Source organism: Patagioenas fasciata, chromosome 1 (genome assembly GCF_037038585.1).
Source record: "Patagioenas fasciata isolate bPatFas1 chromosome 1, bPatFas1.hap1, whole genome shotgun sequence".
NCBI classification, from domain to species: domain Eukaryota; kingdom Metazoa; phylum Chordata; class Aves; order Columbiformes; family Columbidae; genus Patagioenas; species Patagioenas fasciata.
In genome coordinates this window covers 182,563,007-182,707,185 of record NC_092520.1, presented here as the reverse complement: position 1 = coordinate 182,707,185, position 144,179 = coordinate 182,563,007, and the positions used below count along the sequence as shown (strand labels likewise).

The window sequence follows — 144,179 nt, the reverse complement described above, 5'->3', positions numbered from 1 at the left end:
CAGTTATTTTTTAAACATTGTTCCTTAAACATTAGAAATAATTGTTTCCCAACAATAGCAGAGAATCAAGTGGGGGTGTGGCTATGAAAAATAAAATATTTTTCCACTTACTGACATTATTAATTTAGTTTAAACTTTGTAACATGGTGAAGGGAAGCACATTAGGTGGGTTACTGCATTCAGGAGCATTTTACCCTCAAGAGGTGAAGGTTCACGATTTGGTTAGGTGCCAGATGGCTGACTTGGATGATTCTGACACTTCCTAACTGAAGTGTTAGGTAGTATAATGAAATTTCAAGGCAAAGAAATAGCTTCTGCAGTTGTGAAAGAAGTCAAATCCTGACAGCTAGGTCTCAACCCAACATTTACAATACAATTATGTTGTCCATTAGTCAAGCAAGAGTCCCGCTCAGGTAACACTACATAGAAGGTACTGGACTGGTTTCCTGTGGCAGTTTCTTTTCACACCAGTGTAACATCATTGAGTTTGTTTGTTTGTTTGTTTGTTTGTTTGTTTGTTTGTTTGTTACCAAGGGAAGCAAGGCTGTTACCAGAATAACACAAAAGAAATCTCAATTCAGAGCAAAGAGGACAATGTGGTCTGCACTGGACATGCTTTGCAAATGGTGCGCAAGAAACAGAGGTTTGACCACTTTTTGCTTAGTAACAAACAATTAAATAAAACAGCATTGTTGTTGAATATAGCCATTCATTTATCCAATACAACATCTTTTCTTGTCCTGCAGGTGGAATGACTGTAATCTATTTTCAAGGAAGAATGGTGCAATCTCCAGTTTGATATTAGTAATTGAGCACTTTGCTTGCACAATTCAGGACCATCTTTTGTGTAGGTCTAGCCAAGGTGTTACTGAAGAAAATAGTAGTATTTTGGTGTGGTATTCTTGAAAGGCTCAAGCCTACCTGATCCAGCTAGCTGAAGGGTTACATGCTTTGCTGACCATGGTAGCTGAGCACATGACCATTCAGATTAGTTAGGTTTTTGGAGAACTGGGCCTTATGATTTCCCAAAGGAAATCTCATTATTTAGCTATCGAAGTTCTACTATGTTGTGACAATTTTTCTGCTCACAAAGGAACCTTTCATTATCATGGTAAACAATGACAGATTGAAGCAAAACTCTCAAATATCCTGCTTCTTAGGAAACAAGCATAAATGCTTTGCAAGCAATTTGGGGGGCAGGGGACGAGACGAAAAGGTTGGTGAAGCTGCAGTAGGGGTTGTGGTCCAGCAGGAGAGTAGGTGGGGAATCTTGCATGGCTGCTGACTGCTAGACAAAACTTTTATTGCAATAAGCAATGTATGGGCCCAGCAGCCTGACCAAGCACACTGACTCAAAGGAAAGCATGATTTCTGCAAGCAAAGAGAATAGAGCTCAAATCTACCTACCCTAACTTCTCCTCGTGGGGCAAACTGACAGACTGAGGCAAGGATGCTGCTAAATAATCTCCAAAATTATATTTTGCATTTCAGTAGTAGATTCTGGGAAAGTCTACCCTATGTGGTACAAGCCTTTTTTGTTGTTGTGTTTGTAACTCTTCATGTGTAGGGCACCGTGCTATGGGTGTCACATCTTTCCTGCACATGATCTATAGGTCTGTAATACTCCCCTGTTTTTCATAAGAAGGGATAATAATCCAGTAAAATCCAGTAAAGGCAGGATTGGAAAAAATCTTTCGGGATTAAATACTCTTTTATTGAAAATTAAATAACTTCATTTCTGGAAATTCTATTTATGAACTAGAGCTATCACAGAAAAGCATTAGCATTTATTAGAATTCCACTGGAAATCTTTCATTCACCAGACTACAGAAGAAAAAGTATTTTTCTGTTTGTTCTTGATATAAATAACCGAAAAGATGTATTTACTTCTGTGTACCAATTTCTTACCAACAGTACTCTCCTCCGTTGTTTCCAGAGCCCAAGATACCTGAATGTTTAAGTGCTTATCTATATGACTTCAGCCTCGTCTCATGTGAACGTCTGCCAGGCAGGAACTGGGCTGTCAGCTTCATCCCATCAAAAAGCCTCCCAGTGCCATGAGCTGGAGGCAGGTTCCAATTGTTAAGTCATTCTGGCCGGGGCTGAATTTAAAGGCAGGCTCCTGTAGCTAGCGGAAGTTGCTGGAGGCAACGGCTCGGCTAAAGGCATTAAAATCATATGTCTCATAATTATTCTTTTGACTCAATTACCCATTTACTCTTTATTTTTATATCCAGTGGAACCTGAGGGCAGCAAATACTGCATGAGGGGAACAAATCCCGTATAATAGTTCTTGTTTTGGTACATTCACTTAGTGGTGATTTATTAAGGGCTGCTGAATAAGCCTGATTAAAATGCATAAACAGTTCTGAACAGTAAACAACCATGTCTAAGGATGAAAAAATGGGACCCACATGCTGTGCATGGAAATTGCCCTTAACAACATGGCCTATTGTTGAACAGATAGAAAGCCAAAGGTTGCTTGTAATCAAATTTGAAGTTTCCCATCACTTATAAAAGCAACACTTCCTTGTGTAAACGTTTCAATTTGTTGTTGTTAAAAACTGCTTCCTGACTTAATCCCTACAGGAACCCACGATTTCTTTGATTGTCAGGTAGAAAGACAATTTCAGATAAAGTAACTTTTAGATTTAGACAAAATAAAATAAATACGCTTAGCCCAGGCGTTCCCGCAGCAATAAAATCTGCATAGTTTCCTAAGATTAATTAGAAAAAATGACCCAATGTATCAATTTAATCTCTTCTGAAAATTTTCTCTGGTCTTGCAATTAAAATAATGCAAAACAGCAGAGACAGATAGAGCACAGTACAGCAGTACTAACCCTCTTAACTTTGTACAGTAGCTAGAAGCTCCCTGCAGATTTTTATTTTTCCCTTGATTAACTAGGTTAATTAATTACAGAAATTTTCATATTAAATATCTGATCTAATGTACACTAAAAAATGTCAGTCTTTCCATTGTTGAGGGGCTTTGAGTCATGCTTGGAGCAAGCATGGGTTCATTTAAAAAAAAAAAAGTTGCTTTTGATTACTTCGAGAAATACAGCTTCAGAGCAAGGAAACCCAAGTCTTAACTGAACTATAAATGCCGTTACATTTCTCTCTGGATCCTACAGAAACTTTGCTAGTAGCTTCTAGAGAGCAAAGATTTTACCCACCATGTTTGAGGTCTCTGACCAAAACGATGTCTCCCTAAAATCGTTTTAACATTTATTACCTGGAGCAAATTGTATTTAGCTATGTCCTCATGTATAAAACATGATTGTCCATTATTTGTTGTCTTTGAAAGGTCCTAGACGCTTAGAGGGCCCTAAAAACTGGAGAAAGGCAAATGTTGCACCTACCCCCGAAAAGGACAAGCTGGAGAACTACAAGAACTAAGGGGACCTTGTGAGATTCAGGAAGGACAAATGCAAAGTGCTGTCCCTGGGAGGGAAGCACTGCCACAGCAGACCAGGCTGGGGAGCAGCTCTGCAGGAATGGCCCACCCTGGGGACCCAGCAGGCAGCTGTGTGCCCTGGCAGCAAGGACAGCTGCTTCATGTCTGGACAGGGATGCCACCTTTGGACTGTGGGAAGGGATCGTACCCCATTTCTCAACACTTGTGAGACCGTATCTAGATATTGCATCCAGTTTGAGGCCACCAATGCAAGAAAGAGATTGACAAACTGGAGTGAGTTCAGCAGAGATCTCCAAGCTGTTCGGGAACTAGAGCACTTGCCCAGTGATGAGAAACTGAAGGAACTGGGCTTGTTCAGCCTGAAACAGACACAGCTTCAGGGGGCAACCAACAGCCCCCAGTACCTATGGGAAGGTTGGCAAGAAGATAGAGTCAGGCCCTTCACAAAAGAGTATGGAGAGAGGCAATGGATGTAAATTGAAATGAGGGTTTCAGATTGGACAGAAGGAAAAACTCTTTTCCTGTGAGAACGGTCATGCAGTGGAAGAGGGTGGACAGGGAGGCTGTGCCTTCTCTGTCCCTGGGGGTTTTCAAGACCCAACTGGATAAAGCCCTGAGCAACTTGGTCTGAGCTCAGAAGTGACTCTACTTTGGGCAGGAGATTGGACTAAAGACTTCCTGAGGTCTTTCCAGCCTGAATTATCCTATGAGCCAATTCAGGTATTCAGGAATGAAGCACCTGATGACAGGTCTGTGTAAACTACGCTGCAACATCAAACCAATTTTTAGTAATGTTGTAGTTGGGAATTTTTCATGTAATAGGTTTTACAATGCATATTGGACCTCAAGAGAGAACTGCCTGAGCTGAGATAAGGTGATGAAGAAAGAATATGCCTAGGTCTTTCTGGAGAACCTCCACAGCCCTTACTTACAGGTCCTTATACTGGGATAAGTCTAGGACCCACAAAACCTCAGGTCCTGCTGTATGTAGGCATCTGCTGGGTAGAGGTTATATGCTGCTGTTTTTGCAGATACCCTTTTTTAAACTAAAATACTGGTTTTTTTAATGTCATGTATCACAGGCCATGGCACGTAAGCTGACCACAGTGAGGACTAGCAAGTCTCTGGGGAAGGAGATAAGTTATTAAGAAAAGCCCCACTCCGTGACCTGGGAACAAGTCCCCATGTTCTGCTACAGGATTGCTTCTAGCTTTTACATCAGCTGGGCCGAGGCTGCTTAGCTGTACACCTGGCTAAAGCATAAAATATGGGCATAGTCTTTGTCACTGAATGTATTTTGGCTGAAAGAGGTCCCAACTACTGTATGTAATCTTAAGGTTTTCCATCCGTTATACACACCCAGATTTTGCTGAACAAAACGGGCCTTTCCAGAGATGTCAGCAAAACCCAGCCTGTGTGTGGGCTCCAGTGAAGGTTTAAGCATGGGACAGACACTGGGTGCCAACCTGTGCCTCGAGGGGTGATTGACTCCCCCAGGCTGCAGGAGACCTTGGAGCCTGTGGGGCATTGAACTGTTGAAAATACAGGTTTTGTAGTTGCCCAAAAGCTGGCAAGAGGTCTGATTGGGCCAGTGCTGTAGACACAGGGACCTGTAATCAAACTTCAAAGGTTATGTCTCGTAAGGATCTGGTTGAAAGCCAATGATTATAATTTCCGAGGGTTTCCGTTGGAGCTAAAATGATAATAGTCAGCAGGATGGTACGTACATCTTTGGAAATGAACTGTTTTATAAGCAGTATGAATCAGCGATAGTATTTTTCACACTAACCAGAGAGTTACTCAAGGTTTATGAAGCCAAAAATAAAAATGAAAGTTCTGTCTTATCTTTGTTTTGAATCTTACCCAATTTGACCATTTAACTTAGAAAATTCCTATGTCAAAATTAGTGAAAAGATCATTATCTATTTTAGGAATATTTGTTTTCAAATTAGAGTGATGTTCATTGTCTTGGCGTACTTGCCCTTTTCCTAACATGAAACACTATTTCAAGCATGTGTTAATCCTTTAAAGCTTTCACTTAAGATTAAGGTTATACCTTAAATATTTTAAGAGTGATGGGATTCAGAGTATCACAGGGTGCGAGGCTACATGCATCTGCTGTGGTGAAAACACAGGATTGCATGTAAAAAATCCTTTTCCTTCTTAGAGATAAAAAGGGTGGTTGTTTCTGTAGATTAGAAGCTCCTCAGATGTGAGATATGCTCTGTTATTACCTGCACTTGGTGTCTTTTGCATTCTTCACTTGTCTGCTTTTAATGTGCTGCCAAATTAGCATACCAAGCTGTAGATATTCATTTGCATTTTGCTTTCCAAGCAAACAAATAGCAAAGAAGCTATTACGTTTCCCAGATTTTTACAAGTATCAAGCAATATATTTGAAATTCTGTTATTACTCTGAAAACCTTTTTCTGATTATTTTCACAGAAGTGCAAGAATAAATATTGACAATAAACACGATCTAAGATTCATTACTTTAAAATATCTGTATTTTCCAATGCTTTCAACCATTCGTTTTCTTTCTCTTCACTCAAATTCAGCCTTATGATTTTTTTCTGCTTTGCACAAATGCACAACTGTTAAAGAACGTTTTTATATTACTGGAAGAAATGCTATACCTAATTCCAATTCTTATGACATCCCTTAATTTATATCCATTTAATACAGCTCTCTTATTTCATTTAAGGAACCATTTTTCCCCGGTGTAAAATGTCACCATCAATACTGCATTTGATGATGTTACATATCAATCTTTTATGTGATGCTAAATAAAAAAGCCTCTTTGTAGTCAACATTGGATGTCTCCTACTTCACACATGTCAGTTTTTATTGTCTTTACCATGAAGAAGTTAATCACGTTAGTTAAACACAATTTTGCCTTTCTATATCCACGCTGACTAGTGTGTATCTGTTTATATGTTTCCCAGTTATCTTTCCAAATAATTACTGAAGCAATTTTTGTTGTTTTTTTTTTTTTCATTGTTTTGGTTTTTTTTTTTTTTTTATATATAACAAATCAAACCTAGGTACCATGTATTTGGGAGGAGATCAGTTAACTGAGACACTGAGCCAACAGGGAGAAATTATTTAGGAGATACTCTAATGTTACAAAGAGATGTAATTGCCAGGGAACGGCCCTCTGACATGTTTACCATGTGTTATTTAACCTATCGCTGTTTGTCAGTCTGTCTGTCTTATGTACATAAACTCTAACTCTGCATCAGCCATCTATAAGCACATTACTGCACTCAGTAACCCCCATTTAACCCTTCTTCTCAGGTCATTGAAACAGAAGTCAAAAGGATGTGATCAATTACTCAATTAAGGTAGATTGTAATCTAGCCAGATATTTGCATAGCACCTGCTCCCTTGTATACAATTACTTCTTTCTTCCCCACGCACCCACGTAATTTAGATGTCATTTTTTTTTACTCTGCAGAAGAATGAATACCATCTCAATAGTACTGTGTAAGCAGCATTCACTTTTCATTATTAAAGTCGTTACAACTAGTCAAACACTTGCTGACAAAAAGGTTTTGGTTGGAAAACAGTCATTTGAAAATAACACAATAATTTTTGTGTAGAAGTTCATTAACAAAATAGAAAACTTATACTTTTTTTACTGTGAGCATTTTGGTTTGATGCTAAAATGGTGGGTAATCACTCCCATAAAAATGAAACAGTAAAAGCATCTACATGTTTTAGGGGCAACACTTATGTGAAATTTCTGTTTGTGGGAATGTCCCAAGTTACTGTTCCAGTGGGGAACACAACTTCAAAAGATCAGAAGCGATCATGAAATAGATTACTCACAGGGTTTATGGCTATGTGATTTTCTCATTGTCCTCATGTCAGCCTCAATGGGAGCGACGTTTTTTACTCTCAAAATACTTGAAATATAACATTGCTGGTCACCTCTACAGGGTCTTGTCCTACAGGCAATACCTCATCAGCTGCTGACAAAACTTTACAAGAATGTTACTCTATTTTGATTCAAAGTCCAGTTACCTCTATTTTTTAACTAGATATCAAACCCATAGCTGTACTTTAGTATGTTTTCATAACTCCACTTGAAACATATTTGTAATATCCCAGCATCATCTGCCCTTATTAGACCCCTGCCCAGTCTTTGCACCTCATACAATAAGTCTCTCCTCCTCGTATCTCATGCAATCACCCTTTTCTTTGGTCTTAGTTAAACCCACCTTTGTGATTTTTTTGCCATTTGATGCCACTTTAGAAGGCATACTACCCTAATATCATTTTATGGGATCATACCATTGTACAGAGTTCAGATGAATTTCATGTATGATCCTTTGTAGGTGCTGAACATCTGGTTTACTTTTTATAAAGGTAACACTGGAAGGCGCCAATTTATTTTACACCTGTTGTAGTTGTCCTATAGTTATCTTAATTACCATCATTATATGATACTCACTATATTATACTATTTTTACATAATTAGTGATAATATAGTTGGGAAGTCTAGAGATCAGCTATTCGTGGTCCATTGTGCAAAGAGCTGTATATAGAGCTATAAAAATCATTATGAGTTTTGTTTAGCCATAAGTATGTTATGTCTGTTCACTGATAGCACTTAGAAACTTCAATTTCTATTTCAAGCACATCTGAAGAAAACCGAAATTGAGCAGTACTGTCAGGCAGAGCATGGACCCTTGAAATGCGGCAGTGAGGCTCCTCTGCTACTTGTAAGATTTTAATACACTATTACTTTATTTCTTGCACCTGTGGTGGTGTGCAGCAGACATTCATTTTTAGCCTCTCCCATCTCACCAAGGACTTGTCCCTGGGCAGCTAGGAGTGAAACTCTGGTGAACACAGTAGAACCCAGATTAAGGATGCAGTTATTCCAAGTAACAATTTAATCTAATATAAAAAATATTATCCTGAAAAATGTTGAAAGAATAATGTCACACACAGCTTCTGCCTGTTTAAGAATGCCCATAAATCCATACAGGAAACATTAAAATAATCAGTGACCTACTGTGATTTTTATGCTACAATTTATCTAACAAGACTTAAAGTCTTATAATGTTACTGTTAAAGAGAAATGACTTTTAGTGTACTCAGTTCAATTAACTGCTGACCGCTTTTCCTCTGCATTGTAATAAAAACAACAGAGGCTGGAAGAAGAGTTTCTGCATTTGTTTGCACTGCTTCTGAGAGAACAAAGTGAAAATCCCAGATTATTGATGTGATTGCTTCAGGAACCTTCCTGTTTACGGTATCTCGACCATGTCTCAGATTAAATATTTTTGGAGACCAGAGGCCAAAATCCTGGACCACAATCAGACATTAACTGTGGAAATGTGCTTGTTTAAATGCCACTGCCCCCCACATCCCCTTTCTCTGCATCCCCAAAGCAGATACTCCAAAATAGATTGTGTAAGTGGCTCTGCATCTTCCTGAATCCTAATATCAGTAATCTCAGACAAATGTAATCCTCTGTGAAAAGTTGTTTAGGATAAACTCAGTGACTTGGCAATGAAGGCAGCGTGAGTCCTCACGTGAGCCATTTTGGACACGCGGCTGTTTGAGGCTACATTGAAATTGCTGCTGACTGTTTTCATATTTTGTCCTTTGGCCCTCCCACTTGTTGAAGATACTGTGAAGTTGTAGGTGGCTGCTGTCTTCAGAATTTCCCAGTTCATACTGCGTGTGACCCAGATGACCAGTGGTTCCTTCCATTTTCCACCACCTCACCTTATCACACCTTTCTCAGTATCTCCCTTCACTCTTTCAGTTGCCTTTGAATGAGGCACAGGATTTTCCGTTGTCCACTTCCTCCCCACTGTAACTCCTTTCAGAATTATATCAACTATTTTGGCTTAGCTAAAGGGATGCTGAGGTGAAACAGTTGGGGGCTGGAGCGAAGGAACTCTGAGAGTTGTAATCTTATGATTCGAGGCAATTATATGGAGATGGTATAGTTACTGGAAAATAACCAAACTGTGGCTGTGGAAATCCCAGGATTTTACTTTGTAATGGCTCTCCAGCAAGCGGTGCATAGTCTTTTCTATGTTAGGCAGTGATCATGAGTAAATCACACACAATTTGCCAGACAGGGCTCATTGACTAAGAATTGACTATGAATTTATGTGTCAGCAAATGTGCAGCATTCCTGCACTGTGCCAGTGACCTAAATCTGTTCTGGTGAGTCTGAAGGGAGATGACATTTCCTTAGCAGACTGTTTTGTTTGTATTTATTTTACACTGCATCCACCGATAGCACCATATTGACTTATACAGTAGCTCTTTTTAAAGTAGAAAAATTCCACAGTGACTAATAAAACTAGTTTTACTCACAGAAAAGATATACAGGTGTCATGCAGTGCTACTTTTGTGTTGCTGTTATATTAAAATAGAAAAACAAATACTTGCCATATGTTTCTCCACCGATTTCATAGCATAATGTGTATCAGCATAAGGGAATAAGAGGAATACCCCACCTAGATGCCATTTTGTTGTAAATGATTTTCTTACTTCAGCTTCCCACAATCGGGCAAACCCAAAGCTGTAGTTATTTTAATGTCAGTTGCCCTTTCCTAGAGCAAAACCTTGCACTATGAATGTGGGAAATGACCAGGAATGTAAACAGGTTCTCCTGATGGAAAGATACCTGATTGTGAAATATTAAAAGGAATCTTTACCAGACAAAATTACCTACACAATTTTCTCATTTCCCTGAGAAACAGAAAAATCCCTTAGAGTCTGATGTGAAGTGGGTCCCTTTGGTTTGCAAATCTGTTGTTACTGTCTTTACAGAAAGTGTGGAAATTCTGAAAATGATACTGAAGGCTGCCGCCCAGAGAGCTGCCTGCTGCTGCCCAAGGCGATGAGCATCAGCTTTCACGGTGAGCAAAATGATTTAAAAAGCAGTACTTCGGGTTTTCATGTGAAAGTCTTAAATACAAAAAAAAAAAAAAAAGTTTAAAATATGGTCGAGACACTACCTACATCATTGTGTTCAGAGGCTGAATGCAGCAAAAGCCTTAACGATCCAGTGTCTTATATAGGGAGATGTTTTATACTGAACCCAAAACCATAATGAACGGTGTTATTGTCCACTAGTGGCACATGGGATATTTGCCAAAGATGCTGACACTTTGTAGAGACAGGTAGATGGATGGACTATGGCCCAGGAAGAGCAAGCTTGTTTTATTAATGGCAGAAGTGCAGTTTTTCACTCTTATCTTGGTTAGAGTCAGACTCTGACAGGTTTCTGCAGCTTCTGTAGCGCCTTACTCCCTCAGTAACTCAACTGCAATCCAGGAGAAAAGGAGCATTATTCAAGGCAGGTAAACAGAGCAGAACCTGGCCCTCGGTCAATAAGTGATTTGCAGAAAGGTCTTTTAAAAACGTACTGTGAATGACTGTTTACTTGCCTTGAGGCAGCAAACAAAGACAACCTCCAAATCCCACTATAGCAATTGGCAAGTGTAATCCTAGCCAGTGTATTGCAGTTCATTTCAAATACCCTGTCCTAAGTGAAACAGGAATTTCAAGGAAGCGAAGTTAAAAGATGCTGGCAAATGAGTCTCTGCGACAAAGGCTGAAATGGGGGATTACAAATGAACGATCCCTTTAGTTAGCCTGCTAAATTGGTGTGCAGGCCTGGAAAAAGAGAACAATGAACACCTCCTGACACCAGGCTGTTTGTCTGGTGAGTATCCCTCAGTGCAAATGTTGGTACTGTGTGAGTATTTTTTGTGTTTCTATAAAGTCCTAATGAGCTCCTTGGGTGAGAGTGAAACCCTTTGCTTTTTCACACTGTGCTCAAGACCCTTAAACTTCATGGGGTCAGGCCTAAAGAAAGGGTAATGGACCATGAGGTCCAGCTTAATAGACCCGATATTAACACAGCAGCAAGAATGTCACCAAATGCAAAGTTTAGGGCAGGCAATGAATGAAGTATTTGTTACACTTAAATAATATACAAAGATTATAACAGAGTAGTAGCACTATATCAATGTCATCATGCGGGACTTTGAAAATCCCCCATGTATGAAATAACTTATCAGTGCATCCTGGTATTATAAACACCACAATTTACCTACATGCCCTAAATGATTAATTGCATCGATGTGTGTTAAACGTCATATCTAGCCAATATTTATCAGAACTTCTCATTAATCTTGGACCTTGAAAAACTTACGTGTAAGAAAACCTCTCTAATCTACCAGATCGCAGTAAGGGAATATTTGCATATGAGAAGCGAGGAGTTTATTCATTCAGTGGCTGAAATTCAAGTACTGGCAGATCAACGATTTTATTGGAAAGTGAATGAGTTTTCTCGCTTTTAGTTTAGCCCTGAAACACTAATTTGTGCAAATAATGTTTCATCTGACTAATGAAGTTAATTGGTAACTTATGCTAAATTATGAGCCACTGTGGGGCCTGAGCCTTCTTGACTCTAATGTTGATTTTCATATGAAACAATAAAATAGTGTGTGCTGATGAAAGCCCTCATTAAAGCAAAGGAACAAATACAGTTATTTAGGAACATCAGTGATCTTCATTGCAACATCTTATTTAATAATTATTTAACTTCTTTTCATAGTCATATGTTTGTAACCCCAGAACTGCTTTACTCTATATTTGAAATAGCACAATATTAAACTTTATTTGTAGATACAGAGCTTTAGTATTGTTTCCACTTTATATTGTGAAAATAATTTAAATGTTCATAAAGATAGTGATTTGGTGAGCTTTCTGAAAGTGGCAAAAAGGCATTTATAAAAAAAAAAACATTTTTCTTTGGGCAGAGTTTACTTTCTCTTTTAATGACTGAGTGCAAATAACTTTCCAATAATATACTTCAAGGAGCAGCTACTCTGTGAGGAGTGTGCACTGTCCCTTTGAAATAAGGCCCACATAGATGTATGGTGCTTGACATAAGAAACAGAAAAATTAAGCAAAACAAAATATTGGTGAAGTTAGTAATTATATTTAATTTGACAAAAATAAAAAAAATCTTTTTACTTTGAAATAAACAAAATTTTCCATGTGTAGATGCATGACATCATTCTGGCCTGGCATTCACCCATATGTGCTTGAAGGTGATGGGAACAAGAATGTCCTCGACCTGCCTGGGGACCCCAGAGGGAGAGGAGAGCTGGTCTCTTCTCTTGGTGAGCAAATGGAAACAACAGAGCAGCATTACTTGCTTTCCTCCCACGTGACATAATCTAAATTATGTGACAAACATATAATCTAAAATACAGATTTTTTTCTTCCTTCTGAGGTCAATTTAAGGTTGATAGGTTGACAGAGAACAGGTCTTCTTCCAGGGGTGTCTTTCTTTGCACAAGGACTTTGTGTGGAAACTTGCACGCTGCTGCTGAGCCTTCCCTGAGTTGGCCAGGGAGATGGTGGGGCATGCTGAGCTGGGCTGGCCCGATGTCCAGAGGTGGTAGCAGAAACTGCACAAAACTGTGGTTGTCTCACTGGACTTGGGTGGAGATCTCCCTGTCCAGCATGAAAACTGAGCCCATGACAGTTGTGTTTCTAAAGCCAGCTGATGAGCTTGTACACATTTCCAGACCGCTCAGGCCCAAACAGTAGGCCAGGCTGCACAATGGAGGAGGAGGCCATGAAAAATATGGAGACAAATTGCTTCTCTGACCTCCCTCTTGTGACTGCTAGAGAAAGGTGGGGAACCAAGGTAGTTGCCAAGGCACCCAAAGGGGGTTAATATTACTGAATTTACTATTTGCTGCCTCTGACAGAAGTATTTGATGCTCATCCTCCATTTTTGAAAGTTAGTGATTCAACATTCCATTTAATTATTAAAACATTGTAAAACATAATAATCCTTTAAATATTAAACAGTATTCTTAAATTATTTTGAAAAAACGAAAAAAAGAAAAATATTCTCTGTGTTTTAAAACTTGGAACTCGGTGTTTATGAGTAGGGGAGGAAAGCTCGTTGAACTCATGTGTTCTAATTTAATATCCCAAGCTTTGGTGTAGCTCAAAGCTTTGCATGGAGAAGCCTACATGGCTGAACCTGACACCTGTTGGTAGCAGCACTGCTGGCAACTTACCTCAAGAACAAGGCCACCAGAATTACAGTCAAGAAGGTGAGGCTCTGCTAGACCACCATGCTGGCTGGAAATGCAGCTCTACTGCAGGAGTATGCGTGTCTGCATGAATTATGAGCTTAAACTCTATAAATACTGAGCAAAATAAAAGTAACAACTTCAAAACATCTCCCTGACTTAGAACTCTCTTCCATTTGGAATTTGTCTGGGCCACTTAAAAAACAACTTCCTCCATCTGTCAATGAGGACTTACCCAGAGAACCAGGAGAGCAGGTGCTTTTTTCCCCACTGCAATGTGAACAAAGTGACCAGAGACTATCAGATCAGAAGGAGAACAAGGCAACTTTCAAGTTTATCATCTGAGATTACTTCCTACTATCCATGGTCGATGAACATATGTTGCAGCCTTGAAAGAAAACAACAGCTCTGCAGGATTTTAAACTTTTTTATTGAAATATTATGAACTCAGCAATTCAAAGTTAATTAAAATCTGAACTGAACAGTTCTAACTTCCGGAAAACTAACTACAATGAAACAATCCAGTTATGAATCAAGCTTAATGAGAATCAAAGTAATTATTGTATAAATAAAATGGTATGAAGTCACAAATTATTTTGAGCAGTGGGTGAAATCATCAAGGAAACACTGTGTGCAGTAAATCATGAATTTGTGTAACACAAATTCAGAGGAAGACTTGAAACCTGCTCTCCCAGTTCTTGAACAAATTGTAGGTGAAGTATATGAAATATTAATATGAATGGGTATATGAAAAATGCCTTAGCTAAAGAGATAAGTAGGGGGGCTAGGCTTCTTTGTCTTGTGTTTTCCACTGGTTAAGCTTAGGCAGCTTCTTGCTTATCGCTTAGGTCTTCTAGATCACTTTTCAGGTGTGATTTCTAGTAGTGGGTTTGGGACCTCTCCTCTTATTTTTCACGATCTGTTTCAGACCACATGTCTCATGAATTCTGGTGTAGATGATGCAATAAATAAAGAAAAAGAAAACATCTTCAGATTGTATGGTCTTTGGAGAATGAGGGTGAGAGCTGTGGTCAGCCAATTTCATTTCTGTTTGCTATTTCATATCCCGCAGTTTACTTTAATCGCGAGGCTCCTCAGCCTGGAATAGTATGTGGCTCCTTGCTGTTCTCATTTGGCCTGAAGACATTGGTGTTTTCCAGAGAAAATCATGTCTACCAGGTTTTCTGACTCAATAATAAAATACAATCCGTACTCAGAGGCACATACCTGACATCAGTCTAGCATGCAGCAGACTTCCACCCAAAATGTAAAAATCATGAACTCCAAAAGAGATGACTCCAGAAATTGTTTTGTCTGTCTCCCAGCTTCAATATGAGGAACAAAAATCCCTCCTAAGAAATAAAAACAATGTGTGCATATATAAATATATATTAAAAATATATCACATACTATGAAAAAAGCAATAAACCTTGCAAAATATAGGAATCTGAAGTTTATACATGGTAAGGTTTATTCCAGTCTATATCTCTCCATCTAGATATGAGGGCTTGATCTATGTGTCTGTGAAAGTCTTGCAAAGGAACTAGTTATTTTGAATATCTGTTATATTATGCAGGGCTCTGAAGAGCAAGAGTATAAACACACTTATAGTCTCTTGCGAAACAGAAGAAGAATGTCCCACTTGTAGGCAAGGAATATGTTTTTATAATGTTTGTTTCTCTCTCAGGAGCTTCTGAATTATATTTTAACATTCATGCTAGTACTATTACTAAAAGTTGCTTAGCCAGATGCTGCCCTGTCTTGCTTTACTGTAAATAAATAAATAAACACAAACAAAATTTGTTTACTTGGGTTTGTACAGTTACAGACAAATGGGAGAGATCCAACAAACTCTGAGCATCTGGAGAAAAGTCTCCAGAACATGCATTGCTGTATATCTTGGATCTTGAAGTCTCTTGTATTTAGATTGTAAGTATTCATTCCAACAATGTATTATTTCATGTATCACTTGGCATTTAGCTGAAATTTTTCTCACTCTCAGTAGTCAAAGAAGCACTGTAACAGTTCAGAGAGTCCAGAACAGATCTTATCAGAGGTGGTATGTCTCGCTTCTGGTGATGGAGAGAACAGAAATGAGATGCAAAAGCCAGAAGCACACACAATTCTAGCCTTGTGGGAAGTCTTCCCCAGGAATGATGTAGTGTCTAATATTTGTTCTCATATTAATATACTTAGATTAATAACATATGCCATTTTGCCACAGTCTGACAGCAAACACAACACAAACCTGACAAAGACGACAGAAGAAGTAGCGATAACCTGTAACAACAGAGCTCGGTAAATGCATTTCCAGTAACAGTCTCTGCATGAGCCTGCGCACAGGTACCGACAGTCAAGTCAGATGGCGAACAACCTTGCAGGGTTGTGGCCAGGTTTGTCACTCAACTGTCACCAGAATACTGGACTGCATCTGCCAGGTGGGGAAGAATGCTAACTCGACTTACTTCCAACTCAACTCATCATAGTCAAGAGTACAAGTAGATGTGACCCCAAACTGAAGGGCTTGTGTCTGCTGAAAGCTGTAGTGTAAACAATTAAATTAGCAGTATCCTTTCCTGTGATCTCTTGATTTGTTACAGGAAGAGGATGATTTCTCAAAAATGGTATACTGGGATCTGGTTTTTTCATTGTCAAAATCTGCCGTTTTTCAGCAATGATACCAAGAGCTCTGTCCGCAAGTGTTTCCAAGACTATAGGTGACCTGGGGGAAAAGCCTGCCTGATCAACAGTCAGTGTCCCAGGCTTAGGTCGGCTCTAACAGTTATTTACTTAAACAGAATTAAAACAAAACCCATGACAAAGTGAAGAATAAGTACTCCAGACTGAAACCTAGGCAAGTCCTCGAAACTTTACACTTGAATGATTGGAATACTGAATCTTCTTTTCCTAGTGTGAAGAAGGTGCAAAATGTGTGACAACAAATATTTTTCCCATCCAGTTAAGTACAGAAGGGTTTCTTCTACCGTTGAAGAAGCATCACATCAATATTCCATCTCTGGTTCGTATTGTGCTAGAGGCAAGCCTTGCAAGGACTCAGAGAGACAACACAGGACATGTGAGCACCACTAACTTTCCTCTTCTTATAGCCCATGAGACATCATTTCCCTTGCAGGCAAATTCAAACATCTGAATCACTCTTGCATAATGGCTGCATCCTGTCTGAATTCCTTTTATTTACAAATGGATTTGCAGTCTGGTGAGTCAGATTAAGTACCAGTTCCTCAAAGTGAAAAGAGATAATGCACTTGGTGTGGCTGAAAGTAGAGGAAGAAGCCTGTAAAATACAAACTCTTTGAAGCCAGTTACTTTACTTCCACACACAGAACTTGGGGAGATTTCTTTCATAGTGAAATGGGGTCCCATAGTGGATCCTATAGGGATCTTCTGTTAATAAAGGCAACTGCTTCTGCTTAAATGTTTGGCAAAGTTGAGAATGCTGGGTAAGGATAACCTCTGTTTTGGATTATTATTTTCTGGGGAAAAAGAAATTTCCCTTGCAGACAGAGACACATCAAAATATGATAAACTGAAAACACAGCGAACGCACAGTCACTAAGTGCCACTCTCAACACAAAAACCTGTTATCCAGCACACGGGACTCATGATCAGACCAAAGGTTTTGCATTTGAAAGCGAACAACTGAGTAAAACCTCTTCGTGTTTTTGCATAGTCCTTCCTTATCTGTTGTTGAAGGGAAGTTCCTGTAGGAGTTACCTGCCGTTACTTGGTGGTTCTGCATGCTGGAGGTTCCTTCTCTCTCGGTAAGTCAACCTGCATGTTTGGGACAAGGTAGGAGCTTACCAGGCACTGGTAAACTGGAACTTCACTGCTGGTTTTCTAGTGACGGGATGTCCAGGCAGACCTTGCTTCAACAGGACAGGTCAGGACATGCCTGTCTCTTGAGTTTCTAACATCATTGAGTTAATGGAACTCAAGGAATTATGATAGGCTCGCTGGCAGTTTCTCCTATACCTTCCCTCTCCTACGAATGAAACTTAGAGTGGCCCAGCTCAAGAGTGGCCTTTTTCTCTTTGGTGGGGTGGATTTGCTGAGCTAAAGTTGGAAAAGGAAGATGGTAAATCTGTAAAAAAAGTTTATAGTTGACTGACGTGTTCAGGATTTCATTAGTTATTTTCTCTTTGTTAAATATTGTCTATTTTTTAATTCCTGGTATGAGCATCCATGGGAGGAATGGATGGGAACTCCATGAGAACACTACACCATGGCAGCTTCTCCTTGTTGCAATTTTGCTTCCAGTACACAGATGTCAAGAAAGGACTCCCTGGGACTAACACCACCTATTTTGGGGAACAGTTTTCCAGAAATCAGTGTCTCAGGTGCTTGTGCAGTGAACGTCACCACTGTTCCACATCGTACCCCCCAGGCTGGGTTGACACACCTAAATTGTCAGTACTACAAGTTCATTTTTGCAAGTGAGGGCCTTTCTTTCCTTTGAAAAATCATGTATTCAAGTACAGAGTGTATAAGCCATACAAAATGTTTTCCTCCTTACATTGTGTATGGTCAAATCTACAGCAAAGTGGCAACAAACTTCTAATGTTTCTATTTGTTTAAAGGCCTCCAGAGGTTTAAAACAATAATTAAATGCATGTTTATTTTCCTTGAGAAATGTCACCTAATCTGCTCTGTTTAATAACACTTCCAACCCCCAACCTGTTAGTATAACAATAATCTTTTCTTATTTTTATTTTTCTCTTTTTCTTTTCATCTTTTTTCTCTTTTTTTCTTCTATTTTCCTTTTCCACTTTTTTCTTATCCTCTTTTTCTCTTTTCTCTTATCCTCTTTTTTCTCATTTTTCCTTTTTCTCTTTTTTCTTTTTTCCTCTTTTTCCCTCTTTTTTCTTATCCTCTGTTTCTCTTTTGTCTTCTCTTTTCCTTTTTTCTGTTTTTCTTTTTTTGTCATTTTTTCTGTTTTCCCTTTTTTCTGTTTCTCTTTTTTCCTTTCTCTTATTTTCTTTTTACTTTTTCCCCTCTTTTTCCTTTCCTCTTTTTACTCTTTTTTCTTCACTTTTCCTTTTTTCTGTTTTTCTTTTTCTCTTTATTTCTCTTTTTTCCTTTTCCTTTTCCATTTCTTTTCCTATTCCTCTTCTTTTTCCTCTTCCTTTTTTCTTTTCCTTTTTCTTTTTTCCCTTTTTCTTTTTTCCTTTTTATTTCCTTTTTCATTTCCTTTTTCATTTCCTTTTTTCTTTTTTCTTCTTTCTTTTGTCTTTTTTCTTTTTTCTTTTGTCTTTTGTCTTCTCTTTTCTCTTTTTTCCTTCATTTTTTCCCTTCTTTTTTCTCTCTTCGCTTTTATCTCATCTATTTTTTCTTTCTCTTCCTTTTTTCCTTTTCCTTTTCCTTTTCTTTTGCCTTTTCCATCCCTTTTTTCCCTTTCCCTTTTTTCCTTTCCCTTTCCCTCTTCCCCTCGATTACCTCCGCGGTTTCCCTGCAGGTCGCGTTGTCCGGCGAGCGGGGCGGTGGCGGTAGCTGAGGTGATGCTGCCACCGGGAGGCGGCCCGACCGGCGCTGCGTTTCACTCCAGCACTTCGCCTTCTGCTTCCGAGGTGGCTGTAAACAATCCCCGGCTCTGTGACAAGGCTCGTGGATATATAAATAGCAATGAGAGTGAACTAATGAGCTACCCTAGGGCTGCATATAAATTATGGCTAAAAGTGACTTTAGTTAAGTGGCTATTAGTGCCGACAGTGAGCATGCATGAGTGAATGTGTGTTTAATTGCACTAACATGAATGCCTCATATTGTTAAATACAGCAGTGAAAATCACTCCACGCTAATGGTGACTCGGTCAAACCAGGATCAGGAAAATAAGTGCCTAGATGAAATAACTATGTATTCTTTCTTTTAAGATCACGATGATTTGATATTAGTAATCTTATTAGTAAAACATTATATTGGGATTTTTTGTTTGTTTACTTTCAGTAGCAATTTAAGTATATTTCTAGATTATGTATGCATATACATACATACTGGGCAGGCATAAGTGTCCTAATAGAATTGGAATCACTGGAGCTACTTCAACACATACGAGTTAAAGAGTATTCCCTAATAATTTCTCTGTAGCAAAATTCTGGTCCTATGGCTGCATGCTGCCCACACAGTCTCTGATAATTTATTTAATGTTTTTAGTGGAAAAATTTATACCAAAAGTATTTTATCCAAAGCTAATGAGGGTTTTTTTCTAGAGAATTGAACTATCCAATCCTTCACTATTCAGCTAACCTTTTCCATAAAGATCCATTTTTATGGACAGGCACAAGTACTCTGTGAACAAAACATACTCATCTTTACCGATACGTGAGTCTGGATTCTTTCCATTGCTATTCCTTGCTCTATCAGTGATTTGTCCTGTGATCTTGGAAGAGTTTCTTAGTCTAGCATTGTCTTGTAATCCTTAGATCAAGATCAATGAAATAATTGTCAGGAATTATTAACCGCTGTGGGACTGGAAAGGAGTTCTGAAGCAAAATGGCCTTTCCCTGCAGCTGAAATGCCTAATGGCCTCCCTTACCCCAGAGAGTCCAATAACATCTGCTGAGGCTCTCTGCTAGCAGCTTGCTTCTGTCAGTGGTGAGTGATGTTATAGGGGTGAAGCAGCTTACAAGTGCTTTTCTGACACATACCATCTCAGTACCGTTCTTACACACACAATTTTATAAGTCTTAACAAACACTAGTTAAAAAATTACCTATCTTTCCATGAAAAGCCATCCCAGGTATGTCTGGGGGAGCACTCATATATAGTTCTGCTTGGTAATCTAATTCATCTAGACCCTTTAAAACACCCAGATATCCATAATACCAGATAGGCTGCTGAGTCCTTCACTGAACACTGAGACCATCCGAAAGTTGCCAGTGTGGCAGCAGGACATGGGGACAGCTGCATTCTGTTGGTATGTGCTGGCAGACATGGCTGAAGCTTCCAGGGCTCCTAAAAACAGCCCTGGGCCCATCGCTCTGCCTTCCCACACCCCTCCTGAAAGCCACACAGATCCCAGCAGTTGGGTTACTTCAGAGGCACCTCTGCTGAGTTAAAAAGGGGCAACTTCTCTATGTCCAGATATTCAAAGCCCGTGGCCACATTTATTTCAAAAGGTAAATAGAAACAGCCAAATTTCAAGGGCCATTCCATTTTCTTTAAAACAATCACGTTTTCTAGTTTTATTAGTGTCTAATGGGCAACTTTTTTTTTTCCTTCTATTTATTCTGAGGCTATTTCCTCTACTAAGCTGTTCTCTTATTCACAAGAATTTGCGAGTGCGTTGTACCACTAGCCATAACTAAAGCAACCAGAACCATCTGGTAATTCATTCTTAATGAAAGCATATGTCATATGTTTAGAAAATTATCATGTTGCTTTGTTTTCTCTCTGCACCCTGTTGGTGTCAGCCCCCTCATCCCATATTCTGCACTTCAAAAATGATAAATGCATTTTAAATAGTAAGTCTAGCCTGGATTTTCAGGGATGAGCTCAACTATGGAAAGTTTCAAAGAGCTCTAGGAAATGGAAATTCACTGAAGAACTAACTAGTCCCATAAGGCTCAAACTAACGAATGCACAAACAAACTTCACAGGAGCTGCCAGGCTGTGCTTCCAGGCTTGAGCTTCCTACCTACTTTCACTTTAATATGGTTTCCCTTGGTGACTCATTTTGTCTGCACAAGCCCCTGAAGGCCTTCTGCTTCAACCACCCTTTCCTTTTTTATACATTGTGGGGTATGAAGTCTCTTTAAACTTTGACCTGATGAGTCGAAAGAATGCTGCAGAGGTACTGGCCCTTTGACCTCACAAGAAAGGGAGATTTTTCTCGTCTGAGGAAGCTATGAGGAAGCTTTGCAGATTGTGTAGGAGGAGCTGCACAGGTGAGAAACCCACAAGAGAAGGGGAATCTAGTGCTCAAACTCAGACCTAGTGGCTGGCATTCTATGATGCTTCCATGACCCACTATAGCTCCTTGTAGGACCAGAAAGAACCTCTATCCCTGGTGATCAAGGCTCTCAGTGCTCCTCAAAACCAGTTAGTCTGTAAAGAGTGTTACTGTTGCCAGTGAGGGGCAGAGGGAGGTTCCTCCAGGCTGACTGAGGCAGGAGTGCCTGGGTGAGACACCTCGATCCCACCAGCTGGGTACAGCACGTGTCCCTGGAGAGGTGCTACCACTGCCCACTTGATCCTTCCTAGACCAGCGTGACAGTCGGGGAGGAGAGGTGGAGTTGTTCTAGTTGAGGTACGAAACAAGAACAGGTTATAATGATTTCTTCTGTTACTGTTGTTACTGTCCTATTAGTTATTCATGACCTGGTACATTGAAGGAGATTCACTTTTTAAAAAATAGTTACAAATTTTTTTTTTTAAGTTTTGGGGTTTTTTTACAAAATTTTTACACTCTTTTAAAGTGTTTACACCTTGAATTACCCTCTGCCTGGCAGGACTGTGTCTGCCCCAGCCCACCTCCTGCACAGAGCCTGCTGGAACAATGGCAAGATTCAGAGAGCTCCTTTTCCTTTTTGGATACAAACTGCTATTCAGTGTTTGCGGTCTTACTGGAACTTTCCTTCAGGAAAAAAAAAAAACTTACGTTGAAGGCTGATCCTTTTCTGACTTTTTGTCCTTTTTATGTACAAAGGCTAAAACCGAAGTCATCAAAAATGGGCAAGCACTTTCTTCTCAATTTCAAAATTATTCCAGCAGAGCTCTCAAGGAAAGTTGTCTCTGGTTATAGACTTTTTAAGAGGCTATGTGCCTAATGCTTGCTCTGGTTATCTCCTTGATTTTCTGATCTTCCTGTGTCAGCCTGAGACAGTCCTGCTGCTTCTCTTCATGTCTTCATCAAACAGTGCACACCTCTGCATTTGTATTCAGCCCAAAAAAAACCTCTTTTATGTGGAATCCTTACAGTGGTGTATATTGCTATGTTCTTGGCAATAGCTCTTTTTGTTTCAGCTGTCTAATTCCATGAAGGAGCTTTACTGTTTCTTAAATTTTATTCTGAGTGAAAAGCAGCTGTTAGGACCAACAGGAGATTTGATCCAAGCCCTGGCCTAATGCACCCTAACCCTCACTGAAACCGTCTTTCAGAATGAAATTCTGACTTTGAGATTGACCTTTACAAAGCTCCGAGGTTCCTAGAGGAAACTTCTTGCTCTAATTGGATATATCAAAGTTGAGAGTTCAGACTATAGAGTCAGAAATGTTCTTCCTCAACAAAAAGAAATATAAAACCACACAAAATACTGTATCACATTACTGCAAAGCAGACATTACAGCCAGTCTGGGAATTCCAGGTATACAGCTAAGGGTAGCTGAGCACCTCAGTTTATTCCTCTTATGACCACAAGAGACTCTTGTCTTACATGGGGCTCCTTCTGCCATCAACCAGCCTACCAGCACATCAGTCTCAGCTGACAACTGGCTGTGCCTGGCTGTAATTTTAATGAGCAATGCTGCCTGATGTCCCTTAGTGTTGCAGCACACTCAGATGTCTCTTGCATGGAAAGGCACATCAGGAAGATGATGCCCAGAAGCATCTGGGGAAAAAAATGTTCAGGACTCTTTGCATGACCAGGAGACGTGCATCTCCAAGGACAGAAGCACCATTAATGTGAAGGATCTCCAGGGCCCTTAGCAGAGAGGCATGTGTGGAAAGGATGAAAAGGAACCAGATTTCTCTCACACCAGCATACAGGTGAGCACCAGCAAGGGCTGCCCCCTCCCCTGCCCCTGCTAACAGAGACAGATGGATTCCCACATTCCCAATAACGAGGTGGGAAGGTTTAAAATCCTCATCTCCTCCCTGAAATACTGGAGTGCTGTTCATGACCCTCAGATGAGAGCGATGGGGTGTTTTCCTTCTGGCTTGTACAACCTCTTGTGTCTTAAACCAATCCCAAACAAACTGAATAAAAATCCATTTTATCTGTGCTAAGGTGGACTGAAGACTGGGGGGACAGAGGGATTCACAGGGAGCTTCTTGCTGCCAAGGCAAAGGGTCAGTCACTGCCAAGGCAGCCCACTGGTGCCCCATGTGCCTGGCTAAATGCCACGTCCTCCTTTTCTAACACATGACTTTGTGTGAAAAAGGTCTACCAATCATCAAAATGCAAACGTGAGTTTGCAAACATGATGGAAATTAGCACCATTGCATCTGCAGATAGCTATGGCATGTGGATATTGTTTGATGAGACTTCTCAAGAGATGCCAGTCACATCCTCTTTTCTCTCTCTGGGATCAGCTGTGGGACCAGGTGCCGATTCCTGGGACTGGCTGCTCAGTGTTCATGAAGAATTGCCTCGAGCATCTACTTTACTAGTAATGTATTAGTATTTTGTTACTTTATTAAACTGTGTTTATCTCAATCCAAGAGTCTCCCTTCCCTTTTTATTCTCTCCGCTATTGGGAGGGTGGGAGGTGGGGGAGGGGGTGAGTGAGTGGTTATCCTGGTTGTATTGCTAGCTCAGGTTAAACCATGACAAGTTCATTTGCAGGGCAATTGGAGTATATGGCAAATTAAAAAAATCACTAAAAGTGAACACAACCTCTTGGGGGGTCTTGAGGCACAGAGAAGGGTCCAATTCTCATTGCACTCTACCCATGGTAAGATGAAGCCTATGCCGCATTATTTCCACAGAATTTACTGCATCCTTTTAGAAACTGAACTTCATAATTGATGCAGTACTAAAAGATGGCAGTGAAATTGCAAATAAGCAGGTAGTGGAGGTGTAGATAGATGTTTCTGAAGGAAACTTGCAAGTTAATGTAAGCAGAGTTGATTTTCCTCTTGCCTGCTAGCGGTAAAAGGCTGTAACTCTACCCACGACTCTGTAGGGCATGCACAAAATTGATCAATGCAGAGATGAACACTTCACTTGAGCTGAGGTTACTGAAAACCATCGGCTGCTTTCAGGGGAGCTAAAGATGCTGATGGTGATACAAATACAGTAAAAGCATCCTGGGTGTTCCGAGGGGATATCACATAACAGGGAACCGACTGATCATTCAACGGTAGTTTCCACAACTGTGTTGCTGTGAGAGTTAGTGTGATTTAATGGGCTATCCAGTGTGGATGGAGTGTGCCCCAAACAATCTGAATTTACTGAACTGATGTTCTTTAATCTGGTTTTGAAAGGGCTACAGCAATTGTACAATTTATTTTCTTCATACTTCAGTAAAATGTGGAAAAATAATATGCAGGGCTATTTTGGGTTGCAAGGGCTTAAAGAGGGATAGCAATACATGAGGCATACTACCATGTTTGTGTAGCTTCTGGACTGTCTGGCTGGCATCTAGTCAGCTCATAGCTTGGGCAAAACAAGCTCAAATCTGTTCACACCCTTCTGTGCATTGGCAGTGATGTGTCTCCACTCGCATTTCCATACTGAACCACTGAATTTAACAGGAAATATTCTTGTGGTATTTCACTTTGGATTTACTGTTTCCTTAAAAATTATTAGGGAAAAAGTAAGAATGAAGAGTCAGGAGTAGTAGTGATTTGGTGTCTCAGATCCACCTTTGAGAATGGTCTCATCTGTAAGTGTGGAGGAAGATTTCTTGGTTTGAAGGATTCATTTCTAGTTGCAATGAGCAGAGTTAGTGTTCACAAGCAAACAGAATGGTTTCAAATTGCAGATCTGGAAAACTTCTGCAAAGTGTTAAATAAATCTTTTGGTACTCTGCAGAATCACAGTGTGGCCTCGATAACTTTGTGATCTACCAGTTCATCAGCATCCTGGACTCTCTGGTTAGGCATCCTGTCTCTGTAGGGAACTAGATGGGTCTAACACCTTTCAGAAGGAAACTGGCTTTGAGATGGAAGTAGAATGGTAACAACCTATACCTGGAAAAGTTCTTCCCACAGAGGAGCATTAAGTATTTGCTGTATTTGCCTTGCTCTGAATACAACACCTGATGTGAGGATGTTTCTGCTGCAGCATATGTGGTCACAATAGAGAGGAGCTTCAGGTCTTCACACACCAGCCTGAGGAACTTTTCTGGTTTTTTCTTAAAGGCAATCAACAGGTTCCTCATCTGGATGCTCAGCCTTTGATCCTATAGTGCTTGAACCCAGCTAGCTGATTCCAGGATTCTGGGAGTAAGGAAAAATCATTGCGCTATTTGTTACACTGCTTTCCACATCCACATCCTTTTCCAAGCCATTTCTGAGCATACGATACTGGCATAGTCATACTTTAAGTTCAACCATGAAGTGAGTGCTTTCAAAGGCTTTTATTTCTGGTTCAAGGAATTTTAGGCACCCACATTTGGGGGAGAACAAGTTTCTGGTGTATTCATGTTTATCTCACTCTTGAGTTTCCCTGGGTTGGTAATAAGTCAGAGGCAAGTTGTCTGTAAGACATCATTTCACAGCTCAATGTGAGCACATTCACAGAAAGCCACATTCTGCCCTTGTTTACACTCTGCATCTCTGGTGTTTTTGCTGGGGATTTGATGGAGGAAATAAGGTTGAGATTCAGCTCTTTAAGTCCAGTCCCACCGAATTTACTCCAGCATAAAAAGCTTGTGGGCTTCCTCCTCCTAATACCCCATGCCATGGAAGGAAACATATTCCCCTCCAAGTGACCATGGCAACTGGTGCCTGGGTTTCCAAGGTGATTTTCTGGCAAATGGCCGAAGGAGGAAACAGTAACAAAACAGGATCCTGGGCAGCAGAAAGCATCCACATTCCTGGCGATGCAGCAGCCTGTGCTGAGGAAGCCAAAGCCACAGAGACAAGCAGAGCAAACTCTTCACTTTGAAATCGCCACAGGTGTCAAACACACAGCAAAGGGAGGGCACATCAGCCTGCGATCCCAGCTTCCTCACACGTCTGTTTCCTACTGGCGACTGGTATCGCGCTTATCCAGCTAACATCTTAAGTCTTGTATAAGCTCATTTTTAGCAGAAAATAAAAGAGAAAAATGGCACAGGGAAAGAAAAAATAAGCTGCTTAAAACTGACATATATCTTGAGGTTAGGAAATTCTCACACTCCCTATATATTTTTAATACTCCATGGTACTAAATAAGAGCGTTTGTCTATCTTGCATTTTGCAAAGCACAGAAAATATGTGGAAAAGGATCCATTTCTCTTTCAAGTGCAATAAACAGACTTTGCGGAGCATGTCAGTATTCTTCTTGGGGCTCCAAACCAGAGTACAGCACAACCCCTCCTTCCACGTCTTTCAGGAGGATCAGGACTCTCATTATCAGCACAATTCCTTCCTGGAGTACAGGTGAAAAACAGTGAGGTGCAACATAGCACAATGGAGTGGAGAAGGAGGAAGGACTGGTTACCAAACCCTTTCCTTTTGCAGAAGAGAGGCAGGGGTGTTGATATGGATGTACAGACAGATCTACATGCTTCTCCAACTCCTGTGGGAGCATTAAAGCCTGTCACAGAGCGCTCTCACATCATGAGTTGTGGAGTTCACTGATGTACACCAGTTACACGACCACAAGCAAGTACAGACATAGCATCTAACAGCGGAACAACACAGCAACGGGGATGTTACTGTAGATTAGAGGGGTGACTGTTGCAAATAAGGAGGAGCCTCAGCAGGAGAGCTACCCACCCTGGTATAGAGAGGCTGGTCCAGAAACAGCAGAAAGCTGTTTCCTTTCTGCTGGAAGATAAGGAGCCAAAGGAGTTTGAAATTTCCCTCTACCTGTTGGGAGGAACTACTGGGCTTCAAAACCACAAATATGAATCAAACAGTTGCTAAGTGTTTTCTTATGTGTTTATATTCGTGCTTTCAGCTATAAGTAAAACCTTATGAAGCCTGATTGCCATGTTTTTCATTAAAGCCAGAAGGTCCTGTTCTACCCCTGCAGGATACAGTTATTGACAAGTTATTTTAAGATTGTTTCATGGCCACAGGATGGAATCAAATTATCCTTAAAAGTACTGTGAAGTATTTTGACATTAATTCTTCACTTATCCAGTTGTGGTGTTTATTTCACAATTCCTCTTCTTCCGCCCTCTTCAACTTTTAATTGAAAATGTGTGCTTGCAGTTGGTGAAGGAGAGGTACAACAGCAGACACTGGAAGCACTTTGCTTACCACAAACACAGAGGCTTTCTGAAAGTGCACGGAAGGAGCACTTGCTTATCCTGCTGGAAGAACGGTAAAAAAGGACACTGGTTGCAGGGTGGGATGCATGGGCCACCGCAGTGAAGGGAGGTGGTGATGATGAGGGGAGGGGATGTACACCATATAAGTTAGTCTCTGCCAAGACAACCCTTTCTGACTTTATCATTGGTAAACTTCCACATGCATATTTATCACAAGCTAAGTTCAGTTTTTTGCTCCTCTGACAATATACAGGCTGTTTCAAAATGGTGGACCCAATTTGAATGGTGTACTGCTTTGAAAATGAGTACATCTTTTTGAAACATCCTGTATATCCCTGTTAGCGCTGCCCAGTACAGTCTGAATGCTCAGTTACAGGACGCGGTTGTGTGTTCTCCTCTCCTGTACCCCACCCAGGCTGTACCTGGACTTGGACATGGGAATGCTGCACCACACTGCTCAGATCAGTTTAACAACCTCCATGGGGTTCAGGCCAGTACTACCGGTAGCTCTTTGCATCTTCTCAGAGCACTAAGTCAAAATTTGGTTGCAGTCTTGCAAGTGTGAGACATGCCTTCTCCATCAACATCTGCAATATTGTGTCCAGTTCTGGACCCCTCAGCTCAAGAAGGACAGGGAACTGCTGGAGAGAGTCCAGCGTAGGGCAACAAAGATGATTAAGGGAGTGGAGCATCTCCCTTATGAGGAAAGGCTGAGGGAGCTGGGGCTCTTTAGTTTGGAGGAGACTGAGGGGTGACCTCATTAATGTTTATAAATATGTAAAGAGTGCGTGTCACGAGGATGGAGCCAGGCTCTTCTCAGTGACAACCAATGATAAGACAAGGGGTAATGGGTACAAACTGGAACACAGGAGGTTCCACTTAAATATAAGAATCTTCTTCACAGTGAGGGTGACAGAACACTGGAACAGGCTGCCCAGGGGGGTTGTGGAGTCTCCTACTCTGGAGACATTCAAAACCCGCCTGGACACCTTCCTGTGTAACCTCGTCTAGGTGTTCCTGCTCCGGAAGGGGAATTAGACTAGATGATCTTTCGAGGTCCCTTCCAATCCCTAACATTCTGTGGTGCTTTGATCAGCTGAACATGCTGCCCAGACACCGCAGCTAATTCTGAGGCACCTGGTATATCCCCGTGCAAGGGGCAGCAACACACGGAGGTGCTAGCACCGGCTTTAAAAGGACTAGTCATGTTAGCAGTGTACCATAAGAGAACTAACTAACCCATGTGGATGACTTTGCCTTCCACACCAGCTACCTATAGAAATGTTTGTAGTCTACTGAGTGCTTGCAGGGTAAAGGCAGGATGGCAGAGAACATGCCCCTTCTTGAAAAATGAATAAGATTTGCTAGAGATTTCCTGTGACTTAGGGATATCCAGACAGATATGGGACTAAATTGATTTTTTTTTTTGTAAGTACAGTTAAAATATCATAAAACTAGCATAGTGCACTGCAAATGAAATGATTGTATGTGATTGTTTGTAATTCGGCTGGTGAAATAGCCTCATTAACTCCCTGAAATTTAATTTTTCTGCACTATTTGAGTTCAAACTTTTGTGTTAGAAAAATTAAAGTATTTGAACTCTGTGTCTATTATTCTTAAATATACATTGGCCATGTATAGACCTTTTCTAAGAATTTAAACTCTTTATTAAACACATTAAAATGTCAGACAAGATATTTGCTGTATAATTATCATGTCTACATCCCATACTAAGGACAGCTAGTGAAAAAAGGTAAGCTGAACACATAGGTAAGAGCCATCAGATGACTTGGCAGCACTTATGAGACTTCTACATAAAGTAATTACACACGCCACTGGTCTGAGATCAATTATTTATATCCTCTTTTATATATTGTAGCTCACATTTTATTGGCAATTGTTGTTACCAATTCACTTCAATAGAGGGCAAGAGAGACTGAAGTTGTCATCTCAGACTGGAGGTTGCATGCAAGAGTGAGAATTAAGAAATCTGGGAGGATTACATACAATTGGAAACATGACCAAAGTAAAAGAAAAATTCTAGAGCCATTCAGAGTTTGAGCAATTTTCACTTCCCTTAATGCTTCACTGCTCTCCCTATCTGTGAATCGTACTAAAATAAACACCAGAGCTTGGTAAAAAAAGATTATCTCAAAAGTTTTTGCAGTCATTTTTTTTTGGACTTGGACAGATTGCAAGCACTAACTTAACAGTACCAGGAAAAATATATGCTTTGGTGAACTGGAAGTACATTCTCCTGCATTTTCTTTTACTGACTTTTAATGCAACAAATTTCTGAATAATTTAGTGCACTTAAGGGAATTTCTTGTGATGAATGACCATTTTATTTGTTTTTATTTCTCTCTGATTTTATTTCTCCATTAGAACAGGGGTTTTGCAGGCTATCTAACAGAGCATTTCAAATGGTCTCTTTTCTGTTACTGAGTTTCAAACAGTTTCAGTTATGCTTTAAAATTCACCTGCTTTCAGACATTAAGTTACCATGTCCCAGCAGTGATTAAAAACTCTAATGTTTTATGAAATGACAAATAATATACTTTGTTTGGTCTCTGAGATAATTACTTCTTTCATTCCACCTAAGAATGCTGAATAGAAATATGGCTGTGTTCTCTGCTCTGCAGTGAATCTCACAGTGATGAACCACTTTGACCTCTGTATCCTTAAAGAATTCCTCACACAGTGATACTTGTCTCCTGCTGTTCTTCCCAAATTTTATCTGCACTGGTACAATTTGCTGTAGTGGCCTTAATACGCTGTCTTCCAATAACTGATATAATTCCCAAAATACTCTTTCCTTCCAACTTGTTGGTTTGGTTTGGGTTTTTGTTTATTTTTGTTTGTTGCTGTTGTTGTTCATTTGTTTTATTTTTTTTTTTTTTTAAATACACTTGCCCTACCAGTCCTCCAAATTTGCTGTCTGCTTTCTTGATGCTCGTGGTCTTTATTCTCCTAGGACTATGGTTTAAGCAGTAAGGATTTTGTTTCCCAGCAGTGTGCAAGCACTGTGAAAGACAACCTGTGAATTTCAAAATTATCTTCACAAATGAGAAAGAGTTGATCAAATTATGAAATATAATGAAAACAAGGGCAAAAATGTCCACTTAGGAGCAGAAAATCAACTACAGAAATACAAAATGGGAAATAGCCTGACAAAGGACTCAACTGTAGAAATTAATCTAAGACTTATTACAGAATCCAATAGATATATAAGTTGCCAACATGATAGTGCTGCGAAAAAATTAATTGTTGCTCTGAAGTCTGTTAAAAGGAGCATCACATTCAAAGTGGTACAGCTATTGTATTCACTGTGAGTGTGTTCTTATCTGAGATACAGGTAAGAACTTGCTGTATTGTTGGGCACTATACCTTATAATGAACGGTCAGGCAATGAAAGAAGGTGGACAGAGGTACTGACTTGTAATGGAAATATTAGGATGGTAGAAATGAAGTATGAATGGATATAGTTGCATAAGCATGAGAAGAAACAGCAGAACAATGTAAAAATTGGACTATAATAATAAAAGAGAACATAGTCCACAAGAGTAAAATCAAGGACTCTTGCCTGTGTTAAGCCCAGGAGGCCTGGACTCAGTAAAACCAGACCACAGGCAGCTTGTCAGCAGAAGATCCTACACTCTGATAACAAGAAGATGGGAAGAAGGTTACAGCACATCACATGTGCCATTCCTTTTCCTTTCAGCCCAGCTGGAATACAGATTATAGAACAGAATCATAGAATCGTAGAATCATTTCAGTTGGAAGAGTCCAACCATAACCTACTCTAGCACTAAACCATGTCCCTAAGAACCTCATCTAAACACCTTTTAGACACCTCCAGGGATGGTGACTCCACCACTTCCCTGGGCAGCCTGTTCCAATGCCTGACAACCCTTTCCATGAAGAACTTTTTCCTAATGTCCAATGTAAACCTGACCTGGTGAAACTTGAGGTCATTTCCTCTTGTCCTATCACTTTCCGCTTGGGAGGAGGCACCAACACCCTCCATGCTATAGCCTCCTTTCAGGCAGTTGTAGACAGTGATAAGGTTTCCCCTCAGCCTCCTTTTCTCCAAACTGCCCCAGTTCCCTCAGCTGCTCCTCATCAGATTTGTGCTCTCTCTAGTACCTGGCCTTAAGGAACCTGGAGCAGACTTGCCTAAAATTTATGGAGGTGTAAGTAAGCAACATTTTGATGCAAATAATCATGTCATAGTAAATTTTGCCTCTTGAGTATAAAAGACCTGTCCATAAGTTAGTTTTGCCATTGTTTAACAGATGTGATGGAGACCTGGCACCTGGTATCCCTTCACAGAATCACAGAATGTTTGGGACTGGAGGGGACCTCTGGAGGTCATCTGGTCCAACCTCCTGCTCAATCAGGACCACCTAGAGCCAGTCACCCAGGACCATGTCCAGATGGCTTTTTAATATCTCCAAGGATGGAGGCCCCTTGTCCTTTGTGTTGGACGCAGTGACCCAGGCCAGACCACTCAAACACTTATACCTTGGTTCTTGTGAGTGTGTGGGTGTGAGAGTGTAAGTGAACTAAATGATTGAGAAAATGACTGTGAGTGGGTAAAGCCAATGTACTTAAAGATTTTGTAAACTAACACCTTTCCTTCCACAGGCTCTCATGTGGAGGTTTTTACACTCACTTCTTAGTAGAGAGGAAAGCACATATTGAAAGGCTGAAAGACTTGGGTTTGTGCAGTCTGGATGAGAAAAGCTTCAGAGGCACTAAGGTGACAGTTTTCCATATGTAGTATGTTATTATTAAGAGGACAAAAGCTGACTGTTCTCATGGATGCTGGGAGAGGGACAAGAATAAAACAGCTTAAATTGCTGCAAAACTATTTTGGCTGAGGAATTAAATCCTGGCAAGATCTTACCTGGGGACCTTATGGTCTCCTCACCAGAGACTGTGAAGCACATGACTGGCAAATGTTTGTCCCCAGTGTCTGGATACGTTCATACCTGTCTTACTGCTGGAGACTGGATCAGACCAGTGATTGACCACACAGCGCCAGATTTATTGTCAAGGGCCCTGTGACTCAAAAGACCCCAGTGCCAGCCCAGATCCATGTCAGTTATAGATTTGGTGCCTGTGCCAAAGTTTTTTCACCACTGGGCTGAACAAGCTCTTTTGGTCTCTTCCTGACCTGTGTTGTTAGGGTTGCTATGAAACTCTTATTCATGGCAGCAATTTTTCCGCTGGCTCTGTGAACTTCTGCTCTTGTTTCTCACTACCAGGAATGTTAAAACATTTTTATTTCTCCTTCAATACAATTGAAAACAGCCATGCTTGAATTGGGGGGAAGAAAGAATTTGATTTAGCCTAGCTTTTTCATTTCAACTCACTTTTGAAAAACTCTATTTATCTGCTAGAGGTTACACAACTGCAGTTCTTGGAGTGGATCTTTTGTTATTATCTGTCTGACAAAAGGATGGCAGCAGGGTGGTGCTGTTGCATTTTTCTCTTCATTTGCTATGCTTTTTTTTAATCTCTGTTTTTCAGGTGTGACCAAGCAGAGCTTCTGAAGCTTTGGTGATTTGCCAGAAGTACACATGGAAATATATCGGATATAAAGTTAAAAAACAAATAGCTATGCATTTTCAAAAGGTTTTACAGGCCTTTTAGACACAGTACTCCCATGGCCTTTTCAGATAACTGCAAAACTTGGCTCTGAAGTAATCTACAAAATTGAACACGCAGATACTGAGAGCTGAATGAAGCCTACAAAATCTTTGTGTTCTGTAATTGCTGGGAGAAAGTTTACAGTATGAATGGGACCGAAAAAGTAGATCCTCTAGTTGTATGGAGTTAAAACCCCACATTTTGTGTATAGCCTGATTCTGAAATGTTCCTCTTTTCTACACTTTTTTTTTCTTTAATTTAGCGGCTTTTTTTATTACATTTTCATTCATGAAATGTGAAAATAGGAAGCAGGTAACTAAGGTAACAGTGATGTCTTTGCTGTGTATTCAAGAGTGCACAAATCTCACATCAGAATCCTAAACTGTACCTTGTCTTTAACAATCACTGCTCTCCTCCCATTGTTTAGGAAATAAGATGTCACCAGTGGGACCACATTTTGGGGAGGATCCAGAAGGGAGGACGGCAGCTTAATATTACATAATACAGGTATATAATGATGTTGCTGCAACTCTTTGCTGGACACATTGAAACCATGAGGTGTCTGCAGCTGAGTCAGCCTGGGGTAAATGCTCCTGGCAAGGAGCGGAGTCATTCGCTCTGTCCTTGTAACCTCGCCAAGTGCAAAACCTGACAAGTGGTTGTGGAGCGCATGCTGAGATGGTCAGAGGCAGACTGGCTGTGTTGCAGGGTAGCACACTGTGTATCAAACTTGGGACACACAAAAACATGTCTTAGGATGCAGCATTACTGTTTACCAGGTATCCTGCCTGTGGCATTGCCCTCCTCAGGTTCAGCTCTGTGATGCTTTCTCTGTCTAGCAGAGTGACAGAAATGCTTACTGTCAGATGGTGCAAACAATACTTGTTTGCTAATAATGGTGCTGGCATCAATAAGGTTGAGAGAGATGATAGTTTCTGTCCTGTTGAATTCACTTACATTCTTACAGACCATTTCTCTATTCAAGCAATCAGTGTGAGGGAGGTCTTTGCTTAGCAGAATTGCTCCAAAACTTCCCAGTCAAATTTCTCAACTCATTTTTGTCAGAAAGTGCTTGCACTTAGACTCACTGTGACCTGAACCCACAGCTGCTTGACAATAGATAACAATGTTAGCAAGTGACAGACTTATCTGACAAATGGCTTTTGGTCCAGATGCTTGGTTATATGCTTTAGACATCCTGAGTCCTGTGGGCCATTTGAATATCAACAATAGACTAGAGATGGAAAATAGATTGCTTATAGGATATGTAGTGCTTTATGCAGAAGAAGAAGAAAAAAAAAAAAAAGAAGAAAGGTTATCTTGCTCTTTTTTTCCTTTCCCTAAACTGCCGCCCCTCATTTCTTCAATCCATTTTTCCAGCCTTATTTCCATTTCTTCCCACTATTCAAGCTCAGTCCAGTTTGCCTCTGGATACTCCTCCAGATCTCTTTCCATTCGAGGAACTCTCTCTTTTCCCCCGGAACCAATACTTGTGAGTACAGTGGTATATTGCTGAGCACTCATATCTCTTTTTGTGAGAACTTTTGTATAATGACAACTGTGCATTCCCTGTGTTGCAAAATTCTCCTAGTCTGTATCTGCAGATGAAGATGGAGATGAGGACAACCTGACACCAGTGAAACAGCCAACAGAGTTGAATACATCGGCAGAGCTGCACAGATGGGCAGTTTCTTCAGTCCTTGAGCCTTTCCCCTCCAACTTCTGCTACCTTCTCCAAATAACTCTGCCACTTACTGGTTTGGGTTTTCTTACATATGTGGGCTTCCCATTTTCAGAAGTATTTAGCAATGGCGAGTTCTTAAATGCTTGGGTGCCTAATTTGACGTAGTCTAAGAAGACTCAGGGGTTTTGCTCCCAACTCAGTTTTGGACAAAACCAGAGAAATCTTTGTAAAATCTTCACCCTGCATCCTGTTAAGAAAAAGAAAACAAAAGCTGTTCCCTAGTTTTAAGATGGTGTTTGATCAGCTTGTGATATGATCAGATATATGAACTCTATGATAAGGCCAGATGCAAACAAACAAACAAAAAAACCCCCACAAAAACAAACAACAACAACAGCAACAAAACCAAAACAAACAAACAAGCAACAACGACCAAAAAACCCCCACCATGATAAATGTAGTGTTTTTTTCCAACTTTGATCATTCAGGATGCCGTTAATGAAGTAAGCAAATGTGCCCGCTTACAGAGCATGATTTTGATAACGGTCTGTGCCCGAAGATCAGTAAGTGCCTCCTCCCTGTTCCGACAGCTCCAGCAAATTGCACGCTGGAAGGTGACAGCGACGTAAAGCCTCAGGAAATAACCGCTGCCTGTCCGGAGCCGCACCGAGCGTTCGCCTTTCCCGGAGCCCAGCGGCTCCAGGCAGCAGCCGTGCGACGCTGCGAGCCCCGAGGGGCTGTGAGCGGTGTCCCGGCCGGCAGCCCGGCGGGACAAGGTATCGGCGGCCGCCCCGCCCTCCCCTCGCCGCTCCGCCCCCGGGGCAGGGAGGGCTCGGGGCGGACTCGCCTCCCCGGCGGCGGGAGAGCGGGCGTGGGGGGCTGCGACTCCGGGAAGATGAATGTGGAGAACCAAGATGTGCTGCTGGATCTGGAGGGGGAGGAGGAGGAAGGAGAGGAGGAGGAAGATGATGATGATGGGGAGACCGGTGAGTAGGGGGCTGGCGCGGGGAGGGTCCCCCCGGGACAGCGGGGGAAGTGGGTTCAGCCCCGGGCGGGGGCTGCGGCCCGGGGAAGTTCCTCGGAGAGCCGGTGTCGCGGGTGGGGAGGACAGTGACACGGGGGCCGGGGGGACTGGTAGTCAGGGTGCTTCCAGCACAGCTCACCTCCGGCCGCAACTTCCGATGGTTTTCCCATGGAAAAGACGTGATCTCTTTCTTTGTGCCAGCGATGTTGTCCAGAGAGGTGGCAGATGGCCCATCCCTGAAAGCATTCAAGGCCAGGCAGGACTGGGCTCTGAGCAACCTGATGTAGTTGGAGATGTCCCTGCTCATTGCAGGAGGTTGGACTAGATGACCTTTTTGAAGGTCTCTTCCAACCCGAACTATTCTGTGATTCGATGTGTGCCAGGTGGAGCTTCCTCATCAAGCTCCTGTTTCCGCAGCATCAGCTTGGCTCAGTTGACAGAGGAGCACCTAAAACTTTACCTGTTCCTTTCCCTCTCCTGGGAGGGAACCGCGTGGGGTGGCACAGAAGCAGCACTTAGTGATGCTGGAGACCTGTAGTGTTCCAGCAATCCCCCAGCGCAGGCACAGCCTGTGCCAGGGTGACTTGATCCCTCAGAAAATGTGAAGAATGCCCTCGCCTCTGCACACCCCCAGCATGCAGCATCCCCCAGAACTGACCCGTGTGGCTGGCATCAGCCTCCAGGGACAGCAGCCACCTCTCCTCCTACTGCCAGGCTTTCGTGCTTCAATTTGACAGCCAGGAGGAAAATTACCCAACCCCCTCAAAAAATAAAAAACTCAAGGGAGAAAACTGGCAAAGCTGAGAAATATAGTAATTTTGTTGGGAAAAAAAAGTGCATATTGTGTCTGCCAGAAATACAGACAGTAAAAAGACTAGAGAGTTTTGAATTCAAAGACAGTGAATGTTAGTCTTGTCAGCAGCAGACTAGGACAATGACATTTGTATTTATTGTGGGAATTAATTCCATTAAGGGAGAACCAGGGGCTGATTCTCAGTTGGTTCAGACTGAAGCGGTCAGTTAATTTCACTGAAGACACACAGATTTACTTCAGTTCAGAAGCTCATCTCAACTGCAGTACTCCAAATATTCTGAAGTCTTTTATTTCTGCTTAACTTGTTAAAATGGATCTAACAAACTAGGAATGCAGCCAAATGTCAGTTAGACAAGCAAGTAGAAGATAGATTTGTATATATAAATTTTATCAAATAAACAGGGTTCCTGCTCATTAGTGTTCAAAAAGATGTTAATGTTTTTACTGACAAGTACTAAATTTTGATATTTTTTTAATATTGGGACTGAATTTATGCATTAGCGAAAAAGTTCTAGTGGCATTAACTCTCTTTGATAGTTGTCTTGCCTCTAAATGCTGATACTTACTAATGGCCAATACGGTTTGCCTCATTTATTCAGTTAGCTCACTCCAAAAGTGTATAGAGTTCGAACCTCACCCAGCGTCTGTGGAAATCAGGGAATGTCTTTCCTCCAACATGATTAGCCTTTGTTTCAGATGCTGTGGGAGTATCCTTTGCTTTACGGGAATGGTCCAAAGATCAATTGAGTTTTCTGTATGAAGTGAGGCAGAGGAATTGTTTGACTCCACTCCCCAAATTAAAGGGCGTATCAACTCTGCAATGTATTAATCAACACTTGCCCTTTTCTTTCCACTCTTCACCCCAGAGAACAACTAAATTGTTTCCTACTCATGACTCTCTTTCCAATTTGGGGTTAGTTCAGCTACCAGAGCCAGCAAATCGCCAGCTGCATGTTCTGCTTGCAGGATACAGCAGTTTGAAACAACATATGCTAAGATGTGGCAAAATTGACTACAAATTGAGCAGTGGTGATTTCATGAGTTGTTACGCAAAGCCTCTTACGCAGTGCTCACCTCGTTCACATTTGCTGTTTGGCCTTGCAAAATGCATGGATGACAGTAGTGAGGTTTTTACATTCGTTATCATTACAGAAGGGGTATTTTATTATTCTGCCAAACTTGTAAATCCTCCATCCACCTCCAGCTTTATTGTACCACTTCCATCTGCACTTTTCCTGAGAAAGCCATCCCTGCTTTGGCAAGTAAGCAGGACTTCTAAACTCTCTCCAGGTCTGTTCAAGGTCAGTCCCAAGAGTTTATAGCTTATCAGGAAACCATTATTATGGCATATCAAAGTTTGTAGTCATGGCACAGAAAGGCAGTGCTCTGGCTCATATTGGCATGCAGTTGGTTTTGGTTATCCATGCTGGTGACTTCCAAACCGCTCATGTCAGCAGGAGTCCAGAGATGGAGCCGGGCTCATGAGTCCCAGTCTGCAGGATGGTACCACAACTGTGCTGCCGGACATATGCAGCTTTGAAACGGGTTGTTTCCATCAGACTTGTGCTTAAGGAAGGATGTCTTGTCCCAGGGTTGGGCTTTTTTGACAAGCTGAAAGCCTCTTTTTTTTTTTTTTCTCAGTGCTTAAACAAGATGGGCAACATTTTATTTTGGGACTGTTTTCAAGGGGATTGTTACATTACTGTCATCAATTTGTTTCTGAGACACCTTGTTACTAGGGAGAAATGGTGGGAAGCACATTGACCTGTGGTTGCCAAAGCATTTAAAATTCTCCAAACCCATTATTTTCTGCCTAGAAACTGTCAGACAGTTGCATAAATTGTGAAGTTTTTCTTTCCCTGGTGCCAAACCTCATACCATATCTAAATTAGTTTGCTTGTGTTTTGGGATTTACAGAATATAGGAGTGTGCTCTCCAGAAAAATCGACTTCTGCGGACAATATCCAGAGGCATCCACCCTGACTAACCATTCGGCATGAAATACTTTTCTCTTTATTAGGATATGTTAGCATCTTGCTCACTCTTTTTTTTTGTCTTGGTTTTGCTGAAATGTATCTCCTGGTTGTTCCTTGAGCCTGGAGTGTACAACATCTTCCCATCTTTTGACACTGCTGCAATAATCATCAAGCCATGCTTTATAGATTAACAGGAAATGGATGTTCATACGTTAATCTTTTTCTTGTCACACAATATAGGTATTATGCTGATGAGGATTCCAGCTCTTCTTTCTGAAAAGTATTTCATTCTGTTGTTCAGCACGTTACCAACTAGAATAAAAATGTACAACAGCACTGGCTTATTCATGCAACATTATTTGTGGAGTTGCAACCTAAAATAACGAGTGTTGTGCACCCCACTGTACAACTGTAACTCTCTCCTAAGGGACGGTGTTGTAATCCGAATGTGAGGAGCACGTGTAGCTGTTCTTTACCTCATTGCTCTTTCTCACTATTCTGTTCTCTGCTTGTTTCCTCATGGCACATACTGAATTTTATCGTATTGTCTGCCTACAGCTTCTATTTTTTTCCTATTCAATACCTTCATTAGCTTGACCTGCTTCTCATATGACCCTACAAATACTGTTGATAACCTATACTGTACTCCAGTATGAATGTACAGTATACCAACAATGTTCCACAAATTTCTCCAGTGTTTGCCTTCATGATGCTGTGAATGGTCAATTTTCTATAGAAGTCTTCAAAAGGCAATGGAAAGTCTCAACACTTAGATTCCGTGTTTGAAAAATGTGGCTTTGTCCTGCAATTTAGCAACTGTAATTCCCCTACTGTGGGAAATTTAAAAGTAGTCCACTCTGCAGAAGGTTCAGGGATCAGATCTGGTAATTTTATAACATACAATGTTTTATAAGCAGATTCTTTTAAAAAATGTAATTCTGTTTCTGAAAGGATGATATCTTGTTTTTCAGTCTACCTACACTAATGAGTAGGCCTGCCCCAGTCAACTCTTATCACACCTGTTTTTCTTCTCTTTTTCTCCTTTGTCTTGTAATCAACCTAAAAAATTATTTGGGTACATATCAGTCACCTTCTGTCCTGAAGAAGATTGCAGGACGAGTATGTCTGATGAGCTCAGAATCAAGAATTTCTACTCCCCAATTATGTGCTCTGTTCATGGCAGTGTTCTTGTACATGGGTAACTAGGACACAAGGAACAGGAGCAAGCAGGATTGCAGACATACGTCTCATTTATTCTGATTTGCCCCTGAGGCAGCAAGAGACTCTTCGTGGTGAACAGGAACTTGTACAGGTCCAGGAAACGGTATCCTGTAATACTGTTCAAAATTTAAACTACCTTTCTTGCCTTTGCATCCTTCCTCTTGTATCTGTTACCCTGATGGTTTGCCTATGTTTCTTCTTATCTTCATATCTCAGTAATTTTATTTTTTTACTTTCTGCCCACTTCAATTTTACCAAATCCAAGCCACGCAGGAGTAACCACCAGTATGGTTGTGTTTGGACAGTACATTGCCAGTACCACTCACTTTTTAATTCTGATTTAATCATTTTTCTGCAAAACTACTAAAAAAATACACAGTGAGAATTTAAATATTTAACTACAATGTAATTGCTGTTTTGCAGCTATTTATAATTCATAAACTCTGGAGGAGATCAGAGTATTTCAGGAATCAGGCAGGAATTTAGGAGACTGATAAGCTTCACACATTTATGAAATTTTTCTTTTTTTAAAGTTTTTCAACTGTAAGAGAGTTCCCAGTTGTCCATCAGAAACTTCCTGTAATTTGAAAGTATTCTTTGTACCTGTATTTTGGATTTAGCTGTACTGAACATAGAGTGCAGTTTACAGGTAAGTTTACAATCTGTAGGAGGACCTTTTATCTGTCATTGTATCAATTTTGGCATGTGCAGAACTATAATTGTAGTAGTTTTGTTTCTTTTCCTGGCTATTAAGTCATTAATTTTATGCCAGCTATTTGTGACAGGTGATTCCTTAATGTTTTTCCTCTATTTACACAGCCCACACATTCTTTTAAAAGGAAAAATATCCTACACATGTTTATACTCAACATCTCAGATTTTTAAAATGAAGCATTATCATTTGTAAAAAAAGAAAACTTATTAAAATTGATATGTAGGTAACAGGCAGGCTTTCGTTGCATGGCACAGAACTCCAGCAGTTCCATAGTGCTACAGTTATTGGAAGTAATGCAATCAAAAACTCACAAAAAATGTCCTAGTATCAGCCAATTTGCAATTTATGCAGTATATCACATTGCAGGTAGAGAGCTTGAATTTCAGGAGACCAAAGACATGGAAGGGGTGATGGATGCATACCATAACAGACCCCGTGTTTCCACACAAATGGGCCGTTCAGAGGTAATTAGAGAAGGATTGTCCATAAGATCTGTTACTATATGCATGGAAAATTCAATAAAGTGGTTATTGTTTAAATCATCTCATCCTCGTGTTTCTTGGTACCTGCCATTTCCTAGGAAATGGCGAGTTGCATGCTGTGGAACTAAGGTCTAGTATGCCACTAGATGTGTGGCAAATCCCAGGGGGGAACTAGCTGATACTAAAACAGGTGTTTTATGCTGTGGTTAAAAAACAAAAACAAACAAACAAACAAAACCCACCAAAACAAAACAAACAAAACCACAAAAAAATACAACAAAAAAACCCCACAAAACACAAAAAACCCAGAAACCACCACCATGAGGTTGCTTTTATATAAGAGCAATTACCTGTCATAAATTAAATGGCCTTTGTAATGCCTTCCAGATTATCCCTTATAAAGAACAATACATCTTTCTTTTGTTGTTTTGTTGCTGTTTAATTTTTGGTTGGTTGGCTTCAGTTTTGTTGTTGTTGTTTCATTTGAGATAATACATTCTTGTACCTTCCTAAAAAAAGTCAAATGAAGAACCATTACCTCAAGTTTGGGATTAACTGGGGTAGGTCAGGAAAAAGGATTACTAATTTTCATGCTTTATTAATAATACACAAATAATAAAACTAAATATCCTGTGTTTGACATGAGATCTTTGAAAAGAGGTGCTGCAGGCCTTAAGCCTATGGAGCTGCTGCAGTTGTGTGTTTAACAAGGTAATTTGTTTAACAGGATGTGAATGTCAAGGGGGAAGGCACTGAGGAATGGTGCTGTGGGTTGGATTGTGTGTTGTTCTTATATTCAGGAAGCGAAGGTGGGGACAGAAATATTATACAAGTGCTGAGCTCTGTATCCTAATGAATAGAAAAAATCAGGTTGATTTTACTGGACTGTCGCTATTGCTACAGTGCATGTCTCTGGCGTGGTCCTTTCTAACAGTTTGAAATATTGCTCTATAGAATATATGTTATTAAACTAATATTTTCATATACAATTTAAAAAATATTCACGAAGGCATGGGCCTAGTATCACTTGTAACTTTTTAGGGGTTTTTGATTCAAATCCAGGCTCACTGTGAATGCAGGTGGTGCAGGTTTCCCACTGAAGAGCGTACGTGTTCATCTGCTGCCCTGGCCGTGAGGAGAGCCCCCTCAGACACTGTGTCAGGGTTTAGGTCTGATGAATCTGGAAGCCAAAATGAAAGCTGTAGGCTGTAATGTCACAAACATGTCAAGCCAGCACAACCTGGCTTGGCTAACAAAGAAGCATTCTCCCCACAACTGCCTTACAGCAGCAGCTTAAGTCTTCCTGGGATTTTGGCCTCATTTTTCATATGGGTATATCAGTGACAGTGTGGTAGGAATGCAAAGCTGTGAAGAACACCGTACCCTTTATCTTCTTATTGCCAGTGTCTGCAGGAAATGAAAACTGGCAGTCATGCGAATTGTCATCAAACAACAGATTTTGGTTGGTAATCAGTGTAAGAATGCAAACGTCTGAACACAGAATCCTTTGTCTTCTCCACCCCTCCCACTTTATTCAGATATCCCACATCTCTGAAGGCTTCGTGACAGGAGGGGTGTCTTGATTGCTTCCTGAGGAATTGTACAAGCATCTGAAATGTCATTTTGCTCTATTCAATGGAATTAGCTCTACCTATTGTTCTTGTCTGTCCCAGAGTCAAGCATTTGATGGCAACAGTAGATATGTAGGCATGATTCCCTGCATGGACTTTAGAAATGAGATCCTGAAGCATCACTAGAGATAATTAAAAAAAAAAAAAAAAATCTCAACCTCAAGATGGCAGTGACAGGATCACAGAATCACAGAATGTCAGGGATTGGAAGGGACCTCGAAGATCATCCAGTCCAATCCCCCTGCCAGAGCAGGAACACCTAGACGAGGTTACACAGGAAGGTGTCCAGGTGGGTTTTGAATGTCTCCAGAGAAGGAGACTCCACAACCCCCCTGGGCAGCCTGTTCCAGTGTCTGTCACTCTCACTGTGAAGAAGTTTCTTCTCATATTTAAGTGGAACCTCCCGTGTTCCCGCTTATACCCATTACCCCTTGTCTTATCATTGGTTGTCACCGAGAAGAGCCTGGCTCCATCCTCGTGACACTCATCCTTTATATATTTATAAACATTAATGAGGTCACCCCTCAGTCTCCTCTTCTCCAGGCTAAAGAGACCCAGCTCCCCCAGCCTTTCCTCATAAGGGAGCTGCTCCACTCCTCTGCAGGATTCAGAATCACTCCCCAGCCTCATTACTCCCCAAGGAGTGAAGAGATGTGCTCAGACCCCATGTTTGTGTATACATGGCTTCATACTCTGCCTATGAGAAGGTAACCCATCTACTGCAGTTGGTTTATCAGTGATGGACTGTTGAGTAGCAAAGGGTAGGAAAAGGAGAAGACTGTCATTAATATCACCAGCCTGACACATATTCTTCCATTGCATGATGCCATCAAATGGGACTGTAATCCCTTTTTCCCATTCATATCCTGCATCCAGGTCAGAGCAGCTGCCTCTTCACAAGCCTTTCAGTTTCAAACCTTATCAATATCAATATACATGGTCCATCTCCCATGCACCAATTGACCTGTTGCAGGGCATAATATTACTGAATGCAAAATAGGCAGAGCCTAGATAGTTTTGCTAATGGAAACAGCCATACTTAAAAAAAATATTATGTTTGCAAAAGTGTAAGATTCAGACCAGCATAGACCCTGTTAGCAGGAAGAACCAGGAAGGCCAAAAGGTTTTGGAAAGAAATCACATTTAAACATCTTTAATGAATACCAGATTCAGATTGGAAAACTAACAAAAATATATTCAAACACAAAGTGACTGAACTTTAAGCAGTGTAGTTACAAGTCTACTAGAGCATAAACATTCTTTAATTGATTTTATGCCTCATGTGGTAGAAATTGCAGCTTAGTTACAGGATATTGTATAAAGGCTGAATAAGATTGAACCTTTCAATTTAGTGTTTATATTAAATAATTTTCAACTAAACCGCTAATCATCAATATTCCTTAGACATAACTGAAAATCAAAAATTTGTAGCAACTGCCACCAGCAGCAGATTTCACTTTGCTTTTTTAGTTTCCCTTCCTTTCAGTTTTTTGTTGATGGATTTCCCCTGGCTCCATCAATCTGGTTAGTCAGGTTCTCCAGCATTTTTCAGATGTGATTTATTACAGGACATTAAATATTTGCATAGGAGTCTGCTTACAGTAAAGTCATCAGAATGACTTGCTGTGCCGGTGGTGTTCTATGGGAAACAGCCACAACCTCTGCTCTGTTCAAGTGCTGTTTGAGAGCCGTTGCCTAAATGTGCTGTTTGAAAGCTATTTGAGTGCTATGTGAGAGCATGTCTAAATACCTGATAACCTGAGTGTCCACGGTGTGTTTCTGTCCTGTGGGCTTCTACATTGTGTGGATCTTTTGCTAAGGCATCTGACTTTCATAGCGTCTACGGGAAGATCTTGGTTCCTGCTCTAGTTTTGCAGCAGAGACCCATGACCTGTCCCTCAGCCATTACTGCTTTGGGAAATTACAGTCAGGTGAGGAATCTGCACTGAGTAAGGAAGAGAATTTGGAATGAAGAATGGGAGCAACGAGCACTTGTACTGACAAGTACTGAGTCTTCTGTGCTGTGGTGGTGCTAATGTATTTTGCTCGGGAGAAAGGGAGGAGATTAGTGACTTTTCAGTGGGTGTAAGATGGTGGGTTCCTTCGTGCCTTTGTGGGAGGAATATTTAAGTAGAAAATGTCATCTGGATTGCAGATCGGGATGGAAAATATGAGAGACAATTATAAAATGTTGTTGATGTAGCAACTCTTCTAAAGATGCTGGGAAGTGATATTAGTAATCCAAGGACATGCTGCTGTGATCTGGCACGGCAGAGGAGTTGAAGAAGAGCCATGTCCTGCCTGTGGAGAGGCTGAGATCTGTTGCTGTCCGGGGAGGGAGCTTGAGATAAGCAGCAAAAACTAAAACTTAGATCAGTGGAGAGACTCCTGTAGACCACAGACTGGGGTCTTGACTGAAGGGTCTGGCAGAATAAGAAGTGTTGAAGAGATGGAAAGAGTAAGGAATCGGAAGTAAAGGCAAAACATCCACTGAGACCTGGGTACAGACTGAGAAAGAAAGTAAGTAAAAGGGAAAGAGGAAGAACTTTCGACAGTGTTCATAAGGGTAATGCCAACCAGCGCAGCTGTTCACCTACCTACCTAGTCAGGAACTCATAAGCAGTGGCATAAAGATTATTCCAAGTCAGTTAATCAGGAAAACAAGCTACAGCAAGGGACTAAGGTGATATACTGCAGGTACAGTCAATTGAAGTAATTCATTTGTGGTGTTTTCATACACATTTTTAATATATAGTAAAAAATCTGAATGTTTTCATAGGTAATCTGTCCAGCAGGAGAAAAATTACTATCTTTATACCATTAATTATTTGCAAAAAATTTCCACTGCTCTAGGTTTGGCACTGCGGTTAGAGATAATAACGTTCAATGAAACAAGACTGAGATGATGATCCAGAGGACTCTAGCATTGCCAGAGAGTTTTATTAGTTTGTGTACAACGTTAATAAAATTATTAGTGTTCTCTTTCTATGTGTTTTTTCCTTAAGTAGTCTAATGGAGTTTTTATAGCCATTAATAAACAAGGATGAGGTCAAACAATGCACACGTTACCCTTGTGAGAAGTCCTTTTGACTAGAGTGGGAATAACATTATTTTTGTAAATGCTATTCATAGTAGAGAATGCAGAACTAGTCCCTAATGGAGGAAATATCTTTATTAAATCTTTCATCATCTCTGTATATACTGATTTATTGTAGGGAAAATAATTAAATTCATTTAATTATTCTGCTGTCTATAAAAGACAAGAAGGAATTTGCACAAAAGCACAATTTAATCTATAAGCTGATGGCTGTCCTTAAGACAAACAGCCCAGAAAAAAATTCTACAATGTTTGGTAAGACTTAAACATGTAACATATTGTTTAAAAAAAAAAAAATCAAAAAGACCTGAAGAATAAATGAGTCAATGATGGATTTTTAATACTTTTTTTAAACTTGTTCCTTGGTGTTAACAAAATTAGGAGAAAAAAAAAGCTTCAAGGGCAATGCAGTCTGGGCGAAATAGAGCTCCAGATGTTTTTGTAAGTTTATTGGTGTTTACAAGAAGAGCCAAGCTCTCTTTTAAACCTTTTATGCACAGAAGAAGGTGGTTTTAGGTAGAAACTGGTTATTAAGCTGCAGCTGTTAAGAGAGAAATCTGAAGAGTCCTTCAATTGCTAAAACTACAAAGTATTTGCTGATTAGGAAACGAAAGTATACAGTTTATTTCTAAACTCTGAGTCCAACACTAGGAATTCTTACAGACATGAGCCTTTGCACCTACACACACCAAGTAGCTCAAAAATGCCTGTAGATTTTGACTTTAAACTTAGTATATTCATAGTCAAGTAAATAAAAGTATCTTTTGGGGACCCTCCTATAAACACACTGTGTAACAGTTGAGTGTAGGAAATACTTTAAAGCAAACATGCTGAGAAACTGATTACAGAAATTCAGATATATCTCCTTCGAGACATGTAAATTTAATAGCAATGGGTATAATTTTATAAACATATTTCAAACTTAAGATTTCTAATTAGATAGCTCATTGATCCATAGGCATTGAAATCTAACCAAAGAGTGATCTGCAATTATGATTTAGTTAATCATTTCAGTTCCCAGTGAAAAGGCTCCACAGCTGCCTGGACTTGGCATTGGTGAGGAACACCATGGGACCAGCTTGGATGCTAAAAAAGCTGCTTGTAGCTTGGGGCAAGTGCTGCACATGGGCTGCCCTCCGGAAGGCAGGGTACACTCGTTCCCCAAATAACTGGGCAGTAATTTTGACAGTATGCTTGAGGTTGTTCTTGGCAAGTCCGTCTCATGGTGAAAGCAAAAGTGGCTTGTCTTCTTTTTGTTTCCTGCCCAGGAACAGCTGATTTGGGTTAGTTGCTCTGGGATGAAGAAAAAAACCCCTCACGTTATTTTAAGCAATGAAGAAAACCCCTTCAGATTCAAGAAGGGAGTCAGGGACTGGCAGAAGTCCAGGTACACTTGTGCAATGATGTTCTTAAGCTCTGGAGAAGGTAATAAAACCAGCTTATCATACTCTTCACCAGAGGGTAAAGTCTACAGTCCCCACCAAAGCGTTAGGTCACAGCCCTGCAGCAAACCAGCCTTCAGAGATATGTGTTTGTTAGTCCAGGTTCTGGGCATTCACACGATCTGGGCAGGGAAGGCAGCGAGATTACACAAAAATTATAAACAGCTTGTGCTGCTTCTCGGTTTTATCCTTTGAACCTCTTAAAATATCAGCAATATTGTGGTTTAACAGAGATTATTTAAGTCAGGGCTCACTAACAATTCCTCTGAAATTTATCAGAGAAAGAAAACACATAAAGCCAGTTACATTTTATGATGTTTGGGCCCAAGTAGTGTAATACTTCTAATAGCTGTTACATTGCCACAATTTCATGTACTCCTCTCAGCCCATGGTAGGAATCCTGATTTTTACAGGATTACCTGCAGCTCGTTCCTATAGTCCTCACACAGCAGCATAAACCTCTGAGGTTATCAGGCTGCTGCTTGTCTCTGCACACCAGTCCATGTAGGGACATTACAAGCCAGACATGACACAAGCATGAGAACAGTCCTTTTGAGTTAAGTTGAATCATCAACATCCATAAAGTTATTTAAGTGTGTAGATGTTGCAGCTTCAGCCCCCAGAGACTGTATATTGCTGTTCAGGGTGGGTTTTTTCAGTGGTTTATTTTCCAAAACTACTGAGGATGGAAGCATAAATATCTGTCTAAACAATAGTTCTCCATTTATCCGTTGTGGATGGTGTATCCTTGTCTTTCTTTCTGTTTGTTTCCTCTGAATGGAGGAGAGTTTAATTAAATGTTTTGGGGACAGATGTTTATCCTGCAATCTAAGATAAGACCGAATGTGTCCATCAGAGGAATTTCTGCTTCTCTCATTGCGTACAGCTCACTGAACAAACCCACTGACCATTCACCTCAACAAAATGTTCCTTAGGAACAACTTGCACACAAAAATAAACTCCAGAGAAATCTCAGCTGCTTTCAGGATTAATCTTTCCATTCTTTTTCATAACCTTCAGTATTTTCTTTGCTCTTTTATTGTGCCACCTTTAGGGCATTCAGAGTCCCAAGCTTGTCTCCATATGAGCAGATCTGGCTCATGCAGAAGAGAAATGTCACTCAGAAGTGTCAGAAGGTGCTCTGAGTGTCCAGACTGCACAGCCAAAGTGCCAGCCTGAAGCAAACAGGGACAGAGGAGTCATTCATGGTTTCACGTTTCAGTATTGCTCCACTTTGCAGATGCTAACCTAAACCGAAGTCTGTGGCTACAGGAAAGGTGAATATTGAAATCCTAGCTGTGAAAGTTAAGCGTGAACATATCCCATCAGTGTTATGTGCAACACGGGACTGGTACAGTGAGTACTTACAACCTTTAAGGTTTTGTCTACAATGAATGCAGGTCAAAAATATGCCAATAGGTAAGATTTTTAAAGCTCTTCTTTTACATGATCAGGCAGTTTTCTAACTGTGCTAATGTAGGGAACTGAAGCCTATGGAAGTGAGAAAATGTATATTTGATATTAAAAAAAAAATCCTTGGAGTTTAGTGAGCAAAGTTTACTTTCAGGGAGGTTGAAATGTTGAATTACACGTGTTCCTTGGAATCAGCACTGCCCTTTTTCTCTTTGTCTGTGAAAGTGTATGAGCAGAATTTTCCATTTTTTTTTCAGCTGAACATTTTTGCTTCATTTCATAATACATGAGGAATCAAAGTGCCAGTACTTTTCTAGTTAGGGGTGTTTTTCATATCTATGGACCCTTGTCTAATACACCACCTTGATATGGGACAGTAAGAAGTCAGGCAAGGCAAATTTCAGCTAAAGGTTTCAGTCTCAAAGGTACAACCCTGCTTTTTAGAAAGTACATTGCTATTGAAATAATTGGTCATTCTAGGCACAAAAATATGTCTTGGAGTTCAGCTGTCCCACCTCAAATGTTCCTCAAGTGTGTGATATTTTAGGTTTTCATTAAAGGTTAGGTTATGCTTCTTGCAGAGAGCTCAGAGGTGAGGCCACCAGAAATGCTCTGCCTGGATCTGCCCCGTAGTCCCCGTAGTGTGTTACAGAGTGGCGGGCACAACAAACACTGTCACCTCCTTGCTGTCACTTTTTGGTGTTTGCTTCTCCTAAAGCTCTCTTCTCCTCCTCCTTCACTGTTCCATCTCCACCACGTGAAGGGAGACCAGAATAAAATATTTTCACGGTTCTAGAAGATACTGAGATTGATATGTGTGCTGCAACAACCTCATGAACCTGTTACTCTAAGGACTTTCAAGAAAATGAATAACCAGTTAAAAGGGCTGAGTGCTAAATCCCGCCAAAATTAAACTAAATATAATGTCACTGTGAGTTTTGGTTTATAAATACAGTTAGACCTAAAAAAAACAAAACAAAAGAAAGTACAAAACAACAGTATAGAGAAAGTAGATACAAGATGATCTAAAACATTAATATATTGCTTCTGTCTAATTTTATACTGTGAGACCTTCGCTACCTACATGCCCTTGTCTTACACTTCAGGGTGTTGAATGGTGCTTTTGGCCCAGAGCACCACTGGTCACTTCTGGATCACTGTTCTTATGTGCCCATGTTCCTCTTTTGTTGCACACACACTCTGCTTCTTAAAAATCACTGACCTTGTGCAAAAACAGTGAACATCCTTGCAGTCAAAGGCAAGGAAAGAACATGGACAGAGGGCAAGCTACAGGCCAAACACTCCATTATAATACAAAGTTGAGGACTGGGAGCAGGCAGTATGTCCAAGGACAAAAGCCAGGAGCTAGCGCTAAGCCCTGCAGCTCAATGACCGCAGGCAAGTGGTGTTTCCTGGGAAAGCTGGTAGCATTACAAACCCTGCCTAAGCTCAAGGCTTGGTCTCGTAAATGTGCAATGCCTGATTTGTGCATTCATGTCACCTGAAGCTGGAGGCTCTTTACCAGTGACTGAAATGGCCAGGACCTTCAGAACAGCAATCTCTCTCCAAAGGACTCCACTGCATTTTAGCATCCTTGTCTTGTAAGCAGACTGTAATGACCATTGATATCTTACCTCCTTTTACTTCCAGGTTCTCAGAGTCCAGGGAAAAATGCTTTTGATCACTCAGGAGTTTGATTTTATTGCCTTCATATTTTCAAAATATGTTTGTGTATAAGTTTCTTGAGTTGGTATTTTCACGTGCATCTGTTTTTTCCCTTGTATAGTGTACTTTTCAATGCCAGGCAGAGAGAGTATATTCTTATTTTCCATCAGTCTGCCCACATTACTGTTTCTAGAAAGCTGCATGCACACACACATCCTCTTGTTAATGCCTATTTTTCCAGAAAATAATTTAGAAACCTCTGTGTCTTCAAAGCCACAGCTGTTTGGCATGAAGCTCTCAGACCTTGCTTAACTGTAGTTGCTGGGCATCAGGAATTGAATTGTCAGCAGTAAACAGAACTTTTTATTCATAGTGATTGTAATAAGCTCAAATACACTGGGATTTTTTTTTCCATCATGGTACTGAATTTACACTAATTACATTATTCTGAGCTGACTTCTAAAACTTAATAAATTTAATACTCAAGTTGCTAAGGAAAAGTGTCTGTAGTTATTATGATTACTTTTCTTACAGTGCATTTTGAAATTACTCATCAGCAGTGCAGAGTGCTCCTATACATGGACTACAAATCAAATTGTCTGATTGGGTGAAATTCTAGACTTTCAACAAAGTTTTCTTATGCCAAATTGCAGTAATAATTGTTCCATCACTTCTGCTCTAGGGAATCTCTCAAATGGTTCAGATATAATTTCATTTCTAAACTAACTGGATAATTAAATAATACAGTATAGCCAACAGTAATCTTTTTCCATATTTAAATGTAAATATTACTGGTTACCAACAGGAGTCATAGCATCCCTAATTGGCTATGGCTAATTATATATTATGTCTAAAAAATGTTAACGTTAAGGTTGTGAAGTCAAGCACTTAGAAGTTGGGTAATGTCAGCATTAATGTTGCCTAGGCAACTTCAATTTTTCTGCTATTTGTTTGCATGCATGTTACCGTTTTTAATTACACAATCATACTGTTCTTTTTTTCTCTTAAATCCACTGCCTCATTCAGTAGACTGGTAGTAATCGCAGATTTCTTTTTATCTTCCTCATTAAGAGCACGAGCCTAAGCCTTGTTTAACTCGAATTATCCAAGCCTTGCACTGCATACATCTTCATTCCTTTCCCCCTCTGTGTTTCTATGGTGCTCTGACCATATTTGAGCACTATATCTGGCAGCGATGCCAGGGTCAGGTTGCCTGACTCCCTTCTTAGGGAGAGCTGGAGCTTCAGGAATCCAGACCCCCATGATAAGGATGAAGGCAGCTGAAGTGATAAGATGCGGGGAATGCAAAATACTTCTGAATGTGTTGTGCAAAGACAAGACGTTGAACAGAGAGACATACATCCCACCAGCAGGTCTCTCTAGGACATGCCTACTGCAGGGCCACAAGAAAATACTTCATTTCAAGCACTTTGTACAATCAGGTATTAATACCGTTCTGGGTTTATGCCTGGTAAACTCTCTGTGTTTCACACAAGGTTGTCCAAAAAATATTCACCAACCAAAAAAGCCTTGTCACTGATTTTTCAGAAAGAAGAGTATTTCCCAGTCTTGCTATTCAAAGTACTGCACCATACTCCTCCAGCTAACTTGGTGATGAATGTGAAAGTGCTGAGCTTCCTGACTGCAATACCCTGGGCAGTGAGCTTGAAAACTCTGGCATGGAAAGATGAGCAAGACTTTGTTCAAGTAGCTTGCTCACCATCACATGATCCCAAAGCTGGGACATAGGCTACTTCTCCAGGGCTGCACACAAATTCTTTGACAATCAGATAATCTTCATTCCTTTTGATCTCCCTACAGTCTCTATATCCTATCCATCTTTTGCAAAAACAAGTTAAAGGTGTAGACACACAAGTTCTCTTCCTTGGCCAAACCTGGAGTCATTCTCATTGCAGCCTTATCTTTGTACAAAAGGAAGTGGGGTCCTGAAGAAGAAAAAAGACAATTTGGGCTTTATAATGAAAAATTACTTCCTTTGCTTCAAAATCCACCAGCACCTCCTGTGCTAGATCAAGTGGTACCACCATGTACCTGTTACCTTTTGTGTAGTAAGAACCACTTCTGGAATGGGAAGAGAAGGATCCAATCCCTTACTTTGTCTCCTTTCATATAAGCATCGCTGATGACAAAGACTCTTGAACCAGCACTATTTCAGTGTTTGTGAGTTTGAATTTAGAGTCTTATCGACCTGCTCACTTTCCACATTTGGCTATAAATTTCTATTATTTTGAAGAGCCCTGAAAATCAGATTCTGCCATGTAGAGCAGTATTAACCAAAGTGAAATGATTGAAGTTAGAGATTTAATTTACAGGTCATGATAAGTAATAACCTGTATAGCCTTTGTACTTCTGGACCTGAGTGTTTTGGTGACTCCCAAATCCTGTTTTAGGTGTCTACATCCTCTCTTTAATTCCACAGACATTAATTAATTTCAGGAGGTATATAGCTTGATGCGTACTTTCTCTGATTTTTAACTTCTTGTTGAATGGCTTATCTGCTAGATAATAACTACTTACTCTGAACTTGTATTTAGATGCATCATATTGGTAAGTAATTAGCCATAGAGAAGAACGACATGCAAACATGTTTATTAGTTAGCTTAAATATGTTGTATAATTAAGAAGAAAATGCATCTATAAAACCATTTGTATTTAAAATATTTTATTAAGCAAGAGAAGCATTAACTGTAGTTAATGAAATTGATGGATTCATTCTGATCACTAAGTGCCATACAGTGCGTTTGATATAATTTAGCATTAAAACTGTCAATCTGCTTGGACTCTTTTAAATACTGCAGCAGGAATTTATCTGTAACTTTATATGCCCAACACCTTCTGCAAATCTGTCCTAGTGCCCTTTGGGTTTTTGGAATTAGTGGATTTCATCCTCTGCCACCTGGATTTTATGTACTGCAAGAGGAGAACAGCAGCCTGTTCTTCTTGATCCCCTTTTCAGACTTAAACAGATTATTCCAAGTAAAGAACATTTTCTCTCAGTTCCTACTAACAAAACTAAAAAACAAGTTGTCTATAAGTTTGTGCTGGATTCAGTGACCCATCTGATCCCTTATGTCTTATGTTCTTAATGTAACTGAAACAGTAATTTTTCTTAACCATAGAAAGTAAGAACTTGCATTTTTGGCAGCAGGAATGACAATATTTGCACTATTGTTAAAAATTCAAGAAATAAAGTATATATGACTGTGTGACATAATTTGATCAATCATGAAACACACTGATTTGACAGTCAACATTAGAGCAGTTTTCTACCTGATTCCATATATAATTAAAGCAGCCCTTAATTGAAAAGTTTAAGAAGGCTCATTTGTTGCATCATTTTAATATACTTGAATTACTTAATAGATTATAAGAAAGTGTATGTGGAGAAGAGAGAATGATTGAAGCCCATATTCCAACCTGCGATTAATGCCTGAAAATATTATCAGTCTGAAGCCTTCTGACTCAATCAGCTTCTTCCATTATTTTATACTCTGACAAATCTAACTGGCTGTTTGATATGTATGCATTCAGTGCACAAGCAATAAGCATACCAAATACTGTTTAAAATTTTACCATGTAGGCATGTTAATACATTCTAAAACCAAAAATTGTCTCTATATATGGCCTATTGACAGAAGAGAACCAAAATAATTCTTTCTGACAGCCATTTCAGCTGAAGGTGGGTAGATTGTTTAGCTTCAGGAAAAGCATTTGGTATAGCCTAATTAGCAACTGAATTTCTGCAGTTATTTACGATCAGCTGGTGTCTGATGCAGACAGGTTGGTTCTGGCGTGTGTTGCAGCAGTGAAAACCAGGAGCCAGTGTTTGCATTTCAGCAAATTTCTCTAGATTCACAGAATTGTAACCAAAAAGTCATTAGCCTGGTGTTTGTTTTCACAACTGAAGCTGGGGCTTGTCCAGGTCTCATTGAAATGATTTAGGATTTTTGCCACAGGTTTTGGGCAAGTGTCCCACTTTGAGCTCTGAACACATAAGAACTGTTTGACAATTTAGTTACTGAGCCCCTTAAACCTTCCAACTCAGTGCCTCTTAAATATTTAGGCACTGCTCTCAACAGAGTGGAAGAGTCCTTTCCACAAAGTGTGATTTCTTGTTCTATAACTGCCTGCTAATTACTTTTTTATTTTTGGTGAGCTACCCCAACTCTGAGCTGGCTGTTTCAGGACATGGGGTGTTGGACTAACAATATTCTGTATTGTATTTCCAACTGAATGTTTTCCTGTTTAGGGTTAGTCATGAAAGAGTATTTATTTTTTAAAGTCATACCACATGTTCTGAATCCTTTGTTTGCACAGCTGAAAGAGAAGATAGCTTAACAAAAAAATAGTCTTCCAAACAAGAAAGAATCATCTTCCAAGGAAGCCGTTTCACTTCCTTTGTGATCCAATAGTGTCTATAGCTTCATATTGGGTATGCTTAGGCGTCTGAAAGGAAAATCAATGTTTTTCTTATCATGTGGCATAGTTTAGGCTTTGGGTTGATGATAACTGCAGATCTGCTCTGTGTGAGTGCACAAGGAATGTAATTTATTTATTGACAGCTTGGGAAGCCATTTTGGCATTACTAATTGTTACCAGTTTTCTCATGTGCTCTGAGACTACAGGTGACCATAAGAAGAGAAAAAGACTTTCACATGGTAGGTAGCTGTATAGAGCTTTTATTAACTATAAATAATAGGAATCATATAGTTTGTTATAAAAATAATTCTATTTCACTTCAAATACATGATTTTTCAGAAAGTGAAGAGTATGGGATTTAGTAGTAAGTATTCTTCAAATAAGGTCTACAGGTATGCAATAAAACTGATTTAAACACATTCCAATCAAATAACTAAACTTAAAAGAATGAATGCTACTAAGCACAGGCCAATAGTATTTTGGCAGAATGAGGTGAAACTATTGATAATTTGTGATGGTAACAGCTTCCCTCATACGTGAGTGGAGACAAGATGTATTCCAGGGAAGAGCTGCCTGGAAAAGTTACTTCAACCCAGGCAGACTTTTAAACAGTAATAATATCCTGATAATAATGTCTCCACCTAGCAAGGAGCAGGGTAAAAAGATTAGACCTATATTTTGGAAGGTTAATCTAAGACATTGTTTTCTTAACTCTTTGGGTTTATTCATTTGCTCTGTGAAATGAAAGAAATTAGGTTAACATACCAACCTAGATAAGGAGCCCTTGATGTTTTTTTATTGTTCTTTTAAATTCTTTAGGTGATTAAACAAAACTATTTTGTATGTGGCTTGATATATAAGGATCAAGACCACCAAGGATATTTTACATTTAAACTGATTTTTTTTAACAAAAGAAGTAGTTCAAGGCAGTTAGTGGCATTTAATTAATTTTGGTTTAGTGCTACAGATCTCATTGTCTCTTTTTTCTTCGATTCATAGATTTGAAAGGGAAAATACATCTTCCAGCTTTTTAGCCTCTGAATAGTTTCTTAGCTCTAAGCATACTCCTATACAATGAATTGAACATATGAAATAAACTATGATAAAGAAATATTCTGCACAATCAAAAGAGATTGTGGCAGTCAAAAAATAGTACATCAGCCCAGCAGTTTATGTTTCCAGAAAAATTCAACTTGTGCAATGGTTTTACTTGATTTCAGATTTCAGCAAGTATTTTATATGGCTTCAATAGTTTACTTTTAACTGAAAAAAATATTTGTTCTATGATCAGACCTTTAAATGGGTTGTGATCTGTTCTGATAGGCTTTTTTAGTAGTAAATATAAGACTTTAAAAAAATTGTGTATACTTATATAATTAATGTCTTTATATATATTGATTTTATACATATATATAATTAATATAGTAATATATAAAATCTGATATAAATTAACAGGAATGAAAGTAGTTGTTTTTTCTAGTCTAAATAACGTATGTTCAAAGTTTTCTTTTTTCTTAGTCCCAGAGCTTGTAGTCATGTTTATAACAGTATCTTCTCTTTCTGGGTAAGTGCTGAGACTTGGAAAAGCAAAATCTTTGCTCAGTAGGGAAACTCCTTTGTATTGTCAGTTCTCTGCATTTTTTATGATCTGGGGTTTTTCAAACAACATGACATAAGTTTGTCTCCGTCTTTCCCCTCTTTTCTCCCCAAACACCAAGACAGAGTCATATACTTTAGTACCATAATTTTGTTATTTTTGGACCAAGAGACGAAAAGCTGGACATTCTTAAGGAAGCTGCCATCTACATTAAGTCCCTTTCAGGACAGTGGTTTTACTGCTGTCCCCAGCTGACACTCAGGGATGACGCTGGATCTTTGACTGATTAACCTGCTAATGATGCTCTCCTATCATTATTATTTCCACAGTTTTGATGCAGTGATTGCCATTTCTTCACATGGTACCCTGTCTTGGATGTGTCAATACTCATCCCTTTTGAGAAGATGAATCTCTTTGAAACATTAGTTTTATTGCAGACAGTAGTACTTTCTTATTTTTAATGAAATAAGATGAAAGTAATCTGATTTGATTCAGAGTAGTTTTCATTTGTTCTAGGACTCAGTTGACATCCCGTATTTTACCTCATGCCTTCCCATGGCTTTTGAGGTAGTACCTTTGAGGTGGGAATTTTTGCTTGGTTGCCTCTTGGGTGCTGTGAGTTATGTTATCATGAAACCAGTCTTCTGCTAGCACGAATGCAGCCTGCCAAGGTGGGGAGATACTACCAGAATGTTGCTCTGTTTTCTGGGCAGTTGTATGATGCAGAATAGCCTTTACTTAGGAAGGCAAAAACCACCATCTTTGAGTCTTCTTGTTTTTCCCAGTAGATGGGAACAATCTCACTCCATCCAGTTCTGTGAGCCTCATGATGACAAACTGATATTATCTTTTTATTTTACTTTCATTAGGACAGATTTTACTAATGACTACTTTTTCTGTTCTTATGTGATGACAGGACTGTCAAACAAACATTTCAGGGAATGTGCTGATTCCGATAAAAATTTCGTTCAAATATTTCATGATGTTTTCCAGTAAGAACCTTACTGTAAACTTCTCTGCTCATGGAGGACTCTCCCTGTGCAGCAGGCAAATCCTACCGAGGGGCTGAGCAGATATTCTTGATCACATCGGTTTTGTACTTCAGAGAACACAATGTTCTATTAATTTATTTTTCCCCTGTAAACAGGATTTGGGACTTACAGTCAGTGCTCTTCCATAATACTCCAGAAGAAGCGAGAGGTAATGTGATCTCTATAGCAAAGAAGGAACACCTGGGGACCTGGATGATCCCAGACATCACTTCCCAGCTTTACACTTGTAATTTCTCATGAGGTACCGTGTTCAGTGCCAGGGCTGAGATCTTGTCCTTTGCAATGTCTCACAGGTTTGTTGAGGGAAGTGAAGTACTGGGTTCTATTAGTTTGGTGCTGTAAAACCTTTTTGGCTTCTCAGAATAGTTCTGTGTCTATTAGTTTGACTTATGTAGGTGATTTACAAGCTTAAAGAGTGCTGCTGCCCTTTTTCACCTTTGATTGTTTCCATTAGAGAATAAATCGATGATAGCCAAGAATTTCTTTGGCACAAGAAGTTTGGCAACTTCAGGAATGCTTGGCACTGTCCTTGCATATAGAGCCAAGCCCAGTGATCTTTTCAAACATCATCTTATCCAAGATCTTTGTGGTTTTCTTGTCATTAATTTTTTTTGGACAGCATTGTTGTTTTCACTTCTAGGTACTGCTTTTTTTCCATTCTCAGGCCTTTTAATTTACAGTCTAAACCAGAGTGTTTCATCCCTACTGCCTGTGCTTTGAGCAGCTCCTAATAGACTCCAGTGAAAGGTTTAATTCTTCTTTATATTTATTCCAAAGGAAAAGCATCTTCCATGCCTATCAGTGTGCCGTAACCTCTCACCTCTGCCATAGCAATATGTAGAAATTGCTAGCAGTAATGTTCATGAAAGCCTTTAAAAATTGAATTTTTCAATGAGAAAGTCATTGAACTTCCAAACCCATTCACTGTCAATATCAATTAACTAATGGACAGAACAGACATTTTACATTGGCTCTCAAGGAATTTTAGGACCTTTATTCAATCCAGAAATAAATACTGTCTGACCTGTGAGAAAGCAAAGCCATAGAGAAAGTTCATAAAATAAATCACTTGTAGAATCAACAGCAGGATTCATCTCCCATGGCCTGGCCCAAAGCATGGAATGTGCACAGGCTATAAAGAAGCAGCATAGGATTAACATAGACCTCTTAGTACTTGCATATAGGCATATTTGAGGTAAGGTGTGAAATATTGACAGTGCAATTCAGTGTCCTGGATTGCAGAATGATCTCCAGGCAGCTGGATATACCACTGATATACTAGCAGCTCAGATACCACTGAGATGTTCTTGTAAAGTAACATGCACAGATCCACTACTTAAAATTTTCACAACAGCGTCTTTTGTAAGGGCTAGATCAAAGACCAACCGGTATCACTGAACAGGAACTCAAAATCTATTACTACAATTCAAAGAAATTAGATACGATGTTCTGACAAAAGCGTATGTTACCAGGATTGCTTGAAGATAGAAGCTCATGTATCAGTCAATTCAAATCAGAGGATGCCAGCACAAATGAAGTAGATTTCTTTGTTCCCTTACATCTTCTCTGCTTTACTTAGCTGAATATTAGAACATAAGCATCTACAATTGATGTTTCTGTGTCTGCATCTGCTTGTTTTGTGTAATGACACACAGAGTTCCAGAATAGATGTTTATATTTCAAAGCAAGATGCTTATATTTCTTCTTCATCCTGCCCATTATATGCGGGCAGAAACATTCCCTCTTCTGTGGGTTTTCAGAAGCACTTTGTATCTGGATATCTTTGTGCCCAGATAGAGAATAAAGAATGCCCTAAGGAATGTCGGGTGATGCCCATTACACTGAGATCAAGGATATGTATTTGCCGTTCCCACACTAGTTCGAGCTGAACCCATTAAAATATAATGATGTGCTTTCACAGCGATCTTGCAGTAGCTGCTGAGACAGGCTCATGTTTTCTGAGTTCTCATATTATGGTCTCACCATGTGGCGTTTGTGTGCTGCAATAACCCACATTTTCCTGCTCTGTTTTTAAATGCTGGGAAATGTTTCTAAATATGTTAATGTTTTTGAGAGCTCACGGACTTTGATTATTCAACTGGGCCAACCTTCGGGTTATGACTCAAATGTTTCTGAAGCGATGTTGATGGAAAAATTCATGGACTTGCTTTTGTCTCCTCCCCAGAGTATACAATATCACCACAGCAGAGATCTGAAAACTGACAGCTCAACATCTGGAATCAAGTCCCTACCAAACTCAACGAGGGAGTATTTAAACCAGAGAATTCAGCTACTTAGAGGCCATGAGGGAATTCTGTTGATTTGTAAATGGCAGTCTTGTTATACTCTAAGTGTTTTGATATATCTTCAGCTGGTATAAATGAGCATCATCAGCGAAAAAAAAAAAAACTTCTTAAAAATTCTTGAGAATTTGGCCACATATCAATGAAGCTTTTAAGCCAGAAAAAAAAAAGGCAAAACAAAACAGGCATTTCAGTTATGCTTGTCCTGGCATTGGATCTAATGAGTATTTAGCTATCCTTCTAAGAAAACTATAGATTAGATGATTTTAGAGTTTGGGGATTTTCTTTCAGTATTACAGTATTTTTTGATAAGTTGAGGCTATCCTTTCCAGACAACGTTTAGGTGCCGTTGGTATCCATGCCCCTTTTGTCAGTGCAGGACAGACTAGGTTAAGACACTTCTCTATTTTAAGGATCTAAAAATAACGCACCAGTTCCATCTGCCTGCCATGCACAGGCAGAAAGCAGCCTTCTCCTTTCAGCCACTTGATGTTATCTTCAGCCTCAGGATGTTATCTGACTTCTTCTTAAAACCCAAAAATATTTGTTAAGCAACTAAAACCAATTCCTTGCAATGACTGTAGAGCTTTTGTAACTTATTTCCAGCAGCTTTGTTAGGATGAATTTGTGCATTATCCAGTGCTTGATCGGTGACGAGATTTCCCTGTGTGCTTGATAATGGTATCATAGACATACATACTTCAAGACATAATTTTTTTTTGGCTGCTTTTTAAGGAAACCAATTCAGTTTGCATGTTGTTGGTTTTTAGCAGGTATTGGGGAAATGGATGAGAAGTCACTGAGGCATCAAAACACGTTGAACTTGTAGGTGTGTTTTTACATTATGTGAAAATCATTCCTCTTATAGAGTGAATGTTACAACACCATTGTTGGTATCGCACCCATTCTAGGATCTCTGAAGAATTCCCTGGTACTGTAATTTTTTATTGCCTGACAATACAGTCAGCATGAGCTATGGTTATTTGTGCAAGTGGAGCTTGTTCTGGTACCCGTATTCATTAAAAGATAATCATAACTGCTGCTAGAGTGTGGCTAGGGTTTCTGAAATACTAAATAGCACACACTAGCAAAGTGTTACTTTGCATCACTGCAGCTTGATCAGGTTGCTCTCCTAGCATTAGCTTGTCATCCTGGTGAAATTTATCTTTTGATCTCTTGCTACCTTCTGATTATAACTGAAGTATAAGACACAAACATTCTGTTTCTGAAACACTAAATAAGTGCAATAAAGTGACTTCTCTACAAACCATCAAATAAATAAATAAATAAATAAATAAACACAAAATGCTAAAATATTTTTTTGTTGTTGTTTATTTTTAGTCTTGGAACTGAAACAAGTGATTATTCCCACTTATGGAACTGTGCCAGATCAGCCCAACCTTCATACTCCTGAATGGGTAGGTACTTTTACTATGACTACCTGTAATTTTTTCTCATATGCAACAGTCAGTAGCTGTTCCAGAAGACCAGCATTCCTCTGCATTTGCAGCACACGCAGTTCATCTGTGTGACTGAACCCGAGTTGCTGTATCTGTTTCCCTAAAGGTACCTGAAGTCATTCCCTCAGATGTGAAAGTGCAGGCTGACACAGGCACTGGTCTCAATTAAAAGTGACCAATGTATATTCACTATAAACTGATACACACACATACACCTTCTCTCTATATATATAATTTTGTACACATATGTATAGGATTTCTCTGTGGATATACAAGTATAAATAGTTATGAACACACCCTACATATAAACACACATGCCCTATAGATTTATACACACCCAGGTATTAGTTGGCCAACATGTGAGTTCAGGTTTCGTTTTTACAGAAAGCTTGGAGACAAGAAATTCCTTACTTCAGTCAGAGATTGAACGGGTGAGAAGGAAAAAGACCTGGAGGTATCCATTCCCTTTATCCAAAGTTCAAGTGCCCCAGCTTGCCTAATATTTTCTGCAGCTAACAGGTTTCTGGCTCTAGCTCAAGATCCCCAGCCTCAGATCTCATTTGTCTCTAAGGACTGGCCAGTTGGCCTCAACAAGCCCGGCTATGGCACACGCTTTGCCAACCTGATGCCCAGCTGGCATGCTGCCGAGTTCAATTTTATTTTTCCCCTAGAATGGTACAAGTGTGATCCGCAATTGTGCAAGAGGATAGCTATAAGGCTGGATTCAAAAAGGTGTAAAATTATATACTTATCCTACACTTACAGAGCAACTTCATGTAAATCAAAAAGTCTGTTCTGCATTTCTTTACTCTAATGACAGAGGTTTTTGTCACTGTCTTTGAGTGTGTGTAGGTTCTGTTTTCTATTAAAACTACTTCTACAAGTAGATCAGTGCTACAGGAGAACTAGGCTTAAAGAAACAGGTTCTCCAATGTCAAGAATTGCTCATTGGACCAATTCATTTTGAGCACCTAGGAGCTTCATGACGGTTTTCACATAGAGAAATCATTCAAGAAACTACTGTAATGGTGCCATCAAGTAATGAGAACTGGGTCTGGTTGCAAGCTGGCACAGTCCAAGGCACTAAGATGTAAAATATCAGCTATTTACAAATAACTGAACACACCTGTGTCTCTTTCACTGCCCTCTACTAGAATGACACCCAGGAATGACAGCCTGCTACAGCTGCTACTGGTTGTCCCTTTAGCTTGCACAGAGGAGGTCTGTGTTATCACTGTGGAGTTCTAGGTCCTGCTGATTTCTCTGTCTCTAAGGAAATACACCATTTTCTTTATATAACTAGAAGAACATACAATGCAATGAAAAATTAGCATTCAAATTCAGGAGGGTGGATTAAGCCTGCCCTTTCTTATATGTAGATATTACGATTTGAGCTATTCAGATAATGTATTTTTCAGCCTAGCCACCAAACTGAAAGCTATTTTGATTCATATCAAACTGAATAGGAAACAGAAACAAAAGAAAGAGGCAAAGGATTTCTGTAGTGGCATTTCAAAGGCAGTGTAAATCAAGGGACATATTCAGTGTTCATTGCACCAAGGTGCACCAGAGCTTTGGGGAGCAGCTATAGCAGCTTAGCTGGAAAAGCACAGATCATAATTATGAATCAGGGGGGTTTGGTCTTGCCTTTGCTGTAGGAAACAAATGCCCAAATAACCAGGAAATTAGTTTCCTTCTGGGAGCTGGATACCCTCACCTCCCCTGCCCCTACTGCAGTGATTTGTGGCAGGATGTTTTTCATTGAAAGCTGCTTCAGTCTCTGGAAAAAAATATACACATTTTTGGAGCATGAAGTGGAATCAAGACTTTTCATTTCCCAACTGTCTGCCCTGACTAGGATGTTATAAAAATCCTTCTTAGACTCTCCTTGTGGTTCAATGAAAAAAATTTACTTATTTATGTCAAGTGAAATAGCATCGAATTGGCCAGAATGTCATATACCTTGTGGTTAGAACAGCCTCCTCCAAGCAGTCTTGGTAGAATTTATTTTTATTTCTACTGAAAATCAACTGTCAAAATCAATTTTTATTTTTGGTTACTCATGTTTACCAGCAGTTTTAATTTATGCTCAGTTTTAGCATATCTTTTTATCTTTTCTGCTCTGCTCCTTCCATGTCAGATCTTTTTCGTCAGTCACTGGGCAGTTTCAGTGAGATGGAGGGGTGAAAGATTAAATTGCGATCTGCGGAGCCTATCCATGAAGTGGATGGTTGCTAATAGTAGCTAGAAATTAAAACTGAATAGGAAGCCTAACTTAAATGATTGAATAGAAGGGAGGTACTGTGCCTGTTGTCTAAATTTTGCAGCTGGAAGTATTCGGGAAATTTTGTTTGATTTTGCAAGTCACTCTGGAGTAGCCAAAACTGAGTTAGTTATTGGCTAATAGAAATGGTCTTGTTCTTCTTCTGGTGCTGTTTCTAATTATGGGATCACATGCTAAGCTGGCCACAAGAGCCTTGTCTCATTCGGCACATGAGTAGGACAATAATCTCCAAGAAGACCAAACTTTGTGAGGATGTTGTTTGCATTATTTCAGCAATGTATAAATGTGGCAGGAAATGCAGGGAAAAAAACTAAAGATTCTGACTAAAGAAACTGAGTGTAGTCCTAGATAATTGGATTTTATCCCTGCTTCTGCTATAGGGTTTCTGTGCAAGACTCGAAAAGTCACATCCAGGTTTTGTTTATTTCCTGAGTGTCAAAGGGAAACATCTGTGATCTCGTTTGCATTAGTTTGAAGTAGTCACATACAGACCTGAGAGTGAGCGCATTGCTCTTTGAAGAGAGAGAATTGCTGAGCTCTCTGGAAAGAGGTCACCACCTTGATGTCTCAAGCTAGAAGTCCAAATTTAGGAGAAGTCAACAGGTTGTGACATGCCTTATCTGATCACCATTAAAATGAGGGTTATATTGTTACTTTCACTCCTGATCACCAGTAAATGAGAGTTATATTTTATTTTCACTTCTGGGGGATCTTGTAAAATTTCATTTTTCAACATTGTAAAACACTAAGATTCTATGAGGAGAGTACCACAAGAATAGTCAGAAGGAATTCCCAATTCAAATGTTTGGGCTATTTAGATGAGATGTAACAAAAAAGGCATTGAATATGAAGATAATAAGGAGTATTCCATAACTGCTACAAGGAGCATAGAAATGCAATGTGGTTGCACAATTAAGTTGTGTATCATAAACACCATGTACAAGGAAGACAAGAATACATAGACAGCTTTAATTCAAGACTTTCCCAGCTCTCAGATGTTTCATTTTGCAGTCTTCTCTGCTCTATAGGTAGATAGTTTGAGTTTGGATATAACAGTAGGATTTTTTTTAAAGTCAAAATCTGTAGGAGGGGAGGATAACTTCTTTGAATTCTCTATTACTGGTGCCCCACAAATACAATTTCTGCAGTGAAAAGGCTTCAGGGAAGTCAGAAAGAGTGAATTTTCCCAGCTCCTGCATCCCAAGAAAGAAGTGAAGTGCTGAAAAGCAGGTTTTAAGTGGAGTGCTATATTCACCTTTCTTTAAAAGTAAGACTGTTTGGTTTCTCTCTAATCAGAAGTGACTGGAACTTCTGCAGGCAGCAGCAACGTGAGTCTCAGACAGGAAATCAAGTGGGTGTCTGGTCCAAACTTAGCTCAGGGGACAAGGCATCCCAATGCCTGGCCAGTTACCAACCACTTTCTACTGACAGAAATGAATGACTGTAATGACTCCCCGTATTTTTCTACTGTGTCTCAGTTTATTTCAGTTTGTTACATATAAAAAGTTTCTCTGCATTTTGAGGAAAAGAATAAACAATCTTCTGATTAAGTGCTTGCTAATAATCTCGTTGCTAAAAGCAGAACTAAAGCAGTCCTCTGTTGTTATTAGCAAATATGAGTCACAAGGAGAAATGTTAAAGGCACAACCGGTTTATGGCCCAACCGAGACAGATCAACAATAGTTTGTGGTGTGCACATAAACTTATGTCTTACTGAAGTATCTTATGTATGATATGTATCTTATTCCTTCCAGAAGTAAATGCTTGTGTTGGTCTTAACGTCAGGAAGTTGTCTCTGTTGGTCACTTAGAACATAAAGTAATAAAAGATCTTGTTACAATAGCTGTGCTAGTAATAAGAATGTTATTAATATATTTCTGTAACATTTTCTCCAGACGATCTCAAAGAACTTTACAATTATGTTTCATGATATTCTGGTAATATAATGTTTCCTTTTTATTTACATGATTTGAAGTTTCCAGAGGTCTGTAGAGAGAAATAACTGTGCTCCTAAACAGGCACTCTGCAATTTTCACCTACGTAAAGCCCACATCTGAAGTGTAACCTGTGGGTCCCCCGCAAGGCTGTCACTGTGCTCTGACGGGAGGGTTTTGCAGGTGCCTGTCAGCAGAGGCGATGTTACCCAGGCTCTGCTCTGCCCTCTCATTTCCCAGTGCTGATTTATTCCCTGGCATGCTGCAGGAAGATGTTTGAAGCATATCTGAAAATTATGAGAGGTCACAGACAAGTAGTTTATCCCTCCAGTAATGATTACATTTGGTTCTATTGACAATCACACCAAAGGCTCATGCGGACACAATAAAGCATTTATTTTATCCTTCCAGTTAGATAACTAATTCATGCAGAATCTCTTATTATTTAAAAAAAAAAAAAATCAGCTTACAATACTGTGCTCATTCAGGGTGTAGTAAACAATAAATAACTGCAATTCCTGTACACATATTTTCCTTCATGCTTGTCTCCATGCTGCTCTTCCCACTATTATTCCCACTGAATGTTTAACAAATAACACCCAGAGAAGCCTGGGAAAGTGAAGACAGGTTCCTTTGTGATGCCACCATTTTTCCTCCCCTGGCAGAGCATCGCTGTTGCTGTAGGGAGGTTTCCACTAGTGTGGTCTCCTTTCATCTCCTGCGCTGCAGGCACCACATGTAGCCATGACCACAGGCACAGGTCTCAGGAGCAACACACGGCAACTCCCCTTAGATACCAGCAGGCCTGGTTGTACCTGTGAAGGAGCACAATGTAGACTCCCTCCTGAGGAGCTCTGAGTCTGTTGGACAGTTCTATGAAACCAAACCAGTTACCTCAGCCCTTGAAGCCCTGTGTGGAGGGGCAAACTTGTTTTCATGTCCCACTCATCCCTTCTCCAAGTGCTGCTCTGTCCTGGGGGCTGGGATAGCAGATGTTGTTTACTGATGACTGCTTGTGCTGGATTAGCAAAGAGTGCAGGAAGCTCTTTATTCTTTTGCTGAGGTGGCTATGAGGGACCGGAGTTGGGGAGGATGAAGAGGAGGTGTGTAAGACGGGGGGTTACATGGCAGAGAGTTGCTTAGGGCTGGCCAGGGACATTCAGTGTGCATTCGTGCAGCACTTCCCAGCTCTGGCGGGATCCTGCCACCTGTATGTATATCCACTGGCAGTGAGGACCCAAGCAGTGGGTCTGTAGAACAAGGCATTTGATGCTGAGGAGGTGGTGTCTGCATCACACACATTTTTGGGCTTTTTGTTACTGCAGGCCACCTCCAGTCTCGTTCCATGGAGTGAAGGGCCACTGTTGCTCACCTGATCTGCCCCTGCTCTGGACTGAAACACAGAGATACACCCACATGAATGTGGCTGTGCTGCCTCTAGGCTAGTCCATGTAGGTGTAACCTCAGTATTCTAAAAAGCTTTATCCATGGCCAGGCCCTCCCCTCCTTCAGATTCCTCCTGTTAATAAAGCATCTAATATTTATCCATCTCTCTGTTGATTGTACAGCACTTGGAGGGTTCAGAAGTGCTGTGGAGTATGTGCTAAATATAATTAGTATTTTACAGCTAAATGTATTATATTTTTTTGTTTATTAATGGTGTTAATCAATATTAACCTGCTGTCCACTAGGGTATTATTATAGCATTACAGTGCACAACCGATTGCCTCCATCAGCGCTTAAAATGTGATTATGCTGAGGCTAAGAAAATTAGATAGTGCAGTAAATAGACCCCGTGTTTGTTTCTTCCAGAACAAAGAGGTATCAATGGGCCTGTTCATTATTTTGGGTTATAATTTGCTACTGAGACTTAAAAAAAATTATATATTGGAATTTAAGCCCCATTAACTTCTGTGTCTATGCACACAAACTTGTGTGCTTTTGTATGATAATAACATTTGTGATACTGTCAAATAATATTACATATTTTTTAAAAAAATTGTCTCAAAGGAATTATTAAGTTCAGAGTACAGCACATCTTTTCGGTTTCCAGCCCTGTTTTTCCCCTGGTAATTATGTTGAATAATATATGATTTTTCATTACAAACTATCCAGTAGGGATTACAAGACATAACAAACATCCAAGTTAATATGGCTATTGGAACCTTTACTGTACATTCCCTTTTGTATTTTACTTCTTACTTTTAATTGAGCAATATTTAATGTTACATTGCAATTGATTTGTGTAGGTCTTGATCTCTTAAGTATTCAGGTTTAATGAGTGAATTCTTTATTATTTTATCGATATATGAAGTGTCTATGGATAGGTCAATTGAACAATGCCCTTGTGATTAAAAGCAATAGAAATTACATTTAAGAAGTTGGCTTCGTAAGTGTGAACTTCTGTGTACCTGGATTCATGCAGTCCAATACTGATTAATCTTTCAGCTATATTCCATTATATATATGCATAGTTTGATATACATGTAGACATATATAGAAAGGTGTACGTATATGGTAACACATATATGCTTGTGAATAAAATTACATATATATAAGTAAATTGATGAGTCAGAACACTGATTAACAGGCAATCTTTGCATCTGGTAATTGACAACTGAGTTAAGACAGTTATTGCTGTTACATACTGGCTTCATAAGCTTAAAGGAGACTACATTTAATGTAAAATTATTTAGACACTGTTATGCAGTCTCAAATTATGAGCAAAACTTGTTAGGTCAAAACTTAATCTGATGTTTGCTGTCTGCTGTTTCTTTCTTTTCTATCCCATGGACAGATCATACAGCAAAAAGAGTTAAAAGCTGTAGTGAAAAAAACCCTCAAAGCTATTTCTGCTTTCGTGCTTTCAGGTGCTTGAATTTCACAACTGAACTCTGTCTCTTTAAGCAGAAGTTATTATAATGCTGTCTCTAAGATTCAGAAGGTGAAGAAGCCCAATCTTAAAACCTTCTGCTTTATACAGTAGCAACACTTCCCCTCCTTATTCATTATCATAAGGTTTGGGCTCTGTATTTCCAGCATTGCAACATGGAGCAATTTTAGTGAGGGCCAGATCCTGCCGGGGTCCTGGGGGACAGCCAAGGCTGTGGGGCTGGGCTCTGTCCTGGGCCAACCTTGCCTCCCCGCAGCCCTTCTGTCTCCTAATAGGGACTGCTGTTGTTGATGCTTTCCTCCCAAGGGGAATCTAGTCAACATGAAATCATCATGATTATGTTTTAAATGAGACTGGAAATGGTCACAGCAGGGCTGCATTTTACACCCATGGCCAGTCCTCAGCAGGAGGAAAACTTGCCAGGGTCAAGCCTGATTGCTTGACAGGTCAATGTCATCTCCAGCTCTCAAGAACGTAGAAATTCACATCCATGACTTCTTTTGGGTAATGGAGACACACAGTGTTATTGTCATCTAGTGGCGCCACCTGAAAGTTTAAAGCATTTTTTTTCCCTAAAACAGTATTCACAGCATGCAGTTGGATGTTGATTGGATGACTGCCTAGGTAGTTTCTTAATATCCTAGGTCAGATTGTGAAAGTAGCCTACAATGTTTGTTTATATTGGCTGTATGTCAGCATATGTGTGTATATATATGTGTCTATATACATATATATATGTATATATACACATGTTTGTCAGCAGCTGCTTGCTGTCAGGTTTGTCACAAAACTAGGCATAGGTGGGATTCAAAGAAAACTGTTCTAACCAAGAGTTTACTCAGACTGTTTGAAGCAACTAAGTTAACAGGACCTTTTTGCAACAGGTCCTAGCCTTTGCACATACAATGTAAAAAAATAGTGAGTTTAAACTTCAGTGAGTTTATTTAAAATATGGAAATTTTGTTGTAATTACGGGGAGACACATCTTGGTTGACTGTTTTGACTCAACCAATAAATAGGAATAAAATAGTCTACAGGGAGAGGTTTAGAATAAAACTCCTGGTCAATTTTATTTTGGAAACACTGACACATGTGGTTCCTAAAACACTGTATACTCTCTGGAACTGGGGTACTCCTGACTGAAGACTAGCATTCTTCTCAGTTTTACTGGAGTTGAGGAACAGACATTTCAGTCTGCATGTAAGGGGTTTCTGACACCATAACCACATTTCCATGTGCCTTTCTGTGGACCAGACATGCAGGAGGTTCCAAAACTGAACCTGACATCCCTCATGAAGTTTGGTCTGCACTGACAGGGAAATTTCACAGATAAGACATCTGGGAATCTTTTTTGTGTCCTCAAAGGCAGAGCGTGTCTCAGAATAACAGAATAGTTGGGGTTGGAAGGGACCTCTGGAGATCATCTAGTCCAACCCACCTGCTAAAGCAGGTTCACCAGAGCAGATCACACAAGAATGTGTCCAGATGGGTTTTAGATGTATCCAGAGAAGGAGACTCCACAACCTCTCTGGGCAGCCTGTTCCAGTGCTCTGGCACCCTCAAAGTAAAAAAGTTTCTCCTCATCTGAATAAGATGGAACCTCCTGTGCTTCAGTCTGTGCCCATTGCCCCTCATCCTACCATCGGGCACCACTGTCTGGTCCCGTCCTCTTGACATGCACCCTTATAGATATTTATAAGCATTGATGGGATCCCCTCTCAGCCTTCTCTTCTCTAGGCTGAACAGACCCAGCTCTCTCAGTCTCTCCTCATAAGGAAGATGCTCCAGACCCCTAATCATCTTTGTAGTCCTCCACTGGATTCTCTCCAGTAATTCCATGTCCTTCTTAAACCAGGGAGCCCAGAATTGGATGCAGTACTCCAGATGTGGCCTCACCAGGGCAGAGTAGAGGGGGAGGGGAACCTCCCTGAACCTGCTGGTCACACTCTTAATGCACTCCAGGATACCATTGGCCTTCTTGGATACAAGTGCACATTGCTGACTCATGGCCAACCTGTTGTTGACCAGAATTTCCAGATCCTTCTCTGCAGTGCTGCTTTCCAGCAGGTCAGCCCCCAACCTGTACCGGTGCCTGGGGTTATTCCTCCCCAGTGCAGGACCCTACACTTGCTCCTGTTGAATTTCATTATGTTCTTCTCTGCCCAGTCATCCAGACTGTCCAGGTCTCACTGAATGGCAGCACAGCCTTCTGGCGTGTCCCTTCCTCCCAGTTTGGTATTGTCAAAAAACTTGCTGAGGATACACTCAGTCTCTTCATTCAGGTCACTGATGAACAGTTTGAACAAGACTGGACCCAGAACTGACCCCTGGGGAACACCACTGACTACTGGCCTTCAACTAGACTCTGCACCATTGATCACAATCCTCTGAGCTCTGCTATCCAGTCAGTTCTCAATCCATCTCACTGAGCATGTTCAAGAGATTATTCTGGGTCATTTTGCCCGGCCTGATCCTTGGTCCGCCCTGCTTGCGCAGCCATCTGAAAGCCAAGGCTCCTCTGCAGTTCTGTATGGGAATCTTGCCAGTTTTGGAGATCTTACCATGTGTAATGCAATGCTGAGTCCCATTTCAGACATTTGATATGTATCAACTTCAGTGACACTGCCCTCATTAACACCATGGATAGACTTGACCAAGTACCTGAGAGTTTGCTGCTCATTACGTGATGATTCTGATAACATTGCACCTGTATATTACCTGAAAGGAGGGGTTGTTAGACGTGACAGTGCCCTCAGAGTACTCTAAGAAACTACAAAGTCATTACTCAAGAATTCAAGTTCCCTCATCATCAGTGCATCTGTATCATTACATACATGAAACAACACATTAAGATGTTATTAATGGATATGACAGTCTATCTTACTTCCCTCCAGGGACTAGGTAATGGCTTATGGATATACTAATCTTTTTAATTTTGGCATATATTATAACATGATGGATGTGGGATATACATCTATGTTTTTTTGCTATCTGAGATGTTGCAAATAAAATGAGAAATAAATCCTCATAGGATGCGTCCATTTTGTGAGTTCATCTGTAACCTGGTCATGTTCTTTGTTCCCTGGGCAATGGTGGGTTTGGATGCTGGCATGCATGAAACTACCGGGCTTTTTGATTTGGGTTTCTTCTAAATGCAGAGGCGCTTAAACTTCTGGCAGGTAAGGGGGGAGATAGGAACGCACTAATTCTGAGACTGCTATCAGACAACAACATATCTTGTAGACAGGTTATCTAACATTGTATCTATGACAGCATCCAAATTACTTGAGAGATGTGTTATTCAGGAATTGTGCTGCATCCCAGTGCTTCTCCCATTGCCAAAAGCTAATATGCTATTTCTAAAGAACAAAATTAGGTCAAAGTTCTGCTGTTCTTACATCACTCAGAGACCTCCCAAACTTTTTTCTCCGCTCTACTTTGTGCTACTTTTGTTGTCTCTTTGGTTGCATTTCTCTATTCACTGAATTACTGTGTAACAGGAAGCAAATAAGGAACCGACAACAAAAGTTCCTCATATTAACCGAACCTACCTGCCTTCCAGGCTGATTTTGATGATAAGCCTGACTCCCTGTTCTTCAGTGATGGGCAACGAAGAATTGACTTTGTGTTGGTGTATGAAGATGAAAACAAAAAAATGACTCATAAGAGGAGTGATCGTAAAAAGCAAAAGGTAAGTTATTTTCAGTATAAATCTAAATCGTTTTGGGGGTGTTAGTGCAGTGGGCAGAGAGGACAGTGCCCTCACCCAGAATGGCAATTGCATTGCCCTGTCCTAGGGCCCTCCCCAGCCCTTGGGAGCTGGGAGATTGAAGCCCATCAAACTGAGCAGGGAACAGGGGTGAGCTCAAGCCAGTAGGTTGCTGTGTAAATGGGCAGAGCACTGCTCATCATGTCTGCCAGTGTGTGCTAGGTGACCTCAGAGCATTCTCCTGGGAGGGAACCCTTCAGGAGATGTGAGCAGAAAAATGCTGGTATTATGTTCCTGGTCAAAATTAGACGCGAAGATCTTAAGACTAGGGCAATTTTCTGTACCTATGGCAGTTGAATTAGGCCTCTAGAGGACTTTGATATTAAAATCCAGGTATTCAGAGGAACTCATAGAAGGAGGCAGCTGACCAGGTCACAGTTCTGAACATAGTTGCTGACATTCTGTCCAATAAAGTACGTAAGTCATTTATGGGAAATAATTGTACATCACTTTGCCACCAGAATTTCTCCCTGTACCACTCCTTCCCTTGATGCTTCAACGGTTTGGCTCTCCCTAGGGACCTTGCAAAAAATTTCCGACTCAAGCCAGTGACTGCTTGACGCAGATTACTTGTAACTATTATTTTTAAATTATTTCAGTAGTTCTATTGGCAGGCCACACTCATTATGGCACCCAGGGCCACATAAACAAGCTCACCCATGCCACTGAGCTATTTTAATTGTGACTTGCCTGAAAAATATCCATCCACGGGACTGTAGCCCCCTTGGCATCTGCACACTCCCACCCACCTGCTTTCTTCTGTGATTTAGCTTTCTTCTGTGTTCCAGCAGCAGCCTCTGGTAGAGACAGGCAAGGACAAAGTTATCACCAAAAGCAGTTCATTTACAAACAATGATTTGCAGTTAGGGAAGAGAAGAGTAGGAGTAAAAGGGCCTGTAGCTAAGTTGGTTGATATTCATTACACAGTGTTGTTGTTGGCATTAACAGGGCAGCCATAAGGAATGTCATTAGGAGGGTTTGAGGGAGTCCTGTAGTGGGTGGATGTTGCATTACACGCGATCACAGGATCAGCAATAAAAATTAATTGAAAGAGGTAATTAGAAAGAAAAAGCTGCCCCTTTGGAAACAATTGTTTTTATCAATTAGTATTTCACATTTATGTTTGTAATACTTGGCCATTGCCCAAATGTACTTAAAAATATAACGAGTGTATTCCAAACAGTGATGGAAATTAAATGTGAGAAATTGAGTAGTATTTTTAGTGCAGCACTAATGCTAGGACATTAGCCGAAATGAAAAATTAGAGCAGGACATTGTGGATAATGCATTAGGTGCTTGTAAAAAAAAAAAATATAAATTCAAAGGTCTCAGTCCTACAAAGATCTGCAGCCACACTGAATCTGTGGTGTGCTGAGGAAGAGGAAGCAGTCTACCTACATGCGACAAATGTGAGAACAAGATTATATCAGACTGATGATCAGATTAGGTGAAGACTGAGTGGCTGGGGAGCAGCTTTGTAGAAGAGGCCCCCATGGTCTTGATGGACAGCAAGCTCAACAAGAGCCAGCTGTGTGGCCTGGCAGCAAGGTGGCCAACAATGGCTGCATGGAAAGAAATACGGACAGGAGATTGAGACATGTGATTGGGGTGACAGGGTTGTGTCAGAAGGAAGCTGGAAACAGGATCATAGCAGCTTTCAGGGCCAGGATTTCCAGGGATAGGGAGAATCTGAAGCCATAGGAGTACTGCAGAAGATGTGGGGGAAAATTTTGATACGGGGAACACATACAGTGTTGAAAGGGCAGTAGCAAGCAGAGAGAGACAAGGATTAATATCACAGTTATAGATGAATGTCAGAGTTACAGAGGACTTCCAAGGACAAGAACAAAGGTTACAAGTGTGACCTCGCTGAGCTGGAGAACTAATGAACTAGTGAAAAAAATCCAAAGCTGACCATGAAACAGACAAAATGTTACACATAAGATAGAGTACTGAAGGACACTGAAAGGTGGATGAAGAAGAGGGAGTGAAGAGTGGATTTTGCTCAATGAGTCTGTCACATGAACAGAAATGAGTCACCTGGTCATAAACAAATTCCTGTTATACTACTCAGAAGTGCTGACTCCCTCCCTCTGATGCCTCATACGCAGTTATCATCAGTTTAGAAACTAATTTCCTTTATCTATTGTTGGAGAAACAGTCTTTTAAAATGTGAATAGATGTAAGCTTTCTAACTTTTTAGCATGGGATAGGTGCAGGTCAGCTCCAAGCATATGAACACTTCCATCACCTCAAAGACAGAGAGGTCTTTCATCTCACTTGAGGTCGCTTGCCATGCAAGTGGAGGAAGCTGTGTGTGCTGCCCAGCTTTGTTCCCCAAGCAAATGCTGCACAGACATTGGCAGCACTGATAACATTTTTCTTCCTGTACGTCCTCTCAGTCAGGATGCAGGATGCTGCCTTGGGACCTACCACACACTTGTACCAGGAGTGAAAGAAACTGAAAAGTAAAAATAAATAAATGTGAATAGAATATTTGAAAAGAAGAAACAGAATACATCTATCTTCTGTCTGAGATGGAAAGGAAGATGACATTTGTGGTACAGTTTTGCATCCTTGGAACTCCAGGGAGAGAATTAACATTTTGGTCTACCACAGTTCCCAGAATGGTGTGGGGATGATGCTGTCCAAGATACATACAGGTTTCATCAGTGCTGGCATAAAACCTAGCTGATAGCTTGTCTTTACTGACACCATCTTTTATTTGGTTATAGTTTTTTCTGGGGCAAATGACTTCTACAGTTATGATGATATACAGGATACCAAAATGAGGAGTATTGCCATTTAAATACTGCATACATCACTGTCTGTCTCTGGTCAATGATGAACAGAGAATGCCAAAATTTATAAACCTGAACAGGTTCCTTGCTCATGTTACTTTTCCTTTGACTCTTCTGACAGTTTTATAGAGCTATTATACAGAAGTTTATTATTCACAGGATTTAGAAACTCCAACTTATTAACAATAGCAGATCCAGTGAAGTCTGCTCTCACAGGGTAAAATCCTCACCTCACTGAAGTCAGCAGCGGGGTTTCCACTGGCCATGAACAACATTACAGGTTGTGAAATGTAGGGACCAGGAGCGTAGTCACTGGACCAAATTCTGTCTGATGCTCTCTACACCCTACCTGACTGTGTGACATGGAAGTTGGGGCAGAATTTAACTTGTTAGCCTATAGATCTAAATTTCCGAAGTGAAAAGTTTTGGGTGCCGCACTGGGTGGTTTTGCCTGATACAGAGAGTGGAGGAGTCCTCAGATGCTTACTGAATTTAGTCAGAAGGATTTGAAAATGAGATCTAAGCCCAGAGTAACTGATTTACTGGATTTTGAGAAACAGGGCACAGATCCATCTGTTCTTTGTAGCAAGAGAAGAATTTGGTCCTGGGACCATCATTGTGTTTGATTTGAATGGCTTTCTGTCCTTTTTTATCATAATTGTGTGACTATAACTGAGAAAGTGGCTCAGCATTAATTTATATTAATTAGGAAAGCATCTCAGAGGAAAGAAGGAAATAACTAAAAATATGGGGGAGATTTGGGTAGAAGGAACAAAAATATGATATTCCAAAGCTCCTGGAGATGCACAATGGTGCTGTGCTTCCCTCACTTTCATGCATTTCTGAAGCCTGGTTTAAAGGAGATAAAATGAAACTAATGGAATTACATCCTCATGGAAGTTTCTAACTTAATTTACAGGTTCAAAATTTAGAAGGTAAGATTCATATGTGGAACTCAATTCAAACCTTTTTAAATTGGTACACAATTAATTTTGCAAGCCCTAGCAAAAGTCAAACTGTCAGGAGGAGACTCTAGAAACTGTACCTTGCAAACAATCAGAATTCCTGCCCAAAGCATCTTTTTAAAACCTACAATTTATGTACTGTATTTGTCAGGATAGGTTACCATCAGAATAGAAATTAAATATCACTAGTCTTTCCTGGAATGCTCAAAAATGCCCTGTATCATCTGTTGGGGTCTTCAGGGAGCTCCTTGAAAGTTAGAGGGTCAGGGCCAGGAAGGTAAATTCAAAACAAATTGATGCAGAATGTCATTCTAGTCCATCTGCTTCCTTCCAACAGAAATAAACAGAAACACTGTCAGTAATTTAAGTAGGAATGTGTGCAAAACTTCCATTTCCAGCCATGAAGTAATCTGTGCTTCACAGAAATAGATAACTTTTTTTCAAATTAAATGAAAACTATAGTGCACAGAGAATATTGCACACATCTTTTTTTAAGTACAGTCTTACAGAGAACTTCAGAAGGGCTAGAGATGTTTGCCTTCATAAGCAAACAATGAACAGTTCCTGCCTCTAGACATGTTTAGTTTACACAACCAGCAAAAAAAAAGCTTGGATAACTTTTCAAAAGCTATTTGTACTTCTCCCACTCTTTAGCATGTTATACCTGAGGTTAGAGAACAATACTTGGGTTTACAGAAAGAAGGGCACCTCAGTGCCATTTTATGCAGTGATTTGAGGCAATAGAGGATGGCAAGTTCTATATGCCCACAGTGTGCCAAGTCAACTTACCCAGCAAGTCTGATTACAAGGATGAAAGTGACCTTTGAAACTGGGAGGAGGGCAACTACACCTGCCCTGGTCTCTGCTGGATCGATTGGATTTGAAGCAGGAACTCAATGACATAAAATCTCTGTTCCTGAGGCAACCCCAAACCCAAATTTTACTTCTTCACCTAGTGGGTGAAAGGAAGGATGATAGAAGGATGGGAGGATGAATGCAAGGAGGGATTTACTCCGAAGTTACTCCATATCTTAATGGGACCTGAAATGGGTCTTTCTAAACGGTGACTAGATGCCACTATTGAGAGCAGGGCTAGACTGTAGTATTGCCAGTTCTGTGTGGTCATGAATCAAGTTTCTGAAAATCATGAGGCTGGCTTAAAATCAGAGGGTATCTCAGAAAATGTGTATTTGGAGCTCTTTGGGTTTACTTTTTTTGAGTCAGCCTGTATAGCATAGTCTGCTTCACATTTTTATGGTTATCTTCAAACATAAGGGAAAGAAGCTTACAAAAGCAGAGCTTCTCAATCAATTAATTTTGTCATGCTGACAGCTGAGACTTTCAGAAAAGCTTCCAACACCATCAAAGGAATTGTGAGAGTTGGCAGCTAATATCAATATCATGATCCTTTCCACTGTCTTTAGCTGATTTCCATGGGGAAGGCTTTGGGCCCCATGATCTTTCTCTTATTGACTGTGATTTATCTGTTGTCTGTCAGGTAAGGCAGAGGTGGCTGTTCAAACACTCCTTCCTTGTTGGGATTTCTCCCTTGAAGCCACAGGAATATTGTTGTGGGGAACTTTTTGCCCAAAAGAAACTAAACAAATATACAAGTTAGTGTTCTCCTGTCACTGTAATCAAAGCCAGTGCTCCCTACCATCTACAAAACACAGAAAAAACTGCTTGTGGTCTGGTGCCAAATTCCAGAACGATAATATCATTAGCCTTTCAGCTTGTCAAGACGGTCACCAGACATTGAAAGCACTACAGTGAAAAAGCAGTTTCCAGGAGCTAACCCTTCTTCATGCCTGTAATACTTGGCATTTACTTACACTACACTTTCACTTTCTTAAGATTATATATGATTATGCATCCCATAGTGTCTTAGTCTATTTGCTAGCCATTCAATCATCAAAATCTATGTCAGTTTAGATCAGCAACATTACCATGGTTACATTATTATTACAAATTAGCCTTGCAGGTAGCTAAGCAAAACAACAGATACTAAAATAAACTTTGGACAGACTCCACCTTCCAGCCTAATAAGCTATTATATCTTTACACTATGTTCCTAAGTCAATGAAAAACCACTACAGACTCCTCTGGGTAAAAGTCTGGCTCCTCCATAGATCATCATATGCATAATTCAATCATTTATATAAAATAGCAAAGCCCCTAATTAGCCAAGGTTCCCAGGGGCTTTGTTTCTCACTACTTGCATTAATGCATTATTGGAAACTTTAATATTGTCAACATTCCTCTAAGATTTTGAGGGCAAAATTAGTTTGGGGAACTTCTTGCCACAATAAATTATTAAAGCAATCTGAATGGTAAAATTAAAAAAAAAAGTATCAGATTTATAAAAATGAGAATTGCCCAGCCTCCATCTTTGTGCTACTTAGGAAGAAATGAAACAGGTATTTAGCCCTCTGCCTTTTTTATTTGCTGAAACAAAGTAGAACTCAGGTTGAAATATTTTCATGATTGAGTATTATTCACATTACAAAAAAACACATGAATATGGAAGAATCACAGAATCATAGAATAGTTTGACTTGGAAGGGACCTTCAAAGGTCATGTAGTCCAACTCACTTGCAATGAGCAGGGACATCTTCAATTAGATCAGGTTGCTCAGAGCGCCATCCAGCCTGGCCCTGAATGTTTCTGTGGGTGTGGCATCTACCACCTCTCCAGGCAACTTGAAGAAGCAAAGAGGTAAGATGAAATGGCAGAAGATTTAATAGTGGAGTAACAAACAACTCCTATGTTCTGTACTACATACGTGAATGATCTAGTAAGAAGATTGAGTTATGATATGACTAAAATTGCCTAGCAAATCATGATGTAGTTTACTGAAAAGCCAAGATGATTGTGAACCTTTAGCTTTGAAGGAGAATGGAGAGCACTCTTCCCTATGTTGAAAAATGCAAGGAAATATGTCACTACAAGGAAAAAACTCATTCATATTTGGGATTCTGATTAGTGCTGTTAGTACATGGAAGAGACTTAGATGTCACAGGAAACAGCTATATTAAGTGTCTTCTTCAAGGTATGGCTACCATCAAAATTCTTTATAATAGAATATGTTAGATATATAAAATAAATTATTAATGTGCATATTACATATGTATATATATACAATGTTATATACACAATGAAAAATACAAACAGCATTATACTGTCAGCAATAAACATGTGGATTAATAGGACATGGAGAGATACCTACATGAAGAGTGCTGTCACAGTTTGAGATTTTGGTTTTATCCTGAGAAAAGAGAAGAATAAGGAAAAATACGATAAGTACTGATGAAAGAAGAAAACAGATTGAAAGATGTGGCTCTTCCTGTCCCTAATCCAAGAAGAAGGTGATATTCACTGGAAGAAAAAGTCAGAAAACCTGAAACAGATAAGAGAAATACCTTTTAACAAAATATGAAATTAGTCGATTGTGACCATTGCCACGTAGAGGTGCTGCAGTTGAGAACCAACAAAGTATAAATGGGATTGACTGTTTCTATTATTATTCAGTTTTATAATTATTAATTTAAGGACTTGCTAGAGTTTTGAAAAGTAGCATTTTCTGCTTTGAGGACTTACAACAGTCTTTAGACATTGAAGAACTGGATGGAACTTGTGCGGAAACATAACTGACCCGTTCCTCCTGAAGATTTTTGCCCATTCTGCTGAAGCATCTGAGTTTTTCCCCCTAGAGTGAGTGGGTCTTGGTTCTAGTCCTGAAGACCAGTTTCTGTGTACCTATCAAAGTTCCTCACACTTTATCTAAATGATCATTCATTGACTCTGATCCTTCACCGTAGCAATAGGACTGGATCTTTAGCATAGATGTTAGGGCAATTAGTCTGGTTATAGAGCAGCAGGCAACAGAAACCATTTGACCACTCTTCTTTTAAAAACTCAAAATTCCACTAGTTGTAGGCACAAAACCCTTAAGCACATGGCATATAAACAACCAAAATATTGGCCAGTGCCATGACAGCAATCTGGGAGTAAGAAAGTAGTATCCCCAAGTCACCCTAAAAACCTCACTGCTAGCCTAGCCTGGCCTGGTCCAGGAGCAAAGCCATCAGCCCCCGCTGCGTTCATGTCATCTCTTTCTGGCAAACGGCTCACAGAAACCTCATCTTGGTCCCAGATGCCCACAGGTGCCCCCCTCCTGCATACTGGTGTGTTGCCATGCAGTCTGTAGGCCAGGGAGAGCTGGCTAGCCTTGACTTACATAAACAAATAGCTCACTGGGAAACTATCCAGTTGATACTGCTAGCTTTTAAATTGGATTACTTCACATGAAGTTTCAGAGTTTCTTATAAATCCTTTATGGGTTGTATATTTTATATTTTGAGGTGGGAGGGTCTGCTTGTCTCTGTGTGTTTTATGGAGGGAGATCATGTGTGTGGAGAAGCAAATTCAAGAATGCAAAGACATTTCAGAGTTATTGCAGCTCACTGCCTGCAAAGTGCTGGTACTGTGAAGTGAAATTAAAATGATCCATGAATTTCATCTTTATGGAGGGAAACTTGCCACGTCCTTCTGAGGACATTGAACGCTCCTAGAGCAGCACCACTGACTCTGCAAGTGCTACGGCTCTTGTCCTCTCCCCTTGGGGATGCTTAGCCATGGACTAAAATGTAGACACCTAGTACAATTCAAACCACTGTGTGCACTCATGTGATTACTGGGAATGAGGAATAAAATTACAGGTTACTGGAAGAAAAGTGGGGTGGAAAGCCCTTGAGATGAAGAATACTTTCTAAAGGGGAAATTAATGGTGGGACAGAGGCTGCCTTCAGTAGGTCAATTGGTGACTAAAGGTGAAGGAGATCACAAGCTTCAGGGGTAGTCGCTCTCAAAATTCAAAACTTGGGGCACATTTTTACCTCTATATTGTACCAGAAACTGAGAGGATGAATTCTCCACAATTATTTTTGAGGGCAATATTGTTTATCAGACAAAAAACCCCTAATCAGGATTAGTAGGTAAGACTGTACCTATCACCACAGTAGCTGTCAAGTGGGCTATAGGGATAACCTAATAAATGATTTATTTGTTTCGGAGGCAATTTCATTTTTCTATGCATATGTATTTCTGAAATTTGGAACAGATGTTTTACAGTGTTCAATGCCTTTTAACAGAGGAAGAGACAAGTATATGAATCAAACCTGATAAACAATGGCTTGCAACTTGAATCAACGAGATCGGTGAGTGCTCTTCTCTGTGTGAACGGCTGTGTTTGAGAGTAAAGCTGCCCCTATGGCAAAAAAATGAATATATGAATTTATCGTAACATTTCTCTCCTCTCGTGAGCAAAAGGCCCACCTTTTTTCCATCAGTAACATGTCTGTGATCCCATGTAAAATATTTTAAACTTTATGTCTGTTCTTTCCTCTGTAAAATAAAAGATGGGGAGCTGGGAGATTACATAGGCTGTGTTTGCTCAGCACTTGGAGGATAAAAATTACTGGCTATACTCTGAGGAGAGGTTGTCCCCCTGCTCTGGCTGTGTGGGACGTGTGGGAAGCCAGTGGGTATGTGGGACAGAATGCCCTGCCAGAAGAGATCCTGCACATGACCCAGCTCCTCGCAGGGCCTGGCGCCATGCAAGTGCTTGTAACTATCATGCTTTGTGTATTTTGGGCTGCAATGTCACCTGTGGGCAGTTCAAGAGTGCTGTTATCTCTTGCAGGGAGGGTTAAAGCCCCCAGAGCCCCTTTCCGTCCTGTCTCCAAGGGCTGCAGCACTCTGTCTGGCTATCCCCATCCAGGATAATTACTTCCAGTCAAAATTGTTGTTGTGTGGTCACCTATGGTGGGCTCCAGAAAAGATCACTTTGCCCCTTCCTCCCAAATTAGACTCAGAATCGATGGCATCACAGTATTTGATTTCTGCAGTGAGAGGAGTATCTTACTGCACATCCAAGCATGCAGTCTGGCTCTTCATATTCATAAGAAAGTAAACATGGACCTGTTGCTACACTTACATTTTGCAGTTTTCAATTATTCTGCTGTGATCATGACTGAAAAACTTTTGAAACTCTTAAGTTTCTGCAGACTCAATCAGATATTTGACCAACATTCCTGAGCCAATGACCTACATAATGTCATTTCATGTGGCTGACTCACTAAATCAGGGCATCGATACAAGATCTACAGGTGATGTGCAGACAGGAGACAAAAGTGGCTGTCAGGGTTCCTGCTGCATACTGCTGCCAGTTTGGGTGTGCAACTGAGAGCAAATGTGCCCCATGCTGTCTTTCTTAGCAGCCTCAGCTGATTCCTCTTCCCTTGTCCCCATTCTCTCTACAAAACTGGAATTCGTGTTGCCCAGGAGCACCCATGGGCGCTAAGCCTGCTTCCATCGAGTCTCATCACCCTGGGGTTGTACTTGAGTTGCTGGGGAGTCACTGACAGCTCCAAAGCCACAGCTGCCCTGCCGGGCTACAAGTACAAACAGTACTAATTAGCCCATACAGGGGAAGCGTTGTTAAACTTTAAGCTTTGTAAAATACTTTGCAGATGTGTAAATATTAAGCATTAAGGGAACATTTAGGTGTCTTTTTTATATACCTTTCTCTCCTGAGTGTTTCCACCTCATGTGGAAGCTTTTACAGAAGCTAACAATATATTTGTTAAAATGGATAACAAATGCAACTTTAAATAGGTCATCTATGAACTCTAAAGAGGGAGACGGTTCTGTATAGTTTAAGAATTGTTATGAAAAATCCTTTCGTGTTCTTACATACATATTTTTAATACTATTTCATTTTAGGTTTTGGATGAAAAACTTATTTTTGTGAAAGTGCATGCACCTTGGGAAGTGCTGTGCACCTACGCTGAGGTTATGCACATCAAATTGCCTCTGCAACCCAGTGACCTGAAAACCCGAGACTCAGCTTTCAACTGGTTTAATAGACTCTTCAGAGTGGATGAAAATATCATCAAACCTGAGCAAGAGTTTTTCACTGCCCCTTTTCAAAAGGAACATTTGTCCAATTTTTATATTCAAGACAAAGACACATTTTTCAATCCTGCAACTAGAAGCCGAATTGTAAGTCTTTGGAGTATTTCTGTCCTTTAATCTTAAAAAAAAAAAAAAAAAAAAATTTGATTTAATCAAATCAGTGTGATTACCTTCATGAAAGCATCTTGAAAGATTAGAAATGTTGGGATGCAATAGTTTTGTGTCATTTACGAAACAACCTGGACAATTCAGAAGGAAAACATTCCATATATTTGTTCTGGTTTTGTTCCGCCTGAATTTAAAGGGGGGATTGGAATGATTCATATACCCTGTGCAATTAATTTAATCTGTTCTGCTTAACCTTCCATAACTTGATTATAAACTGTGTATTATTACTTTCATGTTGCGAGAGACACAAAAATATTTTATAAATTTCAGGTGCATTTTATCCTGTCCCGTGTGGAATATGCAACCAAAAACAATGTGAAAAAGTTTGGCATTAACAAGTTACTGGACACTGGAATCTACAAAGCAGCATTTCCCCTTCATGATGTAAGTCCAGTGCTTATAATTAAAATATGTTTTGAAATAGAGGTCTTAACTATATCTGTGGAGTTTATAATAAAAGGTAAAAGCACTATTAATTGCCAGACCTTACTCCTTAACTGGTTGTTATATCCACATACTAGAATAGGAGGTAGTTTGAATAAAGAAATTTTCTTCCAAAGCGCTGTTGGTTAAAAATGTAGCTCCATGACTAAAGAACAATGTATTTCATTTAGGAGGTGTTAACCTTGAATTCTCTGGGAGTTATAGTTCCGTAAAGTGCCTGGCCTGAGTGACAGTTCCCGTGATGCACGGTATCATTAGTTCTAAATCAATTTTAACTTTGTCTCTTTTTTTAGAATTTGATTTTTCGGTATTAAAATTTCTATCAAATATCAACATTTTTAATAAAGATGTAGACCGCAAATCTCATCTTAGGGTTCATGTCAGTCTCACACAGTTTCAGACATTCCCAGAGTTCCCAAACATTGCAACATACATGCAGGGAAACCTATGTCCAGCCTGTCCAACACCTTACAGGCCATGTCAGAGTCATGTGGAGAAAAATTTAACTGAGGTTCTGTTTCATCTTGCACTAAGAAATCCAGCTTTTATAGCTACACTTCTGAAGCTTTGTAAAGGGTATCATTCAAAGAAGTAACTTATCTGATAAATGGTTGGTATACAAGGGTTAGCTCTAGCATAGAAAAAGAAAACAAAGGAAAAAAATAATCAGATTTCAGAGTATTTGACTAAGGAAAAACTCCATGTGAGGCTGCAAATGGGATACAGTAAGCAAAGACTGAGAGCTGATTTTCTACATTATAAACCCATAACCCCACCATTCTGTGTCTGAGATGTGTTCTGTTGAGAAGGCATTGAGAACATGGGAGGTCAGGAATGGTAACTGCTTCAGCTGTTTGGAGTCTGCTTCAAGTATTCAGGAGGCTTCCAAGGATTTCACAGGCATGTTTAAGGCAGAATCAAGACAGATCATATTTCTTGCAAGCAATCCAAATCTTTACAGGATAGAGTTAATATTCATGACTATCAATTTTTAAGGTTTTCTTTTAAAAGATTTAAAACCTGCTTTGCAGGCTATTTCTATCACGGCATGGGGAATTTGGGCTCAGTATGCTTAGTATTTAATGACTGTCTTTTTATACAATTAAAATTATATATCACAGCTATTCTGCAAATCAAAAATAGCCTATAGTTTTCTACAAATGTCACTTGTCTTGTTGCATCACAGATATAGCATGGAAAATTCCCTCAAATAAAATAGCCTTTCTTGAAATAGGTTTTCAAATAACCTAGTAAAAAACACAAGGATTATCTCCATGTGAACTCTCTTTTAAATTTAAAACAGAGACTACAAGCCTTGGCTTTATCCCTCAGACTTTCCAGCCTTCATTCCAGTACAGTATTTTGAAGTAAAGCATGTTAGCATGTTAGAGCCACTTAAAATCCGTTCTAATTCAGTCCTGTTCTCTAATTAAAATGGATCCTTTTCTATTTTCTATACCTAAGTGCCAAGACGCTGACATGTGCTTAGATTTAAGTTCATGATGAGACTCTGTTATTTTCAGCTCGCATATGTAAAGCGTTTGCTTTAGCACTCAGTGCCTTTCTGACAACCTTCTATCCTGAATCCCGGTGCTCTCCCAGAGCTGCCTTCCTGCTCCATTTCTTGGCTCACAGTGAGATGGGGCAAAAAGGCTATTCCAGGCCCTGGCTTCACGGCGCAGAGTCTGCAGAGATGAGAGCTGATCTGTGCTGCTCAGATTAAACCTGTCTTCTTCCCACACTCTTTCTGTTTTGCAGTCTAGCTTTAGGCACCCATCAACCGATCCTGACTGCCCAAATGAACGGTATCTTCTCTACAGAGAATGGGCTCATCCTAAAAATATCTTCAAACTGCAACCTCTGGATTTCATCAGGTTGGTGTGACTGGGGCTTGACTAATGCAGAGGCAACTAGGAATTTGCATAACAGGTCTGGTTTTGTGGATGTCAAAGAGACAGAGCTCAGTACTAAGGGCAGCTACACACCCCCGTATCACCTCATGTACTGGAACTTACTTTGATCAAGATTTCATGATAAATCAATGCACAGAAAGACAGGCACATAAAATTTTTCTTTACAAAGTATGATCTTTCTTTCTTTTTCCTCCCCCCCCCCAACCTCCTATCTTCTTCTAAAAGCATAAAAGTGGTTGTAAAAATACCCAGCTGTAATACTTCTGCAATTCCAAACTTCAAACCAGAGGAATGTGATGATATGAGTTGGCACGAAATGTATGAAATTAAGAACCATTTGAAATAGAAATGTGAATTCGCTCCCATTTCAGAAAAACAAACAAACAAACCACCTTTCCCCTCCACAGGAAATACTATGGAGAAAAAATTGGAATCTACTTTGCTTGGCTGGGCTTTTACACTAATATGCTGATTGTGGCTGCGGTTGTAGGAGTTGGCTGTTTTCTGTATGGATGCCTGACAAAGGACAACTGCACATGGAGGTACCTGATCAGGCCTGTTTTAATACCACACGCAATTTTGATCAGTCCCTTACAGAGGGGGACTGTGCAGGGTTTGCTAGATAACTGCATAATAAAAGAGGCAAAAATGGTAGTGGATTTGGAGGGAAAGCCATAAAATACGAGCTAGAGGTATAATGTATGCCCATGGACCATTACAGCAATAGACATCTCAGAGTTTGTTATTTCATCATTTTCTTTATATTTTGCACTAGCTTCCCCACACCTAGTGTACAAACAGAAAGATAAGAGTGACAAACAAAAGTCAATACAAATTGCAGTAATGTATCATTTTCACTGTGAAAATCCCTAAAGGAGATATCCAAAGACCTTGATAAAACCTGCCAAACTTTCTTTCCTCTATTTTGTGAGAAGAAAACAGGAAAAACAACAGCACAGGGGGCTTCAGTTGTCCAGGATACGTTGAGAGGAGAAGCATAGTTTTGATACAAATTCCCTCACCAGAACATGACCAAATTCAACCATGGCAAAATGACCCAGGAAAAAACACCTGGGTCATTGTGCCAAATCCTGCTCAGGACATCACGCTGTGTACCCCCTTCTGGAAGGGTGTTCATCTTTACAAAACATCCTGATGAGTTGTTCCAGAGCTCCACTCCTGTGGCCAACCTATACCCACCTAGGCTTATGACAGTATCATCATTTAGTCAAACAGTTCATCTCCTTCCCTGGTGTTTACCCCCAGTGATGTATTCATAGAAAGCAATTACATGACCTTCCAGCCTCCACCATTCTGGTTTAGATAAGCCAAACTCTTTTGTCATCTCTTAGGAGACAGATCTTTTATTCCTGAATCAGCATGTGAGATCTTTGAAGAGTTGATTTATTTTTAATGTGAGCAGTTTTGAGAATTACCACCACATGCAAGGAATGGAAATTATTTTTCCCCCATGTCATCCGTTTTTGAGATGAGGACTAAGAATGGAAATGGATGTGTGTTGATGGGGCAGGTGGGAATTCTTGAGAGCAGATCACTGGTAATAACTTCTCAATTCCCTGAGATTATTGTACTGTCCTCATGTGAGAAAAAGAACTAAAGAATTCAGTGTTTGTGAGTGACTGACTAGTTTTGTTTTTAGCCAAGAAGTATGTGATCCCAGTATAGGAGGTAATATCATAATGTGCCCTCAGTGTGACAAAGTATGTACCTACTGGAACCTCACCATCACTTGTGAATCGTCCAAGGTAACTACATTTACAGCTTATAGACATGCTATTGAACTTCAGTTGCATTTTCTCTAGTACTACATAGAAAATTATATTGTTCCTTGACTAATGTTCTGCAGAATTGCTGAAACTATGCAAATAGTTATTCCTTTTGACACAGCAACTGAACTTTGAAAAGTAAAAGCAACTATAACATTAATTGTTTCACTTTAATCAAAGATTAAAATAATATTTGCTTTTTGTTTTTGGGGGGTTTTTTCTTAATTTCACATAACTGCCAAATATTTGATACAGGACTAAAGTAGTCTTTTAATTGGAAATGGAACACTTTGGTTTCATTTGGGGGCATTTTTTCCTTTCGGGGGGAAAAGAAATAATTCTATTACTAAAGTCTTGATTCAGTAGCTCTGAATCAAATTTGCTAAGGAAATGTTTAAAGCATGTTTTGGAATTTCTAAATTCTGCCCTTTCCTTCCCCAAAGAAATTATCTGGATCCATGCCTCAAATTTGACTTGCGTTGTCATATTGGGTACATGGAGAGGCTGATTGGGCCATGACAGAAGCTGTGACACAGCCAGGCTCTTGCTCCAGGTTCTTCTCTAAAGGAACCTCGCTTGCTTTCTCCATTACCTTGTCTCACTAGGCTAATGTTTGCCTTTTGTCATTGCTTTCCATAGATTAACTCACTCCAAAACTGAAAATTTTCTCCTTTTCATCAGAAATATTTTGCCCAGCTTTCATGTGTTGCTTCAGTGCTCTTAAGATAAAGGGTAAAAGAAATAAGAATACAGGGATAAGAGTATGATGGAAAGTAAAGGTAAATTGTGACCACAGAGAAATCTCACCAGAATGTGCTTTTCTGAACTAGTTTGATTTGTTGTCATCCCACCCGTGAGAACCAGCTGTGTTCATTTTCTTTTTGTGGCTGTATTAAAAATAGATAACTCTATACTGAGTTCCCAGACCAGAGGCACTGTTTTTCCTCTTCCCGTGCAACAGATGGAAGGAAGTTTGATAGCACACCATTTTACTATCCTCTTGCTGCATGTTTGGCTTATATTTTTAATTTTGGGGTTTGCATTTAATTTCCTCAATTTACTGGAGAGTGTTGTACATTGACAGAAATTGACAAAACACAATCAATAGTTTATTAAAGTACATAAAATCTAAAAATCAACACGTTCAGTAAGCAGCTTCTGTTCTAGGTCAGTGTAGAAGAAAAAATGGTTGATTAAATTTTAAGCCTTTTTTTTCTTTCCCATTTTTCCAGAAACTCTGTATATTTGATAGCTTTGGAACACTGGTGTTTGCAGTATTTATGGGAATATGGGGTAAGTTGATTTCAACAGCCATGGTTTGTCATCTGATTTTGGCTAAACCTCAGCATCAGCCTAGGAAACATGGATAAATTTGCAACTGCTTCATTTTCTAGCACGCAGGAATTCACTAGTAGGTAGTTCCATAGAAGATACATATATTCACAGGAACTCTTCTTTAACATTGTAAGGAAAAAAAAAAAAAAAAAAGAACCTAAAAGTTGGTCTTCAGTGTCTATTTTGTTTCATTTGACTTGGAGAAAAGTCCAAGAGAAGTGATTAGAGCTGCCTCATGTTCATCCAGCAGGAGCCAGCCACATGCTTAAGTGTATCTGGCAGAGGAGCTGGGTTTTTTTCCAAAGAGTTTTGGACCTGCTTGTGCCTATTAGCAGCTGTGTGACTGTGCAAGGCAAATGAAAGATAGTTGTTTATTGTATTTCCCTGGATGTTTTTCCTCCTGTTTTTATTAAGAAACTTATTCTAAAAAGTGTAATAGTTACAAGCACTAGATTGAGATGAGAAAATGTTTCTGGAAACAAGATGTTTCCATGAGTGAAACTAATTGGTGCTGTATCATAGAATAGTTTGGGTTGGAAGGGGCCTTCAAAGGTCATCTAGTCCAACCTCCTGCAATGAGCAGGGACATCTCCAACCAGATCAGGTTATCTACCACCTCTCTGGGGATCTACCACCTCTCTGGGCAACCTGTTCCAGCGTTTTTCCACCCTCATTGTAAAAAATTTCTTCCTCATGTCCAGCCTGAATCTCCCCTCTGTTAGTTTAAACCCATTAGCCCTTGTCCTGCCACAACACACCCTTCTGATAAGTCTGCCTGCAATGGATTAGGCAAGGTTTATTTACCCAGACATGGTTTCCTTGCTTCATATTAGCAACTTTTTTTAACTGGCTTTTATTGCCTTATCCTACCCAAAAATTGCCAAAATAAGTTATATGTTAGGTCTATAAACAGGGCACGTAAAACATACTGTATTTTTGTTTTCCTAAGGTGACCTAAGGAGCTTCAAAACAGCTACTGCTTTAAAGAAATATGACCCATATCATTTCAAAAAGATTTCTTTCAAAATATACACTGAAATCAAAATATCAGCAGGAAATTCTCTAAATAAATAAATCAGAATTTTGATACTAATGTAATCATCTTCTGTCATCTGAATAGTTAATTTATCTGCAATTTGGTTTTTAATTAAAATTGTGCTTCCTGTTTTGAAGAATTATTGCAAGAATAATAATTACAAAGTTGAGCTGCATGGTTATAGTGATGGTCTATTAGTATTCTTATCATAAGACCACTATATAAAAAGGTGAACTGTATTACAGAAATTCAGTCTAAATAGTACTGAATCCAAATGATCCATGGTCCTGGTACATTTCCAGCTGTAATTTTCATCTTGCTCTAATACTTTGGTGGATCTTCTGGTCCAAAACGATTAAATTAATACTAGATTTTTAGATATATTATTGCATCATTATCATTAATACACTTTTAATAATTGGATATTTTTTTCAAAGATCTCGAAGCAGCATAAAACACCAGGGAATTTGGCCTCAGGAATTAGCCTTCTATACGTTAATGCTCTGGACCAACACTTCTGCCACTTCTCCTATGATGGCATGACTAGACTGGCAAAGCTCCTGGAGCAGAAGCTTCCACCTCACTTGCTGCCATCACTGGGTCCCCTCCCTGAATAAGATCAATTAAACAAACAAATGTTCTCCAGTGGAGGCATTTCTTTTCAGTCCTGGGTGACAGCTTCAGAGGCAAAATACCTGGACCATACTGAATGCAATGTTGAAGGGCATGCAAAACAGGATACCACAAATTGCTGATGTGAGGTGGAATTAGCACTCGGAACACCTGATTCTGAAACTTCATTTGTTCCCACTGTTTTAAAAGTGCTGGTTCGAAATAAAAGGGCAATGCCAAATCCAGCAGCAGCTCCTTCCCTGCTCTGAAAGACACAACTCGGCTCCTGATCTATTTTAGCTAGTACAAGTTTTTTATTTGGGCTGAGAGAGCTGTCCCCGTGTTCTGTGCCCTTCTCCTGCTGTTAACACAGAGGCCATTGCAGAAGGAGGTCCTGCGCTTCTGGACTCCCCAGCAGCAGCTGGATTTGCAGCTGGAGCAAATCAGTACAGCCTGTAGCTGATTCAGGCTGGGCAGCAGTTAGAGGTTTATGGAAGACTAATCTCCTTGCTCTGCAGGAAAAGGCAGATGTGATCCTCTGGCCCACTGCTTGGAGTGGCCTTTGTGCTTCCAAGCATGAAGTAGCTGAGAAGTCCTTGTGAAAGAGGCCCCCAAATAACCTGGGGAGGAGGATTTCCTGGGGTTTTGCCCATGTGTGGATGCCAAGCCCATGGAGTTTTCTGGGTTTTAAATGCTTCAGTTTGGGGTTTATTGACCACACCTGATTTTGGAAATAACCTTCAATATTTGGACTTGTAACTGCATGCCACTGGTGTTTCATCATTCAGCATGAGGGGCTAAACTAATAAAAAAAAACACTTGTAGGTTTAATTACTTGCAGGCAGTAGGAGTAATGAGGAGTGCAGTGAGGGGACACTAACTCCTCCTGGAGCCAGAGCCACAGAGCCACAATACTCATTTAATCTGAGGATGCACTTTGTCGGTAATAAAGCATCTGGGTGCCCTGGAAGCATGGTACTGACACCCATCGTCTTGAGCTCCCACCAGCCTTCTCAGCTGGGCCTGTCATTGCCTCTGCTGCCAGATTTACCTGCATCATGTCTCAGGACAAGGTAATGAGTTTGGCACCACTTAGACTTCTGTGCACCTGATCCCCCAGTGCTTCCAGTTGTAGGAGCATAGTCGAGGGAAATTGTTGACCCAGCCCAGAGAGTTTCTAGGCTCCAGGGCATGCAAAAAGAGCTGCAGGCCATTCAGATTCATGCTAGAAAAGGAGCAAAGAGGTCTGTCTTTAAGCCACTTTACCTGAACCAGCATTGATTCTTGTAGTCTGCAAACTGATAATTTGTCCATACAAAAATTACAGACTGCATGAACATGAGCTTTTCTCTGTGGCAATTTTTGGCATACTGAGTTTTTCTTTTCTAGAAGTCCTGCACTCTCCAGCATTTTGTCTTCACCTGTCCAAACAACTTGCTTTTTTTATGCATCCATGTCACGGAGGCACCCCAAGGCTAGTTTAAGGGACAACTGGGTCCAAAACAACTTTTATTAAGCCGGTGGGAAACAGGGGTTTAGCACTTCAAAAGTGACTTAAATACAGGTTCGAGTATCAGTTGAGGAAAATTATTAAGGGGCAGCAACTAATACGACAGGCGGTCCACAGAGTGCATGCACATGGCTTCACCAAAACAATGCCGGAGCCATCTCTGAGTCCCGGAGGAGTACACACTTGCCTGAACACGGTGCGGGATTATTTTTAAAGAGATACACGTACTCGTAGTGAGTACGGAAAGTGTACACTCGCGATTCTGCGAGGGTAAATTTGTAATACACTCGCAAGCCTGTGAGGGTTAATTTACTTACACGTGCAAATGTGCACGGAATGTTACACGTGCTTATGTGGAAGCACGGGAAGAAAATACACTCGCGATTGTGTGAGGAAATAATTTATAATTTATACACGTGCTCATATTGAGCACAGAAAGTTACGCGTGCAAATGTGCACGGAAAGTACACGTGCTTGTATTAAGCATGGAAAGTATACGTGCAAATGTGCACGGAAAGTTACACGTGCTTGTATTAAGCACAGAAGGAAAATACACCTGTGATTATGCAAGGATTAATTTTACACGTGCTCATATTGAGGACGGAAAGTAAATACACTCGCAATCCTGCGAGAAGTTTTACTCACACCCGTGGCGGCAAGGCAAGCGGAGTCTCCATCCCAGGGAGGGGGACTCTTGGCATCAGCATTTCCCTTGTGCTCCGAGAGACCTGCGACAATGGGCGGAGTCTCGACGAGAGTCCCGTTTTTTATATTGGCTGATCAGACCTGACTGTAGGCATTCCAGAAGCTTCTCTGCACCCCCACACTGGCTGTGGGGTGCCCCTGAAGCCTCCAAACATCCCCCACACTGGCCGCAGGCGCCCAGCGGCTCACTGGCGCCTCGGCACTCCCTTCTCCTAATGGCCCTGGCCAGGGTGCTCTGGGGCCAAACAAAAGAAGCTGTTAGCCTCAAACAGCAGAGAGAGAGGGAGATGTGCCTACTCCTTCCATACTGAAGGAGGGAGGGGGAAAGAGGGGGGTTTGCATCCTGCTACAATCCAGTTATAAACTTTTTCAAAAGCAGTCTATAATATGAAATCAAAAGTGCTCATATTCTAGCCTTAGGCAGAAAGCAAATGTATATGTATTCTTTAACATGTGCTTACAACACCATTTATCCCAGGTTTCTTTTCTTAAAGTACCTGTGTATCCAAAGCAATAATTGCATAAAGAAGTAGATCCAGTTATTTTCACCATTGCAGTAGCCATAAGGATTTTATTCCATGTCTGTGGAAATCTGTATGGAAAACATGAGCCACATGTTACGGCCCAAATAGTGTACAACACTCACATGCCATCTCTCACTTTGTTTGTTTTCTGGATAGTTACTTTGTTTTTGGAGTTTTGGAAGCGACGACAAGCTGAACTGGAGTATGAATGGGACACAGTTGAGTACTTAGAGCAAGAAGAACAAGTGCGCCCAGAATATGAAGCTCGATGCACTCATGTAGTAATGAATGAAATCACACAGGTGAGGAATATTCTGATAACTGGTGATGGCTGCTGCAATAGATGTGTTGTGAGAAGACACTATGGAAATGGTGAATCTGGACTGGAGCTGTAAAAATCAGCAGTGCTTTCAAGGAGACCTGATAAGCTGCCTTGGAAATAGTGAACTTACAAAGTACAGATGCGTGGGAAGAAACTTATACCTAACTGTAGGCACCTTAATGTTGTTGCCTGTTCGAGGAGCTTGCACTGCTGAGATTCCTGTGTCATAAATAAACAGAAGTAGGCACTGTCCCCATCTTAGGAGACTAAATCTACTTTATTAAATCCCCCAAGAAATGATTCAGTGTTGCCGCCAGAGGCCAAGATCACTGAGAATTTGCTATCTTTGCCTAACAATGTATCAGGAAAAAAGCGGAAAATAGAGGGAAAGAAGTTACATTATCTATGGTGCCAAGACTGATTTTTTAACCAAAGATGTTTCTGTTTGAAACATGTATAAATAGGTATTGTTGCCAAGTGCAGGTGGATTCAATTATGATTAATAACAGCAAACTCACTGAGACAAGGATAATCCTCATTTCAATGAAATAGGATTCATATTTATGAGGATCTTAGTTTAGATCTCTATTTATTATACATTTTGAGTAGCTTTAGCTTCTGTAGCTCACTCCAGCTCAGCTTCACTTTTTATTATTCTCTGTCAATATATTACTCTGACATTTATCTGATCATTTGTATTGCTTTCACATTCCATTCACATTATACTAATGTTTATTAGAGGGCACTTGAAAAGTTTCAAAATTAACTGCCATAGTTGAAACTATCCTATATAGATCTTCTTTTTATATCTTGTACTACAAAAAATGTGGTTCTGTTTAAAGGCTTATAAACCTATGCTACCTTTAATGTATGAAGTCATAGCTAGAAAGTTCCTTTCAGGCAGCTTAAGGAGTGAAGAATACACTAAAACATAGCCATTTTGATCCTCAGAGATCCTATTAAGATTCGGTGAATTTTCACACCACCATATTGAGGTAGACATTTTCCTTGGGAAAGCTATTGCATTGTTCCTATGGAATAAATTGAGAAATACAGAGATCAGGGACCAAAATTATAGTGCCTGCTAACTTTAGTCAATATGAGGTTTGACAGATAATGACCTTGGATGCTATGACCAGCCAAGAAAGGCAAGTCCACACAAAAGGATTATGCATCCTGTCATAGCTGAAGTTAGAAAGAAATGAGGATATTCTATGGAAGTCTTTATGGAAGTAATTTGTATCTTAAAATGGGCAGCAAAAAAAGAGACACCTGTAATCATGCAAGACTGAAAATAATGAATAAATGTGAGTTTCCAGGATAACAAAGCAGTAAAGGAAACACAATCAGGGACCTCTTTCTTTTTTTCTGCCCTCTGTATCATAAAGGGTGTAATTGGAGTTCACAAAAAAATACGAAGAAGACTGGGTGCATCCTTAATCTGTTTGTAAATCTTTTCAGCAAGAAGAACATGTGCCATACACTGCCTGTGGGAAATGCATACGGATGACTTTCTGTACAAGTGCAGTCTTCTTCTGGGTAAATTTCTCCTCCTATTCTTGCACCTCATGAATTTCCATCTCTAGTAAGTGTGTAAATAAAGATACTCCTGAACTGAACAAAAGGTAACAACAGAGCAGGTTCAGTTGGACTTCCAACTGGTGCATAAACCAAGCCCATAAGGTATGGGCCCACATGAAAATGGTAGCTGTAGTGACTCATTAGTATACAGTCAACAAAAAAATATTTATCAAAACATCCTGCAGCTGTAGCTTTTGAGATACACTTGTGAATGTACTTTGTTGGGTTTTCCCTCATTATTTTAAGACAAATACCTTTGCTTTGGGGGCAGGGGAAGTAGAGGAAAAGACTTTGGTTTATATGCTTTCTTCCCTGCCAATTTCTATCGTACTTATTCCAGTTGTTTGTTTCAATATCATATCTAACAGTCCTGAGCCTCTTTCAGGGTTTTCGTTCCGCTTAACAAAAGCTGAGCCCTCTCTAATCTTCCAGAGCTGCTGTTACTTTAATTATGACTAAACTTAAAAGCAAACCAGTCACCCATGAAACAATATATAACATGGTGATCACGCCTGGAGAGGTCGCCTTGAAAAGCTCAGTGTTTTAGCATGCTGTGTGTCCTCCTCACCCGTAGCACAAGCAGCAGCTGGAAGAGACCTCATCCTTGGTGAGAGGAGGCAGACAGGAGATAGAGCAGTGGCTGGCAGCCCAGGAGAGCCTCAGCGTTAACACGTCTGAGACACAAAGGGAAGAATACTGGCTCACTGTTGGTTTTAAATAGGCAGGACTTCAGGTTGAAGGAGTTGGTTTGGTCTGGGTTTGTCACCTGTGTTACTGCACTCATTATGTGCAGGGACGGGGAGGTGGGCAGCAGTTTGCAGAGATAATGAAAAAAAGATTTGCAGCACTGAGGACCTTAGTCTGAATAATAGCTAGAGAACTAGCAAGAAATAAAGGTAGGAAGTGAAGGAGAAAGAGAAGAGAAGGCAAGCAAGATGGGATGTGTGGATCATTATTACAACTCATGCAGATAACATGGCTTGGCTTAAAATCTGTCTGTTCCTTTGAGGAGTCTCTAGTTTGTAATGTTATCATGGGAAAGAGAAGGTACAGCCCTCTCCATCATCAGGGCAGACTTGCTAGTATTTTTGCCATCCTGCCAATTGCCCAATGTCAAAAAAGGGAAATCTCTTCCATCACATGCCTCAAGGCATAAGATTTGATTATGCATCTCATTATCTTTGCATTCTTCGTTACAAATCTTGTTATTAGTCATACCATCTCTTTTCTTTCTTGAAGATTGACTATGCTGCATACAAAAAAAAAAAAAACCACAAACAAAACTTCTTTTATGTATTCTATATTTATTGCCTTCTATCTTATTTGATCATCCTCTTGCACTGGAATGACAGGCACACAACTGATTTCCTTTTGCCCATTGTAAAAAGAGTTTCAAACTCATGTTTTCCCAAAGCCAACAGTTCAACATTAACATATTGCTTGCATTCCCTTGGCAGATACTTTTGATTATTGCTTCAGTTATTGGAATAATTGTCTACAGGCTCTCAGTTTTCCTGGCGTTTTCTGCAACGTTGACACAGCACATTAGTGGAACGGAGGCGATTCGCAAGTACCTGACCCCGCAGACAGCGACTTCAGTAACTGCTTCATTCATCAGCTTTATAGTCATTATGGTTCTCAATGTCATCTATGAAAAAGTGGCAATCCTGATTACTGACTTCGGTATGTTGCTGAAGTACCTGAGATAGAAACTTGGGGTAAAACAGCAAGAAAAAATAGCATTTATACATATAATAAGAATTCTAATAAACAAACAGCAGTACCACATATTTCAGAGTTTTCCCACCAAATCACACAATACCACCTAGAAATTTTCAAATACAGGTTTTCTCAATATCAAAGGAATCTGATATTCAGCTCTTTGCTTGAAAACTCCTTGTATAGCCAGCATGAAAGATCAATTGTTTACAGTTTTGTGCTTGTGAAACAGACAAAGCAAAGAAAATTACTATAATAACCAAGCTTTATGAAAACAGATCAGTAACGCATAACACATTCAATTACATTAGCTTTTGTTTATGGGGAGAATAGCTATTTTCTTGTAAATAAATGAAATAAGGTCACTCTTCCAAAGCTAGATAACATTCCCATGTTATTAAATAGATAAACAGTCACAAATATTATTATTCTTTATATCCAGGCCATCAACATTAAAGTAGCTATTTTACTTTAAATGTGTGAAGTAGTGCAGTGTTTTAATATAGTTTAATTTAATATTGTTTCATCAGTTCAAAGTGTTACATTTGCATCTTTCCTGAGTGTGCTGGATTTGAGTGCCTTTTTCCCTTAGTTATCGGAATTTTTGCTTTCTTTTTTTCTTTATTGTCAGGCAACAAATTATTTCCTTTTTGCAACCCATAAAGTTTTAGAATTAGCATACCGATTACAGTAGACATGGGGATTATGTACAATCTGGTTTATAATACTCTCAGTCATATTAAGGAATACAAGGCATACACATACTTTTCCAGCTGAGGCTCTAAAGCAGCTTGTAGGTTATATGTAGGTTGTCTCTTTTAGTATTTTTTTTATTTTTAATTGCAGAGCTTCCAAGGACACAGACTGATTATGAAAACAGTCTGACCACAAAGATGTTCTTGTTCCAGTTTGTCAACTACTATTCTTCATGCTTCTACATAGCCTTCTTTAAGGGTAAATTTGTAGGTCACCCTGGAAATCCAGTTTATTGGCTAGGAAAGTATCGCAATGAAGAGGTAAGAATGAATTATAGTGTTTTTAAATAGGAGGAGCCATTAGTCCAGGTGTTCTGATGCAGTTAGGAGTGTATAACATAGCTGTACATGTTTAACATGAAAGTTCAAAAAGTGACTGTCTCTGAAGCCAACCACCTCCTTAGTAACCCCTGGCATAAAATAATATGAAATGAGACCAGCTGGGCTTAGAAATGTATTATGTGTACCCAGACAAGGATATTTTCCCATGGTCAAACAACCTGTGAATCAGCACAGAGGGGAAGGGGAGAACATCAGTGGAAGCATTCCTGTTCTGCTAGGTGACCTGCATCTGGTGCCAGGACAGTGCAAAGCTGCATGACTTCACCTGGTATTTCACTCTTTCTCTAGTGTCCTGTCAGCCTAGCACATGTAACAATGTGTGGCCTGGAAATGGTTTTTGCATACCTTACTGAAAATCTTTGCCCAAATAGTCTTTTTGTGTTGCTTTAAGAAAGTTATCATAACAAACCTGGAATGCATTATTTTAAATGCATCATTCATGCTTGAAAAGTTCCCCAGCTTCAAAAATCTTTCATGTCTCTCCCAACCTTCAGTGTGATCCAGGTGGATGCCTCCTTGAACTCACAACTCAGCTTGCCATCATAGTAGGAGGTAAAGCAATCTGGAACAACATTCAAGAAGTGCTTCTTCCGTAAGTTCAAACTATTAAGTAAAGTGCTCTTTCATATTTGAAAGATACTGCTTTTGCTTGATGCATTCAGGCATTTGGTCACTGAATTTGATAGGAGTGCATTGTGTTCTAAAAGAATAAGACTAGTCTTTTGGTGCCTTTTTTATACAATTTGGGTATTTTCAGTCTGGTAACCTGAGCTCCTGTCTGTGTCATTCTGGTTGGTTTTAGTTCTAATCAGAAATGCTTTCTTCCTCTGCAAATCATACTCAATGTGTTTCAGGCTGGATACTTCAAACTGAAGCAACAAAAGCTCTGAAAATATTATACTAGATACTGTTGCTTAGTATTGAGTGGAATTATTTGTTATATGTCATACATTGGGCTTTTAAAGTTGTGTGTAAGTCATTAATTTAACTCATTTAGGTTTACAGTCATATTTGACATTCATACTGCCTATACATTCTTTTTCAGTGGGGTAGATTTCTGGAAGGTCATAGAATTATAGAATAGAATCACAGAATCAGTTATGTTGGAAAAGACCTGTGAGATCATTAAGTGTACCTGTAAACCTGACACTGCCAAGTCCACCACTAAACCATTTTCCTAAGCACATCTATACATCTTTTAAACACCTCCAGGAATGGTGACCCAGCCACTTCCCTGGGCAGCCTGTTCCAATGCCTGACAAACACCTGAAGGGCAAGAGTAAAGTAGAGGGAGACAAATTAATATCAGTGACTGATGCCCAGTGACAGGACCAGAGGTGATGGGCACAAACTGAAACACAGAGAGTTCCTTCTGAACATAAGAAAACACCTTTTCACTGTGAGGGTGACCAAACACTGGCACAGGTTGCCCAGAGAGGTTGTGGAGTCTCCATCCTTGGAGATATAACTGTAAATAACTGCTCTCAGGGTAAAGCAATAGAAGATTATGCTCACTTTTGAAGGAGTTTTTCAGTAATTCAAGAATAACTAAAAGCCTCTGTTCAAAGCTGTAACAGCACAAATGTCAATTTTTTCCATTTACCAAACTTTTTAGGTTATTTTACCAATGTTAGTGGTCTTTTTCTCCCTGGCTGATAGTTGGGTTAAGAATCTAATTGGAAGATACTGTGCAGCTGCTAGATCAGAAAAAGTTGTTCCACGCTGGGAACAGGACTACCACCTGCAGCCTGTTGGAAAACTTGGACTGTTTTATGAGTATCTTGAAATGGGTAAGTGACAGTTCAGATTCACTATCGCTCCTGGGTACAAACACATTCCAAAGAAAATCTTCATACAAGCAGTGCTTAATAAGTCTATAGGCAGAGGAGACATGAATGTTTCCCAAGACAAGTTTTGATGAGACATTATAGAGAGTTCTGCAAGCTTTTATTATATTAAGCAGCTATGCCTCAATCTCATTTATAAGTAGGAAACAGCACGTGCTGCTTCTTTGCCCATTCTCTGAGAAATGCGCCCAGAAGGCAGCCTGCTGCCATGCTCCGTGTTGTGCAGCAGAGCCCTGTGCCATGCTGCTCTGATGAGGTGTGCGGTCACCAGGACCTGTCACTGGTCTCTTGGGAGCTGGCAGGTCTCCCATGTGTTCTGCCACAGCATTGCTAGCATACTTGTCACAGCACTCAGGCACCAATAAAATGATTCAGGCTTTCCAGCACAGCACTGAGACAGATAGTCATGAGATTTCTAAGTCTTCAGGATGAAGATATAAGAAAGAAATGGATGTTTAAGTACATAGAACAGTTGCTCTTGGTGTGTTGTGACTTGTAACATTTTTCTGTCCTCGCCACCTAGCAGGTTTTTCCAGTACTGTTGTGCTTCTACTTCCTCATACGTAAGATTCTCTAGGAACCCAGCTACTCTGTCTTGTCACCATCTCCCACATTTGGAGTATATAAAGCATACGTGCTCACATATGCTTATCTTGAGTAAGTGAAATCTTTGTCAATAGATGTAACCTCTTCCTTTGACAGTTATACAGTTTGGCTTTGTCACTCTTTTTGTGGCATCGTTCCCCTTGGCTCCTCTTCTGGCTCTGATTAACAACATGTTGGAAATCCGGTTGGATGCCTGGAAACTAACAACCCAGTTCCGGCGCATGGTTCCACAGAAGGCACAAGACATTGGCGCCTGGCAGCCCATCATGCAAGGCATAGCCATTCTGGCCGTGGTCACCAATGTAAGTACTTGGCCAACAACTGTAAAACGTAAAATGCCTTCACTGCGGGTGTTGCATCCAGATGTGGGGATGTCACATGTGGCAAGGTAGCACTTGAAGGATCCTAAATGAATTACAAGTATCAGTCCCTTAAGACTGAGGCCTCTCTGAATTAGATTCTCAGTTACTTTTCAGATGTTTTAGAAGCAGAATATGGCTACTGTCTAAAACATTGTATCTAAAGAAAACAAATTTTATTTAGAGTTGCTGGAGTCTTCAGGAAAATCTGTTATGTATGAAGACTATAGCACCTCTTTCCCAAAATTATTGCACATGATACAGATATGTTTTCAGATGGTCTACATTTGAATGCATGAATTTTGAAAAAAATTAAGTTGCAGTTTAGCTAAGTTATAATTGGTTGTTGTTTCTACTTGTTACAATTCTTCTGCTCAATGACTTCATATTTGTATTTGGCTTTAAGCAATTTTGCACTTAAAACAGAAATTCGGCTTATTTCTTGTGTACTTAAAAATACAGTGTATACTCAAAATTGCAGCACTTACCTTTTGAGATCAGAATTAATTTTCTGAGAATTTTGAAATTAATGTATTTTTCAGTTGGAGTTAAAATTAATTTTTAAAGGATTTCTTTAAAATATGTAGATTTTTTTTTTTCCTGACAAATATACTCCTAATAATGAAATTCAGATCTTTCAAATTTCCCATACTGTTAATACATCAAGATCTTATACATAGACTGTGTTGTGGGGAGAAAAACAACCCACTGGAGTTTTCTACTGTGAATTATTTGATTATTAGATCCAGAGTGGATTTCCATGATTAGGTAAATATTATATTTCAGCCTCAGCTATCAGATGTATTTTCAGGTATTCAAGATCCTCACAAAATTGCCCTTATTCTTCTTCAGAACTTTATTTCACACTATAGAAATTCAAAAGGTATGGCAAACATAGCTAGAATGTAGAGAGGAGACTCAGGAGAACATAAAAGCAGAGAAATTGGCACAGAGAAATAAGCACAGAGAAATGATGGAAGAAGAGGAGAACTTGAGGATGGAAAATTTACAAGAGAACCTGAGAGACAGACACCAAGCTCAAGCATATGTTCCAGCTGTTTCACACTGCTCTGCTGAGGCAAGCCAAACACAAATCCAGCTGTTCCATAGGCATGTGGAACATTCAAGGCCTTCTAGTAAATCTGCTGTTAAAATTTAAAACAAAAGTGATGCAACTTTGATAACACATGTTCAGATTTTTAGATATCTCAGGTGACACCAGAGATAGTTTTGGACTCTTCTGTTTTAGTGCTTGTGCCAAAAAAGTTGTTAGTGATAACTGTCCCAGCAGATGATGCAAATCCTAGCAGATAATGCAAATTCCCAGATGAAGCATAGCTTCACCTAGCATAGCTAGAAGTTGAGGCAACTTTATTGGTGCATCGATATCCTCTTTCAAACTATGCTGCTAGAAAACTTACAAAATTAAAGGCAAAAAAAGTTTCAGATGTCCTGGAAAGAAAACAAATACATAATGCTGTTGGATATGCTGACTTTCCTAGTCAGTCCAGCTGGATCTTGTAATACCACTATCAAAGAAAAATTGTTACGAGTACCTTAGTCATAGCCTTTATGATATTCAGGGCGAAGTTTAAGTGGCTTTGGTGACCTTATGGTGACTCAGACATGTGTAGGCTTCTGTTAGGAATGTATTCATGACTTGCTTTCTGCAGAAAAAAGACCCAGCAATAGGTGCTACTCAGTCACAGTCCACCTGAGGCTAATCTGAGTTTTGCACTTTTTTTCACTCCAAATTCCTCCTTATGTGCTACACCCCTCAAGGCATCACTGAAAATGTGCCGTTCTCGATATGCAAAAGTGTATTTACAGCTTGGTATTACTCTCTGTCCTCCTTGACAGGCACTCAATGCCAGTGCTCGTGTGACTGTTAACTGCAGGCAGGTTTATTTTAGAGTCACGCACTTTGGAGGTCTCACATGTTAGATACAGTTAATGTCAGTGTGAACATGGTGCATTTGCCGCTGACACCGGTGGGGCTATGATCACATGAGGGGCACAGCATCAGGAACTCATGCTCAAAAGGCTGTGCTGCAGGTGTTGTAAGGACCTCAAAGAGATCCGTATTTCTTGCTAGTGAAGTGTGGTTATAAAGCCATGTATTAGAGCAAATGCTAGAAGCAGTTTTCTTTCTATAAGTCTGTTTTTTTCTTGTTTGACATCCACGATCTAGTATAGGTCATTGGTCTTTACCATCCCTGCCTTGATGTTTCCTTAGTACACAGAAACTTTATTCTCTTTTACGTGACTTGTTACAGCTGATTACACTTGGGTAGCATGTCTTCTCCTTCATGCATTACCTTTGTAACATCTGCTAGTAACTTGCAAGCAACTTTTTAGAAAACTATCCATTTCTAGAGTTGCTGCTCAGGCACTGGACTTGCTATTGCATGACACCAAAAGCATCTGTTGTTGATTTGAAGACTGATTTTAATTAGTTATGGTACAAATGGAAAATTGTGCGCAGTAAAGCTCAGGAAGGAGAAAATGTGCTATTTGTTTGTAGTTCTCTAGTGCAATACTCTGAAATGCAGCCCACCACTCAGGAGAAAAAACCTTTTTCCTTTGAGACAATGCTGTAGGATTAGATTTCATATTTCTGTCCTTGCAGCTCTCTGGAGCACATCTGGAGATCATTCTGAGAGAGGGAGGAGAGTGAGACAGGGTTCAGATTAAGGATGATGAGAGACCTGAGGCCTTGCAGAAAAATTCAGTAGGAGCAAATATTAAGTTCTGTAAATACCATATTCCAGCATCTTTCTAAATGATACAAAGAATCAGCATCAAACTTCTTTGGTCCAAAGGGAGAAGGGTTTTTTTTGCCTTACTGTTCAGTTGCTATTAGTTCATTTAGGGTCTGACTGTATGAGTTAACAAACAGAAAGAAATTACACTTAACTGAAACTTTCTGTGCTTGTACTTCAGTTAAAAATAGGAATTTAGGTGTGAGGTTGTCTCCCTGCAACTGGAAGACACAGTACTATATATTTCTCGTAAGCCAAAAACACCTACTCTGTGTGTAAATATAAAAAACACATAATTTTCACTTCATTGCACACTGACATGTAATGCTTAAAAACAGGTTTCAAAAGTGCATGCCAACTACAATTGATTTAAGCCAGAGTAGAGTACAAAAAACCCAATCTTATCCTTGAAAATTTTCAACAAGTTTATTTCAGTCTTAGGACACCTCCCTTTTCTTTCTCATCAGCCAAACTAACTTTCTCTCAACTAAATTCAATTGTAACAATATTTTGGAGAAACAAATATCAATTTTGGACCACAGTCTCAATCTTAAGTCTTTATTCTGCAACTTTTGTCTTAACTAGAGTTTAGCTTTTCTGTTACTTCAAAATAAACCAGTTCAAATGGTAAGACATTAGGACAGTGTTGAACATTTGGCAGTGATGCTACTTGAGGTGGGGTGAGTCTTGCGAACTTTTCAGCTCTTCACCTTTGCCTTCCCTGGATTTTCCCCTTGTCGCTGACTCTTGTGTTGTGCTGCCACCAGCACTTTGACAAATACACAAGGAACCAGATCAGAGAGTGGCTCCGTCCCAGATTCCCCACCAGATCAGCACCATAATCTGATCTGCTGTATGAACACATGAGTGGCTGCCAAGGGCAGAGGCAGGAGGGACAGTGGTTGTTTTTGCTAGCACTGCCACCAAAGTGCTGTTTGAGGAATGTAGAAGAGGTGTCCCCAGTTTTTTTTATCCGTTTTCCTCTCTTCGCTTTTTTGACAGCTGTTGAAAATAGCTCCTCAGGCTGAGGTTCTCTTGCTGGGAATGCTGCATGAAGGTGAACAGTTTTTACCACATCTCATGAGAACAAGGAAATACAGACTGCATGAAGGGGAATAAAATACAGATATTAACCAGTTCTTATGCTCCTCTGATACCAAATACTGCTTAACTTTGCCCCTTCCTCTATCCCACACCTTCACTAGAGCTTTTTCCTGCCCTTTTTATGTATCTTTGCCTTCATCTCTCTCCCTCTGACCCCATTAGACCTCTACCTCACACTTTTCTCCCCCAAGTCTCTGCCCTGGTTCTTTCCATCCATGTTGTCAAGTGGTTTTTTTCCCTGTTGTGGCACAAAAGATTTCTCTTTCAGCTCTGGAGTGGAGCTCACCACTCCCTCCCAGGTGCTGGGCACCAGAGATGCCTGCCATGATGAGCTGGACAGACAGCCTCTCTCCAGGCAGTCTGCCGCACATCTTGCCAGTGGGAAGTCTTCCTCACAGAGAAGCCTTTTCAATGTGCAATAGCAGAAGAGGAGATTGGATTAAATATAGTTAATCTGCCCTCCAGAAGATGTTTTGGGTAATTCCTGAGTTTAGAAAAGACTTCCCACAACAAACTCACACGTCATATTTCCTACCCAGTTTGTCTCTAGCAGACTGAGTAGGACAGGGACTCCCTTGGGAGCAAAATAAAAACAAATGGTCACATCACATGTAAAACAGCACTATGCAGCTGCTATTAAAATTATCTTGGCATCAGGAGCAGTTTCCACATGTACTGGCACTGGAACTTATGAGCCAACAACTGCCAAGATTAATTTGGGCTGGCTGGCACCTCGGAAAGAGTGGGATGTTTCTAGGGTCAGACATGGATTAGCTATATATATATAAAACTTATTGAATTATTTTACTTAAACCTCAGGCTTCCTGGTAAAACTTAATTTTCTGTTACTGAAGTACTTTTCTGTTTCCATAAGTTTCACCAGGCAGGATTTCTTTAAGCATCTTATAAGTACACTTGATGGCAGGCACATTTGCTGAAGGTTAGAGTACTTTAAGATGAGTTTTGCTGTTGACCTCCACTGCATGCTCATGAGGAAAAAAAAAAAAAAGTGTGTTGCAGTATAACTTTCTTAAGGCATCCAACAGAGTGTAATTTTAAAACTGTACAGAGTGCACATTCCAGAAAGAGATTGTTTTATGCCCATGAGTGAGTAAGTGCTCATTTGCTGGGGGAAGCACTGACTGGAAAAGCACATATTTTCTATTTTTAGCTCATACTGTAACTTTCAAGATACCAAGTATATGGCAAAGCCATGTATGTTAAGGCTTATTTCTTAAACACTACTCTGCTTTTTTGTCTTATTTTTCTGAAATGCAGGCTATGATCATTGCTTTTACATCTGACATGATTCCTCGTCTGGTTTATTACTGGTCCTTTTCAGTCCCTCCTTATGGGAGTCACAGCAGTCACACTATGAAAGGGTATATAAACAATACACTTTCTGTCTTCAATATATCAGACTTCAAGAATGCAAGCAAGCCATTTTCCCCTTTGTTTGGGAACCAAATGACATGCAGGCAAGTATCAAATAACCATTCTTCTCCAATGACAAAAATAAATATAATTTTTAAATATCTAAATCACCCAATTCAGTTAAAAATACCCAGGAAGAAATGTTAAAACACAATAACAGCCAGTCTATTTTGAATGGCAGAACTGAGTGGAAGTATTCACCCATAAGTTTGTGCTACGCAGAAAATTCTTACTTTATTTTGCTTTTCTCATAATTGGTAGTGTTCAAAAAAAAAGCACTTTAACATTTTAAAAGTTATATAAGAAATTATTAATTCAGTGGGGGGAGTGGGGGCGGCAGTGTATTTCAGCCAAATATGTTTTATTACGCACACACGAAGTTTGCTGTAGTTACGTGCAGCTAATGGTTCCTGGCTGCATTAAGCAGGCACATGTCTTGCTCCATCATCTGGCCACAGTGCCTTACTGCAGAGATGCCTCAGCCTGGTTCTGACTTCCCCGATTTGCTTTCAGATACCGAGATTTCCGCTACCCTCCTGGTCACCAGCACCAATACGAGCATAACATCTACTACTGGCATGTCATTGCAGCCAAGCTGGCTTTCATCATTGTCATGGAGGTAAGTGTACAGGGCTTTGAGCATTGCTTATTTAAACTTCTCTTCCCTCCCCTCCATGCAGAAAATCCCTCAAAATGTTCTGTCCAGGCACAGGTATCAGAGCTGGCCATGTGTGCCAGCATGGGCAAGAGCTTGGGAGATGTAAATGAAGTGTAGCAGCATTAGAAAAAGAAGACTCTGAAATCACGACATCAGCAAAGGATTGCTCCACACATTTCCAGTTTCTTTTCCCAAGAACTGTAAAATGATTTTTAGTATCAGAAATAGAAGGGACAGTTACACACAAAATATTTTTACATGTACTTAGAGAAAGTTTGCGTGTTGCCTCATGAATACATGATACACGTGCACTAGCAGAGTGAAGTATATAAAGACAGTCACTGCAAGAGGTGAGTCTCTAGATGAGCATCAAAAGGCAATTGCTCCTTCCTCTGCAGGTACAATCTGGGCTCACAAAAGATAAGAGTCAGTCCAAAATGAAGGGAGAGGAATATTAGGTATTCTTACATCACAGAATGTGTTTTGGGCCTGATCCAGGGACTCCTGAAGTCATCAGAAACATGCAACTGGTTAGATTAGAGCTCCTGTAGTAAAGTCCATTGCTCCACAGTTATTTGGACAAACCCAAACCATTTTTTTAAAAACTGTACACAATATTTCCATGCAGGGAAGGAGGACTGGGTATCAAGATTGCCGCAAAGCAGGCAGAGAAGTTCTTGTTAAAAACAGGATTAGAAAATCAGAACTTTTTGTTTATCAGGCAATTATTCTATTCATTACTTGTCTGCTTTTCAAAATACAGTCCCACTGTGATAGACACTGGTACAGAACCAGCTCAGTGTCTTACAAGATAATGTGACATTTTAATAATAATAATAATAATAATAATAATAATGATGTCACGATCAACTGGACTAACATTTTTTTCTTTTTCACCTTCCCCAGCATGTCATATACTTTGTGAAGTTTATTATTTCATACATAATTCCAGATGTATCACAGAAGACCAAGAGCAAGGTCAAACGAGAGAAGTACCTAACACAGAAACTCTTGCACGAGAATGATCTCAAAGTTGTAAAGAAAAACATGGGGAAAATAGCTGACAAGATTATCAAAGGAGTAGAGAGCACTTTCCGACTGAAAGATGAATAAGTATTTTTTTCTATGGAATAACAGTATTTAGCCAACTAATACCTGTCCAGATATCACCAATGGTTAACCAAACACTTTGGATTAATTCCCTTTACCAAAGACTGTTTCTTGCAACTGTTAACTGTTCATTTACCTGTTGCCCTTGGACAAACACAACCGCAGCAACTCAGAGAAGAGTTACCAATTTCTTAAACAGTTTTAGTAGGACATATTTTTTAACATGTAAAGATGAAAATTATTTATCATTTTACGACAATGCAGATTAATTCTCAAATACATAAAGTGCTTTCCACTTTATTTAGGCATCTTCCACTTTATTTAGATCTCTCATTTGACTTAAGTCTTAAGAACAAGAATGATTTGTTTTAAGAATACCATCATGTCCTCTGAAGGATTTTTGATTACTTGCTAACACAAACTTTAACTATAAAACAAAGAAGAAAAGCCAAAACATGAAGGAAAGAGATGGAAAATACAACTCAAAATCACGTTGTTTAGTCATTGGAATCGACATACTAAGCGCTGTTGTGTGCTACACTGAATTAGCTATGCATACTGAGACTTAAATGGATAACAAGATATTTCAATTAATCATGCACTTGGATCACAAGAAGCAGCAGGACTGTAAGCCCATCCTGTTCATCAATCTCTGTGTAAACAGGAGAATTGCCTTTGAAATCAATGCCTACAAACTGACTTTATAACACTCCAAGTGAGTAGAAAACTCAGGTATTTTATCTTTCCCCAGTCAATGTACTTTCATTAGTTCACGTGCCCATTCTGCTCTGAATGACCGTAGCATTGAAGGTCTTCTACCTGTAACAGCAATGAGTGTCAGGAGTCTTTCCACGTACTAAATCAATATTTGTGGAGGGCTGTCTTCTGCATTTTTCCCACACCAAAGACACTGAGCACTTCCCAACAGATTTTGACACAGGAAGAATGTGCAGCTGGACCTGTTGTGATGCAACATTGCGTGATAAAGTGAACTCTGGCAAGACCATGAATCTATTGAAACTGGAAGTTGGAATAAACCATTTAATATGCCTTAACCATGCTATGAAGCTTAAAATAACTAGGAACAATGGTAGAAGTGAGGATGCATGTGCTAGAGCCATCAGTCATCTTCAAATTAGGCTACAGATCTGCTTGGCTATTTTGACTCCAGTGCAAACTGGGATTTAGGGAATTACAGATTAAGCATATAAGTGGAGCTCCACTTTGTATCTGCAGCAGTGATATTTCAGATTATTAACTTGCTTTCTTTTAACAGTTTTAATGGACTGATTTCTACAAATTCTGAAAAAAAATGTATTGTTAAAAAAGCAAAAGTATGCCTGTAATCTGTAAACCAGGTGATGACTGTAGCATTTTTAATTTTATACTCTTCTTAAATGTAATAGAATTTTTCAGCAGATTATTCATATAGCTTTTTATATGTTAAGTTCATTTGCAGAAACTAAGTAGCATTTATAAGATGTATTTTATCCCATTAATAATCAGAAGGAATCAAATATCTGAATTTTGTAGCAAAACTTATGAATCCTGACTGCCATGTACCTCAAGCCTATTCTTTGAAACCACAACATTTAAACCAGCACATGAGGGGAGTCCTTTCAGCAGTCCTGATACACAAGCTTTCACTCAGCAAGACTTTGCACGATCACATGGAAGAATGTGAGAGGAAAGCTTGGTTCAAAAGACAAGGAAAGTTGAAAGAAAGAAACTCACACTTCCAGAGAACCACTTGCATTTCTGACACTGAAGGGCTGAAGCTTACTTATTATAATGCCTAGAAAACTTTGTGTAGACACCACCTTAAGACAGGAAAACAAGGTAGCACATAAAAATGAATGACAGTCAACCAGAGTAGCAATGGAAGCAGTGCTTCTTTGCACAGGGAATTCTATTATTTGCCATTTGTTTTGGTTTTGCTGGAACCATGACAAGTCTTTCATTTACCAGGAAGCAAATATAAACTGGGCAGATGGACCAAGAGAAGTTTCCAAAGAAGACAGAATTTCTTACCAAAATATATCACCCCCGATACTGGCTTGACCTTTCCCCCTGATTACAGAATGACTGAGGTTGGAAGGCACCTCTGAAGATCATCTGGTCCAACCCCCTGCTCACACAGGGCCACCTAGAGCCAGTTGCCCAGGACCATGTCCAGACAGCTTTTGAGTATCTTTAAGGATGGAGACTTGACAACCTCCCTGAGCAACCTGTGCCAGTGTTGATCACCTCTCAGAGTGAAAATGCGCTCCTTGATGTTTAGAGGGAACCTACTGTGTTTCAGTTTGTGCCTACTGTCCGGTCACCACATAGTATTCCAAACTTCTGTTTAAAACAAATTTTTATCAAAAAAAAGAGATTCATGGAACGATTTTAATTAAGTACTTGGGACTTCCTTCTGTGAAATGAGTTTGGTCAGAAACGCCAGTTGGCTCCTTTCAGATTTGGAGCTTTTGATTTTACCTTTGAACTGGCTGTGCCCCATCTGCAGTTATGTCCAGCTGAGAGATGCCATTTTCATCCCCCATCAGTGATCAGAGCACCAGTGTGCTTTATATACCCTTTCAGGGGTGGTGTTGGAGGGCTGAGGCAGGCAAGCAAGCATCCTGTGACCAGGGGGAAAAATGCAGCACGAAATCGACCATTTCAGGCAATTATTTCGTCTTAAGGAAGCATTTATTGCCCTCTTTGTGAGGAAAAGAGACCAGGAAACAAAGGAATTGAGTGCCTTGCCTGGGGTCATTCTGAGCAGTGGCAAAGCTTAAGGCCGATTTTCAGAAGTGCCCGGTCTTCTGCTCCTTGTTTGGTTGCTATGGCCTCTCTCACTTACCCCTTTTTACATCAGTCGACACCATTTCCTAAAGGAGGAGTTGGCCTCCAATGCCGTAGAGTTTATATTCCTACCTTTAAAATAATGTTTTTAAAAAATGATACATCAGGAAAGCACATATATCTGTGACTTGGGATCCTCTCATCATACAATCCTAATCAGCTTTGGGTGTGTTTCTACATTATCATTTCTGTTCAGATCAAGAATGTGCTTTTGAAATTAGTCTCCCACTCGTCTCCACTTTCTGGGCAGTGCTTCCTTTCACAGACTGGTTTTAGGGCACATGGGCTGCATTCCTCTCCGTTTAAGCTGAACCAGAAGGCAGGTTTTAGACATGCACTTAATGGTCTCTGACAGGCACTTAGTACAGAGAACTAAAACCAGAGTTAGGCTGAAGAGAGCTGTGAGTACTGCGTGAGCATCACCCAGTCAACATCAACTTTTTGCTCTAGTGATTTGCTTCTGAAGTGCCACACTCCTTGCTAATGTAGCTGTAACATTTAATTTCAGGAGACATTACAAGAAGAATTCAGTTTAGTTTGCTGTGTGCACAGTGTTATTCACAGCACAGTTCTGATGAGAGAGAAAGAAGCAGAAAACCAACAGTGTGCCTAATAATTGCATTTTAATAGTTCGATTTCAGCTGTGCAATTTCTGTAGCCTCTACCTCCAACTGCTGAAATGTGCTTGGCTTGTACACAGGGAGCTCTGCGGAGGCATCAGAACAAAATGCTGAGGGGGTAGTTGCCAACATATGAGTTTTTGTAACTTTTTCTTTTTAGGACAAGTCACTTTAATAATAGTTAAAGATCTAATGGAAGGGAAAATTAACATTTGTTTTAAACTATGAATCAGTTTTGCCCTCTATTACACATGATATGTAGGCCAGACTCTTACTTTGTACAGATCTGTTGAAGTCAGGGTGAATTTGGACCAGTAACCGTTTCATTGCCTTAACAAGCTCCATAAATTACAGACCGTCACCACTGTTTTAGACTCTGTATGTTGTTAACATTCAGAATGTAAGAATGTATTTTTTTGTATTTTTGCTACGAATGTTTGCTGTTAGTTTCTGAATATTAAGATTTCTTTATATTTATTATCATTAAATAAAGTCTATTTTAAAATAACAGTACATCTGCTGTTGATTATCATTGTTTTTCCATGACCGATACTGCTGCTGCCAAATGCCACATTTAAATTCTTAGAATGTCATTCCTGTCTAATTTCCATTTTCCTCCTCTTCTTCAATCTTTTTCCATTAAACTGTTACTAGTACTGAAATTTATCTCCTGTTTTTTCTGCATCCTCTAGATGGGAGTCATTCCTTTCAACACCAAGTTGATGACAAGGACCATTATGTTCTCATAGAAATAAACAGTTTAGGTCTTTATACCCTTTCACTCTTGTAATGATAAACCCTATGTTATGTTTCAAAGAGTCATAATTTATTTCTCCATCTGGATCCAGTCTGTGATGCTCTCACCTCCAGGAGGTCCACTCTCTCTGTCTCTCCAGGCCATCCAGCCATCAGTTTTCTGCTTCTGCTCTGACTCTTCCTCCCTACTTCAAAGAAATCCTTTCCTAAGACTTAGAGAACAGGAAGATTAGAGAGTAATTTTAAATGAAGACCTTTTTTGTATTGAGGTGTGGTGGTGTTGTTTTTTTTAACCTTAAGGATTCCCAGGATCTGCTTTAAGTGTAGCTTCATGATAGTTACGGAAGGAGGTACCGCCACTTCCAATCTGTTCTCTGCTGACTAAGGGCTGTATGTGGTGCAGATACCAGTACCAAAGCTGCATTAGTTGGGCTTTGTCAGAGGGTCGAACTAAACGAAATTGATGCCAAAGCATAAGGGTTATTTTCCTACAAGCAGAAGGATATAGTATCATCATAGGCCAAATCTATATGAGGAAAGTGTGGTTTTACATTGACTAATACATTTTAAAACTTCCAAAGAACAGGCTTTAGTATTTTTCTGCTTAATACACAAATAGCCAAAGTAGCGTATTATTTCTGGTGTTGCCTGCTTAGTTTTAATTCTTTCTGTCACAGAGCAGGTGAATTGCATTGGTTTGGGATACCCAGTGTGTGCCAGATGAACACAAGCTGTGCTCTGCCCCACCTGGTACCTCACACCTGTACATCACCAGCGAGTTCAGCAAAGGTATCAGCAATTCACACCAAGTTTAGATTTTTCTCTAGTATGCCCATCTGTCATTTCCCATCCACTAAATAAGGCTGCATTTCCTAGACATGGGAGCAGTGCTGGTGGCTGCAGGCTTTATTTTTATTTGCATTTATATGGACCTCAAACATGGATCAGTAACACGTACACAAAACACCGAAGATATGTATGTAGTTAGTCATAAATAACCTTTAAATGTCTTGGGGCAATATCTTCCTCATAAGTAGCCTGGTAATAGTAACAAATTCTTTTCAGAAATGTTGAAGAACAAGAGCCTTTTAAAGTTTTCTATGATTTTTATTGCCTTCTCTGATACCACTATCCTATAAAAGCAATGCTAATCACTGGGATTAAATTTACAGTTTATCAATCAGCAAAGATACAAAGAAATTAAATCACTTCTTTTGCTTTTAGAACGGATTCATCAATTCTCTGGTTACTCCAGGCAGTCCTAGCACAGGGTATGGAAGTGCACATGTGACCATGTATCGTCTTTCAAACATGCACACACTGATGGGTGATCTGCTGACTATAAGAAACACAACTCCCAGCCTGCCTCACACTGCAAGATGCTCTTTTCCAGTGAAGAAAAAAAAAAGTCTTCCATCCAATTGTATCAAGATATATTATTCTCTGTAAATATATAGGCTACAGTAATGTCCTAAATGGTGAAGAAAAGAGAAAGAAGAAAATCATTTGACACGGACCATGGACAAAATCCCAGTGTGCAGCAAGCACAGGGCAGGACACCAAAAAGCCACCTCTAGCACTGGAAGAGGGAGTTAATAGGGGAATTCTTACATTGTACAACATGAGCAAAATTACAGCCAACTATGATAGCATTAAAACAATATCGGGGTTTTTATTTGGTTTGGGTTTTTTTAGATATTCATGTAGTATCCATGTAAGCCTCTCACATCATTTCTCTGCTTCTGGGTGGATGTCGCACAAGTGGCTAAGTAAGCTGTGCAGGGAGCCACAGCCACCTGCAGCTATCACCTTACCTTGCCATTCCCTGGGATCCTGTTTGGCTCCCAGCAACCGCTCTCCTGTTACAGCCGTATTGTGCTCATTCATGCAGTCATTTTTTAAACCAGTCTGACTGCTCAGAGCAAGCAGAGTTACATGTAAGCCTCCATGGCAAGGGCACGGCAGGATCTTCACTTCCTGGAGCCCACAAGTTGGTGGAAACAGTGACTATAGCCTGAGCCTATCATTCAGCACCAAATATCCACCCCCTCCACCAAGGGTTAATGGCACTTGCGGTTTGTCACATCCTCGGGTTTGACAGAGCTGAGAGCAGCCTGGCTACTAAGAGGTGAGCCAGGGGTTAAGGTTACTTGTCCCACGAAAATATTTCGGTGGCTGTGCCAGCATATGCAGGCAAGGGCTCTGCCTGCTCCCAGCCACCCCGGGCTGCCTCCTGCTGACCCCTCTGTTTGTGCAGCTGTGTGCCAGGCAGGGGACTGCATGGGCACGGGTGGCTCTGCTGGCATGGGTGGCTGTGGCGACATGTCCAGCCTGGCAGAGAGTCACACAGGGTGGCAAGGGGGGGATGGGGCAGTGGGAGAGGCAACGCAGCAGCTGGGTAGCCCCCACCAGGGACCAGTGCAGCCTGGGCTCACCTCTGCAGCACAAGAAATCTATCAAAATGCAACCAAATGTGCTCCTCATCCCATGGTTAATTTAATACATCTTTAAAAAAGGGATTTCCCTGCCTGCCTGAGCTGGCTATCCAGCTGACGGGGCCAGGCTGTGCCTTTAGGAGTCCTCTGCACAGCTGCACACAGGCTGGGCTGGTCTTGGCACCTAGTCTGGGTCCTCTGAATGTCCCTATTCAGGAGTAGCTTTTGTGCCTTGAGCTCAGGCTTCACCTGGAGCCAAGTGAATTTTTCAAGTTCAGACATGCCCTCAGGATGCTCATAGTTATAACTACATAGAAGATTGTACAGATGCATAAAAATTGGCAGAATTAGATCCTCAACCATTGACTTGAATGAGGTTTTGCAAAGAATACAGCATTGTTATTTCTGAGATTGCCAAAATGTCACCTGGTCTCTGAACACCCCAGGACTACCAGGGAGTTTCATGAGGGCAACCTGCAGAAGGCTGCTGTGCCACTGGGACAGAGGCCACACCAGACAGGCCTGTTTGCAGGAGGATTTGGGCAGAGGCAGAGGTTGGGGGTGAGGGCAATAGCAGCTCCATCCCCAGCTGTGCAGCCCCTGGGTTACAATGATGACAGCTGTGTCAAAGCAAGACACGAGAAACTCTTGCCATATCTTCCGTTTATTAGTGACTACTTAGTTAGATCTGGGAAAGGCAGAACATGATCTGCTTCTTGTGGAGCACTGTACTTTGAGATTAATGATAGGTTATAGACCTGTTACAGCAGTTTTCTTTTAAACAGATACTAAATTTTCTTTTTTTTTTTTTTTTAATCTTGAAAAGATATATACAATATGCATATTGCATGTTATATCACTGTTTTCACACATGACTATGAAAAAAAGAAAAAGACTGCATTTGTTCTCACCATAACTTAAAGCTTTAACTGGGAGGCATAAATACCAAAAATAAGCTGAAATGATTTTCTTTCCTTGTCAGCCTGCTCCCTTATTTTTTCCCAAGTGATCTATAAGCGGAAAAAAATGTCACCATCCCCCAAGAGGAGCCATTAACAAATCCTGTCTTATCTTGCAGCTAAAGTAATGACATCTTATTGACAGCACAGCAGAACAAACAATGTCTTATTGAAAGCTCCAGTGCTGGAGGATTTGGGCTGTCCTCGAGACTTGAGACCAAGTAATGAAAACAGGTTTTGCTACTAAATCAAAAACAATGACTGCTCTAGTTCTCCAGTGGCCTTTAGTAGTCCCAGGCACACAGAAGGTGTGCATAGCTCACCAAGGTACCATCTGCACTACAAACTCAAACAGGTACGAGGACCTTACCACGAGAAGGATGCCCAAAGTAGCAAGCAGTTAAAGTGTGATCTGCAGTACATATGGGAACAGTGCTGGAACTTTTTCTCACCACTGTGCTTGACATATGGATGGGCCTGGAAATACAGGTCCGTCTGTTTCTTACAACCCTTTTTAGCCTTATCTGAGGCTAAGGCAAGTTATTTCCTAATTTGTGTACCTCATCAAATTAATTGGACCAGCTGCAGACATTTTTGACAACGGAACATGAGTTGGTGATTTGGGTTTTGTTTTTCATGACTGTGTATGGTCTTATTAAAATTATTTATATACCTTTGTTCTTTAGATAGATTGTCCTTCTTGCAGGCTCCTTTTAGCATCCTGCAGGTAAGAAGATGTTTTTGCAAACCGGGTATCAGAGTTAGGTCCGTTGTATACATATGGCTTTCTACAGCTGAAAAATTAGTCAGACAGAAAATGTTAACTGTGTTTCCCAAATTCTTTCAAGCAAAGGGGAACAGAAACACAGAAAACAGGTATATTGTAGAACTGCAGTCCACAGTTTCAACTAATCTAAGCCAGCTCTGTCATAGTTCACCCACCTCCTGTGTTTCCAAGCAAGCTTGCCTGCACATTTCTCCACTATTGTTTGTGTTCATTTGACATATTGGAGAACCTGCTCAGGATGCAAAACTCGGAGAGACCTAACTAAAGCCATACTAATATTGAATATTATTCTGTCAGTCTAGCACAATGAACCAGCTCATTGTGGGGCCAGATGGACACAATTGCCAGTGCATGGAAAAAGCAGGGCATCGTGTCAGGGCACAGCAGGGTCAGACAGCAGCACCCACTTGGATTGCATTCACCTTCATGGACCCACATCCCACATGGGGAGGTGGAATAGGCAGCTGACTGACACCAAAAGTGTCCTTGCTTCCTCTCTCCTCCAACTTTCACAATGCACTTCTGCACAGCATTTCTCAGGCCCTTCATGAAGACAGTTCAATTCACCAACCCAGCAGAAAATTGTCTCCTTTTTCACCTATTCAGTTTTATTCTGGCTCAGCGAGTCAAAATGCCTTGTTACAGATCCAGTCAGGACCAGAACCAATGCAAGGGGCGAGGGAGGACACAACCAGAAGCTGGGGGATCGGACCTGTCCTTTCAGGAGTGATGATTTTCTAATATTAGTTCACTTGAACCATCCTCAGCTTTGCTCAGGATGAACTGCAGCTCTCACAGATCAATTACTTCTCTGAAAATTATCTTGGTTTGCAAATGCTTTTTTTCTCTTTGTTTTTATTTGTGTGTTTACAAAGCTAATGCATCACATTTGTACAGCACACATAAAATATACTAAGACACAATGTGAATATACATTAAGAAAGTGCACAATTTATCAGCATTACATTTAAAATATCTTAGATTGAATACAACCTTTATTGCTAAGGAAACAAATATCAAACCTTGTCTTTGCTAGAGCAGGAGTGAGCAATATGTTATATCTCCACTTGTGAGTACAAATCTTCAAAATGCAGAGCTGGAAAGTGGAGGGAAAGTGGAAGGGGGCCACATTCAAACCCCTTGAGGAAGGTGAACGTCCACCAAGGCTTGGCCAGGAAGGTGCTGGAGGACCTGCAAAGGAGCAAGTCTTGTTCTCTGGAGTGGCATCTCAAAGAAATGCTAACACTGACAAACAGCTGGCTCAGGAAGACTAATTCCATTTTCCAGCTATCCTTCTTCAATCAAAGCTGAATTCTCAGGAAAAGAAAAAACTTATAAAATTTTAAATAGACTTCTTTTTAAGAGAGAAAGGAATTCTTATGAAAACCAATCAGGACTCTTGCAGTTGTTATCCTGTGTTTGCTACTGTAGCTCCTACATGGGTGTGAGTGGCTCTGTACAACACCCACCTAAGAGATTATTCCTGCTTTAATGGGCAGGAGACAAGCTGTGAATTCAGGCAGACACAAAGAAACAACCTGCAGCATGATGGGCAATGAGGTCTCCACCTTCGCTCTTCTTCACCCAAGAATAAGATGTAAGCCTCAACCTTGACTCTGAGATGGATTGCTTTTCCCTCCTCCAGGTTCAGGATTGCCTGATCTGTGCACATCTAATAAACATACTCTGATTCGTCTTGCGTTTACAAAAATTAGAACTATTTGTTTCACCCACTTCTAAATCCCAGAATAAGTCAGATTTGGGCAAAAATTCCAAAATCTATGCTTTTGGTTTTCACTTAGACTTGCAAAGAATGAGGACTGACTATACTTGCACTTCGTAGACTCTGGTCAAAATGGCACCCGGGCAGTTCTTCGTCTCTGCCACATGCTGGTGGGCTCTCTCAGGCTGATGTCCTAAAGCAGCAGCATGCTTGTAAGAATCCTGCACCACCACATCTAAGTCCAACAGACATAGGCCCAAACACTTACCAATCTTAGTTTCATTATCTTTTTCCTGCTCTATCTTTCCAGCATGATAGCAGCTTCATTGCTTTAAATGTAAACATCCTCTGTCTTTAAATACCAACAGCCTCATCTGGCCTATCTATAATTAAGCCATTATTAGAGTATTTTGTTTTCATTTCACAAATGAGTATCATAGCTCAATAAATGCAAAAATCCCACAAATTAATGTGTCACTCTTTAAGCTGATTTCATGTATTCCTATTGTCTGGCCTTAAACAGGATTATGACTTGAAAGGTCAGGGTATCCTGTAGATAAAATTTTTGATTGTCTAATATCAGAAGAGTTGGAAAATTGTAACCACATAGTCTGAAAAAAATAATTTACTACTTTACTTCTACGAATCTCCACCATTCACTTCGTAGGTTCCTGAAGTCCACATAATCTAACAATTTACCCTCAATTGTACTTCTAATATGTGAATGGAAACATTACATTTGGTCACAGTTCGTAAAACTGTTATATATAAGTCTCATCAAATCTTTTCAACAATTCTAACTGCAGGAATATAAGGTACATCCCAACTATTCTTGATGAAGACAAACAGCTTTCCAAAGAGGAAATTTCATGTTCAGTACAACCAATTACGACAAAACTAACCCTCTCCCTTTTCTCTAACAAAACCCCCGCAGTTATTTGCACTTGACATTTCCAAAGCATCATCCCAGTTGATGGTGCATTTCCACGAAGGATAAGTTCTCCAAAAGCCTCTGGAAATATACTTTGCAGAAAGATCAGAAAAGCCATCTTTGGACTGTTTTCCTCTTTGGTTCTGATCGACACAAAGGAACCTGGTCTGCAGTGCCGTGCAGGTCAAGGAAGTACATCTGCAGGACGTTGGTGTGGATTTTTATTTTTATGAAATAAAAACTGCAGAAAAGATAATCAAGATTATTAATGAGCTTCAGATATATTAAAGAAATGAATGAAACATCAGATACATTAATTTCTAAAATGATAGTGATTAAAGAAGTACAAGAAAGGACACGAGTGATCTGATGAACAGTCCCATGCCTTGCCCTTCTCCAGAAGATCCTGTCTCTAAGGCGACACACAAATACATAGTCCAAGATCTTTTTTTTTTTCTTTTGGTCATAAAAATTATATTACTGAATATCTTAAAGTAATCGCTGTGAAGACAAACTGTACTTCTAGGTTGATACTCATCTTGGTGCATGTGCAAGCCCAGCAGGCTCGCTCCTGGAGCCAGGGACAGGGTTGGTGTCAGGGCATTTCTCCAGCCTGGCTGATGGCAACACCACTTAAAAGCACAATAAGAAAATGAGCAGTGAGGCCAGGGGGGGAGGCAAGCCACAGGGCCAAGTTTCACCTAAATCAGCATGATAATCAGATTTCTTCAAAGAACATTGTCCTTAACAGAGGTTGTTCTTAGCCTGATCCTTAATAAAGGGGATAATAGCTCATGAGAACAACAGTCACAGGAGATATTTCTAGTCAGCTTTTGTTCTCATATTTGGCCAGTTTATGTGCAGCCTAAGGGTATAAATGGAGAGGCTATAGAGGGGATTAACAGACTTTCTTTCCAGCAGGGCTCATGTGCCAAAGTGATGACTCTATTAGCATTGTTTCCCCTGAACGGTTTGTTTCACTCCTGCTTTCAGAAACCAGAACAAAGGTAACAAAACCCGTCCTGAGGCCTCATTTTCTCCTCTGAAGAGAAGCAATGCTTCAGTTGTGGATCTAAATACTCTGGAGTCTATCTGTCCATCTGGGACAACCCAATCAGGTTTTCCATCCCAGTTTGTGGACCATCATCAGGGACAAGTTTTCTGTGGGGATTTTACATCCTGCAAGCTCCACATCAACAGTAATTTTTTATCTACAGCATTTTACTGTTGAATATTATTTGATGAACAGGGACATTAGTAATGACTGTGGCCTTTCACTTCCCTGTGCTAAGGAGACAGCATATAAACCATCTCCGGTGTACTGTCACTCCAAGATCATGTGAAAGAAGATGGGGAAAAGCTAAACCTCTCCTCCCACCCTCCCTGCCAAGTTTTAGGGCTCTGGAGCATAGACGTGCGCAGCTGAGTAAGCCACCCTAGGATCTCTTTGTAATTAACAGAGAAAAACTGGCACTTTGCAGGCCTCTTGATCCATTTTGATTGACATTGGGATGTGGTGAATCACCTGGAGGTAAACACAAACTGGCTTAGTTATCTGCAGGTGACCAGGCAGGTTATATTTCTACTTCTGTTCTCTATCACACGTGGACAATTTAATTTACTAAGTGCCTGGCTTCTCAGTTTTCTTTTTTGTTTTCTTTCTTCTTTTTTCTTCTTTATAATAACACAGTCTCATCTTCACAAAGCTTTTTAAAAATGACATATTCACTTTTTAGGGATAGATCTCACACAAACACAAATGTCAAAGAGAACACAGAGAGGCACAGCAAAAGTGCAGTGACTTCCCATGGATTTAACAGCTGGAAAAAGACAATGTGACCACATCTACCACCAGAGGAGCAGCAGGACCTCGTTCTGCACTAGGCACTTCTTAGGATCCACCAAAATGTCTGTGTGTGTGATTAAATATGATCACAAGATTAAACACGCCTTTGGACCAGCTATAGGTCCACCGCATGCCAGGGGACGGAGCCCTTGCAGTCTATGGATAACAGCATTCCCACAGTTGCATCATTAAGCAACTTGAAAAATTGATCATTCCAATTTTGACCATCCATGTGGTGGGCAAGGTCTCTCTGGTGTGCCATAATCAGCTGTACGATCCCGTCTGATATGTGCAGTCTGATATGTGCAGTGCTCAATTTAAGCAACTAGGAACAACGGTCTGCATGACAGGGTAATCATTCATCCTGGGTGCATTGTGCAACACCAGGATGAAGGCTGAGAGCCATCTAAACATCTAGGTGTGAACTACTACACCATAAATCAAAGTCAGTGGTATCTTTTATTAATTGTTTATAGAGCTGTGTATTTTTAATATATGCAAAAGCAGCTGTCTCTCTCTCTGGTGGAATTTGCTTTTGTGAGTGATTTGGGGGAGACCAGGGAGATGAGGAAGCAGAAGCCCAGCAGAGCCCACCCAAACAGCGAGGAGGATAGCTGCCAAAATAGGTCACAAAACCTCTTGGTAGGTGGGTCCTTCCCTCATTAGGCTATTTTTAAGCACACAGTACTAGATCTTTAGCTGTTATAAAGGAGCTTGGTTCCATTGACACCATTGCTGCCAGACATATTGACATTCCTTGAAAATACAGCCTGTGATTATTTAAGCATAAAGAAACAACCTCCACACACCCCAATTACAAGCACAAAAGATACATGTGCATATGCAGTAATACCAGGCAGGACATGCAACATGACATGGGACCAAAGTGCTTTTACTGCTGCATGATGAATACATTACAGAGATGAAGCTGTCTCTATGTATTTATAAAACACATATTGCCTTCTTATTCACTGGTCCATGTCCTTTGCTTACCGACACATTAGAGCTGTCCTCTAGGACTTCTTCCACTTGAGGACTGAATCTCTGAACCACTCTGGAAGACTAAAAAGCACTCTTGGTTTTACAGAAATCAGCTACTCCTATTTAAACACATAATTAATTTCATGGTAGGCATTTCCCAGCACTTTTTTCTTTTCAATCTATTTATGGGCCTTCTGTCTGCAGCACTTTCCAATACAGCAAGACCAGCTTGTTTAAAGTGCTAACATTTGTACATCAATTACTCCATTGAAAGACAACTTTCAGGAATGAATTATCAAGCTCTTAGCTTCTTTTAAAACTGAGTAAAAAAGAGAACAAACGTTCTTTTTTTTTTCTTTTTTTAAAGGAGAGCTGAATGAGAAATATTTTCCTCCCCAGAGAGTTTATAAGGGTCCAAACTCTTCTATACTCCACAGCCCAAGGCAAATCCAAGACCTTGGGAAGTTTTCCACAAACAGATTTAAAAGCCTGGAAAAGGCTGGAGTAAAGCATTTTCACGTGGGATTTGGGGAAAGCAGATTGAGGTGCCTGTGCCAATGTTTAATTATCTAAAATGACAGTATAAAATTATTTCATTAGAAGAAACTCAGAGAGTCCTTCCCATCTAAATCTCATCCCGCATATCATCCAGTATTTGGACGCACTTGGACGCCAAGTATGAAACCAGGGAGGTCTGATTTGGATCAAGGCCTTCAGCATCCCAGGATGGGCCCTGGACGCTCACCCACCGTGGGAGGAAGAGGAGAAATGTTCCTCCCTGCTCCTCTTTTCCCTCCTCCTCTTTCCTCCAAGCTTGGACCAGAAACACCATACTTTAGCCAGGAACTTTTCCGCAAATGTGTGGATGTGTTAATAGAAAAAAAGAATGCATTTTGTATTAACAGATTCAATTTAGGCTAATCATCTTAGTCATGACAAAAAAAAAAAAAAGAGTGAAAGATACTCATTCCATATAAAGTGTGTGAATAAGCGGAAGTATATATATATGTATACGTTCATATTAATCTGTAGATCTCACAGTATGGAAGTTAACGTAATTCTACAAAACCCTAAAACTAAAGTATTGCTGCTAAGATACATCTAAGTCCATAACACAGAGTAGGTAACACCATAAGCCTGACTTCTCATAACCTTGTCATACAAGTTGACTGAAGTAAAAAAATACAGATTTTGTGTGACCCTTTCCCATTAGTGACATTAACATATGCTTTGAGACCATTTATAGCCTGAAAGCTGATGCTGACTAGCACTGAAAATGTTTGTTGCCAAACAGAGTTGATTTTTTCATTTGGCTTTTAAGCTGATTTTCAGTGTATCTATCTGTTGAGTGTGTTTGGTTTTTACCCTTGCTGGGAGGCTTGATGAAAACCTGATTAGTGCTTTACATGTTTTTTATAACTTGCGGAAGGGTGGAAAAAGTTCCATCACTTCTGTATCAATCAGTAAAAAAGCTACATGGGTGCTACACAGTTTTTAAGATTCACACTTGTAAACTGAGTGTTAGCAGAATTTTTAGATAAGGCATTTAAGTGCTTTTGGATCTGGATCTTAGGTACATACCAAATGTGTTCAAAAAAATGTTCAGCATTGTAAATTAGGAAATAGCACAATGCACAAAGAATCTTGCATTAAAAACAAACAAACAAACAAACAACAACAAAAAAAACAACCACACCTTGGATATTTACAACAATTACATAGATATGCAATATTTTCTGATAGATAGTTTATATTTGTTACTGGTGTTTTAGCTTAGAAATAAAATGAGATGTACAACACTGCATGAAATGAAGTACTGATTCCTACCGCTTTTTAAAGCCCAGGTTTATTTTTAAAACTATTTTCTGCATTGTAAAACCAGAGTAGTTTTGCTGATACCACCACAAGTATTCTCATTGCTTTGGGAAGCCCCAGGGTGAAGCCACCCCTCAGCTGCTGCCCCTCTGTGCTCCCACCCTGAGTTGGAAACCCACCAGGACCCCCTGCTTCCCCAGCAGAGAGAGGGAGCCCATCTGGCACCACCACTGGCATCCAGCCCTTGGGTTTCCTCCTCTCTGCTCACCCACAGCATCTGCAGCATCCCCAAGCTGGTTTTGAAGGCTCGTTCCAGTCCCAAGGGCTGTGTTGGCTCCCATGTTTTCTAACCCCACACCACACTGCTAATGGCACTGGCTCTCTGGGAAGTTTTTTGATTGTCCTGGATACAGCTGACTGAGAATTTTTCTACACCACCTATTTTTCTTCAGGAAAAAACACCAGTTTGTCTAAAGGGAAACCTCCAGCAGAAATATGTTGGTGGGAACAGAGTGGAAAAAATTGGAAAAAGAAAAAAAAGTGCCTTTTTTCTGTTGAGAAGGTGGGATTTCTGCTGTAGACAGCCCTGGCCCCCCCACACAACACCCTCCCCTGCAACAGCCACCAGCTCCATTGCATGCAGCTTCAGCTGGAATAAGCAGCCTGAGATGGAGTCCCCAAATCAGAATCCAAATTAGCTTGGGATTTTTTTTCCTACAGCTGGAAAAGCAGGCAATGCCACTGCTTGATTACTCTTCTGCTGTGTTAATGAGCTAAACGGTCCCCAAAGAGGCTGGGGAGAGGCAGAGTGGGTCGGAGAGCCAGGGCTCTCCTGGGACAGAAACCTCTTAGGTGTGAAGGCAGCTCCAGCCCTCCCACAAGGGCTCACTGAAGCCTTCCCTGAGCTGTGCAATGGCCCCACCACCTCACCCAGCCTGTGCTAGGATCTGAAACACCAGCAAAAACAAAATTAAGGAATAAAGAATGGTTAACCTCACTTTACCACACATGCAGGTGCTGCAGGTTCTCCTGGGGTGGAGGCAGCCTCTCCTCTGCGCTGGGGTCTAACCCCACTTACCAGGATGAATGTGAGGGGTTCAGTTGCGGAAAACTCCTCTATACCATCCAGGATACCACTTGCACATAATGCATGACACATGTAGCACATGTGGCTCAGGTCTGTGCAGTGATGAATAAGAAGATTTTAAAGGGATTTACTCTAAGCTGTGTGACTCCCCCTGAACCCGGCCCTGCCGTCTTTTTTCCAAACTGAAAACCAGGAGTTGATGAGAGACTTGGTTGCTCTCACACACCTTTGTGTCTATTTTTTCAGAAACATCTCCCTAGACTAGTAAATGGCAATTTAATGGGCTGTTTCCTCCAAAATCCACCATTTACTGGATAAAAGCAATGCAGCTTACCTGTCTGATGGATTAGGAGACCAATTCCTCCTCATGTAAGGTAAGACCTGTAAGTCACATACCACTCTGCTCTTCATATAAAGGTGCAGTATGGAGTTTCACTGAGCTTTCAAAAGACAGGGGTGAACAGGAGCAAGGCAGCAAGTGAATTATTTTCTTCTGTACTCATTTACTCACTGCATTTTTGCTTTTAGGCACTCCCTTTTCGCCAACATGCCTTAGTGAATTTAGGCCCCCCTCACCTCTCAATGCTTCCCCCCTTGAGCTCAAGTGAAGAGCAGCTTTGATAAAGTTCAGAACTGCCTATCTGTCAGAGGCAAACCTGCCATCAGGAGGAGATGCTGAGACTTCACCAGAGACCCAACCACTGCTGGTACCAGTGAGCAGCCATGGCAATGTGCCCACACTTCAGCAGTCCAGCCCCATCCACCAAGCTACAAGTCTCAGAGTTGCCCAGATAAGCATTCACAAAGGCAATAACAAAGTTATTTAAGCAGCTTATTTCTGCCCTCTGGGATAGAAGCTGTTATGATGCGATCTAATATAGGGTCTACTTCTAAAATGCAGTGTGTGTTGAAAATGGGCTGCAAAATAATGCTGTTAGTGAAGGTATTAAAGATAAACAGTTATTAGCAACAGTCTTTCAGCTGACTACTAAATTGTATGGAGCAGAATAAAGATGAGGGCATTTCACAACTGAGGCAGCACAAGTTACATTCTAAATTTCAATATGCTGCCATGCTACACAAGATACATTCAATTATTTTTCCTATATTTGAACTTATCAGCTGTTCCCTCTTTCTTTAAACAGGACATACTCCCATGCAAAATCGTTAAAAGCCTATTAACATGAAAAGGTAACCCACTTTGAATGTTAATAAAATACAATTACAGATTGTTACACTTGTCTTCCATCTTTTGTTTTGGCCAGACACCTTTCTAGAGATTGGTTGGTATGGCAGGAGAGGTAAATAGTCTCATCCCTCCTCATCTGCAGCAATGCAGGGCAGTTTTCTAATGCCATTGTAAAAATAATATGCCAGTTCTCTTTATAAATTAACCTGTACATCTATATTTTGAAGAGTGGCTTACAAACCTTTCATGTTGGGAAAATCTCACAAAATATGAAGATTATTATGCTGTGTTTTCTATAATTTTCCTAATGAAGATCCCTTGAGTAAATTTTGCTCAGTCTAAAAGCAGGTGACTTTTATTCTAGAAAAGAGCAAATATGCAATACAACAGCTTGATAGATGTGAGCCAGAGGTTAGGATGGAAAAGCCTATATATTCTAAATTATAGCTTAAAAAAGCAAGCAAACAAACAAACAAACAATGAAAAACACAGAAAACCCACTAAATTTCAGAACCTCATCTGAAAAAAAATTGCAATTGTTGCATGACACAATTACTTTTACACTTGAGTTTGCGAATGATCTTTCACTTCTTCAAACACATTAAAATCGAAAAAAAACCTGGCAATTTGATATTTGGGGCCTAAATAAGCATTCTAACACTTGGTCATCAGAAAGCTTATTTAATACACTTTAGGTTACACAAACCTGCTATTTTTGTCTTGGTGTTAGGAAGGCAATTGCTTTATAGTCTTCTATTCTGTTCTATTGTTATTTTTGTCCACATATATATTCAATTTTCATATAAGCATCCCAAATCCACCCAACTCCCCATAAACTGAGATCTCTACAACTGCCTAAATTCCTTAGATAAACTCACCTAAGTCAGGTTAGCATGGACAAAGGTCTGGAGAACACAAAGAGGGGCAGTCACAGAGGGCTATCAGATAAAGCATCCCTGGCATCCACTTAACAGCTGCTGTCTCCCTCCAAATCCCCTCTAACAACCGTACAAATCATTTCAAGTGAAACTACCTTTATTGTTTCAGAAAAAAAAATGAGAAGAAAAAAAGAATAGAAATGTAGAATAATAATATAGTAAAGGGAATTTAAAAAATAATGAAAGGAAACGTGTCTGCAGACTGTATCCCATCCAGCTCCATCTGCTTTGCTTTGAACTTGGGGGGGGTGCCCCAATTTTTGCAGGGAGCTCACCTAAAGCCTCAGCCACCACTGGAGTCAGGTTGAAGCAGTTGGGGGAATCACTGCAACCGAGCTTTTTGATATTAAAAGTAAAGACTCTTCAGGAGGAAAAAAGGGAGTCCCTCGCATACCTACAATCTGTTATTTCTGGGGAGAAGTTCTTGATATCTCGTTTGAAGTGATAAGCATGGTAAAGCTCACACAGTCTAGGGCTCTATGCTACATACCTAAGCTAAAAATAATTTTTAAAAGCTAATCAGAGGAGGCTGTATAACGTCACCTTAAGCAGTGCAGAGGCTAGTCTGGTAGTTTTTTTCTTCCCATGACTGCTTACAAATTTGTGTTTGCTTTGAAAACTAAATGGTACTTCAAAACACGGGAGATTCAAGAATAAAATTCCCACTAGCAGCTGTAAACAAAAATTATCAGTCTAAATCCGTTCCTATTAAGACAAGAAAAAACTCCTGCAATTCAAATACTCTCTTAGAAGAAAGAAAAGGCCCAGAAACTCAGACCTCCCAGCAGGCTGTGAGCAGGGATCCACTGCCATCTCCAGGGCTCGGTCCCTGCGAGCGGGTCCCAATGCCCCCGCACCTGCCTTGGCCCCTCTCGTTTCCCAAATGGCCACATTTTTCCCTGCAGCCACCTCTGTGGTGATTGCTGGGCCATAAAGGACCAGCCAGGGTACCCAGCCCAGGCACCAGAGATGCATTTTTACCATTTCTGGGGCTTGCTGAGTTACAAACCCAGGTGCACTGTGAGCAAAAGGCAAGCATGTGGCCCTCTCCATCCCCACTGCTGCTGAAGCAGTGCGGCAAAAAAATGAAAAATTCATAGAATACAGTACATTGACATGAAATTGAATTTACAGAAAAAGGACAGCACTATCGTCAGCTGCTTAGGGAACTCGTTGGAGTGAGTCTTCAGAGATTGTTATGATGGTTGTTTCCTATGAAATGTAGAGGCAAGAGACGGCGTGTTTTTAGGACTTAGTCTCATGATATCTCACCACTACCCCCAGAGCTACAAAACACCAATTGAACTGTAGCAACTGATTACACATTTCTGCTGCCAGTCTGCTGCAAATGTGTGTGAAATCACGTTCACTCTGACCCACTTTCATCACTCCATGAGATACCGCTCCCCACACTGACCACGGGGTACGTACACGCGCTGGGTTGACTCTCACAGCTCAGATGATGCAGGATAAGGGCTTGATTCAGGCAGCTGACTCCCTGGCATGGCTGAAGCCTCAGACACCTCAGCCTTGCCTTTCCCTGGGAACCACGGTTGCCACCAGTCGTTGCGCATCACCTCTCCTGCCCCAGGAACTGCACATCCCACAGGAGCAGCGGGGTGTCTTCTCGTGTGCTGGTGCTGGCTCTCAGTAAGTGAGAGACAACTAAGGGAAATTAACTTTTTCTTCATCAGTGAAAGCAGCGGAAGGCAGGTCTCCTGTTTGACAGCTGTGTGTTATAACCCTGTAGCAAGAAGCAGGGTACTCCTAGCTGTAAAACAGCAAGTGAGCCCAAACTCTGTTCTCAGAAAGTAAGTAGCACCAACAGCGCAAGAGATTCTTAATCAGTTCATCAATTACCAAATTGGTCATCCAAATAAAAGCAACTTACTATATAGTATTGAAACACTGGCACAGAAACAGTAACCTAGACCTCTGCCAGGCGGGGCAAGTGCCCCAGCTAGTGGATAGTCAGCCTGCTCTGGGCTGTACAGGCTCCTTTGGGACTGATGCATACTTTAAAAAGGGAAACTGGACTAGCTGGGAAAGCTGCATCACGCAATGCCTCATCACCTCCCTGGTTGTAGAAGACTGATATATAAAAGATATTCTAAAATATCTCAAGCAGAAAAAAAAAGAAATCTCAAACCCCAATCTGATTGTCTTGCAACTAAAAGCAACACCCAGTCATCGCTGCTTTCAGCTGCAATCAGCCAGTTCACGTTGTTATCCCAACAGATGACTATTCCTGGTTTTTGTCATGCTAGGTTTTGCCCCCATGGTGAGCAGCGCCAGCTCAACAGAACCCACAGCAAACACCAGTGGCAGGCAGGAGGGAGAGGTGGGAATGGCAGGGTGGAGAGTACTCCTTCATTTAGTGACAGCAATAAGCTGCCAGAAAAGTTCAAGGCACGTCATGTGATTTTAACCTATTTCCCTTCATGACTTTCAAACTTTGATGCTTTTGGTATTATGTTAGTCCCTAAATGATCTGAAAAGGTACTAGGTGGTCTTCTAAGTCATAGGCAGGGAGTGGACAGAGATGTAACTAAGAAATTATGGAGTTCAAAAGAGCACAGGAAGATCCCTTTTAAAAACTCTGACCTCTCTCTAAAACGAAATTATTTGCAGAAGTTTATCTTCTGAGTGACACGTTGCTGGTTTTGGATTCAAGATAGGAGATGTTTCCTTATGGTGCTAGCTGATGCAGAGCCAGGAGCACAGGAGACATGTTCCATCCCACCCTGTCCATCCTGCCCTGACAGCAGATAGCTTGTTGGCATTAGACGTTATGAGATCCTCAGCATTAAGCAGAGGTGGCTTAATGTATGTGTCGCATTAGGATTCCTCCTAAACCCCAGCTGTTGTAATCATCTGCTGAAAACACGCTAGCATACCTGTTAGCAGTAACCAGGGGCAGATTTGCAGCAACAACCTGGGAGGCCAGTGGTCCTCTAATTGCCATCACCCACCGTGGCACCCAACCTGGCGCACAGGATGGAGGAACAGGTGTGCAGCCTCCCCCAGCATCCACAGCTGCACCCAGCTTTGCCAGCAGCTCTTGTAGCCCAGGAAAGCCTTGTTACAAAGCAAACATTATTGTCTGGCTCCATGAATGATTGTGTACTATGCAGAAAAGTTTCTCCCTTTCCTCTGGCTTGGAATATTCTGTGACCTGTGCCTATCCCTATTTTTATGGTTGGGAAATAGGGACAACTGCTGCCCCTGCCCTACCTTCCCTATACTAATGATTTTTAGCCTTTATACCCTGAAAGGCAAAGGAGGCACAGGGCAGAGAGCCTGATGTGCTGCCAGCCGGCAGAGAGAGGCAGGTAGCAGCAGCTTAAATTGATTACATTGTCATGGACCTCTAAAGGTCCTTTAGTGGATCACAAAGGGTGTGTGGATGAGCTGTTCTGTGCTATTTATTATTTTGTCTCCTTTTTTATGTCTCCTTTTTATTTGTCTCATCTCTAAAGGAAACAACTCCAACCTTATCAATCTCCCTTGATACCAGAGATTTCCTCTGCTCCAATCATATTTGTCACCCTTCCCTGAACCCTTTTTAATTCTCTTGTGATTACTTTGAGAAAAGATGGATGGAAGAGCAGAAACAGAAGCAGTTCTCCAGCCGCAGGACTTGCGAACTGCAGAAAAACAGGTCAAGGCTAGACTGAACTCTGGAGCAGCTACAGCAAGGTCAGTGGAGTTACCTCAGGAATTCTTTCCAAATTCAGTTTCTTTAGTATTGCTTAGGCCGTGAAAAGCAACTATTGCTGACAACAGGTTGTCCATTGTGCATGCAACTGAGGGCACGTCAAACATATTTTAGCTGGAAACGTGGCTACACACAAGCCGTACTGAGCTTTTTCACAAAATCATGCCTAAACTTGTCTGTACAGAATTGCAGCACCTGACCAGATAAAGGGCCTGGACATCTCAGACTCCTGTTCAGATCACTGCCAAAAGGAAGGGACAAGAAAGCCGCTATCAACTAATTAGGGGCCTGCCTTTTGTTCCCATGGCTTGTGTCATCCTGTGCTGTCTAACAGGGTTTAGAACTTCTTGTTGTCCCTACAGAGATGCTTCCTTGTTTTTATTTTCACCAAATCCTTCATTTTGATGCATCAATCAATACCATAAATTAATAATGCGCCACTCAGGATATGCTGTTTTTCACTTCCATTTCAAACTGCCTTGTTTTGGCATTATGCTCAAGAATAAATAGGAGACCTTGATTTTCTATAACATTTATTATTTTGTGCGTTTTTCTATAACATTTCTTATTTTGTGCATATTTCACTCCATATTGTCTGTATTCATTAGTTTGCTTTTTTATCTACTCTCTGAATCAAGCAGCTGTGGTCCCTCCATCTCTTTATACAGAAGTATTTCCAGACTTTTAGATGATGCCTGTTGGTGTGGCAAGACTCTGCCACACCAAAGTTATCTTTGTGTATTTCGGGGGCTTCATTGACTTTCAGTCAGGCATACAAATTTGGACCAGTATCTTGCTTGGTGTCATCCTTCCTACTGTGCTATAGCCCTGGCAGTGCTTGGTCTAATCCCATGGCAGCTGACAGTAGCTCTTCCAGCCCTTCTCAGCTCCTGGGGCACTTTTCATCCATGAGTTTAATGGCACTGTAGAAAAAAAAAGTAAGATGGAGGCACAATCAGATGAAGTGACCTGAGCTGAGCCAAGTAACAGGGCAGTGCCGTGATAACTCGTCACTGGTCTATCTTACAGCAACACCTTCATGGTCTGGACCTGCAAGATCCTCCCTCAGGCAGATGTTTCTGACTTGGCAGTGACTATAATTGCATTCTGTATTGAGGATGCATGGTGCAATATGGTGATCTGTATTCTGAAGACATCTGTAGAATCAGTATTAATAGAGAAGTAACCAGCAAAAGCCAAACCAGATGTCCACTGGTATGTTAGTGATGAGCTCAGAGAGGTTCCCATAATCTTGAACTTCTTCATCAAGAACCAAACGAAAAGGCTGACCGTAGCCCAGTTTCATCAAAATGATCCAGGTTTTATGAACCCCTGCAGATAGCCTACTCTCCAGCTGTAACCAAAGCCACCAAGCAAGAAGTGGCCTCCTCTCTCACCTGCACCAGAGCACCCAAATTGTTCCCCACCACGGGGCTGGGCTGAGAGCTGACCTCCTTCTACACCCACGCAGAGAGCAAAGGTCTGCACAGACACAAGCTGCCGGCTCCCAGCTGGACTCTGCTGAATAAGAGTGTGTCACAGATCTCTGTAAGATTTGCAGTCATACCCAGCCAAAGGGATATTCATGAATTCTCACTTTAAATCCCATTCCATTTCAAAAATGCTGTCCCCTTGAGATTTTTTTTTCAGTACTTGCAAACCTGCCAGGTTTTTTAACATATAAATAGGAGCATTTAGTAAGAAAACAGGGACATGATTCTAACTCTATCGAAATACATCTGATAGAAAGAGCTTTTAGGAGAAAAAGGATTGAAAAGATTCACTGCTTTTAAAGAGCGGTTAAAACCCATCTTTCATTACAGCAAGACCTAGGAGGAATGGCTTTGATCCCTCAATATTATCGGAGCAAAGGCAGTTAATACCTACTTCTAGAGTAGCAGCATTAGCTTTTGTACAGAATTCTTTAAATGACTTCTAGGGCCATTAAAGTCAATAGTAAAACACCACGGCATTTACCTAACCAGAATTTCCCCAGTAGATCAGTCCACAAAAGTCTTTAGATGCTGCAATATCAAGCGTTGCAATTGTGAACTTTTGTCATGTTCGGCCAGCTTCATCCTACTAACTCTGGGAACCTTAGCTGGGAACAAAAATCTTGCTAGGCTCCTCTGAAGCCAGTAGAGAACTCCAGACAATAATTTGGAATGACTGTTACATGGGATGAATCCAAGATCTCGGCACCCGCTGCAATACCCAGCCGTAGGTTACATACCTAGGCTCCCTGTTGAACACATGGAGATGTCCACATGCCTCTGAATGGGATCTAGGAAAGCCTACAGAAGGAACAGGGAACTCTCTCTCCCAGCTGGCACTAAGGGGCTGGGTGAAAACCCCTTGTCTCTCAATCTCAGGAAGCTCCTGGGGTGACCTTCTTGCTTTCCTTGCTTTCTAGGAGCAGCAAAGACCCTTATCCAGGTCTGTGGGAACCTTGGCCACTCTCCTCTGCCTAAGGCAATTTTAACCTAGATCTTGTTGTGGTCACCACTATATAACTGGATAGTGCTTTCTCAGTTTCCCCTGGTAAATTTGTCTGGGTTTTGTGAAACAACTACATGTCTGTTTGGCTAATGAGCCAGAAAATTACTCTCTAATCTAGTCACTTGGAGTAGGAGTGGAAGGGGACTGCATTCCAGTTTCTGCTGTTCTGATTATTCAGTTATTTGATATGAAACATTAATTGGAGAAGAAATAACCAAAACCTTGACCTCACAGAAGAAACAATCATGTTTAGTGGATATTTGAGAATACTTAGTCACTCTCAGCAACGAGACACCATTGGTCATGTTCCCAGCCTATCTTTCAAGAAATTAAGGATTTTACTGGCAGAAACGTAGGTGCCTAGAGACTTAAGAACCTGTCAGGGTCAGATAGCATCAGAAATAAGATTTTAGGTATTTAAATTATGGTCTGACATCCACATATACATGTAGGATGTGCTAGAGATACTGCTGCTTCCAGCTTTTTCTACAACCTGAATATTATGTAGAAGTCCAATGACTGCAAAGAAAGAGAACACCCTGGACACGGTGCTGACAGAGCACTGGAACAGGCTGCCTAGAGAGTTTGTGAAGTCTTCTTCTCTGGAGACATTCAAAACCCATTGGGACACATTCCTGTGTGATCTGCTGCAGGTGAGTTTGCTTTAGCAGGTGGGTTGGACTAGATGATCTCCAGAGGTCTCTTCCAACCCCAACCAGTCTGTGATTTTGTGATTCTGTGACTTATTTAGCCTTATTTCCTCTCCCATATATAAATGGAGGCATACATGTAGCCCGCTGTCATTAATAATTTAAAAGCATATAAATAACTATGTCATTTTCAAATGACAGAAGGAATGAGTTGACCTGCTATCTTCGTACCACTCGCCATGGAATACTGGCATAGCATGTTTGTCAAACAAGATAAATAAACAGGGTTTCACCTAGTGGTCTGAGGAATAAAGATCACAATGAGCACATCTGCTTTGAAGACATAAATACACTAACAGGAGACACGAATGTGCCACCTATGAGGCTACTAACTGAGGTTGTGTGTAAGACTGGGAAAATGTTAGACAAAATAATAGGAGGACCACCACTGAAGGGGATGGAAAATCATGTATTTTAAGCAAGGGAGCAGCCCAAGGAAAATATAACATTAACGTCAAAAAATGAAGAAAAAATGGGCAGGATTTAAGAAAATAACAAACGTAGAAAATAGAAGAATTATAGGAAAGAAGAAGAGCCATCAAGGTCATCATCTGACAAAAGAGGTATTTGAAATGCATTTTCATGCATTTGTGCACTGGAAAAGAACAGTATTCTGTTCATTTAAACATACTGGGCTTTTTTTTTCAGATTGCAGAACACTACAAAATGCTTTTGCATGATATATTCTTTACTTTATAAAGCTCTCATAGAAACTACACACACACACACACACACACACACACAGAGTTAATATGTATATAAACATATTTTATAATATGATAACTCATTCCTTAACTTCACGGTGAAAATGAAAATGTTCCAGCTCTCAATAATGAAGAGAAGAATCAGATTCAGGTTAATGAGAACATTTGTCTGATTAACCTTCTCCACAGTCAATGACTTGTAATGGTTCATCAGTCATCCATGCCTAAGTAGTGTTGCCAAATGAATTCAATCCATGACCAAACATGTATTTATAGAAACAATCATAGGCCACTAAAAAAATTTGGAAGCATGTGTTAGGCAATGAACATCAGGAAAACCATGCTTAGAGTATTCAAGCACCAGAAGATGCACTCTGCACGACCAAATTATTAGAGTTGACAGTCTCACTGGTATTATATACCCAGGTGAGAACTGAATCATATGAGGAAAAAGGGTCACAAGCAATAAAAAAAAAAAAAAATTCCCCAGAGATTTTGAGTTGTTAATGAAAATGATTCTGCATAGTAGTGACTGAAAGATAATAGTGCTTAGAAATTGGAAAATGGAGTTCCTGTATGTAGAATTAGTTGTTGGTCTTAATCCAGTTAGCAGCAGTGAGAAGGTAGCTGTATTATTAAAACAATTGTTCTCTGATGGAACAAGGGCTGGAGCTTGAGAAGCCAAAATGAGGAGGTAAGATAGGCTTAATTCCCCCTGTTAATGATGTGGTTAAAATGTCCCCAGAGATCAGTGCGGGGAAATTCACTTTTCCACCACCTTTCCAATATCTGTTACAGAGTTAAATACAAGTGTCCCTCTTCTGAAGATACCAAGTAAATACCTGAAATGCCATTAACTCGCCTTTAAATAATAAATATGAAACAAAAACCACAACGTTCAAGTGGAACGCAGGTATTTGTCTATAGCCTTTCAGGTATGCAAAGCAGTCATTTTGGGAAAAGACATGTGAAAACACTTAGGATTTTATTGCCATGCTTGAGGCCATAAATCAGGCACTAGCCGCCAGAAGTGAAGAAATGTTCCAGGAGGTGGGTTACTACATAATATTTTCATAGGATTTGTTGAATCTTTCTTTGAACCATATGGTATTGGCCACTGTGCAAGAAATCATAATGGACGTATCAGACTAGTGGTCTGTTAAAATACAGCAATTCTGTTCCTGGGATATTTAATAGAGTAAGAACAACAATTCATTGCCAGTAATTTATTGGATAACTGTTGATTTTTCCCTTTATGAACTGTCACAGACAAAAGTCCAAACTTTCAAATATCACTATTATTCCAAATTAGTTGTGATTCCCTCTTTAAAAACTTCTCAGAGATTAGCAGGCTCATTAAGATAAAAAAATTTGAGAGCGTGGACTGCATTAGTAGGCTATATGTTGTTTCAGGCTTCAGTCAGACTCATATCTGCAAACAGATATCAAAGTACAAATTGAAAACATTGAATATTACAAATTAATATGTGATGAAAAACTAACTTTTGAAACAAAGAACATAAACTATGCCTTCTGTGCATACTTTTGATGCAAACTTGCAAAAGATCAAGTGTTCATAAAGCCAAATCATACCACATGCTGAATTTCAAGTGCCAGATTTTCAACCCCGAGAGCTTTTGTTACCAAATTCTGTCTTTTCCACAAGCCTGGGTAAAGGGCAGACCCGGCCCTCAGCCTGTGTTGTTGTGCTCTCTAAGGGCAGATTTTGGCCTTCGGTGCCAGGGATTCACCCACCTCACCCACAGCCCCATGGGTCCATCAGCCATACTGGTCAGCAACTTGCTCCTGCAGCACCACTTTCTTAATTATGTTTTGCTAATTATGTTATTGACCTTCCTCTGAGGAAGCTCCCGTCTTGTGAGAACAGTATTAACTCAATTAGTTTAAAAATGGAAGGTGCTGCTTTTTTTTTTTTAATGGAGCAGACAGCATTCTAAAAATGGCACAGAAGGGAAGGATACCAGAGCACAAATACCTGTGCTGCCTATATTCAGCCATCTCAGACTAATGGAAATTATTCTCTTTCTCATTACCAAACGTATAGATTGTGAGCAGAAAAGGGTGAACTATTTCTTCGCCATAATAATCAGGAAATAGTATGTGCCTAATGTAGGTCATTGGTTCACTTCATCTAATCTGCTATGAACAGAATATTGTTCTTTTACACGACAAAAAGAAAGAAAAATATTTCATCAATACAAATGACATATAGGACAAGTCACCAGGAGGTGGGTAAAGAATACCTTCTGGTAAGCAAAATGTAAAATCATAAGGAGGCCGGTGAGAAAAACGTTTTGAGAGACAACTGGCTGAAGGAATAAAAACAAAGTGCTCAAGCTTTTCTCAAACATGCTGCTAGACGGCACCCTGCCAGGTAATCAATAAGGCCACAGGGCTTCCATAAAGAGAAAAGCTAAGTGGGCTCAGTAACCATGACAGAGGATCTCAGGGAGATTCCCATTGCATGGGCTTTCCTGGTGAGAAAAAAAAATAGGAGCAGCTCAAATGTAGTAGGGGAAGATTTAGGACAGATCAATAAAATAGGCAGTAATGAATCAGCAGGACTGTTTCATGTTTCCCTGGGACTGTAAAAGAACTGCTAACTGCAGTGCACAACCGACCAGTTAAAAGATGCTCAGGGAATAAAAAGGCAAATGTGATCCCAGCTTTGGAAAATAAAATTATAAAAGGTCCAGAGATCTACAGACACATAATTCTGATTTGGGAACATTGACTTGGAAAATTTATGATAAAGCATAGAACTGAGAGACACTAGGCAAATGTGATACAACTGGAAAAAAGTGCTACGACTTTTGTAGGGGGAAAACCTTATAAACCCACTGAGCTCCTTGAAAAGAGTCAGCAAGAGCACAGACTGCGGTGGTGTTGTCGATGCAGCATACTTGTGTTTCCAAAAAGGTTTTGACAAGGTCACTCCCAAAAGGTTTTTAAATAAATAAAGTTCTCGTAGCTAGTAAAAAAGAAAGAGTAGGAACAAAAGGTTATTTTTTTTTAAATAAAGTAAGGCTTCCAGAGGAGTCCCACCAGCATCTATGAAGCTATGTGCTCCATTTACCCATAAATCATCTGACAAAAGTGAATAGCAGCGTAGCAGAGTTGTTGATGATACAAAATATTTTAGGGCAATATAAACAAAGGCTAACTGCAATTTGACAGAGACAGCTCACAATACGGCACACACGGGATTCATCTCACCTAACCATGGACATCTACAACAAAGCTGTTAGAGAAACCGAGAGTCACCTGAGGCTCCTTTTGCGCTCAGTAGAGAGAAACAGACATTTTACAGCTTGATTCTCCTGGTCTTTTTGGGATATATATATATGAGAACTGAAGAAATCACAGAATCACAGAATGGTTAGGGCTGGAAGGAACCCCTGGAGATCATCTAGTCTAACCCACAACCCTAGATATGCCTTTTCTCTCCACTGTCTATAACAGGGGCACATGGTGGCCGGCTCAGATTCTATTCATCTACATTTAGTCTGATGAACACGCTCTGAGTATGCAGGTAGTAAAATAACAGACAAAACGTCAATAAATGTAATGAATATGGAAGGATCCACCTTAACGAGACGTATACAGTTTAATGGATTTTAAATTGGCTATTACTGTTCAGAAAAGAGAACTAGCAGTCACCACTGGTAGGTCTGTGGGAATCTCCCAGTTCACTGTTAAGAGTGGTCGGAAAGATATATGGCTTTGTCAAGTGTCAGAAATCAAGTGCGTAATAACACAGGCACAATTTAGGACAGGTCAGACGGGAGCTTTATTAACCATGATCACAGGGAGAAAACATTTGGACAGCATCACCCTCTCTGCTCCCCCGTGCTCTGCCAAGTGATTGCAGAGACACAGCCTATAGACTGTGTCAGTATATAGGTATTAAGGATATAAATAAAAAATAAACAAACACAACTAGAAATGAAATTATAGCATTGCAGGCATTGTTGCAGACCGTGTGAATTTACCCTGTCTTACAGCTCAGGTCCCATCACTTGAAAAATCATTGTAGAAATGGTACAGGTGTAGGAGAAAGACAAGGGGAATGGTCCAAAGGTTGGAACATCTGAATGGGAAAAAATTAAATCAGCAGGACTCATATGGATAAAAAACATCTAAGGTCAATAAAATCATAAGTGGTGTGGACAAGATGAATGGGCCTTGATTATTTAATTTTTGTCTACCAACACAAATGATAGGAAGAACTGTTTTGTCACCACAGGCACATGGACAACAGCATCAGTCTGAGCCTGAAGTAGTGAAAGACATGAAATCCTGTGCTGACCTGCAGCCACCTCCCGTGAGGTGGTGGGTGGGTGGGAGAAGGAGAAGGAAGATGCTCTAGGGCAACCTTCAGGGGAGACTCTAGATGAGAGAACAGACCAAAAGCAAAAAGAAGGGCCATCACACCCCCTGCCACACACAACTGGGGAGGCAGGGGCTGCCGAGGGAGGCTGTGCAGAGTGAAGGATTCAGAGAGAGGACAGAAAAATAAATCTTGGAGAAAGCCTGTGCGTAATGGAAGATAAGCCAAACAAACACGTGGTTTCTTAAACCTTTCTTAATCCTCTAACAGCGTAGGGTCTAAGTAGAAAGACAGCATATTCACTGGGCTGTCGACTGTGAATTAGACGGTAGTATGTCCCCTTGCTGTAGGTAGATTATCCAGAGCTGCCTCAAGCGCAAGGCCAGTGAGTAATTGCCTGGGGTGTCATTTAAGGGACAAAGTTTAAAAGGGTCCTAATAATGCATTATGAAGCAGAAAACTGTGACAGAGGGTAGGAAACACTGAAACACCAGTAGATCTAACAGACTGATAGAACTCTGATCTTTCCACACCAAGTGACCTCAGAAAAACCCTGCAAAACTGAATTATATTTGATATACGGTATATATTATATAAAAAAATAATATTTTTAACAGTCTGAATATAGGCACTTGGGAAAGTATCTAAGCTTCTGGTTGATTCTTGAGAACTACCAAAACTGCAAATATAATGATGTACAACAAAAACTTGTGAACTAGCAGTTTCCATGTTGGAGACCTTCCAAACACAGATATAAGACTATGAAAAACGGCAGAAGAAAAATTAAAATTAAATAGAAATGTTCTTCCATGTCCTTCACAATGGGTATACAAGAGCTCTGTGCAGAAAAGCAAGCAGATGTGTTCCCAGCTGTTGCAACCTCTTAGAAATACGTCAGATGATAATCTGTCCTGCTTAAAAGAAAAAAAAGCTGACTCGATAGTCAACAGACCTGTACTAATGTGGGGTTAAACAGGGTGTTTAAACCACAACCTTTGCAGAATTTGGAGAAATGCAGAGGTAATCCTTCTTACTGGAACAAGGCACAAGTCCAACGTTCTTTACGGACCCTCTCGTACTTGTTCCCAGCACAGGAGTGACAGCTGGGGGACAGTGGCAGCAGGACAGCAGCAGCAGTGGTGGCACTGGCTGTGGTGTCTCCATGTCACCTGGATCCCACCATGCTGTGACGGACATTGGAACATCAGGCACGTCAGCAGGAATTTGTCCAGCCCTTCCATGGGGCCACAGAGCATGAAGTCTCTGCATCTTATATTTTTGTTTCTCCCTTGTTCAAAAATTCATGCTGGATGATCTAAATCTTTGTGGTTAATAGTTTATTTAATAAAATACTGACTTTTTTTTTTTGCCTTGTGCTGTAGGAAACAGGATCTTCAAGCACATGGATGAAGTACTGTAGTTTCCTTAAACTCTTTTCAAGGTCCAACTGAAAGTCTAAATCCTAAACTGAATGTTTCCTGTTAAATTATATCCATATTTCCTATGAGTCCAATAAAAATAAACTATGCCCACCAAGATCACCAATGACAGAGAACACCACAGCTTTTCTGATTTCTCCAGAGGTAGAGGTCCGTCTACAGCTACACATTGAGAAATCACTGAGGAAAATACCGCCACCAAAAACCAGAGGAATGAAGCAATAAAATCTGCAATAGTTACTTGCTAACTAAAACCAAACAAAGTGGAAACTAAATGGTAGAAAAAAAAAAGTAGCATGTGTAATTTGGATAGTATCAAGTAAGTGCAATTAGACAATACCTAAAATAATCGTGTACATTATTTACTTCTAATAAATTATTTATGAAGTTAGTATTAGATATGAAGATGTACTATGAACAGAGGTGTATAAATTTGGTCTTGAAAGAAGAAATCATCAATATTTTTTAATCATAAATGAAAATAATAGGATCTGTAGGGTTCTGAAACAGAACTTAACCTGATGTTATAATACAAATATGGAAGAAAGACATCTATAGAGAAAAATCTTCAAAATACTCATAATGTTCCTATTAGTATTCATTCTAATATAGTTAGAGTCATACTAAAGAGTAACAGTACTTTAATTGCAACTCTGAACTGATAAATTCTGAAATAAACTATCATAATCTGAAATACTATCTGTGTAAAGCACATTTTAAATATTTGTCACGTTATTTGACTGGTAAGTTTGTAATTTGATGATTCACACAAAACATTTTAAATCTAATTTTACTCTTTTTTCCCATATGAGTGGAAAATGGGAAAAAAAGTTCCTCAAAACATCTGGAACTTTTTTGTACCATCTTAACTCGTTCTACAGAGTATCAAAGAGACTGAACGTATGCTGAAGCCTTTCTTAACCAGGATTCTCAGTTTGCTCAATGAAAAGCATTTGGCTGCATAGTGGCTTTAATCAGCTTTAGGTTTCTATTACTCATGTAGGAATAAATGGCTTCTTGGTTAGAATAACTTGTTCTCCCTTCTTTAAACTTTGTTTACATTTGAGATAAACATGAGTTTGGTGCACATAACTGAAATAATTTAAAAGTGTAGTCTACACACTAATGCCAACTTGAATCAGCTGAAGATCTAATTGGAAATATTGTCCAGAGCACTCATAGAAACCTCGTGCAGATTGCCTGTCTGCATATTTTCAGTATACTCTGTAAGAGATTACGCTAGAGAAAGTCATAGGTAAATGCTGTTATCTCCCAAATGTTATCTGCACTGGCAGAACTAATGATTTATGTTTTTGTCTTTCTAACGTCACACAATTAAGGCTTGCAGCCTTTGCCAGAGAAGTCTGGTGCAAAAAAGGAAAAGGTGTAGTGCATTATGGTACTCAAGAAAACTCAAACAAATGTGCTAAATGTTTAAACCAAAGGAAACTGAAAAGTCTTCAAAATATTGTCACTGTTGTGAAAGGAAATGCCCATCAACTTTGTTAGGTACCTTCAGTACTTAACTTTTACTGCGATGTGAAAATGGTTAGAAAAAGAACCATCCATCTGCCTGGTGTGCAACAGAGCTGCTAGAAACCAAAAGGCTTTATTTGTGGAAAACATTAGTGTTGATTTACTTTACTACACCACTTAGAAAAAGAAAAAAAAAAAACAAACAAAAAAAGGTTAAACAGTGCATAACTCTTTAAACTGAAAATTCAGAGGCTGTATTTGAGGAAGCTCCCCATCGGTTCTCTCCATTCACAAACTACAAATATGTGTTTCGCAGCAAAGATTTCTGCTCAAACTCAAAACTCAGAAATAAGTGAGTTAGGCAGAAAATATGATATACTTGAGGAAAATTCTCTAGGTCTTCCAAAGCCTACACTAAAACCAAATGTCACCCAAAAAAGCATCAATAGCTTTGCCTTGGTTTTCTTTCCTCTTTTAATCTCAATCACCATTATTGGCCACTGTAAGGAGAAGACAACTCATTGTCCTGTCCCAGCTATATTTAGAATAATGTCTTTTGTTGGTGGATTTTGTGTTTATGGAAGAGAGGATGAGAGGCAGGGGAAGAAGTTCGTTTTGTGAAGACAACACATGCGGCTCTGAACTGGATGACCAGAAGAATCACCCTCAAAGTAAGTCCTCGCCTGAGAATTAAAATTACTAGCAGACCTGGCTTGCTAAGGAAAGAGTAAACTGCAGCCTGACCAGCTCCATAAGGAAAAAAAGTGGAAAGGAGATGCTCTGCCACATATTGAATCATAAAGCTACAAACATCAGTGCAGGGAGTTGTGGGGTGAGTTTGGTCCGTGACATGCTGCTTTGTCACCTCTGTTATCTGCTGCATGTTGAAGCTCTACCTTCACAGCAAGAAATCATTTTCTAGTGCTGATCTGTAAGACTACGACTCCTAAGGTCACTAAAGCCAAGGCAAAAATGCCAAAAATCCCACTGACTGGTACAATATTTTAAGACTGCCTTATGCTTTGCAGGAGCCCTGGCACAGATGAAGAGTTGTGTCCTGATGCTGGCACAGTAAAGATGCTGCTCCCTGCCCCACATCACATGTGGAGGCAAAGGGTGGTGGCCTGAAAGGTACCAGCCCAGCTCCCAAGGCCACGAGGCAGCTAGGACAGTGAAAGGGACACTATTCTGGTAGGGTGACCATGGCCTGGGAGCCAAATGCCAGCACACGCTATGCTCTGGAGCTAAACATCCCTGTGTCCCCATTCTGCCTTTCCCTGACAATACAATTCCTTCTCCACAGCCTCCCACCTGAATTCCTGAGTGGCAGGGATGACCTCCCTGGGACAGTTGCCTTGACACGGGTTGCAGGGAGCCCTCTGCATACATAAAACTTAAAAGACCTTGGTGAAGGCCATTCTTGACATCTTTCTCCCACTCCCATTTCCAAATGCATCATCAAAGTCCCTTCTGTCTCTCCAGCTGATGAAATATAGCTGTTGTACAATGCTAGCTAACCACATTTAGCAAATGGAGATAATCAAATAAAAATGAAACTATACTTACTAAAGAAACACAGTTTCCAAAACACAGACTTTGGCTGGAGATGATGCTTTTCCTAAGAGTCTGCCAGGAGATCTGTGGACTGTTTTGTAAACAGTTCTCAAACTGAGAGCAGCATAGGGGAAAGGGACCTGGGGGTCCTGGTGGACAGCAGGATGACCATGAGCCAGCACTGTGCCCTTGTGGCCAGGAAGGCCAATGGCATCCTGGGGTGTATTAGAAGGGGGGTGGCTAGTAGGTCGAGAGAGGTTCTCCTCCCCCTCTACTCTGCCCTGGTGAGACCACACCTGGAATATTGTGTCCAGTTCTGGGCCCCTCAGTTCAAGAAGGACAAGGAACTGCTGGAGAGAGTCCAGTGCAGGGCAATGAAGATGATTAAGGGAGTGGAGCATCTCTCTTATGAGGAAAGGCTGAGGGAGCTGGGGCTCTTTAGTTTGGAGAAGAGGAGACTGAGGGGTGACTTCATTAATGTTTACAGATATATAAAGGGTGAGTGTCACGAGGATGGAGCCAGGCTCTTCTCGGTGACAAACAATGATAGGACAAAGGGTAACGGGTTCAAACTGGAACACAAAAGGTTCCACTTAAATTTGAGAAGAAACTTCTTCTCAGTGAGGGTGACAGACACTGGAACAGGCTGCCCAGGGGGGTTGTGGAGTCTCCTACTCTGGAGACATTCAAAACCCACCTGGACACATTCCTGTGTAACCTCATCTAGGTGTTCCTGCTCCAGCAGGGGGATTGGACTGGATGATCTTTCGAGGTCCCTTCCAATCCGTAACATTCTGTGATTGTGGTGTTTGTGGGAGGGGCACGTGGGAAGGGGATAAGAGACAGATGGACATACGAAATATATCCCAAGGAAAGTTCACCAGGAAAGAACATGCTTGCGAGCTGCTTTGTTGGGGGTCTATGAAAACTGTGTACAGCAAAAAGAAGGTGAACAGGGAATTGTTTATTGTTTCCTGTTACAAAGGAGCTAGGGGACAGCCTTCACTGTATATTTAAGACAAACAAAAGGAAGCATTTTTCCCCACACAACACACAATTTAATTGTGTAATTTATTGTTACCAAAGTTAAAAATGAGCTCTAAAGGAAATGAGATGAGTTTGTAAATAACAGGCTCACCAGGACTGTTCAGCAGGATGGTTTAAGTGCAATCTGCAGCCCCAATAGTCCAAACACAATGACTGCTGAAGATGAGATGGTGTCCTGGGGTACCAGAAGGAGCTCCACACGAGACCATCCCTCA

The 144,179-nt window shown here is 40.3% G+C and overlaps 1 protein-coding gene across 1 annotated transcript; it reads left to right on the top strand.

Annotated features, from left to right (window-relative positions):
- The first annotated feature begins 35,802 nt into the window (after positions 1-35,802).
- On the top strand, positions 35,803-111,681 carry ANO6 (anoctamin 6). The gene is made up of 20 exons (XM_065836936.2): positions 35,803-35,949; positions 61,177-61,253; positions 71,969-72,097; positions 81,092-81,157; positions 82,725-83,003; positions 83,355-83,468; positions 85,287-85,402; positions 85,849-85,983; positions 87,102-87,207; positions 88,461-88,521; positions 93,107-93,252; positions 94,734-94,811; positions 96,311-96,536; positions 97,419-97,588; positions 98,164-98,261; positions 99,329-99,459; positions 100,219-100,424; positions 105,626-105,825; positions 106,295-106,400; positions 107,346-111,681. Exons 1-20 carry the CDS (start codon positions 35,859-35,861, stop codon positions 107,550-107,552), a joined length of 2,742 nt encoding a protein of 913 aa, XP_065693008.2. The 5' UTR covers positions 35,803-35,858; the 3' UTR covers positions 107,553-111,681.
- Positions 111,682-144,179: the final 32,498 nt, after the last annotated feature.

Coding starts and splice junctions, on each gene's coding strand:
- ANO6 (XM_065836936.2), top strand. CDS start 35,859: ATGAATGTGGAGAACCAAGATGTGCTGCTGGATCTGGAGGGGGAGGAG. Junction 85,403..85,848: donor CAACCTCTGGATTTCATCAG/GTTGGTGTGACT, acceptor TCCCCTCCACAG/GAAATACTATGGAGAAAAAA. Junction 98,262..99,328: donor ATTCAAGAAGTGCTTCTTCC/GTAAGTTCAAAC, acceptor CCTGGCTGATAG/TTGGGTTAAGAATCTAATTG.